At 42.3% G+C, this 144,179-nt stretch overlaps 3 protein-coding genes and 1 long non-coding RNA gene across 6 annotated transcripts in view; 2 read left to right on the plus strand and 2 right to left on the minus strand.

Annotated features, from left to right (window-relative positions):
* Positions 1-6,676: 6,676 nt before the first annotated feature.
* Positions 6,677-70,055, minus strand: BCAS4 (breast carcinoma amplified sequence 4). Of its 3 annotated transcripts, XM_032804032.2 has the most exons (7): positions 69,858-69,923; positions 66,792-66,965; positions 61,162-61,238; positions 54,477-54,548; positions 43,270-43,371; positions 40,112-40,246; positions 6,677-7,421 (listed from the first exon to the last, which is right to left on the minus strand). In XM_032804032.2, exons 3-7 carry the CDS (start codon positions 61,195-61,197, stop codon positions 7,317-7,319), a joined length of 450 nt encoding a protein of 149 aa, XP_032659923.1. In that variant the 5' UTR covers positions 61,198-61,238; positions 66,792-66,965; positions 69,858-69,923; the 3' UTR covers positions 6,677-7,316. The 3 variants fall into 3 exon arrangements, with proteins under 3 accessions (XP_032659923.1, XP_032659922.1, XP_032659920.1); XM_032804031.2 differs by lacking the exon at positions 66,792-66,965 and having other exon boundaries at positions 69,858-69,956; XM_032804029.2 differs by lacking the exons at positions 61,162-61,238; positions 66,792-66,965 and having other exon boundaries at positions 69,858-70,055.
* Positions 14,751-41,368, plus strand: LOC142047728 (uncharacterized). Its single transcript, XR_012656986.1, has 3 exons — positions 14,751-14,792; positions 27,401-27,493; positions 41,297-41,368. It is a non-coding gene; the product is annotated as an uncharacterized LOC142047728 (long non-coding RNA).
* Positions 70,056-81,930: 11,875 nt separating the features above from the next.
* Positions 81,931-116,809, minus strand: PARD6B (par-6 family cell polarity regulator beta). The gene is made up of 3 exons (XM_032804038.2): positions 116,566-116,809; positions 108,362-108,584; positions 81,931-85,067 (listed from the first exon to the last, which is right to left on the minus strand). The coding sequence occupies exons 1-3, from the start codon at positions 116,629-116,631 to the stop codon at positions 84,241-84,243; spliced, it is 1,116 nt and encodes a 371-aa protein (XP_032659929.1). The 5' UTR covers positions 116,632-116,809; the 3' UTR covers positions 81,931-84,240.
* Positions 116,810-132,546: 15,737 nt separating this feature from the next.
* Positions 132,547-144,179, plus strand: part of RIPOR3 (RIPOR family member 3) — a 67,778-nt gene continuing 56,145 nt past the window's right edge. Inside the window, exon 1 of the mRNA XM_032804042.2 lies at positions 132,547-132,726. The gene's annotated coding sequence lies outside the window, so the exon portion shown is untranslated. The remainder of the gene's footprint in view (positions 132,727-144,179) is intronic.

A 144,179-nucleotide genomic window follows, 5' to 3' on the forward strand; every position in this document is an offset into this window, starting at 1 on the left:
TGATCCCAGACTTGTCCCTTCATATAAATGTCAAGGAGCTCAGGGCAATACAGTTGGCGTGCATGGCCTTCCGCACGCACCTTCGCGGCAAGGTGGTCAGGGTCCTCATGGACAACTCCACAGCCATGTACTACATCAACAGGCAAGGCGGGACTCGCTCCCTAGCCCTCTGCTGGGAAGCCTTGAGCCTATGGGAGTTCGGTATAGCCCACGATATCTCCCTGAGGGCTGTACGCCTCGGCAGGCTTTTCTCCTCCCAGTACAAGTGGTCGCTCCACTCGGTCACTCACCGGCTCTTCTAAGTGGGGTGTTCCCCAGATTGACCTCTTTGCAACCCCCCAGAACCGATGTTGCCCCCAGTTCTGCTCCAGGGGAGGAGTGGGGAGAGGCGCACTATCCAATGCATTCCTCCTACAGTGGTTGGGCCAGCTCCTTTATGTTTTCCCGCCATTCCCTCTTATTGACAAAGTCCTGCAGAACGTAAAAGCAGACAAAGTGAAAATCATCCTCATAGCCCCAGCGTGGGGCCACCAACACTGGTACGGGACCCTCCTCTGCCTCTTGGCCCCCCCACCCGAGGATGCTGTCGCTCTGCCTGGACCTCCTCTGCCAGGATGGTGGCCATCTCCTCCATCTCAATCTAGCCGTGCTCCACCTGACAGCGTGGTTGCTCCATGGCTAGATGAGGAGGGCAGATGTTTGGAGTAGGTAAGGCGAGTCCTCCTGGCAAGTAGGAAACTGTCCACATGCCAGACGTACATGGCAAAGTGCCCCAGGTTCTCCAAGGGGGTGAGTGAGCGGGGAGTCTCCCCTTCCTCCGCACCTCTCCAGCTTATCCTGGACTACCTCCTGTCCCTTAAGACCCAGAGACTGGCACCCACCTCTGTCAGGGTACATCTGGTAGCCATATTCACCGATGAAAGGATACTTGATCTTCTCCCACCCTATGACCTCCCGTTTCCTGAGGGGCCTTGACTGTTCATTCCCATACACTAGATCCCCTGTTCCGCAGTGGACCTGAACCTAGTTTTGTCCCAACTCACGGGTCCTCCCTTTGAGCCCCTGGCCACGTGATCATGGTCTCACCTCTCATGGGAAGGTAGCCTTCCTTGTAGCGATCATGTCGGCCCGACGTGTCTCAGAGCTCAGGGCCTTGATCTCGTAAATCCACTATATGGTCTTCCACAGGGACAAAGTCCAGCTCCACCCACACCCAGTGTTCCTTCTGAAGGTGGTCTCCGCCTTCCATGTGGAACAGAGCATCTTTCTTTCCGTGCTCTGCTCTAAGCCCCATTCCTCCAATGAAGAACACTGCCTCCATACGCTCAATGTATGTAAAGCACTGGCCTTTTATCTCCATCGGACCAAGTTGTTCCAGAAATCTTTGCAAGTTTTTGTTGCCTTGGCTGAGTGGGTAAAAGGGCAACCTATCTCCACCCAGCGTCTTTCCCGCTGGATCACCTCATGCATACGCATGTGCTATGATCTGGCAGGGGTTCCCCCCGCCACTGATCATCAGGCAACACTCAGGCCTCATCAGCTGCTTACGTAGCCCCTGTCCCTATCCTAGACATTTGTAGAGCGGCCTCTTGGGCCTCTGTTCACATGTTTACTTCGCATTATGCAATCATCTCCCAGTCTAGGGATGACTCCGGGTTCGGCAGGGCAGTACTCCGTCCCGGCCTATCATTAACTCCTACCTACCTACCTCCAACAGGTATGGCTTGGAATCACCTACTGTGGAATACATAAGAGCAATCACTTGAAGAAAAAGGACAGTTACCCGTTCCATAACACGTTCTTCGAGATGCGTTGCTCATGTCTATTCCACACCCTGCCTTCCTTCGCCTCTGTCAGAATTGTCCAGCAAGAAGGAACCGGGGGGGGGCCCTTATGATATACAGGCACCACTCCAGGGGTTGCCGCGTTGCTCCCCCAGTACGGGTACTGCTAAGGGAAAAACTTCTGGCACCGGCGCACGTGGCAAGCACACACACCTACTGTGCAATACACATGAGCAACACATCTCAAAGAATGCCAGTTACGGAACAGATAACTGTCCTTTTCCCCTAAAACAATTCACTGTTTAGAAGCAATTTAAGAAATGTCTGCGCTAATGACTGCAAACGGATGTCTGACACAAGGCTGCATAACTTGGAATCTAGTAAGAGCAGGTACAACTCCTACGTTTACTTTTGACCAGTACTTGTCCTTTTTGTGGTTGAATAACTAGTAATGAAATAAAAGCCAGTGATTTTGGGGCCACTAGCAATTTGTATGGTTCTGTTTTAATATTCCACTTGTGTTCATGGATGTCTGTAATACCTTTCATTTTTTGAAGATCTCTATATGGGGCACTGATCTACATTGAGCCCACATTAAAAATGCATTGAAGAGGTGCTATAAAATGTTAGTTTTTAACTCCCTCTCCCTGGAATGGTGTTTGGATGAAAGCTTGTTGGCCGTAACTGAACCATTCCTTTCCAGCAAGAAGTGTGGGCTACTGGGCTACACGTAAGTGTCTGGCACATTTGCCAGTCTTAGTATATTTTTTTCCTTTGAGTGTTGTGCATTAAACTTAAGTATCTCTCTAGTTTCACAAGTGCAAACTGAACACTTTATATCCTGTTTCAGAAATATATGAACTGCAGTTTAACTTCTTTAACAGGCTATTAATATCACTGAAAGCTTGGACAAGATTTAATGCTCACATTCATTGTGATTCTTGGCTTTTCACTTAATCATAGACCAGTGAGGTTATAGATGCATATTTGGAGATTTAAGATGTCATTTGTGCTAGATTAATTTTCTCAAAGGAACTGCTATAGTATGCATCATAGCTTCCTAGCAATGTCATGTACTGTAACACCAACCCATTCATCCCAATATTTGTTTGTTCATGCTACAAACTGTACTGACTTGCTAGTGGTGTATATAGTGGGGTAGCATTCTACTCATGGCTAAATCGTCACTTGCAATTGCAGAAAGTTGAACTTTGGGAATGGAAGTATTCTAGAGCCGCACTCTTGTTCAAAGTGCAGCACATTACAAAGGTCATTGGAAAGTTATTATAAATTTTAAATAATATTTTACCTACTGTTGTTTATTTGTAACACCCAAATCTTTGAGAGAAATCTCTTGTTTATTTAGTATAAACTTGATAGCTTAAACAGACTAAAATGCTAACTGGACAGGATAAATGGTGACTGTTTTCCCAGTTCATACAGCTGCAGGGGCAGAGGTTTTTTGTTTTGTTTTGTTTTTAACAAAAAGCACTAGAAGAGATTATTTTCTTTTTAAATATAGTGGCAAACTTAAAGGCACATGCAGTACTTGAAACTACTAAAAGATGTTGGTAAATTGAATATCGGGGTAGCCTTGTTAGTCTGTATCCACAAAAATAACAAGGTGTCCGCTGGCGCCTTAAAGACTAACAGAGTTATTTGGGCATAAGCTTTGGTGGGTAAAAAGCCTCACTGCTTCAGATGCACCTGAAGAAGTGAGGTTTTTTACCCACCAAAACTTATGCCCAAATAACTCTGTTAGTCTTTAAGGTGCCAGTGGACACCTTGTTGTTTTGGTAAACTGAATGTTTTCCTTTAAAGTAGAAGGACCAAATCTTAGTCCCATTATATTAGTGGAAAGCTTGCCCTTGATTGGAGAGTAGGAGACAAGGATTTGGCCTGGTGAAAATAGGACTAGTACAGCCTTAATATTAAGCCATTACGTGACAGGGGCCACTACATAAAGATGCAGTCACTACAGGGTGGGGAGGTGAGAAATAATGGCTGGAGATTTTGGGCTTGTCTTTTAGTGCAGAATAAACTAGGGTGTGAATTTAAAGTACAACAACTATTCTCTACTAACTCCCTGTGGGGACAGGCACTTATTCCCCACTAAGAGGGTCTTTGTGCAATTTGGCTTAATCCAAAGCCCTTATGCTACGTGACAGGACTTTTCCTGAAAGAGGTCTTATGACCTACCAACATCATCTTATTAACAAGTGTGCGCTAAAATAGAAAGGGAAAACTCGGAACACTTGGACTTCTACTGTCTTCTCGCTACAAAAGGTATTACCTACCATGGCCTATAATAAAATAGGCCAAACTCTAGCGATCAGATATCTTATTTCAAGTCAGGCTTTTGCTGTTACAGCAGTAAATACAGCTATGATTGGCATTTGGAACACAACTTTGTATATAGTGGATGGTGAGATTTAGCTCTTACAATTAGTGTGCAACTATAATACTCTAATTGTGAATTAAATTGTTTGACCCTTTAACTCATCTTTGAAACAGAGTGTAGGTATCTGAACATCCTCTTTTAGCAGGCATCTAAAACACTACTCCTTGTCATCAGATTTAATAGGCAATAGGTTTAGGATAACATGAATTTTTTTGGCCCAGATGTTTTCATACCTTAACCAGACCAGTGTTTCAACATTTAGGTATATCAAAGGCTACAGTATCCATTTTATAATGTTAATATTTCAAAGAACTATTAGACCAAAGCTGATACTTCAATTTTAAAAAAATTACAGTAGAGAGATGGGCTTTTGGGTGTACTGAACATTGCTTTTGACAGTTTTTATCCAAACATCAGTCTTGTTAATTAGGGCTGTTGATTAATCGTGCTTAATCACACTGTTAATATCAATTCAAATTTATTAAATATTTTCTTCGTGTTCAAATATATTGATTTAAATTAACAAACTACAAAGTGTACAGTGCTCACTTATTATTTTGATTACAAATACTGGCACTGTAAAAAAAATGGTATTTTTTAGTTCACTTCATACAAGTACTGTAGTGCAATCTCTTGTGAATGTGCAACTTAAATGTAATTTTTTTGTGTTACATAACTGCACTCAAAAACAAAACAATGTAAAACATTAGTGCCTCCGAGTCCACTCAGTCCTACTTCTTGTTCTGCCAATCAAGTTTGTTTACATTTACAGGAGATAATGTTGCCTGCTTCTTATTTACAATGTCACCTGAAAGTGAGAACAGGCATTTGCATGGCACTTTTATAGCTAGCATTGCAAGGTATTTATGTACCGGATCTACTAAACATTCGTATGCCCCTTCATGCTTTGGCCACCATTCCAGAGGATATGCTTCTATGCTGTTGAAGCTCAGTAAAAAAAAAATAATGCGTTAATTAAATTTGTTAAACATTCCAATGCAGAAACTACAGAACCTGAACCACCAAAAAAGAAAATCAACCTTCTGCTGGTGGCATCTGACTCAGATGATGAAAATGAACATGCGTTGGTCCACATCACTTTGGATTGTTATCAAGCACAACCATCAGCATGTTCTCACTTTCAGGTGACACTGTAAATAAGAAGCGGGCAGCATTATCTCTTGCAAATGTAAACTTGTTTATCTGAGCAATTGGCTGAACAAGTAGCAGCACTGAGTGGACTTACAGGCTGTAAAGTTTTACATTGTTTTATTTCTTGTAGATAAGTCTACATTTGTAAGTTCAACTTTCATGATAGAGATTGCACTACAGTACTTGTATTAGGTGAATTAAAAATTTTTTTTACAGTGCAAACCTTGAGGTCTTCAAACGACAATTTGAGGACTTCAATAACTCAGACATAGGCTAGAGGTTTGTTATTGAAGTGGATGGGTGAGATTCTGTGGCCTGCATTGTGCAGGAGTTCAGACTAGATGATCATAATGGTTTCTTCTGACCTTAAAGTCTGAGTCTATTTGTAATAAAAAACAAAATGAGCACTGTACACTTTGTATTGTGTTATAATTGAAATCAATATATATCAACGTAGAAAACATTCAAATATTTAAATAAATGGTATTCTATTATTTAACAGCCTGATTAATTGTGATTAATTTTTTTAATTGCTTGACAGCCCTATTACAGATATGATACTCTGCTTCTTAGTAGTATCAGTATAGGAACTTGATACATCCTCTACAACAGGCTTACAGAGGCATCCACTTTGATTACATGACACTTAGTCCTTTTGGATATCTGCTGCAGGACTGTAACATCATCTGATGAAGTGGGCTGTAGCCCATGAAAGCTTATGCTCAAATATTAGTTGTTAGTCTCTAAGGTACCACAAGTACTCCTGTTCTTTTTGCGGCTACAGACTAACACGGCTGCTACTCTGAAACATCTCATCACTAGTTCCACTAACCAATACGGAGTAGTGAGGTGACAAATTCCTACTCCCACCCAAAAGCAGAGGTGTTGATGGTTGTTCAGGTGCATGTAGCTTCACTTATAGTGTAAGTTGTATGTAAATATGGACTTTTATTCTACCCTCCATCTTAAGTATTAGTTGTGTTCATATACTACATCTGATACAGGAATTGGGTATAGCAACTTGATTTAACTATAAGGTGCAGTACATGTGAAGAAACAAATAATTAACTTGCAAATAATCAGAAGTGACATCTGATTTGATACATTCCCTTTCCTCCCCCATCTCACTTCCCCATTTCTGCAATGGTGTAACTTTCCATATACCTGGCTAGCCTAAATTTCTGACCACCTCTTCTAGCATACACCAGTCACAAATACTCTTCCTAGCCAACTGCTTATATTTTGTTTCTGTAGACTTATGTTGGGGAAAAGGTGATAAACTTTTGGCCCTGGCTAAGTCAAAGCTTCATTATAAAACTTCACATCAAAGGGTCCATAGTAGCCTTGCAGAAATTTATTTACACCATTCAAGTTACATTATACAACAGCTTTTGAAGCTGATCCAATTTTCAATGAAAGTCTCAGCCATGTGTAACTTACTGAATTTCCAAAATTGGACCACATTGATTTTAGAGGTTTATCTTGTAAATTCAAAACAGTGGGAGGCTTTTGGTATGAAATATTACTAAAAGACTGGTAAATACCTATAAAGTAACATATCAAATGTGGGAGGAAAATCACATAAGATGAAATAGTTTTAATATGCTATACACATACAGCAATCTGCAACCTTCTGATCAAACATGTAAACAAATTGGTTTCTAAAATGTCACTGTAAACAACATGAGTTTATATTTTTTTTCCCAGCAATAGCATAAAACGTGAACAAATCTATTCTGAACTATATTTACATTTCTTCCCCATCCATACTATTTAGGCTTCCCTTAAAATAAGGGAGCTAAATGCATATATAATAAACCCGTAGGCCACTCTTTCCCCATCACTGCTATACATTTACCGCTAAGCAGAATTCTCAAGTTTTTATTTGAAAAAACATGAATCATAAAAACAAAAGTCAGACATGAAAACATTTCAAGCAACATTTCCCTAAAAAGCTGCTTATAAGATGAAGTCAGCTACTAGTGGCTTTGATACTTTGTACCTGCATAGTTCCTAGGAAAATAATCTTCAGTTCTGTAGAGTTTAGGCAGGTCATATGTATGCTGTGCTGATGGAGTATGCTTCTGAAATGAAAAAATGGGAGAAAAATTAATTTTACTCTTAAAAGAATTTAATTGGTAATATGTTTAGCTGGGCATATGTGGGATGTTGCAATTTGTCAACATTATCTTACATATAACCTCAGAGTATATTATGTACCAAATACCAGGAGAACATTCCCCCTCCCCCACACAATGCCTGGGGAAAGACTAAAACTTAAATGGTTTCCAGGAGGTCTGTCCCTCTGTCAGGAAAGAATGAGAAGGTGTGGCCTGAGCTTGTGCAGCTCCCAGTGAAGTTGTACATCTTGGGTATGTCTAGGTGGTGATGAATACTTAGCACTGAGTCTCAGAACACAGGTCAGCTGACTGGGGCTATAAAACTGCACTGTAGGCAAGAGGGGGGAGGAGCCCAGGCTCCAGACCAAGTCCGAACAGCTACACTGCAATTTTATAGCCCTGTTGAGCCCCAGTCGGCTGACCCAGGCCAGCCGTGACCATGCTGCGGTCTTGCAGTGCAGCTCTACCTCATTAAACCACATTTGAATTTGATCCCACATCTTCTCTTGTTTCTGTTGATACTGAAACAGAAAATGCATCAGGCTACTGGTAGGGTACAGGTCATTTTCTGTCACCACATTTCCCCACCAGAACCCTTTGAATCCCAATACTTTTGTTCTCAAACCTTTAAGACAATCCTTTTAGGCTTTGCCACTACAAATTTTCAGTTCACATTCCATTCCAGATCATTGTGGACACTGATGCCCAGCATTAGAAAGCTCTTAAAAGACTTGGAGACTTTATTCTTTTTCTTGTGTTTTGGGCAAATTATCGCCCATGCAGTTTTTGGTCAAATTTCCTAGCCTTCATATCTCATTGTTAGGAGTTAATGTGCTATTCATTCAATTTATTTCACGTAGAGTCTCCTGGTCTTAAAATGTGCACACAGGGTCCTTATCTTCCCCAAATTGCCATTTTTAGTGGATTTGCTTCTTTATTCAAAGCTATTCTCTTGCAGAGATTTGTATTTTCATTATTCCTCTTGTTCATTGTTCTACCAAACAGGCCATTCAAAAATAGACAAAAGCATCTGGAACTAATGTGCAGCAATAGTTAATTTCCACAGGTCTCTACTGCTGCTTATCTTGACTATTCAAATTCCTTCCCTTGCTATTTCTTGCAATCCAGACTGACTTCCAGGGCTCCAAAAAACTGTGATAGCTACACCACATCACCTCCATTGCATGTTCCTTATCTACTACCAAATTGAAGTATCAACCCAACCCATCCATCCACTTACTTCACTCACACCAACTTACCTTCTGTCCACTCATCCAGCAGGCTTCCTCATAGGTGTGGTCTTGTAACTATTCACTCCTGGCGGTTGTTCTTTCTCTAGTAATCCTATTTCAATCTAGACCAATTTCTCCTACCTCCAAAACTACTTTTTCTCTTTACACATTAAGGTCTTTTGCCTTCAACTAAAAGCCTGCTGTTAACATTTTTTCAATACTGCATATTTAGAATCATGGAAATGTAGGACTGGAAGGGACCTCAATAGATCATCTAGTCCAGTCGCCTGCACTGAGGCAGCACTAAATAGTATCTAGACCAGTGAAACTTAGACGGAGGTTCATGAGCTGCAGACGTCTCTTTAATGTCTCCTGCAGCTCTTTGCAGCACACATTAAAACAAGGTATGATTTAATTATTTACCAATCTAAGTTACTAACCAACCAGAATGCTTTTACTAAGTTATTAACCAATTGTAATTGATAAAATAATACACCTCTACCTTGATATAACGCTGTCCTTGGGTGCCAAAAAATCTTACTGCATTATAGGTGAAACCGTGTTCTATTGAACTTGCTTTGGATCCACCGGAGTGCGCAGTGCCCCCCTTCCGCCCCCAGAGCACTGCTTTACCACATTATATCCAAATTCGTGTTATATCGGGTGACATATCGAGGTAGTGGTGTACTTGGTCTGTCATTTTGCTGTGAGATTTATTTCCCCTGTCATACTGTTAAAATATGAATATATAGTAAATGAAACAATTCACACTACTTTGGCTTTTGTGGGTAACACTGATCAGTAATTTAGCTGCTGAATCACTAAGGTCTGAGTATCACTGATCTAGACCATCCCTGAAAGCCCTTTGTCTAACCTGTTCTTAAAAACCTTCAGTGACGGAGATTTCACAACCTCCCTAGGTAATTTGTTTCAGTGGTTAACTATCCTTAGACATTAGGAAAAACTTAATTGTAACATAAATCTCCCTTACTACAATTTAAGCCCATTACTTCTTGTCTGGTCCTCAGTGGATAAGGAGAACAATTTATCAGCCTCCTGTTTATAACGGTCTTTTACATAGTTGAAGATTTATGTCCCCCCGTCTTCTCTTCACCAGATTAATAAGCCCAGTTTTTTCCATCTTTCCTTGCAGTTCATGGTTTCTAGACCTTTATTCATTTTAGTTGATCTCCTACACTTTCTCCAGTTTGTCCACATCTTTCCTAAAGTGTGGTGTCCAGAATGGGACACGGTGCTGCAGCAAGTGGAAAAGTTACTTCATTCCTAAGTGTAGTATTTTGATTTTGTTTTTATTGAATTTCATTCTATTTATTTTTAGACCATTTCTCCAGTTGTCAAGATCATTTTGAATTGTAATCTTGTCCTCTAAAGTGCTTGCAACTCCTTTCAGCTTGGTATTGTCCCAAACTTTTTAAGTCTATGCCTTTATCAAAAACATTTGACAATATTGAATAGAACCAGACCCAGGACAGATCCCTGCAGGTCCCACTCAATCTGCCCTTCCAGCTTGACTGTGAACCATTGATAACTATTCTGAATGCTGTTTTTCAACCAGTTGTGCACCCCTCTTCTACTAGATGCTGATTGGCTCAGTGGTCTAAATTCAGATGTGCAAAATTTAGCATCCCAGCAGAGCAGGTTCAGCTCTTAGTGCTTAAGAAGTAGATAAAATTAGGAATTACTGCAGGTGGTTGTCGTTTGATTAAGCCCTTATAAAACAGTGCTTTGCATAAATGCTAAAGATTCCTTGACACTTTTCATAACGGTTCCCTTTTTTTGGCCAAGGATATCAGAGAAATGAGGTGTATGAGGAGGGAGGGGTCCTGACAGTGAGGATGAGAAGCTTGAACTTGATTCAGTAGAAAACAGAGATTCAAAGGAAAAAAGGCATATATAGGTGTGGTTAGAGGAATTGGGCAAGGAATATCACCTTAGTAACTAGAGTTTGGATAGACCAAAGGAAAGCAATGAGCGTGATGAAGGTCTTAATCAGTCTGTAACTGGGAAAAATCAGCTAGAGTCTACTTTACAATCATCAGTTAAGTGGTGAGTCACAGATAAACACATCATCTCTACTGCAGTTACACCTAAAGGCTACAACCAGGTGGGCCCATAGTGCTAGGGACAGTGCAGACCCCAATAACAGATAGCCCCTGCCCCAAAGAGCTCACAGTCTAAGACGATACCATAGCCATCTGACCTCATGAGTGTAAAAGCTTTTTAAAAATTTTGTTTGGCTTCTTCTTAAACAGATTCACATTCACATTCAGACCAGCTCAAGATGATAAAATTGACCAGGGATAAATTTTTCAAAAGCACCAAAACAATTTAGATGCTGAAGTTCCATTTTCCAGAGTATCTTAAGCACTTGTATCCATTTTTTCAAAGTATTTAACTCTGAGAAATCAATGGGAGTTGGGTGCCTAAATACCCTGAAAAATCTGGCCCTTGGGAGCCTAAATCTCTTTGAAAGCCAGTGGGTCTTAGGCTCTTAAATCTTACCCTAGAACTAATCAAGTGTACAAACTGCCACTTTTATACAGTGAGGAAAGTTAAACCTATCTGGAATCCCCTATTCTCAATCTTTTTGGAGAGCACCCTAATCATAGAATATCAGGGTTGGAAGGGACTTCAGGAGGTCATCTAGTCCAACCCCCTGCTCAAAGCAGGGCCAATTCCCAATTATCTCATCCCAGCCAGGGCTTTGTCAAGCCTGACCTTAAAAACCTCTAAGGAAGGAGATTACACCACCTCCCTAGATAACCCATTCCAGTGCTTCACCACCCTCCTAATGAAAAAGTTTTTCCTAATATCCAACCTAAACCTCCCCCACTGCAACTTGAGACCATTACTCCTTGTTCTGTCATCTGGTACCACTCAGAACAGTCTAGATCCATCCTCTTTGGAACCCCCTTTCAGGTAGTTGAAAGCAGCTATCAAATCCCCCCTCATTCTTCTCTTCTGCAGACTAAACAATCCCAGTTCCCTCAGCCTCTCCTCATAAGTCCTGTGCTCCAGCCCCCCTAATCATTTTTGTTGCCTTCCGTTGGACTCTTTCCAATTTCTGCACATCCTTCTTGTAGTGTGGGGCCCAAAACTGGACACAGTACTCCAGATGAGGCCTCACCAGCGTCGAATAGAGGAGAATGATCATGTCCCTCAATCTGCTGAAAATGCCCCTACTTATACAACCCAAAATGCCGTTAGCCTTCTTGGCAACAAGGATACACTGTTGACTCGTATCCAGCTTCTCGTCCACTGTAACTCCTAGGTCCTTTTCTGCAGAATTGCTGCCTAGCCATTCAGTCCCTAGTCTGTAACAGTGAATGGGATTCTTCCATCCTAAGTGCAGGACTCCGCACTTGTCCTTACTGAACCTCCATCAGGTTTCTTTTGGCCCAATCCTCTAATTTGTCTAGGTCCCTCTGTATCCTGTCCCTACCCTCCAGCATACCTACCACTCCTTCCAGTTTAGTGTCAGCTGCAAACTTGCTGCGAGTGCAGTCTATGCCATCTTCCAGATCATTAATGAAGATATTGAACAAAACCAGCCCCAGGACTGACACTTGGAGTGCTCCGCTTGAAACCGGCTGCCAACTATACACGGAGCCATTGATCACTACCTGTTGAGCCCAACAATTTAGCCAGCTTTCTATCCACCTTATAGTCCCATTCATCCAGCCCATACTTCTTTAACTTGCTGGCAAGAATACTGTGGGAGACCGTATCAAAAGCTTTGCTAAAGTCAAGGAATAACACATCCATTGCTTTCCCCTCATCCACAGAGCCAGTTATCTACTCACAGAAGGCAATTAGGTTAGTCAGGCATGACTTGCCCTTGGTGAATCCATGCTGACTATTCCTGATCACTTTCCTCTCCTCTAAGTGCTTCAGAACTTATGCTCAGCAGCAGAAAACAGAGGGAGGTGTGAGGGAAAGTTAACAGAAAGGAATTGCAAACAGAGGTAGTAACATTGCAGAAAATGCCAAAGTAGAGAAGAAATGGTCAGGTTGGAAAAGTAACAATTCAAACAACATAAGAATAAGCTGAGCTACCCATTCTGCAAGGTACCACCCAGGAGACCACACTTGCTTCTCTGCCACAGTGAAGACCTTAACCCCACCCCAAAAACCAAGGTCTCTCAGGGTATATCTATAATGTGTTGTAAACCCAGGTCTGTGGGACAAGGGCTCGTGGACTCTGTGTTTCCAAGCCCGTGCTTGAGCATCCATTGTAAACCTGGATTTACAATTGTTGAACCCATGTGTCTCAACCATGCTAACATGTCCATGCTGCGCTACAGAGGTCTTCTGAGTCACAAAATGACAGGGCTTGGACCTAAGTCACAGAGGGACTGGGGCTCTGACCCACCCCCTACCAGGGTCGCCGGACTGGGTCCTGAATACTTGCTGACCCGAATCAAACTGATATGTGTGGGTGTGGATGAAAGTGCAGCTTGGGCACTAATCGGATTCAGAGGTGGGTTTAGTGTGCAGTGTAGACACACCAAAACGGGACTGAGTGCCCTCAGCAGCTCACAAAGTCAGGCCCTCAATTCAAAGTATTTCAAGGCTATAGACTGTTGGTTAGATGAGATCATATCAGAACTAGCATGTTCTTGATTAATCTATTTACTTACAGTTAATTGCGGTAGCTCTCTGAAGGAAGCTGTGTGCTTGTTTAGCAGTATGGAGAACTTACTACGTAATTCCCCAGAGTACTCTTACTCTCTATCTGCTTCTTGGGGCAATTCAAGGTGTATTGATTTATAAAGCCCTCTATGGCCTAGGTACTGGTTTCCTAAGATGCCCATCCCGCCTCTTCGCCACAGCAGAGGAGATGAGTTGGGGCAGTTCTGCTGACACTCTCTTGGTTTGCCCATCTGGGATAAGTGGCAGCATATTCTCAGTGAACTGCCCTCTAAGCCGCTAATCTACAGAGGCTGGAGGGAGGGGGGTTATAGGAATAGGCCTGGAGCAGTAAGCTACTCACATCAATGATCATGTTGTTTTAGAGTGCATGTGTGTATAGACTTGTGAGGGAAGGAGAGACAGGCACCTTTAACAACAAAAAGTTGTAAAAAATTAAATGTTGTAGTAGTAGTAGAAAAAATAAATGGTGACAGCAAAAGCAGATGGTCCTCAGTCCCAGCTCTGAATAAGGCCAGGCAGAAACTAAACCAGCAAGCCAGGCAGCTCTTGGAACAGTTGCCAGTGACAAGATGCAATAACACTGCAGAGAGGCAAAAGCAGTAGATGAAGAATGCAGTCCAAGTGGAAAGTTGAGAGTTTTGGTGGTTTTACAGAGAATGTGGATAAAGTCAGAAATAAAAAGACAAAACACTCTGGCTTTTCAAAGTAAAATCATTTGCCCTTCACTCCAGAGAAATCACTGCCAGTGGCTGATAACACTGATTTAAAACATCTTAAAAGAAACAGTACTACCATACAGGACAGCAGTGAAACTTAAGTTATGAAACTGACAACGGGCCTGAACAGAGGATTTGCCATATCAGATCATTGGCCAACTTAGTTCAGGACCCAGCATCTGACAGTGGCCAATACTAGATACTTAAAATAGAAAGAATAAGAAGAAGAATTTATGATGCAGCAGGTTAGTTATGCAATGCTGTACTCTAGGGTGAGAGAAGACTTCCTTCCTAACCCCTGCAGTGATCAACTGATGCCTTGAAGTGTAAGATCTGTATACTTTCTTTCCCTTACCATGCTAAACTACAACTACAAAGTTATCCCATCCCCTCCCAGTCCCTATTAATGTATGTTTCTATGACCTCCTGATACAATTAATTCCTCTGGCTGACTAATGTTGTGTAATCATGCTGTGAATAATTGTAAAAAGGATTCTCTGTTTTAAATTGACCTGTAATTAACTTTAATCAAGGCTCCCCTCTAGTTCTCAGATGATGATAAAAGATTGTGCTAGTCTGTTCTGAATCTTCTGGTGCAGCTGCTGAGGCCATGCCAACTACTGAGACAAACACAACTATCCAGAGGACAGTGCTTCAGGAGGAGCAGTTCAGAGGAAAGGATTCTTGGACAACTGTACAAATAAGATATGGAGGTAACAGAGATGCCAGAGTATGAGGAATCTCTATTGTATGCATGTCACACACTCAAGGGATGAAATAGCTCTTCTGTGGTCAAGCTACAGTGAAACCCAAAGGAAAAGCAATAGCTTCATGCCAAGGGAGGGCGGGGGGGACTGCAAGAACCTGAATATCCAAAACTACAGGAGAAATCAAAAGGGAAAGGTTCAAGTAACAGGATATGGAGCCTTTTGCCCTAGATCACTTGGTTCACATCTGGTGCAGATTAGTAAAGCACAGAGGATGTTGCTGTACCATGGCTGTTTGAGGTATTTCAGACTAGGAGCCTTTAGTCCAATTCCCAGCGGGATGGCATCCATGCCACAAAAGATACCACAAGTGGCACTGGCTCTGTCAGTGAGTATCAGCAGCTAGCCAAAGACCAAGTCAGACTATAAGGTCCTCAAGCCAAGGTTTCTACAGTTCTGTGCATATGTATAGCACTTTATAAGTAACTCCTTGTCACGTCTATTAGTGCTTCCTTAGATAGGGCATAGGGTAGGACAGTAGCTTGCACTGTTTCTACCTGTACTGTATGAGAATTGTTGGCAGAGGATTTCAGCCTCTCAGGACATCAGTCTGTCAACCTTTCACCAGCACCGAGCACTTAAAACAAAACAAATCCCTCCACACTAAATCTCAAAACTGAAAATGTAAGGCTATGTAAAGTACTATAAGGCAAGGGAGGTGGCTCACCAGATCAGAGACAGCTGTCTACAAATGCTAGCAGCATTATTCAGATACATTAAAAGCCCTTCAGACAATACTTAGCATGACAGTAATAAAGGCACAAAGTATGGACATAGACTCAAGCTGTAGTCTAGTCATCACGTGTGATACACTTAAAGAACAGAGAGAGACAGAGGGTATGGCTACACTTGGAATTTCAAAGCGCTGCCGCACTGAGAAAGAGCTCTCCCAGCACTGCATGTAAACCACATCCTCTACAGGTGTAGCATCCAGGCCGCCCTGATTACACTGACATTTTACAGCGCTGCATCTTGCAGCACTTGGGGGTGTTTTTTCACACCCCTGAGCGCGAAAGTTGCAGCGCTGTAAAGTGTGAGTGTAGCCAAGCCCAGAGTTGCAGTGTTCTCCTTCAGGAACTCCAGAGCAAGTGCCATCTGTAGACAGATTTGAAGTGGGATCCACTTCCCAACTCTGCTCCCAATTTAGGGAACTATTTATTAACTTACACCTTTCAGTTGAAAGATCCCATAAACAGTGATTAGCTGAGGAAGTGAAGGATGAAAAAGTGAAGAGGAACTCAACATTCTGTAGCAGGAAACACAGGGCCATATAAACTAGATGGGATATTTACGGTTTGAAACAAAAACATTAGAATTTTAGATGACCTTTCGCAAAGTGAAGCACTTGCAGCGTTCTGTACTTAACAAGAAAATCCAAAGGAATGGCATGCAGAATCATGCCTGAAGGATTAAAACCTCTGGTGGCAGCTTTAGAGACTTCAGTAAATTAAACCTTATCAGGAGGCCAAGTTATCTAGGGAGAGCAGCTCTGTGGCTTTGTTTTTGAAGCACTGGGGCCCTCTACTTGAAGAATATACCCCAAATACTGTCTTAGATAGCTAAAGGAAACATGAAAGCAACATGAGTGTGACCCACAGATGTGAATACAGTAGTAGTATTGACAACTGCAACTCAGCACTAAAACAGCATAACTCAGTCACAAGGTGAGCACTTGTAGGTTGTGTGTTCTGCTCAGGAAACTATCCCCTCTGGGCAGCTTAATCCACAATCACTCAGATTTTACTTTTCATCAAATAGGGAGGGAGGAGAAGTGCGTACATGTTCCAAAGCCACACTGCACATAGTAAACTTAAGCCAGCCTAAACAACAGGAGTACTTGTGGCACCTTAGAGACTAACAAATTTATTTGGCATAAGCTTTCGAGGGCTGAAACCCACTTCATCATAATGACCCAATAACCCACTCAGTCCCCAGGCACAGACTAGGATTCTGCATTTACTGCTGTTACTATAAGGCCTTCCTATCCAATTCCAAACTACTGGTTTTCATAAGTAATTCAAACTTCCAAACGCTGAAAGAACAGGTAGGCCCCAAGAAATGAGGGAGGAAGAACATACTTCATACAGGGAATGGAAATTAACCATGTAAGCTCCTCCCCATTGGAAATGGAGTTTCCAAGTACACAAGTGAAACTTAAACCAAAGTCTTGCAGCCACCAGTTTTCTTTCTCTGAAACAATCAATCACCACCTCAGATCTGGATTCCGCCAAAGTAGGTTCCCTGTGAGCCTAGCCAATTTCAGGATTTTGTGCCTCATCTCAGTACGTCGACACTACCCACCGGATCAGCGGGTAGCAATCGATCTATCGGGGATCGATTTATCGCATATAGTGTAGACACAATAAATCGATCCCCAATTGCTCTCCCGTCGACTGCTGAACTCCAGCAGTGCGAGAGGCAGAAGCAAAGTCAACGGGCGAGCCGTGGCCATCGATCCAGGGCCGCGAGGACGTGAAGTAAGTAATTTTAATTCAATCTAAGATACGTCGACTTCAGCTATGCTAGTCTCGTAGCTGAAGTTGCATATCTTAGATTGATTCCTCCCCACACACACCCAGCTGTAGACCAGGCCCAGACATATTAACAGGAACTATATTGGGTCAATTATCCCTCCGATGTAAAGTTCCTGCCCCACACAACAATTTCAAAGCTAAAAAAGAAGTAATACAATATCTTGCCCCTAATGCAGATCTATACTAGTTCCTGCTGCTGCCATGGCCTGCAGCACCGCTCATGTTCCCAGAGCTCCTGAACCCATTTACTTTTCATCTATTGAGAGCCCACGCACCTGACTCAGCACTAATGCACCTTCCCCTTAGCCCCCACTGAAGGTTTTGCTCCTGCTTGCTACACTAAGAGAAGCCTTCAAAGCCTTCATGGGAGCATCAGCACCATTGCAAGCAGGCACAGAAAACAAAGAGGGTCAGGAACTCTGTTCCAGAGAGACAGGTGCGCCACAGAGGTCTGAACTCCAAGGACATGAGGGACTGGAGGTGACCCACCTAGGGAAAAAGAGTAATCTGATATTCAGGTAAGAGGACAGGGTCAGTGATATTTGGTGGGGCTTATTATTCCCAGCACTTGATCATTTTCACATGTATTTAATTAAGTACAGCTCTGAGTAGAGCTGGTCAAAAATGAGTTTCTGTTCCATGAGAAATGCTAAAAAAAAAAAAAAAAAAATTTTTAATTTTTATGAATTGGAACGAAATGCTGAAGTTTCAAAATTTCCCACACAATGAAAATTTTGAAAATTTTAAATTCAGAACCACTGAAATATTTCATCTAGATAACATTGAAATACACTCTCCTTATGGAGAGAGATTTTGTAATTATCCACCATAGGGCTGTTTGCACTTTCCCCTGATGCATCTGGTTCTGGTCATTGTCGTACTGAATATTAGACAAGTGGTTGGATGACAACAGGCTTTGCTATAGCACGGGGTAGCCAAACCGTGGCTCACAAGCGACATGTGGCTCTTTAAAGTGTGGCCTGCAGCGCCTCCAACGCCCTCTCCTTTCTCCTCCTACCAGACTAGGGAGAGGAGAGCTCAGGGCTTGTGCCCTGCGGTAGGTGCTGGGGCCAGGGGCTTCTGCCAGAGATGACTGGTGCCTCTTGAGAGTGGAAGCCAAGTAACCCTGGCAAAAACTGGGGGGAGAGGGCATGTGACACCCCCTGACACACACACACACACACACACATCACCGCTGCTTCTGCCTAGCAGGGAGGGAGGGCCCTGAGATCTCCTTCCCTGCAGGGCTGAAGCCCTGAGCCCCAGCAGGTGTGCCCTGGCTCTCAAACTTCTGAAGAATGTCATATGTGGCTGAGAGCGTCAGTAAGTATGGCCACCCCTGACTGCAGGCCAGAGTCTGAGGGAACCTCAAGACATTCAGGCCAATTGCCTTCATCAAGCAACAAGGACTCTATGGTCTGAATCTTCAACACATCTAAATTTGTCTTCAACACACTGGATTATTATTATTTATTTTAACTAGGGGAATATTTCAGTTGTCCATATTTCCATTGTCTCTCACACACACACTTCATCACTGACAAGTTCTGGATAAGAGGAATTCTCATGATCTTTCACCCTGCCTGAAATAATTTGATTTTTCTCTTATCTGTCCCCTTTACCCAGAACACATTATTCTCAATATCAAACACACAATACCAAGATTCTGCAAACTCCCTGGGACAGTCTCTGACTATTAAATAAATAAATAAAATAAAAATTGATACCACAAATGGAATCCTGAGAGAGTGAGTTGAGTTAATATGGCTCCTTTGAGAAGTGTACAAAGGGGTCCTAAATGCAGCAGCACCATGTCTAGAAACACTTATCCTTAAGTTTGCTTTGACAATAATGTTCATGTCACAGTTACGGAGCTGGCTCCTCAGCTATGCCCAGTACCTTTCTCCACACTAGAGGCTAGTGGCACCATAGGGGTTCTGGGTGGAAGGCTACAGCTCCCGCCTCTCCTGAAGACATGGCTAGGAATGTCTCCTAGCATATGGGGGAGAATCCTCAGCTGCCTGATTAAGGCAACTTTACTCCCCTTTGTGCTTCTGAAGCTGCACAAAAGGGATTTAACCAGGGACATGAGTTACTATCCGCAAAGCGGTTTGAAGATGGATACCTACTTGCAGAGGTGGTGTTGGGAAGTACTACAGCCCCCATTTCAGAGCTGAGGAAACTGAGGCAAAAGGGTTAAGTAGTTTGTCCAGACACAAGCAAGTCAGTGGCAGAGCCAAGATTAGAATCCGAACTCACGCCGCCTTCAAATTTTTTTTATTTTTTTTTCACAGTGCTACAGGCACACACAGCACTTCCTGCTGGTAAATTTAAAGAGGAGGTTCCCTACCACCAGACACTTACAATTAAGACTGAGGAAATAATGAAAGAAAAACACACAAAGCACAAAGGCAAATAAAAGGAAGGGGATACAGCTTTGCAGGGCGAAGAGAAAGAGGGAATATATCTGGTGACATCGTAGGTGGCTTCTTAAATTTCTGTAGTGAAATCAAGTTTCAGAGGAAAATTATAGGTTAACAGGCACAGCAGAAAAAGTAAGTTCAAAGCTCTGAATGAGGAAACAGACACTATCACAGCTATGGGGCAAACTGCAAAGACCACCATGAGGAATGAAGAGATGTTTCAGCAGGAGCATGGCTTAAGTTAATGCATGAAGGAAGGTCCGAGCGCTGAGGTATAGGCAGGAACAGAGATGTGCATGGTAAGGATGATAAGCTTGAATGTAATGGGTAGCCAGCCAAGAGGTTTGAAAAGAGGCGTGACAACAGGCGGCTTTGTCTAATATTTGCAGCCACAGAAATTCAGAGATGAGCACTTGTCAATTCAGACTGTCCCTGGATTATGTGATAAAATGGGGTTGTGCTTGCATTTTTGATTTTGGGAAAATGAACATTTCAAGGGTGGGTTTGCAGAACTGTGACCAGAGACAACGCACCTTTACCTCTTACCTCCACTGAAGTCTATAATTTGCACCAACCAAGCATACTTTTTTATACATATATTCAAGACGTGGGAGATTAAAAGCAAAGCAGCGTTTATTACGTCAGGGAAATTTTGCTGATAACCTTGTTCGAGTTATAGACCCACAGCTTTGCATTTGAAAGAAGGCCATATGCCTGAGGAGCTGTGCAGAAGACGACACCTGGCTTACATGCTCACTTAGCACCACATGCCCTCACAGATATATTGAGACAAGAAACAGCCAACCTCATTTCTCCTTTAGTGGGAGCAAGGAAGCCAAACAACTGAGCATTTGGACTTTGAGCCGAAGTAATAGATTATAGTATAGCTTCACTTTCAAGGCTGTACATAACTCTGCCCCTTGTAATCTCTCTAGAAGACCACCTCTCAGTATAATGTATAAGCTTCCTTTGCTTCCCACAGTCAGGCACTGGACTCAGTCAGGTGATCTGGGTTCTACTCACAGCTCTGCCACTGAATTACTGTGCGAATGCGGACAAGTCACTTTCCTGTGCCTCTGTTTCCCCATCTGTAACATATAGACAATGATGCTGACCCTCTTTTATTAAGTGCTTTGAAACTAAGCATAAAAGTAGCATAAAAGTGAGCTACATACCATCCCTCTATTTCACAAAAAATAAGACGATCCAAACTTCTGAAAGCATTCAAGCTGTAAGGTGCACTCTTCTTTGTGAACATAGGAACTGCCAGACTGGATCAGACCTAAGGTTGCTCTAGTCCTGTATCCTGGTCTCTAATTGTGGCCAGAACAAGATGCTTCACAGGAATATGTAAGCACCCCACACAACAGACAGACATGAAATAATCTGCCCCCCAATATAGGTCTTTCTGGAGCAGCGTCACAATCAAAAGCTAAACAAAATAATAAAACCTATTTGAAATACGAAGCAGCATTACTCAGGAAAGACTCACTTTGACTTAATAGGAGTTGGATCAGCTCCCTAAGTAAGTGGCCCAGTGGACAGGCACAGCACAAGACAGGACTCATGCATTCTAGTTCTGACTCTGCCAGTGATTCACTTTATGACCTTGAGCAAGACCCTTCACTTTTCTGTGCCTCAAGTTTGCCATCTGTAAAATGAGGACACTTTGGAAAAGGCTTTAGGACAAAATATGGATTGTATTAATTTACCATCTACATTTTCTAGTGGCCATCTGTGCAGAATGTGTGTATGTGTAAAGGTAAAAGTAAAATAGATGCCCCTTACAAACACCCCAAAACTAGTATTCTGGTATATGTAAGAAGATACACTGTATTCAGACAGATGAGTAAATTATAACCTAATTTTTCTCTTGATAAACTAAGAAAAGGGGAAGTGTACAGAGTTTATTTTTAGTAATGTTATATTAAGACATGCTACAGCACAAGACCACGTGTACATAGTACAACTTAAAAACAGGTTCAAAAACATGATTTAAAAAAAAAAAAAAGTGTTTACAGATTGTACCAGGATTTTATTCCGGTCCCAGGGACATACCAGAACTTTGTAAAAAATCAGGATTTCTTAGGAACATTTTTGGTTTTCAGATTAATTTCTGATGATTTTCAGGGTCCAAAAATATTAATAATTACACTAAACTGGGACAGGTTGCCAAAAAAAAACAACCCATTGGCTAAGAAATAATATAAAGGGCCATAGGGCACAGTGCAGGGCAATTCACTCAATTCCCACCAAAGGCAATGGGGGTCGGGGGCACTCATGTTCTTTGCAGGATTAAGGCCTCAGATCAGATCAGAAATGATAGGTCAAAATGAGAAAAATAAGATTCAGCTTGGGAAAAGTCCAATAATACTCTGAACACTGATGGTCAATGGGAGGGAGGTTCTGGATAGCAGTGAGAGAGAGAGAGTGACCCGAGGCAAGAGCAGACAGTAAACTGTGTACAAGCTTCTGGTACGACATGGCAGGAAGTAAAGTGAGTAAAGTGTAAACTTCAAGTCAGTGGCTGTAGCCTGTCCCATGGTAGCATGAGGGGAGATGTGGCAGGTTTTGAGCCCCTACATCTCTGGCCCTGCTGGAATCAGCTGCCATAAAGATGAAAACCCTTCTCCACACCCCTCCTCTGACAGAGAGCACTTTAGAGGTAGCTTGTCTCAATAGTAACAGGCTAATGAAGCCAGTTCTTACTACTCATCCTCCAGCCAGGCCCCCATATCCCATCTGTTTGGGAACATGGCCTGTTAACTGTGGAGCAGAGGCCTAGATGCAGTGCTGAGGTACTCATGCCTGCCCAGCTGCAATGAGATGGGTGGTCCCATCACACAGACATTGCTACAAAAAGAAATATAAGTCTTGCCTGGTAAAAATTGATACCAAAGGGTCATTAATGTGGCCTGAAAATTACTGTGGTCAAAAAACCCCAAACAAACTCATATGCTTACAGAATGGAAGGTGCACTCTGGCAATGAAAGAGTTACACAAAACCAGGTGATTGGGGAGGTGTTAACTAGACTTTTTGGGAACATTCAATATTAGTGAATAGGGCCTGAAAGTTCCTAGACAATATGGCAAAGTTCTGCCTGCTAATGAAGGATAAAAATAGTCTGTGTATGCCTATGTGAAAGAAAACACACACACACCATGGAACTGGCACTGCAGTATTGTTGGGGGATGGGCAGCTAGAAGAGAAGCTGCAGTAATCGCGGCGACTCCTGCAGGCTGAGCTCTACTGGGTAAACTACACTGAAACGCTGTGTAACAGCAACTGCCAGAGACATAGCAACTGCAATCAGCTAAGCCAGAGAGAAAGGACTAGAATTTTCCAGGCAGGCCAGGAAGAATCCTTTATTTCTATTGGCTAAAGGTGTATGCGCACACACAAATACACACACACACACTCTGTTTCTCTTTTTTTCTGGAGACTATCTTGATATTTTTGTTGTTGGCAAACCGGACTGTTTCAGAAGCAGCTTTAGAAAGATTTGCAGGTTAGGGTGCATCTGAACAGGAGCAATGTGGCGAAGAGGGATTAACCACCACCAAAGATGAGCTTGCAGCAATACTGCTATTGCAGAAATACAATCACTACACAATAACTTTTTTCCCCAAGTGTACCAGCTATGCTTCCTAGAGCATTTAGGTGTACAATTGAATTAAAAACCAAGGGCGAATAAATTATTTTCATGCATTTTCAAACCACATTGACACTTGGACTCTGCGGCAAAATGAACGTTACAAAAACAAGTGTATATGCACTGAATATAAATATATTATGAAATGGCTTTTAAAACGCTGCCCTAGAGAGACCTTTCTGATTGGCTCCCAATGATGTAAGACATCCATAATACCTGGTAAAATACGGGTTAACTAGTCTAATTTCTGCATATAAATTCCAGCTAATAAGAGTATCTGTGACACTCCAGGAAACATATTGCAGATTAATTATAGCGCTTCTCAGGTAGTTAAAATCATTTGACCTCAGACCCTAACGCCATGCAAGCTTACTACTGTCATGTAGAAATGCACTCACACTGGCCTGTCTTATTGCTTAATTATTCACTGTTTGTTTCTGCTGAGGGAAGCCTTATTTATGAATATGTTGAATCGTTGTCAAATTTAAGTTATGAAAGATATACACAGGCACATCTTAAGCAACTTAGCTTTGTCTGGTATGGCATCCTGTGTGAAGTCAATGATGAGCTATTAGTGATTCTCAAACTATTTTACTGATGACCGCTTTCACATACCAAGCTTCTGAGTGCAACCCCCCTTATAAATTTAAAAACACTTGTTTTTATATTTAACACCATTATAAATGCTGGAGGCAAAGCGGGGTTTGGGATGGAGGTTGACAGCTCGCGACCCCCCATGTAATAACCTCGTGACCCCGAGGGTACCTGACCCCCAGCATGAGAACTCCTGAGCTAGGTACTGTACCTCTTCAAATGTGAAACAGATCCTGTGCATTTTCACTTCTTACTGAATAAAGGTATTATTAAACCAAGCAATGCATTTTTTTTTTTAAAAACCCTATGAAAAGACAAACCTTTGAGAATCCTACCATAGGAAGGGCTTGTGCCAGAGCCATCAATTAAATCTTTTTAAAAACTACTTTTTTTGGGCCCCAAGTGGTCAAATAATAGTGAATGGCATTAACTCTTTAAATGCAGTGAGGCTTACAGGTTGCTAGTCAATGGACTGTTTAGGACTGTCTGCGATTGCAGCTTCAGAAGTGTGATAGACTGCATATTCCAAGTAGAGATAAGGTGGGTCAGGTAATATCTTTTACTGGACCAACTTCTGTGGGTGAGAGAGACAAGCTATCGAGAAACACAGAACTCTTCTTCAGGTCTCTCTAATATTTTGGGATTGATACGACTACACCTACATTGCATATTCCAAGTGCAAACACATTTATATGGTTGCTGCATGACTGGAGAATTCCATGTAAAATATTAATCACACAAGGTTTGCGCCATAGCTTGCAGCCAGTCGTCTTTCTACAATACACGAACCTCAGCTTCCAGATATAAACAGATTTGTTTGTTTCCCAACGTGAGTACAACTGCAGAAGAAGGCTTAGATTTTTGTGATAAGTACATAACAGGTATCATGTTAGCAAGAAACCTTACACAGGGTCTGGAATATATTGAGTTATATCATGCCCTTCCAAGCACCTTCGCTGCAAAATGCAAGCTAACTTATATGAGACTTCTTATTTAATATTTTGCATTCATAGTTCCAAAACACGAAAACAGGCTACTCAAAAACACAGTTTGTTGCCCAATTTGCTATCCAAAATTGCATTTGTTCTTCAAATCCTTGCCTCAGGCTTATCGACATCCAATACAAATGCAAGAACAAACTCTATAGCATAGGATGGGGTTGCAATGATGCATGGTATCACTTCCAGGTTCATAGCAGCATCACTGAGGTTATTACCTAATAATACTGCTCATTCTGATCCTCTTTTCAGCACCATAGTGAAAATACTAAAATTCAAAGAAAAAAAAATAGGTCACCCATAATCACAGTGCCGAGAAACACACAACATTCCTCAATTACTCCTAAAGGATCCCTTTACCTCAGTACATGCTATCAAATATTTCAAGTGGAACAAATTCATTAACTTGTAAACATGACTTAACTAACTGAAAGGCAAAGAAACCTAGAGCATTGTTAAATCACTTCTAGCAGGCACTGTATTGTGTGTTAATATTTGCCATCTGCTTATGTTGTATCTTTACCACAAGAAAAAATGATGAATGTTGAGGAAAGGCACTTAAAAAAACCCAAACTTGGCCTCTCATCTATTTATTTATTTTACGCACACAACGCAGACGCACACACACAACTAGAGAAAAGAACCAGGGTGAAACTGTCTTTTCAGCTATTGCAGCTTTATAGTAACTACACAGGAAAATTCAAAAAAGGAGAAAGAAAAAGGAAAGCACCGGTGCATGCTTGATACTCCAGACAGCAAGAAATTTGCCTCAGGGAGAAGCACTGTGAAAAAGGGTGGGGGAAGGGCAACTTTCTGGGAGAGACAGTGTGTGTGTATGTGCGCGCATTGGAGGCGGGGGAGAGAATTGCTAGGCATTACGACTCCTACAGGCTGAAGCAGAGCAAGCACCTTTCCTGCAACAACATTACATCATAGGCAGAACTGCTTGCAGACCACAGAAAATGGCCATAATCCCCAGCCAAGAGCAGATTCCAGCAGACACAACATTCCTCCTCTCTGGGTGCCTGGAGACTTTAAATAATTTTTCAACTCCTACAATGGGAAACTTTTTTGTTTTTTAAGGAAATAGATCAGTCAAACTTCTTATCCCTATGACACATCAAGGTGCTTGCTCTCTGTAGCATGGGCAAGGACATGGAAAGTATTAGGGTAAGAGTGAATTTTGTTTTAATCTCAACAAAAAATATCCTTTGACGCTTAATGTACTTACGTGGACTTCAAAACCTGAATGGAGTGTAGTATCGTCAATACTCTGCCAGGCTGATCTCCCTCTAAAACACTTAGGCAGTTAGGTGCCACAGCGATGGGTGCTATAGAAAAATGATAGATCGGATGCAGAGCTCATCAAGGAGTAAACATTCCTGAAGTTAACTGCCACAAGGAGAGATTCTCATAATGTCTTATGAGCAACAAAATCCTTCGAAACACTCTGATTCCTTCTAAAATCTGTGTATATTAAAGAGTGGCTCATAAAAGTTCTGGACTGACAGTTCCGGAGTCTGAAGTTTTCTATCAGTACGCCAGGTGCATTATGGGCACCAGCAGGGTAAACTTCCCCTTATCAATGGGCCATAACCCTGACCTGAAGAGACCACCTCTAAAACATGCCTCTCTGCTGTGGCTGGCTGCCAATGAGGAAGACAACTAGCACAATATATGGTGATGATTTCTGTGATGTGGATGCTCATCCACTGGAAATTGGATTATGACCCACCAAGCTCCTTTCATGCAGATCACCGAATGACCACTGGACACTAACCCTGGCTCCCACACCAGGGGGCTTCCTCTGGGGATGCTCAACCCCACCCTGGCTCTGCCCCAGCCCCGCTCCCACCCATGCCCCACCTCTTCTTGCCCCCACTCCACCTCGCCTCTTCCTGCCCAGTTCCACGCCCTTCCCCAAACACACCCCATGCCTGCTACTCCCCTTCCCTCCCAGCGCCTCCTGCATGCCAAGGAACAGCTGATATGTCAGCGCTTGCGTCCCATACACTCCCCTGGTTGATAACTCTGACAGACAGGGCAGCTACCTGCAAAATCTATGGGAGACCATATCGTATTAAGAGTATGAATGGTTTATGTATCATTGTGGACAGAGATTACATGCACTCTGAAAATAAAAGGGAATGATTAAGGCAAATCACTCAGGTTATAGCACTTCCAGAGAGGTAACACTTCCTGGGGAGGCTTGTATGTTCTGGTTCAGAACAGATTCTCCGGAGACCAACAGACAGAGAAGGGATTTTGGGATAAATAGCCCAAACTTAAACTGACTCGGGGCCTTCATTCTGGTTCCTGATCTAAAAGACTGATATGGGCTTGTAACCACAGGGAAAACCCAACTGTGGGGTTTGAAGGACCGGCATCTACCAGAGCCCTATGTTGGAGTTGAGGGAAACCGGTGGTAAGCTTTTTAGCATGCATGTAAGTTCTTTTGTTTTTATATAACTTCTCTGTGTTAACGCTTTTTACTGTCAGAAAAAATGTGATTGCTTAGAAAGAGCTGTGTGGTAAATTGTAACTGCTGGCAACACACTGGTCGTAGCCTTTGGTGAGAGAGCAAAGCACAGGCACTGACCTTTTAGGCAGACTGGCTTGCTGGGGATATCACAGTATAGATCAGGGAGCTGTAAAGCCTTAAAACCCCTAGTCACAAAGGAGTGAAATGGGGATCTCCACTCAGCAGAGGTGATGGCTGGGAGCCAGAAACCTTTAAGTGGGTGCCCTCAAGGGACCAAGGAAGAGGAAATACAGGTGCCATTATCTTGAAACTGTGACAGGAGTGACAAAGTCACTGCAGGGAATCTGAACCCGTGACCTATGGCTGAAAAACTCTATATCCCATTACCAGTCCTCAGGACCCTACACGTCTCCAAAAGACTGCAAAGTAACTTAATTTCTGTGGTGTTGCATAAACATGATCATTCAAATATTACCCACCACAAAATGAGATGTTGATAAAATGTCATTTATCTGTGATCTTACTCTGAACTACTGGAAAAGTTAATCAAAATAACATCTTGCAAACAAAACAAAATAGTACTCACCAAGATAAGGAAGCAAAAGGCAGCCTATGCTAATGACTAAAAAGAGAAGAGGACAATTTCTGAATGTTATTCATGCTACAATTGCTAGAATGCAAAGACATTTTTGGAAGTAGAAGAGGCTTCCTATTTCTACACCAGATCACTCAATAACCTTTCTTCTCCACAAATAAAATGTAGGTGTCTCTTGAACTCGTTTAGAGTTTCCACCATTTCAGTCACCCTCACTGTTGGTGGATTCCAGATGTTTATGAGCTTGAGAGAAGGCATCTTATTTTAGTCCCCTCTTTATTGCCCTCTTCCTCATTTTTAGACTGGCAGAGTTTTCTGAACCCCTTTGCCAGTATTGGGGAAAAAAAGTCTAACTGATTTTGTTACCCCTTTCATAATTTTGAAAATTTACTATGCAAATTAATTGTTCAGCAGGGGACAATTTTGAGTCTAGGAGAAATAAGAAAAGTCAATCAGGACATATTTCATATTACAAAGAGAAAAGTCCTATTTTCAGAAGTACAATGGGCCAAATTCATCCTAGGTATAACTCCTGATATTAAAGGAGTTACAACACGGATGATTTTGGCCCAGGTTATAAAGTAAACTAAACCATTCAGTTGCCTATAATCTTTCTTTGCTTTCAGAGTCATTTCATGTTTCATTCTTAACAAGGCTATAGCCTTTTCCAGGAAAACTGACTCAAAGAAACAATCACTATGGAACACAAGGTGAAAAGCCACTGTTAGGATCTAAACTGCAACAAACGTAACAATTACTAAAAAGAACAGCATTCAAATAGTGCCTGTGTGTGTATTGAGTGGGGAGAGAGCTGTTTTGTTTTTTAAAAAAAAAACAACTTCAGGAAAGTTTCACCACCACTGGTACTCTATTTCAGAAGGCAGACAGCACAATATTGTAAAATCACATTTTTAAATGGATTTCCTGTTTGTTTACTTATCTACCTATGCACATTGTACCTTTGTCCTTTTTTCTAATATATCTTACATTCACAAACAAGAACACAACAATTTTCCAAATCTGGGTCCTGAACAAAAATTAAAAGTGATGGAGGCATGAATAAATACAGAAAACCAGGAGCAATTATTCAAGTAATTCAGCAAGAGGAGATGACTGGACCTGAAACGGAGTCTCTCTGTCTGTACCAGAGCCTCCCACTGAGAGCCAGTGACATCAGAAATAAACTGACAAAATGCCTTTAGAAGGGGGTGTGTGCCCAAGAAAAGTCAGAATGTCTAAGTGGTAGCGCTAAGCCACTGGGAAATGGAGGAAATAGTGTGTGGGGAGTTAATTGGACGTATGTGAGGTAGGGGGAGGGGAGACAGGAAGGTTGTAAAACTCCATAAACCAGACCATGCCACAGGGGTAAAGTAAGAGCCCAGCTTTACTAGGAGCAAAGCTATAGAATCCATATTCTCCAGAATGTACCTGCGTTGAGATTATATTATTCTTCTATTGGCACAGCTGCCCTCCTTAGCTTAACGACAAGAAACTCTTGAGGTGGCTGAACTCTGTGTTGTCTGTGTTTTGTTATATCCTATCATTGTTTGTCTTTCTGGTCTTGTGGTATGTCCGTTTTTGAGAGCGTATGCTTTATAAATCCAATAGTCATTTTGGAGGGTAACATTATTAGCAAACCTAAGACGATAATCACCCTGCATTAATAATGGATCACTGTTACATTCTTTATGGGGACCAGGCTATACATGATTTGTACAGTACTTAATTACAGCAGTGCCCTCTGACTTATACGCTATGTCTTATGTTCATGATATTTACTTATAAAAATATCCATATCAATTACTACTGTGACAGCTCAAATTTAGAGCCTGATCCTGCAAATAATAGGACCTTATGAATAACTTCATTGTCCCAGCTATACACACATTTAAAGTTATTTTCATTTGAATGTGTTTATGCAGGATCAGAGTATTATTTTTTCAGGCTTCCCTCATATATGATTCTTCCTAATGAAACAAAAATCACGCTTCTAGCAGGTGGCCAGGGAACATAAACTGATTTACAAAGGAAGTCACTTCTGTTTGCACATCACTTTAGAATGATATAGGCATGTAATTTGGAGGGGGTGGGCAGGCACTGACCACCTAAACTGCAAGTCTGAGGCAAGGGCAGAATTTGCCCTCCACCCTCGACCCCACACGTGGGCCTCACTGGCCTGAGTGGAGCTGCCCCCCCAAATACAGAAGTCAAACTACGCCTTTAGGATAGTGTCACATAAAACCAGACTTCCATTTCAACATTATTTCAATGCATCATGCCAAGTCTGAATATAGAAATTATTGTAAATGGAATATTGAGAGTTAGGATCCCCAATTTCATTCTCAGCTTTGCCACTAACTCAGTGTTTTCCAGGGCCTAATCTCAGTTCATTTATAAAATGGGTAGAACATTCACCTGTTTCATTAAGCTCCTGTATTTAGCTTGTTCATTGTTTGTAAAATGTAAGAGATCCTCAGATGAAAAATGCAATATATTTGGCCAGGCAGACAACAAGCCTCATGAAAGGAGAATCTTGAAGCTAATGTACAAGATTTATGACATACATGTTTAATTCCAGACTTTGCCATAGATTTTTTTGTGACCTGGGGCAAATCGCTTAATCTTTCTGTGCCTCAATTCCTCATCTGTATGGTGGATAACAACATTTCCCTTTTCTCATCTTTTGTCTCTCTGGTCTATTTATATTGTATGCTCTTTGGGGCAGGGACTATCCCTTACTATGGGTTAATAAATACAGTGCCTAACAAAATAGGGCTGCTGTCTTGGTTGGGGCCTTTAGGCCCTAGAGTATTAATAAAATAAAATTAATAATAATAATAATCTAGAAATATCTAAAGACAAAATCAGTTCAAAAGGGAAAATTTTGTGCCAGTTCAGAGTTATGCAAACACCTCCATTGGGCACACTTAAAATTATGCCTTTGTAAGGCAGAGACCACAATTTCTATGCACAGTTCTCTGAGGAAACTCCATTATAAAATGTAACAGGAACTGGTGGAATATTCCGTGCTGGGAAGAAAATAACCCACAGAAATATGGTAAAACAAAGTTTCCGTGCAAGTTCACCACTAGCAAGAAAGTTCTCTCAGTGAACAATAACACAATATGTTGGGGTGAAAAAATCTCAGGTGCTATTTGCAGCATGTTTCTGCATGTCAACAAGACTTCACCAGGATGCAGCTGGCTCCAGGGAAAAGAGTGGAAATTAATGAAGGAAAATGAAATAACCCAAGAGACCTAGAAATAGTGGATATATACATCCCATTTCTAGTACAGCAAAAATACCCATAATTATTTCTGGGAATAACTAAAAAGGAATTCTGTTGATTCCTACTACAGGTAATAAATATATGTACACGCTCTAGCTGATGTCAATACAGTATAAATTATGCTCCTCAGGGGAGTGAATAAATCACTCCCTAAGCGAAATAAGTTGCACCGACCTAAGCACCACGGTGTGGACAGCTTCTCCCAACGATACAGCTATCATCGCTTCCCAGGGCATAACGAAGTCGACAGAAGAGCTCTCTAGCAGCGCTACTGTGGTGCAGCTGCGCCCCTGCAAGCTCTGTAGCGTAGTCATAGCCTAACTTAACAGTACCTCTTCTCAATATGCTGCTCTCTGCCCTCAGGGAACTCAAACTGAAGACACAGCACTTCAATTTAGTTAGGTTGAGTTTTTTAAAGTAAGTAGGGCAGCACAGGTTTCATGAGTCGGGGACTGAACCATTACAGAAGGAAGAGCTAAGTGAGTATTTTATACTTGCAGTTTTAGAATGCAGAGAGTATCTAGCCTATTTAACAATGGAAATAGAGGGTAGATCCCCAGATGAAGAGAGGAAACGTAACTGCTAAGAGAAGAGGAATCAGACACAGTTAAAGGCACCACCTTCTATTTCCCCAGAAGCTACGCATGTGCACAGCTGAAATGTATAACATGCAGATGCTTAGTCAACAGTGCAGCAGTAGCCACTGCTTGCTGCATTCCTCACAGCAGCAGCCAATAGGAACCCAAGGCAAGGGGGAATATCCACCTCTTACTTTCCCTGGAACGAGCTGTGTCTCTTCTCTGCAGCAGCTGATTTACTTTAATGCTGCACAGAGCAACGTTCTAAGTGGAATTTATAACCCCACAAAAAATTATCATCAAAGCCTAGTAAACCACTCACTGTGAAGCCTATTTGAAAAGCTCAACAATAAACACCAATAGATTAACTGATACAAAGCACCTCCAGAACTCAGTAAGTACAGAGGTGGGGTTTCCACCTTCTGTCACAGATCATACTTATTTGTTTGTTTGTTTTAATCAGTCTCATAAAAATTATATAGGTAGCCAGAAGTGGGAGACTTTATTGGGTAATACGCAAATACAAAGCAGAGCAGGGTGCTAACCAGGACAGCATTCACTTAGATAAGAATTTTCCTATCAGTTTTTATTTATTCATTATATTTCAGTGCCTGCATTTTGCTGCAGTAACTGTTCAGGCCTTTAGGTTAAGATTTTCAAAACTAGGAGCCTAAAGCTAAATTTCTAAATCCATATTTAGGCACCTGTCTGCTTTTCAAAAGTGCTGAGCACCCAGCACATCCAGTAGGTTCAGTAACAGCTGATGGGTGCTCAGCATTTTTGAAAGTCAGGCAGGTGCCTAAATATGGACATAGGAGCTTAATTTTAGGGTCCTAGTTTAGAAAATCTTGGCCTTACTTGCTCTCTCTGTGCCCCTTTCCCCTATGCTATGTAATACAAATGAAGGAAAAAGATTAATCAGTCCCCCCAAGGATCTCCCAAGAGATCAGGATCATTAGCTTCAGAAATTAAACTAGGGCACAAGAAGTGAAGTGTCTTGCCCCAGGATACCCAGAGAGTCAGTGGCAAAAGCAGAGGTAGAACACAAGTCTCTTGACTCCCAATCTTAACTTAGACCGTGCCTTCAGCGAGTCTAATATGAAAGGGAAAGGACATTGGAAAATGTGATCTTAACATATATTAAACATACACCATCCAGTTACATTTTAAAGGAGATCTACAAAGATTATGACATGACAAGTACCAAGGAGGTGAAATGTGAGCAACTGATAGGGGAAGGGCTTCTTATTCCGGCAGTTTATAACCTTGTTTTTGTTAATATTAATTCCCCAGGAAATCATTCAGAACCTGTAATGGGGAGAAAGCTCTCCTAGACAGACAGAAGAGCTCAATCTCCTGATCCTTTTGAGCAGTGGCCTTTCTGTTCAAAGAAGCATATTACTGCCACTGGTAACTACCTTTGTGGATACTTGCCAGCCAGAATCTGGACTGAGCCCACCAACCCATTTCACATAGGCAACCACAAAAATAACTGTACCCCTGGAATCTCTATCTTAGACACTTAAATCATTGCAGTGGCAATGACTCGTAGGCACTAGCAAGGTGGGCTGAGCTTGACCTGATGATGTAGCACAAAGTAAACTTCATCTCCCATTATCAACTCCTGAGCCACTTTTCCAACAATAGCATTTAGAAAACCATTCTCCTCCTCAGGCATCAGAAAAAAGTGGTTAGCCCATCAGTTGAAGCAGATGAATGAAGACTAAGTTAATCAGCTCCTGCTCTAGAGATAACATTACAATTCTAATGGAAAGGAAACTGCCTATTTTATTCTACCCACTCTAATGAGAAATTCTGATAATTCATAGAAGGAAAGCATTGTCAAGAATTATCATGCTCCTGACAACTGGTATAAATATATCTCTAATATTAACTTGAAGCTGTTATTACAAAGAAAATGAAAGAGCATTAATTCCTGCAAGGGACCTGCGCTCACTGCTTGAAAGTGCAATGCAAAGCCAAATACTAATGATGCTGTAGGCATGGAGTTATGAGTAAGTGAGAAGAAAGCAAGGAAAAATAGGAATGTTCCTCTCTGTATATTTTAAAGGGACACTATCAACTAAAATCAGATAAACATGTTTGCTTACAATATCATTAACATAACCGTATATTATGACTTGTAAAGGAATATTTTAAATGAGCTTGTGCCTGTTTTGCTTCTTTATGATGGATAATAAAATCCTGAAAGGAGTTTTTAATTTTTTTTTTAAACTTTAGAAATATCATGAATGTCAACTCCAATCTTCCGAGGTTTTAACGGAGGACCTCTGGGATGTTAATGCAGAACTCTTACAGCCTAAAGGGCTGGTGGCCTCAGATCTTTAACAAGTGCTTTATTTATCAAAAATATTAGACACTGGAGTTTAATAGGTCTTAACAAAATACAATTTTATTGAAAGAATTTTTAAAATCCAATTTTATTTCTAATATTTTATGCTTTTTTCCTTTTCTGCATTTGTCTCAGCTTTGACTATGTACATTGATCAAATTAACGTAACTTTTAAAAAAATATATAGTTGATTTCACTTTCAGATTCCCAATACTGCAATATTTGGACACAAGAGAGCATTTACTGTTTTTTTTAAAAGCAACTGTTTCCATGGAATTTAATAAAAAGTCATGGAAATATTTCTATTGGTTTTAAATCTTGTAGACAACAGGGGATGTTGTGAAGGCCAAAAGTATAACTGGGTTCAAAAAAGAATTAGATAAGTTCATGGAGGGTAGGTCCATCAATGGCCATCAGCCAAGCTGGTCAGGGATGCAACCCCATGCTCTGGGTATCCCTAACCCTCTGACTGCTAGAAGCTGGACATGGATGGAAGAGAATGGATGACTCAATAAATTGCTGTGTTTTGTTCATTCCCTCTGAAGCATCTGGCATTGGCCACTACCGGAAGACAGGACACTGGGCTAGATGGACCCTGGTCTGATCCAGAATGGCTATTCTTACGTTCTTAATTGTTTTACAATGAAGCTGAATCTGAATGGAAGTTTCCCTTTAAAACGGTGTGTTTTGGTTTTCTAAAGTGTGAGTGATAAGGAATTGCATCAAATGCAAATATTGTAGCCAATGGCTTTTACTTTCCTTCAATATATTTTCAAAATCACTTCTATCCGTGTTTCCACATGCTAAATGTGGTTTTGGCTGTGAGTGAAGGAATATATTTTGTATCAAAGCTCTAGCGGCTGTAGCGTGGTTTTGAATTCCCGCAGTATTGCTCTGGCAGGCCAGATACTAATGGAATCACACGCTGAAGAGGGTTTTCAGTATTGCCAGCCCCAAACATTCAAAAATAATGAGTCAGGCCATCCCGAATAATTTTGGCTTAAAAACCTGAAATTTTAAAAAATAGTAAGTGTTGGCTTCTTTATATTTGCCTACTGAGATATGGGGGCCTTTAGGGTAACAATTTCAAACTTTTCTCTACAACCGTAAAAAGTCTCAAAACTTTTTTTTTTTTAATTAAAGCTGTAAAAGTAATTCTCACATAATCAAATGAATTCAGGAGCAAGGGCTTTTAGAAAGACATCAAATACCACAAGATCCTTGATAAAAGTGTAAGAGTTGGCAATACAGGATTTTGATCCACTGAAAGAAAGAGATGGTATTGATTCTTTATAACCAGAACTCTGATATTTTCTAAAATACAATTCTCCTGTCTCCTCTGGATGGTGGAAGAGACCCATTCAGCCCAGGGCACAGGTGAAATCTTTAGATAAAAGGTATGAAATGTATCAAAAACCAGCGAGCTTCTCCCTTACAGAGCCCAACCTCTACTTTTCTTCTGCAGAGTGTATGGACTTCACAAGAGAAGGCATTTCTTTTGCTCTGTAATTTCCAAGTGAGCTCTTTCAGTGTGACATTATATTTTGTAATCTGTCAGTTTTGTACAGCAATGTATATTTATAATTGGTGTAAAATCGTTTACACGGTTGCCTGCAAGATATGTTCTATAAATTGCTAAATGGAGAACTGTTGAAAATTACATGTAATGGACAGTTTAAAGAAGCAGGAAAAAAGAAGGAACGGGAAACACAAAGAACTAAGAGTACTGCTCAGATAAGAGTGCTGCAAATTTTGGAAGTATTTTAACACGTTCTGAAATCACTAGTAAAACTACTTCCTACACTGTGTATGAGAGAGAGATTGCACATATACACCCAGAGAATGTGGTAGAAGAGGAAAAGAACATGGAGCAAGTTTAACTCCATTTTTGACACAGCCATTGGAGATACTATCCACTATCCACTCAGAAGAACCTGCACATATAGGACTCCAATATTCCATACAAATACTTAGGGTCACAAACAAATTGCTTCAGATTGTTTTTCTGAAGGTTCATAAAGCAAAAATAAAGAAGCATCTTCTATATTCATCCTGCTTAGAGGGAAGGATTATAATAAATCCTGTAAAACAGTAACAAAAACTAGTATGCAGTCAAACATCTACTGCTCCTAACTCTATGACCAGAGCTCTGTCCTTGTAGAACTTTTCAGCTTATGGCGACAGAGATGCTTAACAGTTCAGCGAAGCCAGAACAACACACCTGCAGAGTTCTTACAAGCCATACAGGCAAGAACCCAGATTGGTCATTCTTCCCACCTATAAAGAACTCGGGTACAAATTCTTATCTCCCAGCTGTTATTCTCATCCTCCAGCTCCAACCCGGACACAGGTCCCGTTGCTGGAGAAGAAGGGTAATCTCATGCTTAAGGCACTAGACTGGAACACCAAAGATCTGGGTTCAATTTCCAGCTGTGCCAGTGTATTCTTGGGAAAGTTACTTAAGCTCTCTATGCATCAGTTCCTAGCCTATGAAATAGGGAAAGTGAGACCTCTCTATTGAACAGTGATGCCGAGAGGATAAATTCATTAATATTTGTGAACGGCTCAAATAATATGGTGATGGGAACCGTAAAATCCCTATAAAAAGGGAGAGCAATCTCTATCTCCCACTCCCCCCACTAACTACACAGAAGCTCTGTTCTACCACAGCCAATAGCATCATCCCAGGCAAGTCCCTGCAGTGCAAGTTACATTGCAAAGTGCTGACAATAACATGCATGAAATTAAGATGCTCTCTCACATTTCTGGTGGGGGGGCAGAATACATCAGCAAGTCTCCACCCACTTCCTGCCTAGCCATGCTGCCCTTCCTCTCCAACAACCCCTTTACATGTTCCTAACGTGAGGAGAGAACCGTATCAGTGCCCATTTCTTCCACAGATATTACACTTTTCTCAACAAGGTCCTGAATAGACAGCTATGGAACTAACCATTCAATGCCCAAAATGCAGAACCACAGAGGCAGACGACCAAAAATTTAACAAGTTGCCATGCAGAGAATGGTACCAGTCCTGGAGGGGAGAGCCTAAACTAACAATATGAATGGAGGAACCAAAACCCTGTTACTGCTGCTGCACCTTGGGATATAGTAGCAAAGAGTGAGAAGGAGATTTTCCTTGCACTTTACAGTGTGTATATTTAATTTAAAAGCAGGGAAACAATAGGTGGAATGCACTGTCTATTCCAGACCAGAGAAAGAGGAAAAGCTTGATTTTATTTTAGAGAAATTTTGTCAGTGCAACCCCAGCTCTTTTTCTTCATGGGTCTGAGTAAATCTGGGCAGCCTGCCACTCAGAACCAGCCAAACACGTTAAACCTGCCTGTGACACCCACCCACGTTGCAGGATCCCACCTTCTCTATCCTTGAAGGTCTCATCACAGGATTCAGCTACTCAGGATGCTCCCCTGTTGCGCCTTGGCTGCTGTAAGATTCAAGTCTCACTCAGTGTGGGTGTGGGGGGCAAAGGGGAGGTGGTAATCCCAGATCATACACATTTGTCATTCAGTGGCAACAGGCTCCCCAGCACAGAGAACTGCCAAATTTGCTGGGTCACTGCAATGGGATCTTCCAGAATGGACAAGAGGGAGTGATGAACCATTGGAAGGTGGCAGTGATACAGGGAGCTGCTAAAGTGCAGGAAGAAGGAAATGGCAGTTTGGAGCCTTGGATTTCAGACAAGGGTTGAAGTGGAAAAAAAAAGTGGTACTCTCTGAAATTCCCACTTGAGACACCAAAACGAGACTCCACTGACAGCTCATCTTCATAGTAAGACAGTCCCTATCCTTTCCTGCATGCTTCAATCAAAGTGATTTATTTTATACAGACATGTAAATTACTGACATTAGGATTCAGACTTAACAACCCATTGAAACCTGTTGTTCCAAGCTGTCTACAAACTCAAGCAGGTATCACGAAGTCAGTTACACTCACCATATTTTGAAAGTCTTCTTTGCAACCACAAGACAGCTAGGGACTTTTCATTTAGAGTATGCTTTCATTTTTTTTTTTAAAAGTGCCCAGATAAAAGAACAAGTTCGCCATGACCCAGCCCCCTTTGACTTCTGGATCCAGAAAGAGAGAACCTCAATGTTTTCCCATCTACGTATATTTTGCTGAATGTTCATGTTTCCCTACCACTAATATCATTATTATAGGTTGAATTGATAGTGTCACCTATAGTTAAGGTTGCTCAACACTTCCCATTATAAGAACCTGTTGCCAGTTGCTTATAATTTACCAAATTTTAACCATTCTGACAGAAATTTTCCAAGCTGGTTATCTGCATCAGGCTGGTTTTTTTTTGTTTTGTTTTGTTTTGTTTTTTGGGGGGGGGTGGGGGGATAATAGCAAAAATGGTTCATCCATTTCATCAAATGAAATCAGAGCAAAAGATGTTCCTTTGCCCATGTTAAAAAAATGCTTAGAACCATTGAGAAGCTCTTGTGCCTGCATGCTTTGGAGGAGGGATTTGAAATTTGGCTAGGCGGGTTGTGCTGGTGACAGGGATGTTCCAGTGAGAATCTGATCAAGTTATAAGCTTCTGAACAATCACAGTTCATGCATGCTCAGCAGAGATTTGTTAAGAGTTTGGCATGGTCTGTCCCCTGAGAGCTCCCATGTGCTGACCAGACTCTCTACATGCCATTCCCACAGCATGATTGGGCACACTCCATCCCAGCGTGGCAGGGGCTAAGCAGGACTTTCCCTGTAACCGCAGGTCCCAGGGGCTACTGTGGCACTGATCCCAGAAACTGAAAGCAGGCAGACTGTCCCTCTTGTGCTCTCAGTGCTGCCCTGGCTGGCATATAGGCAGCATGGAGAGGGGCAGGCATAGCTCAGTGGTTTGAATCTTGGCCTGCTAAACCCAAGGTTGTGAGCTCAATCCTTGAGGGGACCATTTAGGGATTTGGTGATTGAATTGGGGATTGGTCCTGCTTTGAGCAGGGGGTTGGATTAGATGACCTGCTGAGGTCCCTTCCAACTCTGATATTCTATGTCCTTTCTGCTGGGGACACAAACTGGACCAGGAGGAGAGGTAGATGGACCAGATTAGGACAAGCAGCCTGATGGAGGAAGACTGGGAGGGCAGGGGATATTGGGACAGGCTGACAAGGAGACTGGGTGCTGGAGGAAAAGAGAGGAACAAGACAGCACTGGCGCACACAGACAGGTTTGGAAAGGAGGAGAGAAGAGGGTGCCTGGAAAGAAAATCCAGCTTCCTGAGTCTCAACATTCCTCTGTTGTCAGTAAATATTACTGAAACCCACTGGCAAAGAGCATGTGCCTCATCCCCCTCTAGTGCTGGTTCACAGAGGATGACAAGTCTATGGAGAGGATGTAATTTCAACACAAGATGCTTATAGAACACCTTTCATCCCAAGATGATGTACAAATTCTACAAACTGTGTGTGTGTGTGCACGCACACACATACACACAGGGGAATAGTTCCATTCACTCCCCCCACCAAATGTGGACATCTCTCAGATTTAACACAAAAGCTATTTAACCTACAGCAACACCACACAACAGCTTAGAAAAGGACTTCTTAGCTATTCAATTTCACTACAAGAAATAACAATAATTGTTCTGTTGTGTTGGTTAGTTACAATCAATTATCCAGTGTAATGTTTACAACACTCCCCGGAAATATCAAACCTACTGTCTAGGCCACGCTGGTGGTGGGAGGGTGGAGTATTTTTGACACCACTTTCCCCATGTGCTATAAACAGCTTTTAAACACTCACATTTTTAAAAGACGGTATAGCTGCAGACTGAAGTAGTTTGCGAACAGCATGAGACACAGTGCTGTGGTTCCCCTCCGCTTGAAGCACTTGTTCTTCTAGAAAAGAGACATGGCGTCCAACCATTTTAACAAATGCCTGTGAGAGGAGACACAAAAAAAATCTGATGAGAATTACTAGCATCTGCACACTGGTTTTCAATACTATCCAGGCTACTGATCCAGAGTCAAATCAATGGCTTCAGCAAGATGTCAGAATGCACTATTATTAAGAGTAGCAGCAAAAGGGATGCATTTTCAAACCTGGGCTCTAATTTTCAACCTATAGCCAGAAAGATGAGTAATTACTCACAGGAGCAAATGATTTAGCGTCAATTTTTCCAATACACTTCAAATGCACAATTTTGCTCCTTGTTTGCAAACAGATTAGATGAGCACTTGCATACTGGCTGAAAATCTGACCATAGACATCCAACTACACTATTTGCTGGCACTTGCAAACTAGTGGTTAGAAGACTAATTCATTTGCACTTATAATTGGTTGTGGGTAGAAAACAGCAGAAGCAAAATTATTATTAGTCTTAGTGACTAGACAGAGGTCTCTGAACTTCTGGCCTAAGACATCCTCTGATTTCTTGTTGAATCCAGTTGTAAGAGATGCTGGACACAGGAGTGTTCTAGCTGAATGATCACAACATCCAGATCCATAGTACAGTAAAAGGCCAAATCAATCACAAGCAGAGAAACAGAGTCTCCATCTAGCAAGGAAAGCATGAGTCCTACTAGACATCCTAGAATGCCAAATCAGGGCAGTCAGGATAAAAATAGCTCCCATCAACTATAACATTTTATTTATTTATTTTTTACCTGCAGCCGAGTGACACTCAAAAGTGTGAAATTCTTTTCTACCTTTGTAAACATCAAATAAAATAATACATCACTTCCCATATGATCCTTTCAGCTGAATGCCCCCCATTGGTCAGCACAAGCTTCAGACACACATTGGAACTGGCTTTTGGAAAAAAACTAATCCATGTATCTAAATGATCATAATAGAATGATCACTAAAACCCAAATTCCACTGTAATACTCTCCCATGTACACACAAATTGCTATAAGCCAGAGTTTATAGGACTGTCTTAATTGTGAGCTCTCTACAGCAGTACCCTCTTATTTTATCTTTCTACAGAACCCACTTCGTACTTTGCTGAATCAAGGCACTGAAGAGCAGCTCTTGTCTGAAAATAAATCTTGTACAAATGACACCTTCTTATTCAACAGATCTGTATCCTATGTGTATTCTGAGTTGGATCTTCTCACTTTGCTGGCAAAAGTGAATTTTTTTCTACTTTTTTACTCTAGTTAGCCTTGCAGAGCTATAGGAGAAAGAGGTGGAGTCTATTTCCTGCTTGTGTATAACCACAGAATTGTAAATTCAGTTCCATTTACCAGGGACAGAATGTGGTCCTGCTACACCTGTGCAAACCCCAGATGGCAAAGTTGTTGCAGAGGTGACACTGAGGACAGAATCTAGTCTGCAGAATCTTTTAGTACTGGTTATAATACGAGCCAGAAAGACCCTAAATTCATATGATGAAATGGAAATATTGTTTTATCCCTACTCAGTAGAATCAAATAAAATAAGGGGCAGCACAGGTGTAAAATTACTGTCCATCTTGAGAGTGACCGCATCAAATACTCCATTGGCTTGAAAAGTGTTTTCTAGAACCCAGCTAGCCAAGAAACAAATCTCAGATTGTGGCCGTTGGCAAAAAATAAGAAGTGGTAATCCAAGTTTGTGTTTTAAATAATTTTCAATTCAAATTAAACACTGAAGTAGTAACTATCAATAAAGAAATAGTAGGTGAAAGAGGGAGGAGGAGGAGAAAGGGAGGAGGAGTCAGGGGCTCTGCCATTTACTTGCTTATAATTTTAGGCATGTCACTAGAGCAAAGATTTGCTAAAACGGAAGACCAAATAAACATAAACTGGGATTTTCAAAAGTGCCTAAAGGAATTAGGCACGAGACTCTCACAGTCAGTTTGAGCACCTAAATCCATTAGGGTGTGATTTTAAAAAAGTGCCTGTCAATATTCAGGCACCTCCCTGATTTTCAAAAGTGTTGAGAACCCAATAGCTCTTATCGATGTTGGGATGCTCAGCACTTTTGAAAACTAGGGAGATGCCTAATTGTCTTAGGACCCTAGCGTTAGACTCCTACTTTTGAAAATTTTGCCCTGAAGCTCCAAGACTCAGTTACCCCATCTCTAAAATAGGACAATACCTACCAGCTTCACAGTGCTGTAGCTGGATATAAAATACTTCAAGCCCTTGGATGAAAGGTGGCATAAAAGGGCAAAGAAGTTTGCTCTAGAAAATACAATGCTTTAAATACATTAAATCAATTGCCATTCCCGATCTCAACACTAAACCACATGGGAGGGGAGGGGGCAGGGAGAGTTATTTTGCTACTTTGTACAGGGGTTGAGCTCAAAGCTTGAGAACTGCCCACCTGGAATTGATGCCACAAACATTTAGCTTCTTCCACTTCTCCAAGTCAGTTAGAAGTGATATTAAACATTATGTGATTTATCTTGTCATGTTTTAATTATATTCATCCCAGAGGCAACCTTGCCCAGTGCTGACACTGTAATTTTAATATACTGCTTACTAAATATGGTGAGGACATCATCTTAGTGAGTCGTTCTGGCTTCCCTCATTCAGGATACACCAAACACTAAAACGCTGCAGAGCACAGCAATACATTTTACACAATTACACAAGACTATTATCAACAAGCTGAAACTGATGGACATGAGACCCGACCTTTTTTTAAAAAACAAACAAACAAAAAAAAACAGTAAACACCATGGCATAAATCCCCTTACAAGTCACAAAGACCTGATCATTATGGATACCTCAAATCTAATACTAGGAGTTGGTGAATCAGAAAATAAATTATTCTTTAAGGCCCCAATCCCGCAAGCACTTAAACAAGTGTTGTATTTAGGCCACTGATTTAAAACAAACAAGCAAACAAAAAACATACCACCTAAGGGAACAAAATTGGTTGCAAATGTGTGAGCACTCCGCACAATTCCAGAGGAAGGGCAACCTCAGAAGCACATTTCCCCTCAAAATGCAAATCTCAATGTAACAAACCTCTAATTTATCAACTTTGGCATAGATGTTGTTCATTTCTACCACCTTGGCTTTAATGAGCGGAATGGTCTCGTCCAGGATCTGGGATGTATCGCTTCTAATCTGCACAGAAAACAAAAGTATCTCACAGCAGAAAGCATCATCATGATAAATACACAGCACCTCAACAGCAACTTTCACCTGACCATTTCAAAGCACAAGCTTTAGTAGGACAAGATGTAATGGGCTTAATCTGTAGCAAGGGAGATTTAGGTTAGATATTACGAAAAACTTTCTAACTCTAAGGGTAGTTAAATTCTGGAATAGGTTTCCAAGAGAGGTTTTGGAATCCCCATCATTAGAGGTTTTTAAGAATAGGCTGGACAAACACCTATCAGGGTTAGTCTAGGACTCTAAATTTACTTGGTCCTGGTTCTCCACAGAGGGCTAGGCTTGATGACCTATTGACGTTCCTTCCAGCCCTACATTTCTATGATTCTATGATTAATTAGGCAAATTACAAAGCACCCCACTGAAAGAGCTATTGTTCTACCTAGGATACAAATAAGGAAACTGAAGTTTTATGACTTTCCCAAGTCGTTCAGGGAGTCAGTGGAAGAACCAGGAGTAGAACCCATGATCCTGAGTGCAAGCCCTTGCCTACTCCCAATCTATCCACTAGACCCCAACTACTTCCCCACAAATCTTTTCTCAAGAGAGCTTTTCATTTTCTGTTTGGCAGTTCTACTGTCAATATAGCTAACCATGGTTAAAAATGTATTTATTTTCCTTCCATCCCCTGACTGATTTGATCTGAGAGGCGTTGATCCATATTGGGCGGAATTAACAATTTCAAATAGTTTTTTATAAGGATAACCTATAGTTTAGCCTACAGCTATCAGCCCTTGTAGCTGATGAAAAAAATAGGTTGATTCTTAGAGCTTGTCTACAATTAAAACGCTGCGCCACTGCATTACTTCAGTGCAGACACAACCTGCGCCGACGGGAGGGGTTCTCCAATTGGCACAGGTAATCCACCTCCCTGAGACAGAATTCTTCCATTGACCTAGCGCTGTGTACACAGGGAGTTAGGTCAGTTTACCTAAACCACTCAAGGGGGTAGATGTTTCACACCCTCAAATGTAAACTGACCTAATTTTCTAGTGTAGACCTCAGTGCCTTAGCCATCACCAAATCCAGTAAGAAAGGCAGAGACCATTTAAACTTAACTAACATTGTTTATTTGTGCTGCAGACAGGCACTAAGCACAGAAATGTGGGAACTGTCATCCTGGATCAGACCTGTGGTCCATCTAGTACAGTATTTTGTCTATAACAGTGCGCTGTATCAGATGTTTTAAAGAAGCAAGAATATCCATCATGCATAATTATGGCATAAACTGCACAGAGGAAGTAGTTCCTTCCTAACTCCTGTCAGTAACTGGTAACTTGTGCCCTGAAGCAGGAGGGTTTATACCCCTTGCATACATTTTTATTTTATCTAATGGAAACCGTGGCTGTTTGTATTAACATTATTTGTACTACTGTATGGCCAAGAAGACTCAGCCACAGATCAGGGGCCCATTGTGTTAGGTGCTGTACAAACACACAAAAAAAGATAGAGCCTGCTATAAAGACCTTGTTGTCTAAGTATGAAAGATAGGAGACAGCAACTGGATACAGAGAGATGGGAAGTACAAGAAAACGACACAGTATTGGCCATCATGATCAGCAGTGATATCAGTGCACCAGCAGCCTAATCATTTTCAAGTTTTTTGGAGGCATCATCTATATCAATGTCTGATCCTTATTTGGAGTTCTGTGAAGCATGAAGTTAGTGAAAACTGAGTATTACCCTGTTTGGTATATAAACAGCCTTCAGTGATTAACTTAGTGAGAACTAGTCAGATACCATAGCTGTCCTCCAATTTTTGGACCACAAGCAGAACAGAGAGAATACAAAATTAAGTGAGGGATAAGGCAGGAATTGAGAAACAGCTATTCCTCCTGCTCTTCACTTCTAAGATCTAATGTACCATGACTTCTAACTAGTATATTAGAAAATGAATCTACAAATTGTACACTGCGCCAAATCATTTATATTATTATGCAGATTGGGGAACTGACCCTGCAGTCCTTACTCAGGCAGAGCCCCCCACACTTTTAACTGTCAACAGTGGGAGTTTTACCTGAGTTAGGACTACTGAACTGAGCCATTAGAGTGTGGAGGTTTGTATGCTTGTTTCATTTTAAAGTATCAGAGCAAACCTGTCCCTCTCTATGTGCTAATGGGTTCTGCCATAAAAAAGACTGCAAGCACTTCCAGACAGGTTGTACAGTAGCAGTGAAGAGGCAGTAATTAGTGCTTCTCTGCTTCTGCTGACTTCTCCCTTCCTAAATTAACAATGGAAGCATCAGAAGTAGCAGCAAAGGAACCAAAAAATGAAGGGCCCAACGCAACAAGCGACACCCCAAACAACTGCTGGAAAGCCATTAATTCAAAAGGAAACGGTGCTGTGGAAGAGGACTCTTGATGGGACTCTCTCCAAGCGGCTTTAACTTCTGTCCAGCAAAGAAGTGGCTTCTTTTAAGTGAATAAAGAAATTCAGGCCTTAATTTAACAAAAACAGCAAATCCCATGCAAACAATGAGATTAGATAAACGGCGCACAGTAGGAACACATGAACTAAAGGAACAACAAGGGTGGCTGGGCCTACTTATACAAGGAATCTCATTGGGCCTAAGTGGGATGGAGCAGAGGAGGGTTTACATAACCTGTGGGCTGTCATGGCTCTGCCTAGAATTATAATTGCTTCACTCTAGGACCACAAGGAAGCCTTCCCCAGAGGCATTTTCTGGCAGATGTTTTGTCCCAGAGGCTGATTTTTTTTTTCCCCGCAGGCCCTTTTCAGACCACTGGCAAACAAGGTTTTATTGGAACTGACTAGAGTGGAATTGGGGTCTTTCAGCTGAGGTGATAATGGAATGAAGCTGGGCTGGCTGACCCTGCAGGATTTTGTTGTGCATTTTGAGATTTCCCCAATTTAAACGTGTCCGCAGTAAAGGAATTTACATAGTGCTTTCTGGGGTGATGGATACCGGAAAAACTTTTAAGTGTAACTATTTTGGAGAAGGGTGTGATTTAACAAAATAGTTATACTGGCACAATTCCTAACATGGACAAATTAAAATCAAGACTTTTCTTTGCATGGATAAACACTTATGCGTGCGATGGTCTTACCATTTGGTCTGGTATGATGGTATGCATCCACGCACGCACCCATAGTACGCTCTAGGATAAGAACAACATATTGTGCACATTATATCTGACAGAAAACCAGCTCAGACAGTGAGATCCCCTCAAAAGGGAACCAGATTCTCTCATTTCCTTTTTTAACAGAAAGGTATTTCTGTTAAACAAATTCACAGAATGGGACAGTTAATACAGAGGAGTCTGGGGATCGTTTGGTTAGCGCCCTTTAAGCCAGGGGCAGACAGAACACTCTGCTACACAATATTTACAAAACACTGATTGGTGACAAGTTTGGAGTAAGTCATTTAATTTGCGTAAGATTGAAAATTGACCCTCACATTATCCAAGATAAGGCAGCAAACCGTGTTGTCCAGTGTTGGTTAAAAAGGAGCTGGGGAGAAACCACTTAGAGAGCCTACCACTAGATAACTACAGTACATACAAACGCAGTTTGGGGATGTAGCCAAAACAACTAAGAAGTTATTCATACCATGTTCAGTGAGGGCAAAAATTATCACCACAGCAAGGTCAAAGCAGCCATGGAATAAAATCTAAATTGTCTTTGAGGGCAAAAAAAAACCACTAGCACAAGATGCAGGAGAGAAAATTTTCCAGCAAGCAGTCAGTGATGAAAGGAAATGATATGCAAATATGATTCAAGAAGAGTCATTCTGCAGCCGTCTGCAGAACCACAGCGACAGAAGAGTTCAAGAGGAGTCAGCCCATAACAAAGAAGGGAAGTACTTCTCTTGGTATAGTAACCTTTTTCCAGCCAGAGAAAGCATGACTGGTCTGGAAATTCCACACGATAAAACAAGATTAATTTCCCCTACATGCAATCTGTTATACTTTACTTTATTGAAGATTAAACTGGTGCTCAGCACAAGTACCAGAGCACAATGGTCCACAGGAAAAATCTGCATTCCCATTACTAAGCTTTGCTATGTTAACTTGGAAGATTAAAACATTTTGAGCTTTGTTTAACAACAATTTGAGTCAGCAAGACAAATCTCAGGGAGGGAATAGGCTGAGAGCAATAGCCTAATACAGAGAGTAAACTGAGTAATAATGGAGAACTAAGACACAAGCCAGGAACGGCATGCAAGCTCCAAGTAGGACAGATATCCAGACACAGTAAAACCTAATGCTGCACATAAAATGGCATACTTGAATGGGAGAGCTTTCTGCATCAAGGCCAAAGCCTTAGAACCAAAACATGCAGCGGACTTCTAGCGGCATCAGTTAAATAAGAACTGTGCCAACATCGGAACCTGAGAACCAAAGCACACACTGGAGTTTAAATGGTGCCAATTCAACATGGATAGATTTTTTATATAATATTTTTAAACAAATTTATAGTTAATAGCTGAAGTCATATTCAACACAACAGAATCCATGTGTGTGGCTGGAACAATAACTGAAAGTCAAAGATTATGTCCAAAATCTGGTAATCCCAGAGATATATTTATTTGAAATTAGAAGATATATCTGTAGGTTCCCATCCTTTGCTCTGGGCACCCAAACCATGGGTTAAAACACACGAAATAACACAAAAGGGACTATGCATAAATATAGCCACCCCAGCCCTCAGTTTACTTTCTCCTCAATTGCTGGAAAAAAGAGAGAGCAAAGGTGGGAGGTTGGCAAATGCAGGTTTGGAAAGATCAATGAGGGGAGCGAGTTCTGAAAGAAGTTGCCCCCACCCTAACAAACAAACACAGAAAGAATGGATTTCCTTTCTTTTAGATCAGGGTTCGTCAACCTTTCAGAAGTGGTGTGCCGAGTCTTCATTTATTCACCCTAATTTAAGGTTTCGCGTGCCAGTAATACATTTTAATGTTTTTAGAAGGTCTCTTTCTCTAACTCTATAATATAGAACTAAACTATTGTTGTATGTAAAGTAAATAAGGTTTTTTAAATGTTTAAGCAGCTTCATTTAAAATTAAACTAAAATGTAGAGCCCCCAGGACTGGTGGCCAGCACCCAGGCAGTGTGAGTGCCACTGAAAATCTGCTCGTGTGCCGCCTTCAGCACCCATGCCATAGGTTGCCTACCCCTGTTTTAGATCAAGGACATTCCAGCCTGACAGTCTCTGCCAAATTTTAATGTGGCTGTAAGTCTTAGGGGAGGAAAAGAGGATCTGTCACAAAACAAGGTCCCAAAACATCTAGGTTTTATAGGCTAAAAACCAACACCCGGGCAGCAAGATTCTAGTTGGAATTCAAGCCTACCTCAAATTCATGCCTAGAGTCTTTGAATCGCACCCATAATTTGTATGCAGAGTTACCACTGCTGTGCTGCGAAACCAGGTAATTGTGTGGAGCTATGCACAATTAGCCAGTTGCACATGATCTCACAAAATTTATGGGTAACATCATGGTATTGGCATGAACACACTAGACACAAATTTTGAGTGCACAGTTGTGTGCCTAATATGCTGATTAAAAAAACAAATTCATGACAATTCAACAATGAAAACACAAGTGAAATGGCCAGGTAAGATTTTGGTCTTAACCATCTTTAGTTATAAAATTTTAGCACGTCTTATTGGGGTGGGTAATTTATTGAAAAACAAAAGCCATGATCCTCAGAAATTACACACAATAAACAAAACATCTTACCTCAGCTGGAAACATATTATAGAACTCTGACAGGTGCTTCTTGATATTAGTTAGATGGATCTGGTATACAGTTAGACAAACACACCTAAAGAAAATGTTTGCTATGGACTGTAATGCAATACTGAACCAATGCACATAATGAGAAAGACAAAAGAATTGCCAATGGAAGTCTGCATCCTTAGAAATGGGTGGGGTGGAGAACAAAGTCAAATGAAATTTGAACAAAATGCAAAGCTGTCTGCAAGAAGAGCCCTGTGAAGAACTCAGGATTTGCACCCAATGAGGGACAAAACTACCCTCAGTAGCACAGAAGCTAAGACAACACTGAAATCTCCTCTAAGCCTGATCCAAAAATCTTCAAGTGCATCGTGCCATTGTGATTTATTCACTTTATTTTTTAATATAACACTTTACGTGGCCATTGTCATGTACAACAGCAGGGTTAAACACAGCACAGAGCTGTCCAAAGCAGTGATACTCAGATCTCAGTGGTTCAGCAGCCAAATTAGTGATCAACATTACCCAAAAGAGCCACAGTAGTGTGAATTCGTTTCATTTACCTTTAACATATTTACATATATTATTCTCACAGCAAAATGACTGACCAAGTATTCTACCATTGCTTAATAACATAGAAAAAGCACCCTGATTGGTTAATAGTTTAGACAGGTTAATAATTAAATCACACAGTGTTTTAATATCACGTGCCGCAGAGCCGCAGGAGATAGGTTGAAGAGCTACTTGCAGCTCCCGAGCCTCAATCTGAGTATCACTGGTCTAAAAAGACAAGTGGGTGCAATAAAATAGGGACCAGAGACAGCTATAACGTCTCACATCTCTTTTGGGGTATTCTGCTTTCAGAGCCTCCCATGTGGTGACATCTCAGTGTCTGTACTTTATTTCTAAGACTATCCAGCTCTGGAGGACACTAATAGATATTCTACTTGATGGGAAATATCCCACTGCAAGAGATTACACTAGCAGAGATTTCCAGGTGTCCATGCATTCCCTTCAAGGATTAAAAAATCAGAGCAAAGTTGTGAATTTTCACATATGACTAAGCTGGGGGGGGGGGATTGTTTGTTTTTAAGAGCAGAGAAGGGCAGCGGGAAAAAGACCCCAGCAATTCCAAGAGGAAATGAAAAGAGTAGAATTGGATGGTTTATAGGATATCAACATTTCACCCTTAGATCACTAATTCAAATCTGGACCAACTCAGAACTTGTTAATTATATTTGGCTAGCTGTGAAATTAGTGGCTGTTGTGAAATTAATTTGCTGGGTCCAAGTCCATGTGCTACAGGACAGTTGTACATTTAAAAAAAAAACAGTTCCACAACTGGCACCCATGCTGGCAGTCACAGAGGAAGACCAAAGACCTAACCCTCCACCCAGATGTGTTCAAGGCAGATCTGAAGAACAATGAAGTGTGTGTTTCTTAACTGTGGCCAGCAGCAGATTTTTTTTGCTGCCACGACAGCCTCCAAAGCATGAGTGGAGATTGTGGGGGCAAACCGGCAGCCTCTCCCTGCAGCACCAAGCTGTTGCTCATAAACAGCTGTTACCAAGGGCAGTGAGATGTGCTGCACTGGTGTTTATGCGGGTGCTGCCAGCAGGGATTGGTGCCCTGCACCACACAGCCTCCTTGGGGGCTCCAGATAGCACCTCTGGAGACACGTGGGGCTAGTGTGCACAATGCCAGAGCCAGCTATGGCGTTTGGTCGCTGGGACGCTTCCTGGGGAAGCTCACTCACTCCTGCCTGGCCAGGTCACAGGGAACCTGGGACTCAACAGGTGGCCGGTGAGTTCTTGACCCACTGTCCCTGAGGCAGGCTCTGAAGGGCCATGGGAGGCAAGGACTGCGAGACTGGCCACACTCTGAGGCCACCAAAAATGATGTTGTGAGAACCCTGCTCTGCCCATGTTACCTGCTCTACAGATAAATAGAACAGTTCGGTTTTCGTGGTTAAAGTACTATACCTCCCAAGGTACACCGCCTGTGGTCCTAAACTACATCTTCCTGTGGCTGGATCTACGCTTCTTACTACTTCACTATTACAACTTGTGAGTCAAGAACATTTATTGGTGAAGACAAGCAGCATGCTCAAAGCAGAAAAAAAAATCACCATTATGTAAATGCTTTACGGAACACTTGATTGAAACACACAAAAAATTCCCCTTGCCTCTTGTTGGCATGTCAAAAGGCCAAATTATTGTTAAATACAGAAGTTGGAGTAAATCCAAAAATTACATGATAGTTATCAGATTCTCAGACACTGTTTAATGTGCTGTTGCAAGGAACCTGTCACTGCAGGTACTGCACTGCAAGGCACAAAATCAGCACACGAAGTGCAGCTCTTTGATGTTCCCAGATAAGGTCAATCTGTATACAAGCTAATTATTCATAGCCTGCAGGTTGTGGAAAAATATTTTCATGAGTAAAGCGAAGATGAAACATGGAAACTACGTTAGTGTTGGCTGTAGAGGAGGTTGGAAAGACGGAAAGTCTCATGGGAGCTCTGAAAGCTCACAGACCCCTCACCTGAGCAAGATATGATTTCCTACAGGATTCAGCCAACAGTGTAAGGTGTGCTCCTGACCAACAGGCAGAAGGATTCAATGCTCACAGAAGCTTTAATGAAAATCTCCCACAGGACAAATCCAGATGAGAGATGGACTATTTCTTTGGTTGCCCTTTATTTCATCTGATATAAAACCACCAGCAGTGCAGAGTCACCAAGTCTAATCACTTGGCTTGAGCAACTCCTAGCATAAAATTGAAAAAGTCGTCATCTTACAAGAGACCTCAACCAGCTTTTTGGTCCTGAAACCTGAGTGACTTCTCTCGGCGGTCAGAAAACACTACATTTTGGACAGACTATAAATGCCATATTAGAGCATCTTAAACTTATACATAGGTGTCAAGATACTCAGACCTCTGAGTTTCATATGCTCCTTTACAGCTATTTTTGTCAAAAGCAGAATGGAAACAGGATTGTGTGAATGCCCATTAATGCTCAACTGTACTTTCAAGATGTTTCTCCTCTGAACTCCTCAGAAACCCGGGAAGACCTCTCTCTGTTTATCAACATGCAAAGTCTCTTCTTCTGAAAGTAATGATACTTTCTCTTCATGACAAATGGCTATGCCTCTGACACAGCTACATTCAGTGTTGAGTGGGAGCACGAAAAGGAGTGGCAACTGGATACAGTGCTCCAGTGTCCAGTTTGCAGGAAGCTTCGGAAAATTCTCAGTACTAAAGTTTTGAAGCGGCCATTCTCCTCAAGAAGCTTGCTGCCAGGACTGGTCATCCCACTGTGAAAGCAAAGGACCAAATGGTTTGGAGACAGAATTATCCTCTTGCCCTTAGAAATGACATTCCCTCCAGGACAACAGTGAGACTCATGGGCAGGGCAGCAGAAGGAAGTTTACACGCCTGCCTATTGGTATCTGTTTAGGGGGGGCATCGATCAGTGTTCACATCACACTCCGTGTGAGTACTCGGCCCGGGCCAGGGAAGCTAGTGATCCAATCAACGAACCAAATTCGGGGATGAATCCTGGTTACGTGACACCTGAGACATGTTGTGCATATGCTAAGAAGTGGACAGCAGAGGACTCAGTCTGTAGGGCTGTCAGTCCAACCTTCCACTTGCACTTTAAGAAAATATAAATTGGGGAATATCTGCTTTGCAACTGCCTAAGCAACCTTGACCTTCCAATTCCCCCCACTCTCCCGTAGTCTCTCCTCATTATCACAGGAGATCTTGGATGGTGAGGACTTTTTCCTGCCCCTTTCCATTTATGCTGCATAATTCCCAAGAATCACATAGAGAAGCAGTTCCCCAAGCTATGGTTCATGGAGAATTTGTTGGCTGATCAGATGCAAGTGGCTCTCCTCCTGCTTTCCAGCTGCTATATATCTTTATCAAGATGGTTAAAGGTACATTTAACACTTACTCAATATCACTTCCCCATGTAAACAACTGATGTAATTGCCACAGGGATGTATGCAGTAGTGCAAGTGGGTGAGGAGGAATGTGTGTGGCTGCTAACAAACAGGGAGATGGTCTGCACATTAGTGAATAGGAAGGGAGACAATCCCTCTATTCAGATATGGTCCACACTATAAAACTGTAAGAGAACCCCTGAAATAGTGTCCTATCCTCTAATGTGTAAGGAAGATGCACACTGCAGCTTTGGATTGCCCTAGCCAGTTTGAACTCTTCCACATCAGGGGGAGGAAGGAAGAGGTAAAGTTGTCTAAAAAATGGCATTGTTTTCTTTACCATGACCATCTCCAAATAGCCTGCATGCAGCTGGATCTCTCTACAGAGCAGCAAAGCAATATCTTTCCTTGGTCCAACTGTATCTCATCCACTCTCCTGCTGTTCTCAAGTTCATCACAAATGATTAGGGAATGACAATGGCTGGGGAGCTTGTATGGTACAACCGCTCCTCAACACACAATCATAATCATCCCTGTGTTACCTTGTGCTCCCCCGATTGTCTGTTGCATCCATCCCAGTTGTGTCTCATCTCACACATGGACAGTAAGCTCTTTGGAGCAGGGATTGGTTTTATGTCTCTACAGCACCTAGCACAAAAAGGGCCTAATTCTTGTCCAGGGCCTCTGGCTGCTACCATAGTGCAAACAGTAAATAATTAATATTAAATAAATGATGCCATTGCCCCCACATCAGCCAGCCTGGCACCACCACCTGGAACTGATCCAAATATTGAGACACTAGAGCATGGAGTCTTCAAAGAATGTTCCATGAAACTCCTCTTAAATAAAGGGAAGCTTCTCAAGAGAAATAAAGTCTTCTGAAAAAAAACCCATTCAATTCTATCTCTGGTATGCCATTAGGGTTTATTTTACTATATTTATCAAAGTCAGAGGGAAAAATAAAGCACGATACTAACCAAGCTGGGGAAAGGACAAAAAAAAAGAAGCAAAATGTAAAAGTTGTGCGTGTTGGACTTTCACATGTACAAACAACAGCAGATCAGGAGATCTCCTAGATGCCTGTACAGTGACCTGTACAGAGCTTGTGAAAGTTAAATACAGTGCTCCAGTCTAGGGTCTTAAATATTAGTGCACGGGACTGCCACCTTGTGGCTCAACCGCCACTGCTCTGTGTAATAAAACCATCTCAGGGGAGGGAAGAGTTATCAAGATGGCTGCCTCAGGAAATACTTGTGTGTTTTTTTTTCCCCTCCCCACTGCTAACTGCTGCCCTGTTTGAGCAGCATGGTTTCTAAATCACTACCAACATGGCCTCCTCAGAAACCTACTGGAGAGAGCTGATAATAGTGTCAGTAGGGTGAATCAGAGTTATAAGCTAAGCACATACCACATCAGTCACGCCACAGAACTCATCCAGCCTTATTAACATCTCTTCTATAGTTTCTTCTACTTCTTTTACCTGAAAAACAAATATATATATTTATTATATGTATGTATGTATGTATGTAGTTGCTTCTGTGAATTAAAGGCAGCGCAGCCTTGTCAGAATGAATATCAGCGAGAGCCGAATCCTGTTTTGATCAAAAGTATGTTTATTTGTCAAAAGCTAAATCTGGGAATGGAAGGAAATTGTTTTGATTTCAGGTTATCCATAAGATATGGTACATCATCCTTTCCCACTCAGAAATATAGAATCTAGGTCAACCTGAGGAATTTTCAAGCAACCACAGTCTAGCCAAATCCAAGAGTTAAAAAACCATGAGTTGGGTGCCCAAAATCATAGGATTGTTTTAAAAATCATGAGATTTTAAATAATTTTAAGTTATTTTTTTATTTGCTTTTGAGCTTTTGGGTTTCATGTTTTCAAACTTACTTCCTCAGTCAGGAGGGCCTGACACTTACCTTAACTTTCATTGATATATATATAAAAAAGTAAGATCTCTCGTACAACAAGATTCCAGGAACTAGGGCTTCATGAAAAGCTCCAAAAATCACAAAACTTTGAGATAATGACATAAGAGCTGGCAACAATGCAATCAGCCAGATTCTCTTCCAAGCCTGGTATCTTCTGGGTATACCACTATGTAAGATGACTCCATTACACATGTAATAGGTGTTTTAAGGTTCTGATCCTGCAATAAGTTCTCTGTATCACCCCCACTGATTTTAATGGCAGTCCACCCAGAGATGGCTCATTGCAGGAACAGCCCTTCCTGTTTAAAAGCTCAGCCTCTGTTTCAAAGACAGAAGAAATCACTCCATTCCAAAACCATCACTAACACTTGGATATAAATAATACCAAAGTGTGATTTAAAGCTCAAATACCTGTTATAGCCCATGTTATTTTTACTGACAGATTTTTTTTTAAAAATCCATTAGAAGACCTACATGACATATCTAGAAAAAAAACACTTTGAATATATTAATGCACAACTCCCTTGAAGAATAGCCAAAAACTCTTGGAATACATTTTTCGGGAGGGTCACTTTACTGTTTTCTCATAAATTTATCAAGGATGAAGCAAAAATTCAGAAATACTGCAGATCTCAACAGAAGAGTTACATCTGTGGCTGTCTGAAGCCAAGACACTCAACATACCCTCTGTTTGCAGACAGACAGGAAACCTGCCGAATTGTTGCTATTTATATGAAACCTGGCAGTAAAAAGCTGTGATCATAGAGGATCTCGGTAAAGTGGTGTGACCTATAAGGCAGACAGAACTATCCATAGCCTGAAAATTCATTCTGGTAATATTTTCAAAAATAAATTAAATCATCAGGATATTAAAATAGAGAGATTGTAAACAGAATAAGTGTTTTTACAGTATAATTTGTCCCTAAAATTTAATCAGTTTTTGAATCCTGGATCCAACCTTCTGCCTCTGTCTTGGGACATGCACTGAACAGGTGATTTCTAACTCAGCCTCAATTCTCCCCTCACAATCCACGGCACGAAAATACTGCAACTGAACAAAGGTTTACAGATCAAAGGGAAATTATCCCATTTGTAAGGTTAGTTTGCTTAAATGTTCATTAAGAAAGCCAACTAAGGAGAGAAACAAGAGTAAAGGTGTCTAAGTAGGGTCCTTTATCATTCTAACTCATACTAACAATGATTTGTTCAGCTTTTATCCTAAATTTACTATTATTTTGCCTGGAGAAAAGAAGATTGATTTAAGTTGCCACCATGAGCTTCAGACTGGGTAGATATCAATAGAGCACTCAACAGCGTACCGGTGCCTGACAATACAGATAAGAAAATCCCTGTCCCAGGGAGCTTACATGCTAATATCAGATATTGCATAATAAAGGAAAGGTACACGATGGAAGAGAGGGGGTTGGAGGAAGGATGGGGTAATAACAATGACATTTCTTAGTGAGGGCTAGTGCACAGCTTGGTGGAGTACAAACTTTGTTTTTATTAATAGAATAAATTACAGTAGCTTGAACTTGATACGGTGGAGGAGCAAGTGCCAATGGAAGGGGGTGATGTGGTCAGGGAAACAGGCAAGGAAGATGATCTTGGAGACTAGGTTTTGAATGAACTGAAGGTGGGTTCCATGCTGTGCAATTCATCAGCCAGTTTTACTCTGCAAAATGTCATTTATACAAACAGAACAACCGAAATACTTCACATAGTTTGACTCAATATCCGAGCAAAAGGTCAAAGGCCTTCAGAAGCATAAGAGCAATTTGCAGTTGAGATTGATAGTGAAACAGTCAGGGCAGCAGAGTGAGGCAGGGAGTCTGTTCCAGACGTCAGGAGTTGCAGAGGAGACAGCTCCTGCACCAACAGTAATAAGATTGCATGGAAAGAGGGGGGAAAGCCTAATGACACAAGTGTGAGGGAGAGGAGGAAAGGAAAGACAAGCGCTGCACAAACATCGACTCTGCATTCTTAGTACTCGGGGAGGGGCTGCCACTGGAAGCAGCCCAAGGAAAGATGACAGAACTACATCCATTCATAGAATCATAGAATATCAGGGCTGGAAGGGACCTCAGGAGGTCATCTAGTCCAACCCCCTGCTCAAAGCAGGACCAATCCCCAGACAGATCAGATTTTTGCCCCAGATCCCTAGATGGCCCCCTCAAGGATTGCACTCACAATACTGGGTTTAGCAGGCCAATGAACAAACCCTCCTTGTAAACTGTGGCCACTAATCCAGACTATGGCCTCCTTGCAGGTTGTAGAGACTGGATTCTATTGCCTCCTAAACCCCCAGGGTTGGAAAGGAAGGGGGTATCTGCATTTGACCCCTAGTGAACAAAGATTCAAATTGTTTAAAATACTTGTGAATTAATAGTTTGAGTGATATCTGCGGATAGGAAACTTACTTCCTACGGAGTGAGGATGATATTTAGGCAGCACCAGCTCGCTCACTGCACATGTGAATAGGCAAAAGTTAAAAGGTCAACATAACTGTATAATCTTTGCAGCAGAAAATTACAACACACTCTGGATTAAAGATTTTGACCCTATTCACGCTAAAAACTACAAGTGTGTAAGGCAGGGGTAGGCAACCTACAGCACGTGAGCTGATTTTCAGTGGCACTCACACTGCCCGGGTCCTGGCCACCAGTCCGGGGGGCTCTGCATTTTAATTTAATTTAATTTTAACTTCAAATGAAGCTTCTTAAACATTTTAAAAACCTCATTTACTTTACATACAACAATAGTTTAGTTAATATATTATAAACTTATAGAAAGAGACCTTCTAAAAACGTTAAAATGTATTACTGGCATGGGAAACCTTAAATTAGAGTGAATAAATGAAGACTTAGCACACAACTTCTGAAAGGCTGCCAACCCCTGGTGTGAGGTAAATTCACTTCCCATGGCTGGGGCTCCTAGGCACTATCGCAAAAGACATAATTAATAAAGCAAACAAATACTACTGCAGTACTTCTCAACCTATTCTATAGTAGGACCCTTCCCATTTAGCAACATGAGAAGGACAGGGTGTCGTGACTCCTCCTCCATCTGAGAGCCGATGAACTAATGAGAGTCTTCACGCAGCTAGAGCAAGATTACTACAGAAGGCAGGAGCAGATCAGTGGCTAAGGGAAGAGAACGCAGTCTGGATGGAATGCAAGGGTGATAGCAGCAGCTAAGGAGGAGTAGGAGGGGAAAAGTTCAGGAGAGCAACACTCAGAGGCCAGGAAGGGAAAACCATGAAATCACAAAATGGGTGGAGGGAAGGAGCAGAACAACGCACCAAGCACATGGAGGCAGGAAATGAAGCTGACATCTGTTTTCACAAGAGCAGCAACACCACAATAAGCTGCACAAATGGAACAAGATCAATTCAACCTGCAAACACACATTACTAATGCTAATATTTTGCACCTCAGTAACATCTCACTCTTTGCAAACATTAAGAAATTAAGCTTCAAACCCCATCTCCATTTTACAGATGGTTAAACTGAGCCACAGAGTAGCAGAATGACTTGCCTTAGAGCACACAGCGAGTCTGTGGCACTAAGGCAATAGCAGACATCTCAGGCACCTGCTCAAGGTTATGGAAGGAATCTAAGACTTATACACCTACCCAGCCAGTAAGACCAAACCTTTGGCAAAAGAACTCAGCCATGGCAGTATTACAAGAGGAGGGATGGGATGCGGTGTGTGTTTGCACAGGAAATGTATATGTCCCATTTTCTAAGTGGTGTGGGTTCTTGGTCAGATATCGTATATGAAGTTCTGCCAAAAACGTCTTAGTTTTATTTCACCGACCAATGAGGCAAGATTAAAAAAAAGGGTGCATGTATAGTCTTGAGAAAAGACAACTGAGAGAGGACCTGATAAAAATCTTCACATATGTTAAGGGCTGTTAAAACTTTCTAATTGTAAGGATAGTTAAGTTCCGGAATAGATTTCCAAGGGAGGTTGTGTAATCCCTATCATTGCAGGTTTTTAAGAACAGGTTGGACAAACATCTGTTAGGTATGGTCTAGATTTATTTGGTCCTGCCTCAGCACGGTCTGGACATAATGACTTGTTGAGGTCTCTTCCAGCCCTACATTTCCATAATTCTATGAAATAAGTGTATTGTTCATACAACACTATGAACGGGCCTGGTAAAGGAGAGACAGAATCCCTACCTTAGCTTACTTTCTAAGGGCCCTGATTCTCCTCCCATTGGCATCAGTGGAAGTTTTGCCATGGACTTGAACAGGAAGAAGACCAGACCCCATGACATTGCATGACAACAGAAGATAGCATTTGGTAGTAAGGCCGGGAAAACAAGCAGGATGCATGCTACTAATAAGATCACGTGTTTCTTTTGTTAGACGCATCTTGGAAGTTCCACAATTGCTTTATTCTTAAGATACTATTGCTTTGAAGGGAAGGCTAAAATATAAGGGCCACAACAAATGAGATACACTCTGGTCACAAATATCCCCATATTTTGTAGGTCTTTGATATGCTTAACCTGTAACGTGTCCCTAGAGCTTCCATCTCCTCCATAGACCAAGCACTGTAACAGGAAGGAAGAATGGAAGGAAATGTGGCTATCTTTAGAAAGCCTCAGCAACAGTCAGAAAAATGACTGTACAAAGGACACAAGTAGCCAGCTGGCTAATCACATCTAAAGGCAGTTGGAGAGACACAATATTTACGTATTTATATATAAAAACCAAATGTACACATAAGCCCGTATGTTTGATTGTATCCCTCCCCTCACCCTTTCTACGTTGCTTGCCTTCTTAGAGGGCAAACTCTTTGGGCCTGAAACGATGTCATCTTCTGTGCTTAGTATCAGAGGAGTAGCTGTGTTAGTCTGGATCTGTAAAAGCAGCAGAGAATCCTGTGGCACCTTATAGACTAGCAGACGTTTTGAAGCATGAGCTTTCGTGGGTGAATACCCACTTCGTTGTGAGTATTCACCCACGAAAGCTCATGCTCCAAAACATCTGTTAGTCTATAAGGTGCCACAGGATTCTCTGCTGCTTTTATCTTCTGTGCCTGTACAGCACCTAGGACAAAGGAGTCCTGATTCTGATCAAGGCCTCTAGGTATTACTGCAATATGAACATACAATCAATAAAATAATACAACAGCAGCAGCATCTTGAATGCTCTAAATCACCTCACCAATTTATTTAATGATCAGATTTGCTCAGTTTACAAGTCAGGACAGAAATTTTCTAAGTCTCAGCACTTACAGGCTCAACCTGGTATCTGGAAACCAAGCTGCTTTTTATCCACTTGAGAAAGTGCCACCAGTGATAAAGATCATGGAATCTAAATTCAGCAGGGAATTTTGAGGAAGATACACAAGATTACAGAATGGAGCTTTACTGTTCCACAGTCTTGCAGCACTGCCAGCAGCAAAAGCTTGCTCTCCTCATAAGCTAATAACTTGATTCATAAGAAAGGCACCCTGCATTTTCAAAGCACAGAAGGAAATATTTAAATGCACAACTCCCATTAACATCACATGGCCCTATCTACATGCACATATAAATATGGGCAGAAGGTCTCAGAATTGCACTTGCAGATTTGTACACTTTATTTCCTAATGTGATTTGCATGGTTGCAGATGACAATAATTGAACATGCAAATTGATAAATCATCTGTTTGAGCAATTACCGAATGTGCGTTGTTGTAGGAGCACGAGTGATCTGAATGCTATGTATAACCCATATGTGCAAAATACGTTACACTTCCCCACCCCCATTTAGTCTCCTCTCCCTCTCTGAATACCTGTGAAGTGGCTTTCCCCCTCCCCCTCCCTCCTGGAATGCTTGTGGGATGAATGGGCTTCTTGAACAGATGGAAAATCAGAAGAGCTCCCAGGTAGACAAGGTGTCTGCGACTCTAATTAGGCAACGCTCACACTCCCACTGCATGGACACTGCCTGCACACTGCCCGAGGTGGAATGTAACCAACCAGACGTGGCCAAGTCATCTCTAGTCACAGGCCATGAGGAACAGGTCCTTAAAATTGGAAGGGGGCCATGTGCTCAGGAGTGCACTCACAAGCTTGTACCTCCCGTGAAAACCCTTTGCCCGGACCGTCTGGCCAGTGGTTCACCGCATTGCTTTCCATCATGCCTTGGAAGACTTACCTTCATTGCACCATCCATCGCTCTGCTGTGGGACATTTACCTTGAAGAATCCTGACATCTCCAGTGCCGTGCCTGTCCTGGGAGCATGAGTATGCAAGTATGAGTGTGACCTCCCTCACCTTCTTTTGAGCTTAGCTACCAATATAATAAAAGTGCTGCTTTATGCCAAACTCTGGTGGGTCATTAGTCCTCCCTTAGCTTACTAGCTGGCCCAGTTTTGGGTAACATGCGCTTATCGTTACTACTTGTAAATCTGCAACACAGTCTCATAACATCCCAATAACCATTTAAGTACAGTCACGCATCAAGGCCTAGATTATTTTAACTGTGTGTGAAATCTCTATGATGGCATAGGCCATCACACTATTCACACATACAAGTTTTGCCCAAAGAATGCTAAAAACCTGGCCCTAAATGTCTAAATGGTAGTTGTCTCAATCAGAAGGATCTTCTGCCCAGCTGCAGACAGAGATTAAAAATATTTATATACTACAGCCTCTCTCTTTTTCCTTTTGGATAGAAGGAAGCTCTCCAAGAAGAGTCACAGCCCTGTTGACTCTGAGGAATCATGGTAAAGATTCCAACAGGACTTATCAGTATGCAGTGCAGCCCTGAAGAAGAGCTCTGTGTGGCTCGAAAACTTGTCTCTCACCCCAACAGAAGTTAGTCCAATAAAAAAAATACACCTCTACTCCAATATAACGCTGTCCTGGGGAGCCAAAATAAATCTTACCGCGTTATAGGAGAAACCGCATTATATCAAACTTGCTTTGATCTCCCAGAGTGCGCAGCCCCACCCCCCCAGAGCACTGCTTTACCACGTTATATCCAAATTCGTGTTATATTGGGATAGAGGTGTATTACCCCACCCACCTTGTATCTCTGAGACTTACCAGAACAGATTTTCAGCTGCTGTACACTGGCATAATGATGTCAATTTACACCTGCTGATGATCTGGCCCATCATGTCTATCAAAAGGTAAAGATTTTTGTAGTGCAATTCCCTAGCATAACTTTTACCACAATGAGGTGGAACTCTCTATTCCAGAAGAGAGGGGAGAAATGTTTCCCCTTGGCAGGTTCTGTGCATGATAGCACTGGAGAAGGTCACTGCTGGGGGGGAAAACCACAATGTATTCTCTTCAAATAAAGACTACAGCTTTCTCCTGTGAGCTCACACTACTAAAGGACACATTTAGCGTGTGGATGTGTGCGCATTTAATTCCTGACAATTTTATTTCTTGTACTGAAGTCCTGTAAGGGATCCAAAAAAGTCACGCTCATCTCTTTTTCCCAGCATGCATCCTGTTATAGCTTACCAGGAATGGCGGGGCCACACAATTTCTAGACTGTTGGTAAATAGTACATTTTAGAGTATAAGCAGTAAAGGTTAACACCCTAGCAACTGAGACACAGGAGAAACAAAGTAAGTGCCATTCTACCAACTTCAGTGGAAGCTACATCCATGTACTGAAACTGCATTTGGCCCACTGGCTTCTGTCCTGCTTGGACTAAGGGCAAGTCTACACTATTGTGCTATATGGGCGCCTCTGGTGAAGATGCGCTATGCCGATGGGAGAGCGCTCTCCCATCAGCATAATTACTCCACCTCTGCAAGAAGCAGAAACTGAGGCCACGTCTACACTATGGGATAATATCGAATTAGCTAAAATCGGTTTTATAAAACTGATATTATAAATTCGATTTCATGCGGCATTGTGCGTCCATGGTCCGAGGCTAACGTTGATTTCTGAAGAGTTGCATTGTGGGTAGCTCTTCCGTAGCTATCCCATGGTTCCCGCAGTCTCCCCCGCCCCTTGGAATTCTGGGTTGAATCATTATTGTCGCGGGTGGTTCTGGGTAAATGTCGTCAGTCATTCCTTCCCATTCCTTCCTCCTGGGAAAACATCAGCTGACAATCCTTTCGCGCCGTTTTCCCTGGATTGCCCTGGCAGACGCCATAGCACGGCAACCATGGAGCCCGTTCAGCTTTTTTTTTTTCCGGCACCGTATGTGTACTGGATGCCGCGGAGAGAGAGGCGATACTCCAGCGCTACACAGCAGCATTCACTTGCTTTTGCAATGATAGCAGAGATGGTTACCGGTCGTTCTGTACCGTCTACTGCCAGAGAAAACTGGCAATGAGATGACGGTTATCTCTCCCCTCTGTACTGTCCGCTGCTATCATGAGTGCCCCTGGCTGAAATCGGCCGGGGGCGCAACGCAAAAAGCAAAATTGGGGATTGACTCACTTGGGGACTGAGTCAATCCCTCCCTTATCCCTGGTTTCTAAAAATAGAGTCAGTCCTGCCTAGAATAAGGGGCAAGTGTATTAGAGGACCAGGTGTATCAGAGCACAGCTGCTCCGTGTCAGTATTCACAGGGGTGCCCCTGCAACAACCCACCCGTTGCTTCCCTCCTCCCCCAACCTTCCTGGGATATACCGTGGCAGTGTCCTGCCCATTTGTGTCATGAAGTAATAAAGAATGCAGGAATAAGAAACACTGAGTGTTTAGTGACATAAAAATGAGGGGGAGGCAGCCTCCCGGCGCGATGATAGTCCAGGCAGGACATTAACGGTGTGAGGGAGAGGAGCCCAGCATGCTGCTCGCTATGACAGTCCAGGCAGTACAGAATCTTTTCTTTACACAGGAAAGGGAGGGGGCTGAAAGCCCCCAGTTGCTATGATGAAGCTGGTTATTAGCCGTTCTGTCCTATCTACTGGAGTAACCAGCAATGTTGGCCTCGATGTCAACATGTTAGATATTCATGAGGACAGTTACTAGTCCTATTGCACCGTCTACCACCGGGGAGGGGAGAGGGAGAGGAGCGGATACTGCTCTTCACTGCTGCAGCATCGCGTCTACCAGCAGCATTCAGTACACATAGGGTGACATTGAAAGTAGTCAAGAAATGATTTCTTTCCCTTTCTTTCACGTGGTGCGGGAGGGGGAAGAAACTGAGGAGCTATTCCTGAACCACGCCAGACACTGTGTTTGAACCTACAGACATTGGGAGCTCAGCAAGAATGCAAATACTTTTCAGAGACTGCTGTGGACTGTGGATAGCTGGAGTCCTCAGTACCCCCCTCCATCCATGAGCGTCCATTTGAGGTCTCTGGCTTCCCGTTACGCTTGTCACGCAGCGCTGTGTATCCTGGAGATTTTTTTCAAACGCTTTGGCATTTCAGTGTTCTGTAACGGAGCTCTGATACAACAGATTTGTCTCCCCATACAGCGATCAGATCTAGTATCTCCCGTACGGTCCATGCTGGAGCTCTTTTTGGATTTGAGACTGCATCGCCACCCGTGCTGATCAGAGCTCCACGCTGGGCAAACAGGAAATGTAATTCAAAAGTTCGCGGGGCTTTTCCTGTTTACCTGCCCGCTGCATCCGAGTTCAGATTGCTGTCCAGAGCGGTCAGTGGTGCACTGTGGGATACCGCCCGGAGGCCAATAACGTCGATTTCCGTCCACACTAACCGTAATCCGATATGTTAATATCGAATTTAGCGCTACTCCTCTCGTCGGGGTGGAGTACAGAAATCCATTTAAAGAGCCCTTTATATCGATATAAAGAGCGTTGTAGTGTGGACGGGTACAGCATTAAATCGATTTAACGCTCTTTAAATCGATTTAAACGCATAGTGTAGACCAGGCCTATGTTGGTGTGGACAGCATTTAAGTCAATGTAATTTACGTTGCTCAGGGTGGTGTCTTTTTCAACCCCAAGCGACATAAGTTACATCAACTTAAGAGGTAGTGTAGACCAGCCCAAAGTCTACCAGGCACACCAGGAGAGGGCATTTGTCAACATCACTAACCCTCCCATGACTGGCAGTCTTTGGTCACAAGGACTGGAATAAGAAAGGATACAGGACAGGAGTGATGTTTATCAACAGTGATGTTTATGTTAGTTAAAAAATAGCTTAAGCCAATTCCAGCCAGAGTGACATTATTTAATGCTTTACTGTTGAAAGCATTACTTACCAATGTGCACTCCATATGAGGACCTAATAAAAAAAAGAGAAGAGATACAAACTCTAAGAGCTTACTTGACACTGCCTTTTCAAAATACTCCAATAGGATATCAAAGCAGGCTTAGACAAAGCCAACATCCTGTTTTTACATTGGACTAAGCTGCATGTGTTCAATTGTTTCATAGCAATTGTGAAAACAGGAAAAAGTAGACTGAGCCCCTAATTTACTGCACTTTCTGTAATGGCTCAGAGGGGCCTATAACAAGCTGCAGCATAAATCACACTCATTTTCAACCACCTGTAATTAAGCACTTACTGAGCAGACCATAACAAGCTCCTTTCAGGTGATTATGGAAATTATCACATTTATATGACAGACACCCAAAGCATCTCAGCATTAAGGGTCTGAGAGAAAACCCACTCAGAACATTTCAGAGCTATGAAAACAACATAGCGTGGCATTTGATTCTTAACTAAGGCACAAGAGCACCAGTTCAGGTTGGCATATTAGTCCGTCTCTGTCCCCTTTCGGGACTGCAGTCATATTTAACTTGAAGTGTTTAATAAATAAAGACCTCTGAAGTTCTCAATGCTTTTTTTGTAAAGAAATAAAAGTGAAATGAAAACAATCACTATTTCACTTCTCAGCCTAAGATTAAAAAAAAATACATGTGGGGTCTGGCCTTGAGAGGAGTTTTCCTTTCTGCTTATTCCTTCATTCAAAACCACTGACCAAAACACAAGGCCTGAAACATTTTCTGCAACTTGGTTCTCTCTTCTCTGCCCTTCTCCCACCTATTTAAATCCACTTTCCTCTCTTGCCACTCCCCTGTGAACCCCTTCACTGGCTTCCTGTTTCTCACCACATCAAGTTCAAACTCCTCCTCCACTCCTTCAAAGTCCTATATAATCTCAGCCCTGACTAAGCATCATTCATTTACTCCCAGGTTCAGCATTATGCCCCTATTCATCCCTGAACCATTTTCTAGTTTTGTGCTTCAAGAGCTCTCTCTATCTCTTCTTTAAAACACTTTTCTTCCAGGAAGCTGCCTTCCTTGTGCTCCACACCAGTAACCACTCCCTCCTTCACACAAACTGCTGTCCTGGGTCTGGTGTATCTTAGCCTGTAACCATTTCAGGGCAGGGAATGTTTGTAAAGTGCCATGTTCATTTACAGCAAGCAATATTAATATTCCCTATTGTAAATTAATATTAGTAAGAAACAATATCAAGTTTCTTCTACAAGGTTTTCCTCCAAGCTCTTATCTCCTAGTCAAAAGTTAAACTTCCTTTGTCAGTACCTGAAGCACTCCCTGGGAAGTTAATGGAGACCAAATGAAACAGATGACTCTTCAAAATAATTGAACTGAAGAACTACACATCTCCAAAAAATACTCTAAGTGCACACAGAAACATTCCAATGTTTCTGGAAATTAACTGGCTCTTCAGTAAGATGCCCTCCAAGTCAGGTTCAGGATATTGCAAGAAGAAAACCATAAAGAGGAGGGGAAAAACATTCAAAACAGAACAGGAAACAAGTGCACAGAATTGTGTAAATGAGACAAATAGATTTCTTTAGATCAAAACCAAAAATAAATCAGAGTCTCTTGCAACTCTAGAGGATACATTTGGACCAGATAAAGTTATTTACTCCCATGGAGCATGGGCCCAGCAGTCACACCTTAGAGTCTGATGTAACTTTGGGTTTGTAAAATGCTCTTCTGGACTCCACAATGCCTCTGTCATGCTTCTATAGGTTCATTCTTCATCAAGCATCATATGTTTCAATTACCATGACCAGTCAATGAACATAATTTAAAGTTATCTTCACCATGAAGAAGATTGCATATGTTGTACATTAACTTTTCCTTCTAATTTTTTAATAAGTAATAGCATGAGTTTTAGATGGTTGCTGGTGTTTACTGAGTGTTTTGAGTTTAAATTCAAAGCTTGCCGATGACAATGACAGAGCATAGACCTGAGCTAGCAAGGGCAGACCCCTCTGGAAATAAACATTTAAGAATATCCCACACATGCCATAGATAATTTGTAAATATAGACTGGATTCTTCTGGCATATCATCTATATTGAACAGGATACAAGAGTGTGCAAGACCACCCAGAGAACAGTGCTAAAATAAGTGGTTAATTTCACTTGGAGAAGCAGGATGGAAAGCTACTTACAAATAAAAAAGATCATATGTTGTTTTTATATTCCTTCAGGACCAAACAGCCTGGGTGCTCAGCTGCAACTTGGAAGATGTAGTCAATTTCAATGTGGGATAGTCAATATTCTAGTCCAACAGTTCTCAAACTGTGGGTTGGGACCCCTGAGTGGGTCACAACCTCGTTTTAATGGGGTTGCCAGGGCTGGCTTAGACATGCTGGGGCCAGGGGCCAAAGCCCAAGCCCCACTGTCTGGGGCCGAAGCCTGAGGGCTTCAGCCTTGGGCAGTGGGGCTCAGATTACAGGCCCCTGCCCCTGCCTGGGGCTGAAGCCCTTGGGCTTTGGCTACTCCTGCCCCCTCCACCCCCCATGGGGCAGTGGGGCTTTGGCTTTGACACCCCCTCCCCCAGAGTGGCAATGCTTGGGCAGGATCAGGCTTCAGTTCCCCCTCCTGGGGTCATGTAGCAATTTTTGTTATCAGAAGGGGGTTGTGCTGCAATGTATTTTGAGAACCCCTCTTCTAGTCTTACATATTATTAGGGTTTTAGTAAGTATTACTTATGATGCTTTCCAAAACAGATAAAGATGGAGTTCCTGCTCCAAACAGTTTACACTCTAAGTAACACTGCAATAAAATTATTTCTGCAATGAATGGCTCTAAGTCTGAAATGGATACCACAAAACACCAAAAGTGGATAGCTAGTCAAGTTTCAGAACTTCTTATTTTGCATTTTAGGCAGAATTCCATCCACTGTTGTTTATATATTTGTAGGTTGTATTATTAAAAATATGCTTGCCCCATGTCCACTTTGAGCTTGAAGAATTCAGCTAATCAGATTCTGGATCTGATAACTGGTCTCAATGGTACAATAAGAGCGGAAATTCTTTGGGGATCTCAGTGACGGGGAAACTGCATGGATTTATCTCCTTGAATAGGTACAGAGGGGAAGCCATGCAAAGATCTCAAAACTGTGGGCTCAGCTAAGTAGCCTGGTTAAATGCACAGTACAGAGGAAAACATGTGGGGAGATGAGCAAGAAGAGGGGAGGAGAAGGCAGGGGTGAAACAAATTCCCACAGGGGAAGTGAAAGGGGATATTACACTTTCTGGCTTGGGAACTGTTTGAACAATTAGAGCAGTGTAAAGAATCCCCTAACTCCCCACTACTACCTCCAACCTAGATAATAAATAACCAGGGAACTGTACTGCCAAAAGAGGAAAGAGGAAGAGCTGTCATAGGAGAAGAAATGATCCAGGGGCAGATTTTCCCCTGTCAGAGGACAACTTTAACCATCTTCCCTGGCTGGGGGACAACTTCCAGCACCTAGGCACAGAAGTGGTTTGAGCATTGGCCTGCTAAGCCCAGGGTTGTGAGTTCAATCCTTGAGGGGTCCATTTAGCAATTTGGTGCAAAAATCTGTCTGAGAATCAGTCCTGCTTTGAGCATGGGGTTAGCCTAGATCAGTGGTCCCCAACCTTTTCATCTGGCAGGCCATGGCGGTCGAGCATCCACCAAAATGCCGCCGAATTTCGGCAGCATTTCGGCGGCGACTCCTCTCAATGACATCGCTTGATGCTTGACCACCGGCCAGGATGCGGGGACATTTAGATGCGCCCGCAGGCACCGCATTGAGGACCCTTGGACTAGATGACCTCCTGAGGTCGCTTCCAACCCTGATTTTCTATTATTCTGTTCTAAGAGAGTCACCCCCCATCACATCCAGACCTGCTAGCGCAGAAGTGGGCAAACTATGGCCCGCAAGCCACATCTGGTTCGTGGGACCATCCTGCCCAGCCCGAGCTCCTGTCCGGGCAGTTAGCCCCTTCCCCTGTGTCCTCCACTGCCACACGGGCAGCGCTGTGGGAGGCTGGGCTGCGCAGCATCATGTCTGGCTCCAGCCAGGAGCCACAGCTCCAGACATGCTGCTCTGAGCAGTATGGTAAGGGGGCTGGAGGTGCTGGATATGGAGCAGGAGGTCCTGGGGGATGTGGCAGAGGTTTGGGGGCAGGGAATGGGGAACAGGGGGGATTGGATAGGGGGTGGCGTCCCGGGAGAGGGTGGTCAGGGGACAAAGAGTGGTGGGGGGTTTGAGGGGGCAGTCAGCAGGCAGAAAGTGGGAGGGCTCAGATGGGGGCAGGGGCCAATGGCCAGGCTGTTTGGGGGCACATCCTTCCCTACGCAGCCCTCCATACCATTTCGCACCCCGATGGGCCAAAAAGTTTGCCCGCCTCTGCGCTAGCGGGTGGGAGCGAGCTGCAGGGCAGAGGGGAGCTACCCTCAGTCACCTCCGCTCCTCCCACGCCTGCCGCAGAGCGAGCTAGTCCCCTCCCTCCGCTGAAAGCGGGGGGCAAAGAAAAGGCAGGGACGTGCCCCCAGCATCCTCCCCGAGCACCTGGTGACCCCTCCCCTCCATCATCCTCCTACCCCCCACGTTACCCAGCTCCCTAGTGCCCCCAGCGTGCCGGAGACGCCCCCAATCCCCGCCGGGGCGCCTGCAACCTAACACCCCACTGCCTCCCCGCCCCGCTGAGACCGCCCGGCCCGCGCCTACCTCCTCCCCAAAGGGCAGGCAGAGGGCGAAGTGCTGAGCCCCGCTCTCCTCCGCCTCGGGCTCTGGATGCTCCCGGAGCAGCTGCAGCATCGCGGCGGCTCCCTCCTCCCGGCCCCCGCCTGCGCTCATGGCAGCCCCGGCTCCTCCCAGCCCAGGCCCGGCGTCTGCACAGCGACCGCTTCCCCGAGCTGCCGCCTCCGAGCCGCCGCGGCAGCCTCCAGCTGCGCCAGCTCTGGCGCCCCGAAACCGAGCTCAGGGCGCCACCTAACGGGGCGAGGCGAGAACTGTGGCCGCCGGCTGCGCCTGAGCTAGCCCTGGGGGCAGGAGCCCGCTGCCTGCAGGCCTAGAGCTGGGCCCCGGCCCCAGCTAAGGCGAACGTGCCCTTCCGTGCCTCGGCTTGACACTAGGCTCGGTGGGGACCCCCCCAGGCTGGGCCGCGGCTCTGTTCCAAGGGCAGCCGCCGCCCGCCCCTTTCCAGTGACCGGGCAGCTCGTTCGGTGCAGCTGAGAGGGGGGTCGCCCGCGCAGCCCCCTCCGGCACACAGGCTGGTGCGTTGCCCTGCCGCCGCCCTCCTGCTGCAGCCCCGGGAGCGCCCCCACCCCAGCTTGGGGAGGGGGTTGGAAACCTTGGTTAATTGGCAAAGGGGAGGCCCTGGCGCTCGCCCCCTGCTATCACCCACCCACTCCCCCGCCCCGCCCATTGCTAAGGCAAGAATGAGCCTTGCCCTGCCCTGGAACCCCAGCCTTGCCCTGCCCTGGAACCAGAGTCTTCGTGTGGCGGGAGAGCCGGGACCAGGGCTCCCGTGCCGCTTTCGGACCTGGCTGCCCAGGTGGCAGATTAGTTGCCGTGTAAAAGCATGAAGCGGCTAAGGGAGGGACGTTCTCCTGGTTACACTAGACATTCAGGACTTGTCCCCCTGGGGAAGGCGCTGCGGGCGAGGGCTGGAGCAGCAGTGAAATTACAACATCAGGAAAACCTAACTAGGGGAAGGGCCCGGAGTCAGCCACTCTGAGTTGGGGGAGGATTAACCCTTCTTGAACTCCAAGGCGTAGCGAGCCCGCAGGAGCCAGAACAGCCTTCCGAAAGATTCACTCCCAACTTTCCAGTTAAAATGAGACCGAAGACGCACACACCTGGACAGACCAGACTGGACATACCTGGTAGATCTAAGGTATAAGGGTGGCTGGCTTTATGTTAAAGATGGTTCCTGTATGGGGAGGTATAAAATATAATACATCAATATAGATTCATTTCCTGACAAGGCTGTTTTGGCAACCCGCAACAATGGACATTTCATTAACGTTTCTGTTTTATAGAAAGAATAATTTTCTGTCAAAAACATTTCCATGGAAAACGTTCAACCAGCTCTAAAGGTGTTTGCCTGGGAGGAAGTGAAAACATTGGTGAAACATCCACTACTACCCAATCCATGACTTATAGCACAAGAAATTTAATTGGGCATCATATAGAAAACCCTGTAGAATTTCTTGCTTTATAGGAATGTGGATAGCTAACACAGCATTTCTTGCGTTAGCACAAGGCACAAACACACCATTTCCTTGATAGTATTTTTTTTAATGTAATCCTTTTTTTCTAATAGTATCTCTCCTTTTTAATAGTATAATTTGCCCTGGAGTACGAAGGAGTTAAAATATTACACATTCTAATCCCTGCCCCACCACCATCTCTGTATGCCCTTAAGTAAGTCATTTTCAAAGGCAGCCCTTGATTAAAGCTGCTCCTTAACCTCTGTTTCAGTTTCCTCACCTGATGAAAGGGGATGTTATCTACCACAGAGGAGTGCTTGCAGCATTCAGTTAATATTTGTAACAACACTTAGGTGTTAAATTGTAATTATTATTAAAGTGCCAGCATAAGGCTATGAATTCCATGACCCCCTACAAATATACTGTCTTTTTGATCAAATTTAACATGCACACACTATAAACTAGCTTAAAGCAATATAACATGAAACTAAATAGAACACTAACACACATTTATAGTATGATCCCTTCCATGATCTCAAAAGATTGTGCAGACAGCATATGCAGGTGGGTTGCCTCATAAAACCCTCCAAAATAGAGTAATATTAAGCTACATATACAGATAGGGAAACTGAGGCACTACACAGGTAAGTGAGTTGTCAAAGATCACAGAAAGTCAATGATAGAGACAAAACTAGAAACCATATCTCCTGAGTCTCAGACCTGTGTTTTAAGTCACAAAGTATCCTTTCATCCCTCTTACATCACAGTGAGGGCAAATATAAGAGAATTTCTTTGGAAGCCTGCACTTAACTTGGATTGTTGCAAAAAAATAAAATAAAAATCAAAACAAAACAGAAAAAAACAACACTCTCTCTCTCTCCCAGCCTGCTGGATGCTCCCATTTCTAAAGAGAACAGTTATTTGTTCACCTTTAAAGGTAAATGCAGTTTTGCTCACATTGGCATCAGACTCCTTTGAGGTGCAGTCTTGACCTGAAATTCTATCAACTTGAAGCTGAAGACTGAGACACAGTTACAAATGTGCCATAAAGAACCACTTACAGGGTGAGCCTGTCCTGCTGTTTTCTCCAACTGCTTTCTCTACATTACATGATGAAAGGAGCACTGTCCATTTGATAATTCAATATCAGCCGGAACAGTGGTCAGGGGTTAGGAGTACTTAGAATTGGCAATAGGTATGATCAGTTTCAGGTGGTAAGTGTTCTGGCAGAGGTCCAAGCACAGCCCTCAATGGGAAGGCATTGCTGAGGCACAAATTTGATACAGTGTGATGCCCTGTCAGTTAAAAAGGGCTTAACAGAGGAAAGCATGCAATGTTTCACCAAGTGCTGTGTGCTAGTACTGTGCACAGGGCTAGTCTACCTGAGCTAGCACAGGTAACAATAGCAGTAAAGGCAATCTTAGCTGGGGCGTCTAGGTGTTACTGTAGTTCTTTGTCCCATTTTACAGATGTTTCACTTCTAAGGTACGCTTGCTAACTCATGTTTACTTGAAGGCACAATTCAGCTGTTAGTGTGTTGAAAGAGACCAGACGGTTTCTGACTTCTGTTGTAGATTGTGCTGCTGTCTAGAATGCAGATGAAATTAGCTTGAAATTAATTTGCATCACCCTTGAGTTTGCCATCTTTTCAAAATGAGAAAAGATCCCCTTTATACAGGCAGCAGCTCTATGAAATGGGGAAACTATGGGCAGCAATTGTGTATGTACTTGTCCAAGACTGATTCTGTCAACTTTGGCTGAGATTTAGAACTGTTAATGGGAAGCTTTAAAAAACACCTAGGGAAATACCATTTTTTCCTCTGCTGCGAATCTCACAGATTCAGCTCCTAAGTAGCTTTGTGTCATAGCAGCATGTATAAGATAGGAGGAGGAGGTGTTTAGAGGGAAAATAGGAAGACAATTAAAAGAAAAAAAGTCTGAGTATAAGAAAAAGCTTATTAATAGTGACATCTGCTGGACTGTGGAATAGTCCCCAAGGGAAATTGAAGCCTCACTACTTGAATTATTTAAAGCTACACTGAACAAACACACTTGACAGTCAACTGTAGGGAACAGTCATGCATTGATAAGATCATCTAACCGGTTTACCTAACAGATCATCATTTACAACTTCCAGGAACTTTATTTTTAATGAAAGAAAACCACACCTATCTGGCCCAGCTTTAAGCTCAGTTTTGTGCATATAATAAGAAACATTGACTGGGTCAGCACACTAACCAACCATTCTGGCAACCAGGGATCACTCATTTAGATTAGAAGCATACAATAAGTGACCATCTACATTGCTTTGTATGCTTTTACAATATTTAAAAATCCAAAAGTCAAACTTAGTACCAAGGAGAGAACACCCCCACCCCCAGAATTCATCTCTGTATCACACTCTAAGTTCACCATAAGTAGGGTCCTACTAAATTCACAGTCCATTTTGGTCAATTTCATGGTCATGAGATTTTAAAAATAATAAATTTCATGATTTCAGCTATTTAAATCTGAAATTTCATGGTGTCATTGTAGGGGCCCTGACCCAAAAAGGAGTTGGAGGGGTGCAGTACTGCTACCCTTACTTCTGCGCTGTGCTGGCAGCAGCACTGCCTTCAGAGCTTGGCAGCAGGAGAGCAGTGGCTGCTGGCTGGCAGCCCAGCTCTGAAGGCAGCGCCGCCGCCAGCACAGCACAGAAGTAGGGATGGCATAGTATGGTATTGTCACACTTACTTCTGTGCTGCTGCCTGCAGAGCTGGGCCCTCAGCAGCCGCCACTCTCTGGCTGTCCAGTTCTGAAGGCCACAGCACAGAAGTAAGGATGGCCTGGTATGGTATTACCACCCTTACTTCTGTGCTGCTGCTGGTGGGACACTCTTCAGAGCTGGGCGACCAGCTAACAGCTGCCACTATCCAGCTGTCCAGCTTTGAAGGCAGCACAAAAGTAAGGGTAGCAATACCGCAACCCCCTTAAAATAACCATGTGACACCCACCCTGTAACTCTCTTTTGGGTCAAGACCCCCAATTTGAGAAATGCTGCTCTCCCCCATGAAATCTGATCTTTTGTGTGCTTTTACCATATACTATACAGATTTCACAGCAGACCAGATTTCATGGTCTCTGACGTGTTTTTCATAACTGTGAATTTGGTAGGTCCCTAACCAGAAGACTATCATCCTGGATCAGTTTCTGCTCCTTGCTGATAAAAAGGCTTATGAAGTTTAGGCAGCTGCACTGTGCAGTAAATGTGACCTCACACAACACCACATTCTGCTTGCCTACCCACCCTAGTCACTATCTAGCATAACCTCAGTGCTATTTTAACTGATCTACATGTCATTCACATCAAGCACATTTCTCTGGACTGATTACTTCCTGCAGCCCATCACATCTTTCTGTCAGCAGCAAAAGCTTGATCCCATGAATAACAGTAACTCAGTCCTGACTTTTTCTTCTTCTGTAGTGAGAGCGTGAGCTTGTTGTTGAAGCACAGGACTGAGAGTCAGAAAATCTAACTTCTGTTCCCATGTATGTAAGTTACAACCTCCCTGTGTCTCAATTTCCTCTTCTGTAAAGCTGGGATATACTTCTACCCTCACTATCACGAGTAATATTTTATTAGTATTTATAAAGCACGATCAAATCCTAGGCTGAAGAATCCTGTGCAGCAGAAGTGCAAAGTGTCATTTTAGTTCAGTGAGTGACTTAGCGTAATTTTATTTTGCATATGGGACCTAAACCATCTGTTGTTTTCTGTCATACATTGGTCTCATGCAATGACTACCTGAAAAGTTTAGTTTCTTTTGAAAAGATGTCAGAATTTTAAGAATACAATTGGATGAGATTTTCCCCCCTTACAGAATAAATCCAAATTAGTCTTTAATAGTTTTAGCTCTAGACTTTTAGAAACGAAATTACATTTAAACGTGCAAAAGGTTATTTGTTTGGATTCTTTGCATTTTTACTTTATGTCATGGAAGAGAAGGAAGAATGTGATCTAAAGGCTAGAACAGAGGACTAGGAGTTAGAACTACTTGTTTCTAGTACCAACTCTCTCATGCACTTATGGTGTGACCTTGGGCAAGTCAGATCAGTCTACCAGCCAGTGCAATGGTGAGTACCTAACTTGCAGAGATATATTAAAGTTGGCTAGTCAAGTGCTTTGTGATCCCCATCTGAAGGAGAGGATATAAGTGTGCAGGTTTTATTAGGACAGCAGGGACAGGAATGGTCAATAATAGATTTGGTAGTTTCTCAGTGTCAGCCCTAGTGGGTCTGTTGTGTTCCCCATTATCATCCTTTCCACTATTCTGTTTCCATCTCACTTTCTTTACTGTTCCACATTTATCTTCTGTTCACTTAGTTTCTCCCATGTCCCCACACTGGCTCAGCCTCCTGGAGGTCTGAAAGGACACGCCTGCAGTTTTAGTTTTGCTTGGCATTCCTGCCTGTTGGGTATACAAGATTTGTCTACTACCTAAAAACATTTGATTGATATGGCTGTGTTTTTACTGTGAAGCAATGGCCCTCTCTTTTCTCTCCATTCTCATCACTTCCCATCCCCAGCTCCTTCCCACACACCCTATTCCCAAAGTGACTGGAGAGGAGAGGAAGAGAGGAATTTCAGTTGTTTGCATATGAGTCATTAGAAGTTTGAGACTATGTAAATGAAGCAAAACAAAACAGTTTTCATAGCAGCAGCTGGGTGTTCAAAAGAAAATGTAATGAACACGTCATTACACAGTGCAAGGGAAAGGAGAGCAAGTGTTTTCATGTGGAAACCAAACATAGGTGCAATGTATACACTGTGTATACATTGCTTTGTACTTAAGGTTATGTAAAACATGCTCCAGGCCTTAGTCACTACCAAGTCCCTGAAGAAATGCATGCTATTTCCTTGTGCTTTCAGGCATTGAGGTAACTGCATAGGATCTGGAGGTTATATGGTACTAGTAAAGTTTCTAATGTAGCATGTTATAACTATATTGGGCTAATGAGATAATATACCACTTTTCTAAATCTCAGCACTTCACATTTCCAAAGCACTGTACAGTCACTGCTCAACCTCAACCCCCTGAGAGACAGATTTTATCTCCCATTTCACAGATGGGGAACCAAAATAAATTACTTGCCCAAGGCTGCATAATAAGGGATTTGAGTTCTGAGGTCTTGACAGGATGTCATACTCTAAGCACTCAACTATGCTACCTCATATACCTGGTTATTAATCTACTCCAACTACTAGCCAAGAACATAACATCTTTATTACATAATGTATTTCTTCATGCTAATATTATAGGCTGACACAAATATCTCTCACTGAAGTTACTAGCTCTCCCATTGACTTCAGATAGGAATAGAATTAGGCCAACACTGACAAGTTCTGAAAATCCTAATAAGTTTGCATATCTGCAGACTTACCATATAAAACTTTGAATCCTATATCTCATTGTGATCATGTTCTCTCACACTAAGCCTAGGTGAGTTCAATTGCTATTTGGAGGGAAGAATAAGCAGTAATGGATATTGATGATACAATTATGGAACTCTTCCCTTGAATGGAAGTTTGTCATATGAGATGTAAAATCCACTGTAGGTGCAGAATCTTCACATCCACATGGAGTCATGAAAAGGATGTAGATTTGGGCATCTAAACAGTTAAGGGCTCTTTGTAGAGGGATGGCCCTCTAACCTCATGCTGTAGGGTCTAGAAAAACAGGGGGCTGAGAGACTAATCTCAGCATATATATAAAAGAGAGAGATTGACCACTGTCATTGCAAGTATCGTTGTACTGTTTTATAAACAGAGAGGCTTAAATTCCCCCTGCAGTTTTGGTTTGATACTTCCCCCGCCCTTCTCTGAGGTGTTGCTATGTACTCAACAGCTGTGTTCCACCCCAGAGGTGGCTGTAGTGATGAGTGACATGCTTTTATCTTCCTTTGGGATTAGGTTTCTCAACCTACATGAAAGAGAGTCAACTATTGTGACCGCAGAAAAAGTACAATTTTTGTTTAATCAGTTCTGCTATATATATGTGTACAATTCAGCTGCTTCTGTCTATCACATTCTGGGGAGTGGATGTTTCTCCCTGTTGGCAAGTGCCTCGGACAAGAATCTAAGAGTGTCTTCACTAGTTAGCCCAGGGGACGAGCACCCAACAGCCACACTGAAAGCCATACCCAGATTACTGTGGCTTCAGTGGTGTTGCACTCAACTCAGTATGTTGCTAGGACTTCTGGGGATAAACGCTATGGTTTCTTGTGCTGCAGAAAGCTGAACCACTCTATGGTTCTCTCTTACCAGATTGTGAGAGAATTGCTCTGTCCTTCTGGGAAAACAGGCCAGGATGTAGCAGGACACTGGAAGTCTGTCAGCACCAGAATGATTTAGTCTGCATCCTTACTGTAAAGTAGGCAGGTTGCTAGCCCAAGTGAAAGTAGAACTGGGCTCTAACCCATATCCCCAGCCTGGCCAGCTCTCACCACTAAGCCCAGATGAGAGGGCCTGTGGATTGGAAGATTGGTTAGAGGCAATATCTGGTTAAGAGGCCAAGCTAACTCTGCAATGAAGATCTCTCCTAGGTGTGGTTCAGTGTTTTAAAGAGACATGTAACACAAGTCTTTGCTCATATTTAATGTTTTAATTTAGTGCATACAAGTTTTGGTATCATTGGTTATATTAAAATCTTACCTTTCTCTTCCTCATACGTGGACAATCGCTGCTTTGGACATGTGGATTTTTGTAGTGACAATTTCAAGAGAGAATATACTTTTAATAGGTTTGAAAATCTCACACAGTTAAGTAAAACTCCCCAGGTTATTGATCAGGTTTATAGCTAAGAGAGCAGTAAATGGACTTCCAAATTTTCAGCAGACTAAGTTTTTCTTCTGTCCCACTTTAATCATCTCTCCTCCCACTTGCTCCCTTCCTTCCACACAAACTGAGTATAAGGTTTTATTGAATCTTGCAGCTGTATCACAAACATCATATGCACTCAGAATCCAGGAATGGACCATTCCTGCTGCTCTTCCCCAGAATCCTACAAGCAGTGGACAGAGCAGGCAGCCAAACGACATAAGGGAGCATTGCACAACTTTAAACGAGCACGTTCCCTAATGGAGCAGCGACATAACTTCAAAACAATGTTAAGCAGGAGGACGTTAAGTGAGGACTTACTGTACAGTGCTACTCCAGACAGCCCACAGCCACAAACTACAAATGTGCAGCTGACATAAAAAAAGGAGGGGACCTATATCTGTCTGTCTCAAAAAAGAAAAATTCTGATGGGCAACATGCTGATGTTGTCTTAGGCACTAAAATGCACTTCAGTTCTAAGTTATATTGTGGCATTACAATTTGTGTCTCAATTTACAAATATTTATTTCAGTTTATAAATATAAAAAACCCATCTAGGTCCCCTGCTTTACATATTAAAAACACAAGACCATCAGAAAATAAAACACAAAAACAGCCAATAATGAGAAAAATCTCCTCCTCTAGAAGCCCTATCCCCCAAAAAATCTCCAAACGCATCACCTTCTGACAATTCAAACATCCTCCAAAATTTTCAGGTACATAGGAATTGAACATTCTGAAGTTTAAAAAATAAGGTTAATTTAGGTATGTAGTGAATTCTAAAGTTGATATCATAATTGTGGCAATTGTATCAGCATTGCTCTTGAAAAGAAAGGGGGTATGCATAGACAGGTTCCATGCTAAGTAAAGAAATGTATTTTCCAACTACCAGGTCTACAAACTTGATCTGGAATCAAAGAGTTAAACTAGGTTCTTTCCAGCCTGTACATCAATAATAATAGATACCATCAGCCAAATTTCACCATCAGTTATGCTTGTGAAACCTCATTTTCACATTAAAGGGCTGTGCAGGTGTGAGGGGAATATCTGATGATGCAATTGAAATTAAACATATGACTCAATACAGACATGGGGCAGATCTCTATTAATTGGCTGCAATTTTTGTATAGTAACTTTAAAGAAATGAAACATCTAGTCCCTCCTAAAGCTTTGGAATTGGGTGACACTAGAAGTGGGCCAGTGCCAACAGTTTAAAAGGAATTTTGTCATTTAGATACTCAATGTTGCCAACATATGGCTAGTACTCACATTCAGCAGAAGTCCTCATACAATCACCACGTCATCATGATGGTAAAGCCTGGCTAAGAGCCTGCTCCTCTCCACTGCCTAGACTCCTTGGGTCTGATGGCTCTAGCTTACCATGAGCAGCACCACCACATCTAGTGGCAGTATTCTAGGTGCTCCATGCATGTTTGTTGTAATTAGTATAATTATAGTGGGCCTGGGCATGTCATGCATGTTCACGTAGAAGTCATGGCTGAGTGAGGACTGTAGCCTTCACTCCTATCTATAAGGTGTATTAAGAGCACTTGTGTGTTCCCCTATAGGTACAGAATATAAATGCAGTCCAGGTGAGGGAAGGTGGACATCTTCTTGCACCTTGGTCAGTTTTCTCCATCCTAACAGGGTTATAAAATTAGCTGATACTCTGGTGGCAAAGAAAATGAACATAGTTAAGAGTCCTTTGAGAACTGTCCCTGAAATGTATCCATGTTTTCACGTTTAGAACAATACAAATTCTCTTGATTCTCTGACTTGCCAAAGTAATTAAAAAAGCAATTATATTTTTATAACTGTTTATTATTCATCTGCAAAAATATAAGATTAATATACAACTAAAGCTAGTTTGATTTTGTAAAATCAAAGTTCATTTAGTGAGATATCAATGTACATTATACATTAAAGTTGTAAGAAAAATACTGATATTTGACATTTTAAACAAATTTTCATTTGCATAAAAATCAAGTTGCAAATAAAATTTAATTAGAAAATACAGAATATTCACAAAAGTACATGTTGCAGACAGTTCATGAGGACACTGTTCTAAATGTACTGAAGCTGTGGAAGAACATATGATTCACAGTTAAGCTTGACTTTTACTGATACCATAACAGAGATCCAAAGTGAATGTATCTTAATTTCAGCAACATTTGCTCTCTTTTCTAATAAGGTGCACTTAAAAGGCTAATCTGTTTTCAGACTGCCAGCAGAGAGGAGGGACAGATTGCTTTTATTGTGCATGTACACATCCGTATAACACTATTCAAAGGAATTTTGGTATTCCAATGCATTTTGAAATAATTTTGATATAAATTAGTTTATAAAATCTGAATTAAAATATAATTTATATGCATTAGGAAACTGAATACATAAAGAATGTGCATTGACAGCAGCTTGATATTTTCAGTCATGCATAATTTTAGATTTTACAGTTAAAATCAGTACAAAATAGTAAAGCCTTGAATTTTTTTCTCCCCCCAGGGAAAAATTTTGAAAGATGTTAACTGTTAAAAAAAACTAACTTTAAGAGGTAGTATATAAAAGGCGGATATATGTATCATCTTTAAAAATATACTGAACCTAGTACCATTTTATATATAAAGTTAACTAACCATTTATTTCAACAGTTGATTATCCTGGAATAGTGATTTTAAAAATATTTAGTAATAATTTGTCGAGTGGTATGATGCAGATAGAAGATATTTAGAAAGTCTCTCTTGTGGTAACTGCAGTGTTATGCAATTACATATTGTGCAGTCTGTCATTTTAATTACAAAAACTTCTGTTAATCCTTCATGATGGAAATTTATGAGCACTTACACACTATATGCCATTTTTAAAATTTCCATAAGTTCTTAACACCAGTATATATACCCAAATTGCATATGCTATGAGTAAAACACATTCAAAATTAGGTATGGACAAAAGTTTAGCAGCATACTACCTTGACGTGTTTGTGTTTAAGCAATAAATTAATATCTTGTAACGTGTTTTCAGGTGCCAGGCTCACGTGTAAGTTAATAGCTTATCTTACATCCAAGCCACAACACTACTAATGTACCATGTTAGATCCATAAAACAGTTCCACTGAAAGTGTTATACCCCTACATAAAAAAAAAAAAAAAAAAAGGTGGGGTACTAGTTTATCTTCATTTGTATCTGTGGATCTCATTCTCTTCTCTTAATCCAAGTACATTTTACCACTTTGATTACTTGCAATACATTAAAGTAAATAAAAAGGCATGGGAATGCAAACTATCATGATACAGAAAAGAAGTCCCATTGCTGAAGGAATAAAAACCAAACCCAGTTTTAAAGTAAGACACATGCCCTAAATAAACAGCAGCAGCATGGATAAAAAATAAGAAGTTTAAAAAAATCCATTTTTAAATTTACATTTACTCCTGGAGGAATTCTGCACTTTTGTCCCCAGCAGATTCTAACAGGGAGGAAAAGGGAAGTTGCAATTACACCTTTCACTCACCAGGTGGCACCGGGAGAGGGCAGCAGGCTCACAGGCTAGAGCAGCAAGCCATGGAGAGGGAAACAGCTTCCTCACAGGCTCCTGCTGGCAGGGCCACATGAAGAGGCATGGGATATGGGAAGAAGGGAGGGGGAGTGGATGGTCAGAGCAGGGTACAGGAGCTAGTGTGGTGACCGCACTGTGCCAGGGGCTGAATGGAAGTGGGGATGCAGGGTCCCATGAAGATGGGGGATGGTGGCTGAGCAGGGGTGCAGGGACACATGGAATCGGGAGCAATGCCTGGCTGAACAGGGTATGGGGGTGCAGGGCCGGATGGGGGAGTGGCTATGTAGGGACACATGGAGACAGGTGAGCTATGCCTGGCTGAGGGAGGGTGCTGCGAAACACAAGGATGCGCAGAGATGCCTAACTGAATGGGGAATCGGGGTGCAGGGACACACAGGGCAGATATGCCTGATTAAATGGGAGAGGCAAGGGGTCAGCCAGCATCTGCATAGGGAAGACTCGTCATCTCCCTAACAATCACCCCCATCCCCACAAAAAAAAAAAATCTGTTCCATACTTCTCCCACCCACACCTAACAACCCTCCAGGTTCATTCCCAGGCTCCTTCCTAGCAATTACTTCCCTCTTCAGCTCTTCCATTACCCCTGACACCCCTCAGAAGCAGTGCAAAGGCCTGGGGGCACTGAAATACATTTCTGTATTGTAATTAAAATAAATTGTTACTCAAAGTTCTGTATTAAGACTCATGGTAAGGAATCTATTTGTCAAAAAAAATTTCCTGAGCCTTTTTTGTTGTCTATATTGTTAGACATGCTTGCTGACAAGTATTTTGAAATAAATTACCAAAACTGAAACTGCCATGATAGTGTATTATTTTGATTAGTAAAATATGCAGAATTTTAAAATATTGTGCGCAGAATTTTTTAAATTTTTTTTTTGGTGCAGAATTTCCCCAGAAGTTCCTGTTGTTAATTCTCTTTTTTCTTCCCATTTAAAGGCAAACTGTTAAGTGGATGTTTTGTTCTTGTTTCTTTAGAAATCATAGAAATTTGGGCTAGAAAGAACCTCAAGAGGTCAGTTTCCTGACTGTAGAATTTCACATCTTACATAGAAATTTATTCTGCTAAGAAGCTACATCCTTACTGAGATAAATACAAAACTGATAAGCAAATTGCAAATGTAGCTAACACCACTTTCCATTAGAGTGAAGTTTCACAAGTCAAGATGGCTGAAATACTTTAACCAGGCTGTATTCCATCAGGGCTTGCAATTTGAAGGAACTTAACACCTGAAAATTCCACCTCCAGAAGGCTATTTTTCAAGATCTTAGCTTGTATGCATAAAAAGTTAACTGTGTTACTGTATTAAAAGTAAATAGATTTTCATTATTAGCAGCTAACTAATTTTGTTTTGAAGACAATTTTATGTCTTAAATTTATTTCTTAAATACAAGTACAATTTTAGCCCTTGATGCTGCAAACAAACCACATGAGTAGTTCTACTGAAGTCAATGAACTATTCAGCTATTCATGAGAGTCAATTTACATTCCTGCTTAAGTGTCTGCAGCATCAGGATTTTAGTTTTCAGTATTTTTGTTTTTTTTTTCATAGCAGTTTTTTAATATTCAAAATAAGATACCCTACTAGGGGTGGCATGTTAAAAAATAGCATTTATAATTTAGTTCATTATAAATTTTGAAGTTGTAATAGCACAAGTTTTCAAGTTAGTTTTACAAAGCCTAAACCTTTAAAAAAAATCAAGTGATAAGTTGCTCTAACCTGTGCTGGATAATAATTTTTTAATATTAAGACAGAACTGTTCATTGATGATCAATTTCAAATAACTCTCCTCATTTGTAAGAATCTTGATCTCTTTTAACATGACCATTTTTGGAGCATGAAATAGGAATCAGGTAAAATGTTATTTTCATTCTATTAATTTTGTATTTGATTTCTTTAGACATTTACATAATGTAATTACTACAGTTAGTGACTAAACCCAGCATAAAAGACAACCTTATACAATACTGTAAACTAAGAGAAAAGAACTGGTCCTCAAGGTACAAGAGAAATACTAGTAAGACTTTCACATTAGAATTTTAAGATAATTGTGTCATTAAGGGGTAAACTCACATGACCATAAATTCGGATTAGACATGCAGCTTCACTGTCTGATCCACCTCACGTGGTAATGGAAATTTACTCTTTAAAACCAGTTGTATAAGTACCTCTGGAAGTAAACATGTGGTCAATACCTTTCAACCATCCTTCATTTTACCGCTGTCCAGTCACAGCCAGGGTCATCTACCTTGTATCTTTACAAAATATTTACATGGAATTACAGAATTATAAAACTGGCATTAATCAGCCCACATAATTTTAAGATTCCTGCATTTACTGTTTTTCCTTACGTTTGTTTGCAGGTCTTAAGGACTGGTAGGTTGAGAGGTATAAATTGCATTATACATCAAGCAAAATTAAAAGTTGTACGGCATCTTCAGTTAATGTAAAATACACCACTGAGGCAGTTTCATAGCGTTATAATTGCCCCATCTTCTAAGGACTTTTTGTCTGGATCATGTATTTCATACTCCATGCTAACGTTGCCTGCTGAATGACATAAGTTTACTTCACTAAAAGGAATGAAACCATTTTGTGTTGAGTCATGAAGGAGTTCAATTTGTGTTAATGATTCCAGACTCTCACTGGTAGGGACAGCTTTTGGAATCTGCTGTGGCTCACCATTATCTTCAATAATGATGTCATCTTCATCACTGTCGTCTTCTTCTGGATGGAAGTTCTGCACAGTGTGTGGTGTGTAACCTGGAAGACTAGTATCAGTAGACTGACCTGAGCTCCCAGAAGTCCTGCTGTTCCTAACAACATTATTTCGTTGATTTGCTGGTCTCACTGTAATGATCAGGTTACGGCTATTTGCAATCATCATGTCTGTAACTTGATCAAGACTCTTCCCTGAGACTTCTATTCCATTTACCTCCAGTACTTCATCATTAACAGCCAGTAAGCCTGTGCTTTGAGCCAGGCCTCCAGGAACAAGCCTGGATATGAAAATCCCTGGTACCTTCTCCAATCCATGTGGAGTTACTCTGACACTAGAGCCATCCCGTATATAGAATCCAAGTGGTTTGTCAGTTCCATATTTGTAAAGTCGCACCCTGCGATGGGTTTCTGGGAGAATATCCACATCAATAATAGACGACACCGGTCTGAAGTCTCGCGGCATGCTAATGACAATATGTGGTTTCTTTTTGTGGTTATCCGGACGCAACACATTTGATAAGACATTTTTCTTCCTTGTCATAGTATCCGTACCAAAGGCACTGTAGTCTGCATCTTCTGTAAAAAGACACATAGCATATGTTGGTAATTAGTACAGTGTGGACTACTCTGTTCTGCATAGCATGGCTATCAGTAAAGAAAGTTTTAGGTTGACAAGGTGCAAAATGTCTAGTAAAAAGTTGTCAGCATGCTGTACCAGCAACAATTTTCTCTGTCAACAAGATAATTATTCTAACATTAAATCAAGATTGTGAAGTGACTTTAACAAAATAAACTATCACCAAAGAAAAGCTATTGTAAGTATTTCAAAAAAATTAAGCAAAATTAATAGTGTATTGGAGGAGGCAAGAATGAGAATCCAGCTGTTTTAAAACAAGATGTTTATCAAAAATAGTAGTGTCTCTCTCTCTCTCTCTATATATATATACATACACACACACCCCTACTTAAAATTCTTATACAGAAAGCAATTCCATTTATTAAAATTTCTCCCTGCCTCTGTGTTTCAGTTCACTGGAACAGAAAGAATGAAAAAGGTTCACTAGCTCCTTTCCCTATTATTGTCAAGTATCTGGATGCTAGCCAAGTGACCTGGATTCAATCTCCAGAAAGTTTAGTTCATTCTACACAATCCCATCTCTGCTCCTACACTGTGTAGGTAAAATTGCTGGTAATAAACTAAAAACAACAGACCCCGCACAGCAGGAAATACTTAAGGCAAGTGATATAACCAATAGCCATATTACAGTTTCCATAATTTGGTTTCAGAAGGGTAGCTGTATTAGTCTGTATCAGTAAAAACCAACAACTTAGTCTAAGGTGCCACAAGGACTCCTAGTTGTTTTTCCATAATTTGGAGTGACAAGTGTCTGAATAGTTTATATTTGCTCAAGGGTTTTTTCCATGGGTTTTTTTTTGGGGGGGGGGGGGAGGGAGGAAGAGTGAGAAGCCTACAAAACATAAGATGCATTAACTGGTTTTTACGGAAAAGAAAATTACCTAGCTTTAGAACACTAAAATTACTTGTTAAATGCAGTGTTCTTGTAGCCATGTCGGTCCCAGGATATTAGACATACAAGGTGAATGAAGTAAAATATATTACTTCACACATTTTTTCCCTCTAACTTTAAACTTCACTAAATATGCATTTCATAGAAAACTTCTTTGGTTAAATCTTCGCATAGCATAATTCTCAAATGTTTTGATTATTCACAACAATCATATTTCACCAGGCTTACTTGGATTAACATTAGCACTTCTTCAACGTTATGCTATCATTTTGCCTCATTTTAAATACAAACATTTTATTCCTTTATAGAAAAACTGACACCACTACATTGCTTTTCTACTTAGCACATGACCTTCTGGGACTAACTAGCCCTTTGATCCAGGAAGCTGGAATTTCTTTGTGCACGTTGTGGGTGTCATATCAATTATGCCATATAGTGAGAAGGGTTTCAAAGGCCAAATATTAATCCAAATGGTACGTGAAAATAGTATTTCCATAATTTTGGTCAAGTGTAAAATCTGAGTAGACTTTATGAAGTTTCTGCATGGGACTTTGAAAGTAAATAAAGTAAAGAAAAAAATATGTAGTGCAATGCAATGCTCCATATACAGGATCCATAAGATACACATACCAGAAAAACATGTCAGAGTAAACTAGCAAACATCTTCCTCACCCCTTAAAAAGTGAACTGTACTGATTGTGTTTACTTAGAACATTAATAGCTCCACAGGAACCACAGTACGGCAAGATACTGCAATGTGCTTTGGAAAGCTAAAGACCGAGTTCAGTAACCAAGAACAAAGATGGCAATTCTAAATACTTAAACCTAACAACTAATTTCTTTCAAATTTAAATACTAAAAACGTAAACATTAAAGTGGTTGTTTGAAAGCAGGAAATATAAAGTGTAATAATGATAATCTGAAAAAGGGGTTCTGGAATGTAACAGTTGGAAAATACTAAGTGCCCCAGACAAAGAAATCTGAGATGGACTTTCAGCATTCCAAGCAAAGTGCTTTACAATTTCACAAGATTTGCACATTCAAGCATTATCGACAAAATACCTTTTAAGTTAACTGAGACACAAGACCTTAAGTATCCTCTTGGTGACCCATAAATACTGTACATCCCATTTAAAATCCTCTATTGCAGACCTATTGGAGACAAAGTAAATCTGAAGCCTATAGTTTTGTCAAATAATGCAATGAAATTTATCAGTGCATGTTTTAGAGAAGGGAAAATACATGTATAAATCTTACCAGTTGATTATCTGACATGGCTTCAAATAGCAAAGGCAAGTTAATATAAATAATAAATATTTAACAGTAACTGTTCTATGCAGTGTAGGGTTGAGAATTTAAGTGAACAAGAGACGTAGGAAATTTAAAGTTAGCTGCTATGATAACTAATACACTCCCTTATGTTTATGCACTATTTTATACTACACAAAGAAAACTAATTTGCATTAAGGCTGCTCAAGAGCATTTTCAATCGAGACACTAAAAATCTAAGGAAGTCACTAGTTAAATCAATACTTCCATACTATATCCAGTAGTGATCTTCTTGCCTTTATCTTGACTCCTATACAACTCCCACTTGGAAGGCCATGGTGTCTTACCAAAATATCCACTCACCCCTCCAATGCCATCTCTTCAACCCCCCGTAAGTACTGAGGGAGCTATGGTAGGGCCACCCTGGATAGTCCTGCATATGCCATTGCTTCAGTGCAAAGAAAATATTTTCATAGTGCTGCTGCTTGGGGTATGCCAAGTATTTAAATTAGCTATGTCCTGGGGAGTCTCCTCCCATGCTTTGGCCTCTTCTCTCCTCCCTCTCCCCAACAACTGCTTCCCCAACTTCCCAAGATCAGGAGCGCCAAGAGTTAAAGCAACAAAGTTAACAAATCAAGAAGAAACACTGGGAAGTGTACAAAATGAGAAGGAAGTAAAACGGGTGGGCAAACTACTGCCTGCAGGCCAGATTCGGCCCATCAAGGCTTTGGATCTGACCCGCAGGATTGCCACCCCCCATGGCACCGCAGGCCCCGTGCCACTTCTGGAAGTGACCAGGACCACATCCCTGCAGCCCCTGGGGGTGGGGTGCAGCAGAGGGCTCCGTGCACTGCCCTCGCCTCCAGGCACTACCCCCCACAGTTCTCATTGGCCGGGAACGGGGAACTGCGGCCAATGGGCGCTTCAGGAGAGGTACCCACAAGGGAGAGCAGCATGCAGAGCCCTTTGCCCCTCCTCTCCCACGGGCCGCAGGCATGTTGTGCTGGCCGGGAGCCTGTCTTAGCCCCACTGCACACCGCTGCCACCCTGGAGCCACTCCAGCTAAGCAGCGCCGGGCCAGAGCCTGCACCCCAAACCCCTCATGCACCCCAACCCCCTGCCACACCCCTCCTGCATCCCTGCCCTGAGCCCCCAACCCTCTGCTGCAACATTCATCCCTCCTGCATCCCAACCCCTTGCCTTGAGCCCCCTGCTGCACTCCTCCTACACTAACCCCCTGCCCTGAGCCCCCCCCACACTCTGCACCCCCTCTTGCACCCCAATCCCCTGCCCTGAGCACACTCGTATGCCCAGTACCACTCCTGCGCCCCAACCCCCTTCCCTGAGCCCCTTCTTGCACACCACACCCCCTCCCACACCCCAACCCTCGGCCCCAGCCTACATTCATGTCCCTGCATGCAATTTTTCCAGCCATATGTGGCCCTCGGGCCAAAAAGTTTGCCCACCTCTGAACTAGAAGAACGTGACAATCCCACTGGCTACATTTCGGGAGTTTAGTTAGTTTAACAGGGTTCATTTTGTTTTATTTAAAAAAATTAAAAGCAGTCTATTAGAGAAGTTTGGAGCTATTGTGGTTCTTTACCTAGAGAACTAAAAAAAACCCAAGAATTGGGGCCAAATTTTTAAAAAACTCAGGTCCAAATAGCAATAAGGGCTCATTTTTAACTGTTCCCTGTGCTAAATCTTTGTTGTAACCTTTGAAAATCTATTTGCTTCCTGAAGAGTTTCAATGAAATTTGATGGCTAAATTCAACTGCTCAAATGTGAAAGATGTATTTTAGTTCACTGTAAATACAAACCTCAAAGCAACACTAACTATGGAAAAAGCAGCAGAGAATCCTGTGGCACCTTATAGACTAACAGAAGTTTTGGAGCGTGAGCTTTCGTGGGTGAATACCCACTTCGTCAGATGCAGGTAGTGGAAATTTCCAGGGGTAGGTATATATATGCTAGCAAGCAAGCTAGAGATAACGAGGTTAGTTCAATCAGGGAGGATGAGGCCCTGTTCTAGCAGTAGAGGTGTGAAAACCAAGGGAGGAGAAACTGGTTCTGTAATTGGCAAGCCATTCACAGTCTTTGTTTAGTCCAGAGCTGATGGTGTCAAATTTGCAGATGAACTGAAGCTCAGCAGTTTCTCTTTGAAGTCTGGTCCTGAAGTTTTTTTGCTGCAGGATGGCCACCTTAAGGTCTGCTATAGAGTGGCCAGGGAGGTTGAAGTGCTCTCCTACAGGTTTTTGTATATTGCCATTCCTGTTATCTGATTTGTGTCCATTTATCCTAACTATGGAGTCACTTCCAGTACTTCTAATTACTGTGTTAAATCTGCACAGTGCTTAATTTGTAAGGAAAGAGGTGCTGGGGCTCAACCAATTTTTTTTTTTTCTTACATTCACAACTGACGCAACAAGCCCAGAGATGCCAGGGCTGTGAACTGCCAAGGGGCTCAGCCCTGGCACAAATTAAGCATTGTATATGCACCTTAAATAATAATTATGCAACATTCAGACTGCTGTGGATATTGTGTTTTTTCTGCTTGTATGCAAAAAATTATATGCAAAGTTAGGAAAATTAAATCTGAGATATATTTGAATATGTAATCTAGAGACAGTACATTCAAAATCCACAACTGCACTTTTAAGTTCAAGGTTCAGAGTGCAAAGCATGTAACTTTAAACTGAATGTGTGAGCCAAATGATTACACATTCAACAGGGACAGAGAGGGGATGGGAAGGGTCATAGAGATCCAAGCTAAGATGGGCTTGTCAGTTTCATTCCAATTTGTCCACCCATCATATATCAGATATCCATGAGAACTCAATTTGGTACTGTGCAGTCCTAGGAATCAAAAATTTTAAGTTTCATCAAATAAACTGTTATAAACTCATTTGCAGCATTGTTGTAGCCGTGTCGGTTCCAGGATATTACAGAGACAGGGTGGGTGAGGCAGTATCTTTTATTGGACCAACTTCTTCTGGGGAAAGAGACAACCTTGTGAGCTACACAGAGATCTTCAGCTCTTACGAAGTCAAACAGCTGTAGCATAAAATTCAACAATCTTCATTGGGAAGACCAGCATGTATTAGTTGAAAAAATCAGTAAATAATGGATAAGATGCTGAGTTTATTTTCAGCCTAAAAAGTGGGGATGCGGAGGAGAATCAGGGTTTGGATATTTAAGGTTTGGGCTCACAATACCATGAATTTACATACCTGAACAATTGACTAAAAGTGGCCATTTGCATGCAATCACAGCAATTGTGGTCCTAAGATTTTGAAAATTCTGCCCTTAAGTAATCATTCTGAATGTTACACACACAAAAAACCAATAAGCAATTTTACTTATCCTTTTGGACACTGGTCACTCAGGGAGCATGAACCTTGATCATCATCTAAAACACTGGCAAGCTCTGAGTCATCCGCCTATTACAAACTTAGGTGCTCCCAATCCTTATGGAGAGTCTACAGGTTAGGTTGCCAGTTTTCTTGAATAGAAAGGTCCCCATTAAATTAAGAGGCCAGCACACATCACACACAAAACCGACAGGTCCTTCAGAAGGAGATTGAGCATGTTCTAAATAGCACTGTATCTTGGTGAAAGTTAAATAGGGAGAAAGGACAGAGCAACAAGTTTGGCCTTTTTCCCGAACCTGGTAACGTCCACTAGAATGACTACCTTCCAGAACAGTAAAGGCAAAAACTTCCATAGGCCTTGAAGATGGGAAATGTGTGCTGCCATGTAAATTTATTTTTAGTAGGAAACCCAGAATAGCATATACACCACTACCTCAATATAACGCCACCCAGTATAACATACATTTGGATATAACGCAGTAAAGCAGTGCTCCAAGGGGGAGGGGCAGGGGGCTGTGCACTCCACTGGATCAAAGCAAGGTCAATATAACATGGTTTCACCTATACCGCGGTAAGATTTTTTGGCTCCCAAGGACAGCATTATATCGAGGTAGAGGTGTATCCTAGAGATCTATAATTACACGATTGGTGCCAAAGACTTAAATCTTAAGTCACCAAGAGGAAAGCCTTTAAATAATTTTAATCAACTTTTCCATTTCTACTTAAGTTATTTTCTAAAAAATAACCATTAAGACATGTTGGCTTACATTAAATTTGGTATATCATTTTCTAGTTAAGAGGGAGTGCTATAACTATGTACATTTATTTCAGCAATTATTTAACTTCTTTTCAGATTCTCAAGTGTACATTTTAGTAGGCTAGAAAATGGTTAATACATTACTTATTTACTAGATAATTAACTTTTGCTCATGATTGTCAAGGTGCATTAGGACAGTAACTGAAATTAAAAACAAAACAATATAGGTTTTTTGTTAAACAAAACAACCTTAAGTGTTTTGGATTCCTAAACTCCTCTTATCAAAAGATGTTTCACATTTAAAACCAAACGATTTATTAAAACTGAGGGATTAACTGTAGTCAAAGAATTAAACTGATTTCAGGTCTGCCTGGGAAAAATTTCAAATTACTCCTGGGGGAATTCAGCACCAAAAAAATAAAAATTCTGCACACAATATTTTAAAATTCTGCAAAATTCTGCATATTTTATTTGTTAAAACTATGCAACATAATCACGCTGGTTTCAATTATTTTGGTAATTTATGTAAACTACAATACAATGGATGAAAATGTGTTTAATAGTAATGTAGCTAGTATTGACCCTTTACTTCTGGTTTAGTCAACAAATATATGCAGCCATATGCTCAGTGTTACATCTTAGGCAACTGAAAAGCAAGTGAGGGCTGGGGACTCAAACTCACAATTTGTATTGGCTACTAACCATCTTCAGAAAGGTCAGTAGCACACAGTTCTTGGAGCAAATTTTGATAGGAAATTTTTTCAGTCCAAAAGTTTATACCAGTTCTAATCACTAAAGCATCATAAGCATTTATAAGGCCACACTGTCCTTCACACCACTCTGGTAATGTAAGAAGCCTTAAAATTTTTACACCTGTTTTATACTCCTGTGGGAATTCACTAAGAACAATAGGATCAATTTACTAAGCAGGCAGGCTGCTACATTCTGCTCTGCCTGAGGGGACACGCCTATCTCCCCAGAAACACCCCAAAGCCCCGCCCCTCCATGCCAAGCTTGCCACAATAGCGGGAAAAAAGGACAGACTGTTTCTCTCAAACGCATGACTGCCCAGTCCTCTCGTCCATTCAGTGATTTATGTCTCCACCAGCTGCCCCAGGCACCTGACCCGACCTGCCTGCATTGCACAGAGAGCCGAGTGACTGCGTTTGCAGCTTCCCTTTACTTCCCCACCAGAAGTCATTTTTCTGTGAGAAAGTAAAGAAATCTGCAGGGGGCATGAATTCTGCACATGCACAGTGATGTAGAATTCCCCCAGGAATATCAAATATGCCTAAGTGAAACTGACTAGAGTTTAAGTTCCTACTCTAGTAAGTCTCTTGAAAATGAGAGTCTCCTAAAGGGCTCATCTACACTACAAAGTTAAGTTGGCTTAACTACAATGCTCAGGGCTACCAAAAATTGCACACCCTGTGCATCGTAGTTAAGCCAACCTAAACCCCAATGTGCAGACATTGCTAGGTCAATGGAAGACTTCCGTTGACCCTAGCTACCACCTCTAAGAACTACTTTTGTAGCTGTATTAAGGGTATGTCTACACTACCCGCCGGATTGGTGGGTAGCGATCGATCTATTGGGTAATCGATGTATCGCGATACATCGATCCCTGAACACACTCTCCGTCAACTCTAGAACTTCACCAGGGCGAGAGGCAGAAGCGGGGTCGACGGGGGACTGGCGTCTGTCGATCCTGTGCTGCGAGAACGCAAAGTAAATCAATCTAAGATACATCAACTTCAGCTACGTATTCTCGTAGCTGAAGTTGCATATCTTAGATCAATCCCCCCCATAGCATAGACCAGGCCTATGTGTTTATACTACAGTGCTACAGAGGCTCAATTGTAGTACTGCAGCTGGGCCGCAGTAGTGTTTCTAGTTCAGATGTACCCTAAGACAAGTTACTTCGGCTGACCTATCATGCCATATTTACAAAGCTTGACCTCAAAAGTTAGAATAATCTTTCTTTGTAAAGAAAAAGATTTTTCTACAGAAACAGTGTCTTATTCACTCAAAGTTTTTGATAGAGACTCAAGGATTCAGCATTTTTTTATTTAAATATTTTAAGAGATTACAATAAGTTTAGGCCTTATATTTTATATTCAATTCAATTTCATTTTAAAACAGGTTCATTCTTCCAAAGAAAAAAATCATTTAAACAAAAATCATATTTTTTTAAAAACAGATTTTATCCACTCTGCATGCATGCTCATAAACCAGATATTTGTAAACTTTTAAATATCATCATGCATTTTTATCTGAAGCTTTGACATCAATTAAGACCATTAAAAATCACTCCCCTAGAAAAAGTACCTGGAGAAAGAAGTGTCTTTTTCCAGAGATGGCTAATCCAAACAAGAGCACCACATAGCACCGTAAGAATTCGCTACAGCACTAAAGGCACTGTAAGCTGAATGTGAAATTTAAACTACGGAAAGAAACATGAACTATGAAAAGCTCTCAAAACAGGTCAGAGATTTTTAACCCCTATAGTTAAAAATCTGTGATTATAAATGCAATTTTTCTGGAGTTTAATTTTAGGCTGAAAGTTCACATGCTGATTTTCAGCTGATACTGATTTAAGTGATAGCAACACAGTTACTGTAGGTAAAGGGAGAAACTGTTATTGTAGGTATAAACAATAGGTTACACAGCCTTGGACATTAGAACCTGTTTTATTAAGAATGTTAGCTGGGGCAAGGGTTATTTTGTATTAGTCATGGGATCTTTAACTCTGCCTCTCTCACTGAGGCCTGGTCTACACTACGCGTTTATACCGATTTTAGCAGCGTTAAACCGATTTAACGCTGCACCCATCCATACAATGAGGCCCTTTATATCGATATAAAGGGCTCTTTAAACCGGTTTCTGTACTCCTCCCCGACAAGAGGAGTAGCGCTGAAATTAGTATTACCATATCAGATTAGGGTTAGTGTGGCCGCAAATTGACGGTATTGACCTCCGGGCGGTATCCCACAGTGCACCACTCACTGTGACGCTCTGAAAGCAATCTGAACTCGGATGCACTGGCCAGGTAGACAGGAAAAGCCCGCGAACTTTTGAATGCATTTCCTGTTTGCCTAGCGTGGAGCTTGATCAGCACGGGGTGGCGAGCAGTCCCAAATCAAAAAGAGCTCCAGCATGGATCGTACGGGAGATACTGGATCTGACTGCTGTATGAGAGACAAATCTGTTCTATCAGGCTCCGTTACAGAAGACGAAATGACAAAGCATTTGAAAAAAATCTCCAGACTATGATACAGAGTCCACACCACAGTGTTGTGTGACAAGTGTAACGGAAAGCCAAAGAATCAAATGACTCTCATGGAGGAAGGGGGGGACTGAGGACTCCAGCTATCCCACAGTCCCGCAGCCGCTGAAAAGCATTTGCATTCTTGGCTGAGCTCCAATGCCTGAAGGGTCAAACACATTGTCCGGGTGTTGCAGGGTATATCTCGTCAATTTACTCCCCTCCCTCCCCGTGAAGAAAAGGGGAAAAAATCGTTTTCTTGATTTTTTTCAAATGTCACGTATTCTACTGCTGCTGCTGGTAAGACACGGTGCTGGGCAATGAACAGCAGCATCCTCTCCCCCTCCCTTCCCCGTGGCACACGGTACAGTGCAGTAGGACTGGTAGCCATCCTCATCATCAGCCCGTGAGTGCTCCTGGCTGGCCTCAGGTGAGGTCGGCGGGGGGCGCCTGGGTAAAAATAGGAATGACTCCCAGTTATTCCCGGCAGATGGTACAGAAACGGCTGGTAACCGTCCTCATCATAGCAACTGGGGGCTGAGCTCCATCAGCCCCCCCCCTTTCATGTCTAAAGAAAAGATTCTGTACTGCCTGGACTATCATAGCAGCGGGATGCTGGGCTCCTCTCCCCCACCGTTTAATGTCCTGCCTGGACTTATCATAGCAGCTGGAGGCTGCCTCCCCCTCATTTTATCTCACTAAAAAGTCAGTGTTTCTTATTCCTGCATTCTTTATTACTTCATCACACAAATGGGGGACCCTGCAATGGTAGCCCAGAAGGGTTGGGGGAGGAGGGAAGCAACGGGTGGGGTTGTTGCAGGGGCACCCCTAGAATGGCATGCAGCTCATCATTTCTGCGGGATCTGACACGGAGCGGCTGTGCTCTCTGGTCTCTCTGATACACTGGTTCTCTAGTACACTTGCCCCATATTCTAGGCAGGACTGACTCTATTTTTAGATACAACATAAAGGAGGGAATGACCCGGGGAGTCATTCCCATTTTTGTCTTTGCGCCCCGGCCGACCTCAGCGAAGGTCAGCCAGGAGCACCCATGACAGCAGCAGACGGTACAGAATGACTGATAACCGTCATCTCATCGCCAATTTACAATGGCACAGCAGAGGGTAACCGTCTCTGCTACCTTGCAAGGCAAATGGATGCTTGCTGTGTATGCGTGCGAGTACCGCCTTTGTCAGCCCACTGTCAGTGGCATCCAGTACACATACGGTGTCAGTGACAAAAGGCAAAAGGGGCTCCATGGTTGCCATGCTATGGCGTCTGCCAGGGCAATCCAGGGAAAAAGGGCGCGAAATGATTGTCTGCCGTTGCTTTCACGGAGGAAGGAATGAGTGACGACATTTACCCAGAATCACCGCGACACTGTTTTTGCAAAGTCATGCATTGGGATCTCAACCCAGAATTCCAATGGGCGGGGGCGACTGCTGGAACTATGGGATAACTACAGGATAGCTACCCACAGTGCAACGCTCCAGAAGTCGACGCTAGCCTCGGTACATGGGCGCACACCACCGAATTATTGTGCTTTGTGTGGCCGCATGCACTCGACTTTATATACTCTGTTTTGCAAAACCGGTTTATGTAAAATCGGAATAATCCTGTAGTGTAGACGTACTCTGATTGTTTACACAGAAGAGGCCTTGTAAATGCTGTAGAAATATTTACAGGGCTTATTGTTACATATAATTTTAAAATTATCTAAATACCTGAGATTTTAGAAGTCTAGTTTTAAGATTATACAACTAAGGCCAAATTCAGCTAAGCTGGTAAAAGGCAGTATGTGTCTTCCCATAAATTCCCTCTGCCCCTTGGAAAGTCCACCCTTGTAGAGGTGATGCAGTGTCATCACCCTTCAAGAGTTTACTACTAGGTATGCAAGCGCATGTAAGAAGGTTTAACTCACTGTCGCTCCAAAGATCGATCAGTGGTGGTTTTTTTTGTTTTGTTTTGTTTTAAAAAAAAGAGTCACTGAATGCACTCATGAAAGCTCATGCTCCAATACATCTGTTAGTCTATAACGTGCCACAGGACTCTTTGCTGAATGCACTATGTAAATCTGTCAGGATTCAGACTGTTTTAATGGCCCCTCCTCTGTCAAACCTAAACAGACTTCAGCTTTCATAATATTTATTCCATTTTCTGTGGAGTAGACTCATTTTAAAGCCATTTTTAAGCAAGTATCAGAAGTAAGTTGCACATGCACTCTGTATTTTTGCTTCATTTCTTATTAATGATAAAATTTGGATTGCTGATGACAACATAGCTAGAGTGCTCATTTTATGCAGGTTCCCACGCCAATGCTCATGTTTTCCTTTTAAAATAGTCTCGTAACTTTTACTGTCAAAGTAGTTGTAACTTGGTATTTTAATAAAAAAAGGTGTGGAAAAATGACCTATTTATTATAGCACTGGTAGTAAATATGGTTGGGAGTAAAATGCTGTCAGTTACAACTCTGTTTCCAGGTGCTCACCGCTTTCCAAAGGAAATTTTTTGAGCTGAAAGAGTTTTCCTTACTTTGTTGCATTCAAACGGTGAATTTTCTAGGAAAATCTGAGCCATTTATGATGAGCTGTTTTGTATTTAAAACTACAGAAATAATGTACTTTGTTCTTGAGACTGTGAAGAAAATTAGCTTTAAGAAGCCTCAGGGGAGAAATTGCACACCCAGCAATCAGACAATAGAGTCTCAGAGACTATTAACAGACATCAGCTAGTCTTTGGCTTACCAGTGCCCTTTAGGTCTGAAAATAGGACAAGTTGAGAATTTTATTGCTTAGCCTCAGCTTAACTGTTGACTGTATATTTTGGGGTTATGGTTTTTTTTTTCTTCATTAAAAACTGAGGGGTAGACAAGAACAGCCATACTGGGTCAGACCAAAGGTCCATCTAGCCCAATATCCTGTCTGCCAACAGCCCAATGCCAGATGCCCCAGAGAGAATGAACAAAACAGGTAATCATCAAGTGATCCATCCTGTCACTCATTCCCAGTTTCTGGCAAACAGAGACTAGGGACACCATCCCTGCCCATCCTGGATAATAGCCATTGATGACCTATCTTTCAAAAAAAGAAATAGATAGCTTCATGAACCCTGTTATAGTCTTGGCCTTCACAACATCCTCTGGCAAGGAGTTCCACAGGTTGACTGTGTGTTATGTGAAAAAATACTTTTGTTTGTTTTAAACCTGATGCCTATTATTTTCATTTGGTGGCCCCTAGTTCTTGCGTTATGAGGAGGAGTAAATAACATTTCCTGATTTACTTTCTCCACACCAGTCATGATTTTATAGAACTTTATCATATCCCCCGTCGTTTCTTTTCCAAGCTGAAAAGTCCCAGTCTTTTTAATCTCTCCTCATACAACATCTGTTCCATACCCTAATTATTTTTGTTGCCCTTTTATGAACCTTTTCTCAAGTCCAGTATATCTTTTTTTGAGATGGGGTGACCACATCTGCATGCACTATTCAAGAGGTGGGCATACCATGGATTTATATAGAGGCAATATTATATTTTCTTATCTTATCATTTGGTGAGGGACCATGCCAAAGGGTTTCTGAAAATCTAAGTACACTATATCCACTGGATCCCCTTTGTCCACATGCTTGTTGACCCCCTCAAAGAATTCTAACAGAGTGGTGAGGCATGATTTCCCTTTACAAAAACCATCTTGACTATTCCTCAATAAATTATGTTCATATATGTGTGACAATTTTATTCTTTACTATAGTTTCAACCAGTTTGCCCAGTACTGAAGTCAGGCTTACCAGCCTGTAATTGCCAGAGTCACCTCTGGAGCCCTTTTTAAAAATTGGTATCACATTAGCTATCCTGCAGTCATTTGGTACAGAAGCCGATTAGTAATCCTGCAATTTTACATGCAAGTTCCTTCAGAACTCTTGTGTGACTATCATCTGGTCCTGGTGTCTTATTACTACTTAGTTTATCAATTTGTTCCAAAACCTCCTCTAATGACACCTCAATCTGGGACAGTTCCTCAGATTTGTCACCTAAAAAGAATGGCTCAGGTTTGGGAATCTCCCTCACATCCCCAACTGTGAAGACTGATGCAAAGAATTTATTTAGTTTCTCCGTAATGGCCTTATCATCCTTGAGTGCTCCTTTAGCATCTCGATTGTCCGGTAGCCCCACTGGTTGTTTAGCAGGCTTCCTTCTTCTGATATACTTAAAAAAAATTTGCTATTACTTTGAGTCTTTGGCTAGCTGTTCTTCAAATTCTTTTTTGGATTTTCTAATTATATATTTTTACTTCATTTGCCAGAGTTTATGCTCCTTTCTATTTTCCTCATAAGGATTTAACTTCCACTTTTTAAAGGATGTCTTTTTGTCTCTCAGTGCTTCTTCTGCTTTGTTGTTTAACCACAGAGGCTCTTTTTTGGTTCTCTTACTATGTTTTTTAATTTGGGGTATACATTTAAGTTGAGCCTCTATTATGGTGTCTTTAAAAAGTTTCCATGCAGCTTGCAGGGATTTTACTTTTCGTGCTGTACCTCTTAATTTGTTTAACTAACTTCATTTTTGTGCAGTTGTATTTTCTGAAATTAAATGCTACAGTACATAAGAACCAAGTATTGCAACATTCAAGAACAGGGGTCGGCAACCTTTCAGCAGTGGTATGCCGAGTCTTCATTTATACACTCTAATTTAAGGCTTCGTTTTTTAGAAGGTCTCGCTATAATATATAACCAAACTACTGTTATATGTTAAGTAAACAAGGTTTTCAAAATGTTTCAAAAGCTTTATTTAAAATTAAATTAAAATGCAGATCTTATTAGTTTAGTGAGATCTTTGCCCTTGCTTTTCCTTGCTGAGTTTTCCAATGACTGGTGGCACGTATTTGGATACTTTAAGCTGCACACAGGCTTCTGAGTGATCAGTTGTTAACTGGCTGGAACCCCAAATCAGCAGCTGAGGTGAGTGGAGCTGGCAGGGCTGAGCAGGGCCAGAGGCCTGGACCCTCTCTGGCAGGGGGCCTGCACTGGAACTCCAACCGGAAGCAAGGTGAGTGGGGCTGTGGCGGGGACTCCGCTGTCAAGGGGCCAGCAGCCGGAACCCCAGAGCAGCGGCAGGCTGAGCATCTCCGCCCGCCCCCGCTCTAAGGTTTTGGCTGCTGGCTCCTGCCAGCCAGGGTCTCAGCCTGCTGCCAGCCTGGGGTTCCCTCCCCCTGGCCAGCAGTGGGTGCTGAGTGGGACCCCAGCTGGAAAGGGGCCAGCAGTGGGAACCCCAGAGCAGCAGCGGGCTGAGCAGCTCAGCCCACCACCACTGCTCTGGGGTTTTGGCAGCTGACTCCTGCCAGCTGGGGTCTCAACCTGCTGCCAGCCTGGGGTTTCTTCCCCCAGGTCAGCAGCAGGCACTGAGTGGGACCAGCAGTGGGTCCCTGGCTGTCAAGGGGCCCACCCCGCGTCCCAAGTGGCTCAGCCCGCCCCGTCTGCCATCAGAAATTGGCTCGCATGCTGTAAGTTGCCGACCCCTGTTCGAGCACATACATTATAAATTAAACAGAAAATGCAAGAGTTAGGACTTTTACCGTACAACTGTAGTATGCACTCCTTTGTTCATTCTTTCCTTGTTAAATGTATACCACAGAACCAAGTTAACATTAAACCTTTGCATTTTCTGATTTTACATTTAAGCTGCAACTTGTATGCAAATTGTGTATGTGCAACATTTTAAGATCTGTAATACCTTGATATAATGGGGTTTGCAAATAGTGTTTAGCAGAACTACTAAGATTCCTTCCGCGTTCTCCCCCCTACCCCCGCAATTTAAGTCAGACTTATTAAAGTCACCATAGGAACCTAAACTCCAATTACAAAGGCAGGGTTCTTAAAACTCATTTTTGCAACTAGAACTTAAACACCACCACAAAAAAGACCTCCATTTGAACACATGCCTGAAAATACAAGAAAGGGCCATTGGAAAAAAAAAAATAAGATTCTGGAAACTGCCTCTGTTAGAAAAGATCTGAACTTCAAGAGTTTCCTATCCTACAAAATAAAAAACAAACACCCTCTCCCCCACCCCCCAAAACACAGTAAATGTAACTCTCAGAAATCTCTATTACTGAGCTGGTGTTTTACCTTTTAAAATTCATTTCTTAAAGCTCAATGATGCACTGTGAAAAAACACAGTATTCCTAAACTTACCAGTCAGAATGCTACCACATTTCCAGATCAACAGACTATACAAACCATTGGGTTTTTTTTGGATACTAATTAGCTTTGGATGTTGTCTAAAGATTCTAAACTAGCACAAAATTTAAGGTAGAAAATTAGAGTTACGTTATTTGGGGGAGAAGTAGGGAAAGCCTGAAGAAAACTAATTTCCATAACTCTGCCAGGCAGCAAGATTCTGTTTAACCTCTCCTCGATTCCCAAACAAAAATTTTCTAAAGCAATGTCCTCGAGTACAAAGACACCTTTGTACTGATATCTAGCTAATCAGTTTATAGTTATAGTGAAAAATATTTTGGCAGAATGCCAAAGAACAAGGTGTTAACAACAAAGATGTAACGGTGAATGTCAACTTGGTATAAAAACTTCCTGTTTTAAGGGTCTCAGACTCACTGGTGATACTAATTTTATGTGTATGTGATGTATTATTTAAAAAGAGTCTACAACAGTTGAAACTGAGTTTCAACCCGATATTCTTCAACACCTGGAATTGCACAATTTGTTGACAAGCCCTCTGATATGCTTCCAAAATAATGCACTTATTGGTAAAGTTATCCTTCAAGTATCAAGCTTCCTAAGATAAACAGAACAATCTGAAGACATTTTATAAGAGTACTATAATTCTGGGGAATTTTTTTTTTTTTTCTTTTTTTTTTTAAGTCAGCCACACTGAACCTAACATTAGTATTTAACATTTATGAAATGACATGGAGAAAAGAATGGAGACCTGAATATTGATTAGAGGCATTTCAAAACTAAATTGGGAAAACTTTTACAGGTATTTCAAAACACTGGAAGCATGGGAAAACAGAGAGACATTCCTCAAAAAAAGAATAAAGTTTAAAACCCAACTCTTCTTTCATTCCACTAATCATCAAGCAGGACCAAAATTAATTGCATAGAGGATTAATGGGGTGCCAGAAACAATTTGATAGTTTTTCCCCAAACTCTAGTGACTCACTCTCATTTAAAAAAGCAATGGTGAGCATTAGGACTGTTACTGTTTTTGTCTATCCTCAGCATCTCTCTCTCAGCCACCCTGCATCTACTTCTGCAGGAAAGCATTAAGTTGAAGCAAAGAAGTATTACACTTGCAGCTGGTTACATAATGGAAGTGATTAAAATCATACAGTCCTGCTTTGTTGTGGGGTAATTTGTTCATGACATTAGCTGCCTATTAGTCTATGTCCTAAAGCATAAAGATTGATTACATCTGTAAAAACTTATGGCAGGCTATATTTATTATATTATGGAATAGTCATCCACGAGTTAAAAAAAGAAAGCCCTGTACTGCACGATACAAATGCCAGAAAGTGCTGTAGTGAACAAGCCTGCATTAGTGAGGAAGGATTAAGTGATTTCCTAAGTGTCTCTCCACCTTTATACGTCAAATTTATTATTTTCACTTTGCTTCTTTAATATTCTGTGACAGTGAGTTCTACATGTTAAGTAAAGTGGTATTAAAAACCCCAGTATTTCCCTAAATCTTTTGTTTCATTGAGTACCCTGTGTTCTTATATTGTGGAAGAGGGCAAAAAGATATGCCCAGCTGGCCTTCACATTTTTTCATCCCTAGGTGAGGTTTCTCTTGCAGACAGAGAGACTCCCATATATCTTGACTGAATTAAAGCCACATTAGTTCAGCCTTTGAATTCCCTTTTACCACTTCCAAGACATCAACAATACCTGTTAATCTGTTATAAAGGAACTTCAGGATGCAGATAGGAGTGAGTTACTGTCTCTTAACCTAGGTGATGTCATGTTTAACCTAGACAATATTCATCTCTGGGGAAATTTAACTTTTATTCTAGCACAGCCATAGTATAATGAACTCTTTATAAAGCTAACAGATTAGAAAGAAGTAAAAATAACCAACTCACCCTGCTAGGGTGTGTCCGCACTAGGAGAAAAAGTGTTCTCTTACCACATTAGCTAGCATAATAAAATCCCAGTGAAGACAAGGCAGTCTCTAGTTTTCACCTGTTCACAAGCTGAGGTAAACATTAGTAGGAACACAATGTTTACCTCAACGTGCTAATAGTGTTAGAACTACAAACTGCTTTGCCTTCATTTGAACTTAAACTCATATTGGTTAACATGTGACCAGGCCACCTGTTTTCCTGATGAAGTCAAGGCGTTTGACATTTTATTATGGGAGTCTAACTATATCACGGGTATTAATTATACAACATTCAGGATTCTAATATATTCTTATCTACTGACATGTACCTCAGGTTTTGCTATGGATGCGTCCCTCTCTTGCATTCTAGCTTCTTATTTAAAATACACATCAATTTCTAAATAAGCAAAATGCTGGGATTAGACATTTTCAGGTGTCTGAAAAACCATCAACTTTTCCTCTCATACTGTGGTTGTCTACTGCTAAGGGTGTTGTCATTCCCCACTATCTCTGCTTAAGTTATATTGGGTATAAACTTTCTCATTAGAAAAATCTACAGGTTATTTCTGTTATTCAAGCAATGTAGCAGAAGGTGGTACAAAGGTCTCAAAAAGGGGTGGCAGTACAGAAGTGCAATTTTTATTTTGTCCCCTCAACAAATTCTAGTTTCAAATGTGACAAATTGAAGCAGCCTTGTCAATGTTGAGTATTTCTGCAGCCATACCTTATCTCCACTTCCACTGAAGTGCAGACACAAAAGTTATGCAACTGAACAGGAAATAAGAGTACAATTACACCTAATTGAGCAATAAAACAAATTAGAAGCTATACTGCATGGATTTATAGGTAGTTTTCAGCATCATGAAACTAGGCGTGAGCTGCTAACAACCCTCTTTTTTTTTTTTTTTTTTAAATAATGGACTGACTTTGAAGAAATTAAAGAATTCAGATTTTTTCAATTTGAACAAATTTTAGATTTATATCACCCTTCAGTACAATCTTTTTCAAAGTAATCACACTGGTACAATATAAATATAGGTACTGGCTATCAGACTGATTTTGAAACCCAGTTTTGGGAACAACTTTGAGCGCTATTTCCTCATCTTCTACAGCTCAGGCATGGAGTCACCGAGCAATAAGACTGGTATCAAGAGTGGAAAAGGCAAGGAAAGACAATGGCTGGTTGCTACAGTGTTTCCCTCTGACCACTTACCGAAGTCACTTTAAAAATTAAAACTAGTCAGTGCCTAGAACTGAGAAACGTTGTCCCATACTATACCAAAATAATCTACATGTCAATCAATTATGCTTTAAGAATGAATTTTAACATGTGTACAAGGAGTTGCATCTACAACTGTAGTAACAAAACATATGGTGATAAATGCAACCTTAGTAATCTCAGTCTGACAAAGTGGTTTATCTGCTCTCATCATATGGCTGCTGAAGGAGCTTACATAGAATCTAGAGACGGAAAAGACCTATTAGGTCATGTAGTCCAGCTCCCTGCCAATTCAGGATTGAAATAGTCTTTACGTGCAGTGATTTCCCTACACCCCCTCTGAATTTCCCCAACACCCCCCCAAGTTTTGTGAGCTAGTTACATACCGATTTAGTGACTGTTTGGAAATCTGAATTTAAACTGAAACAATAATACAACACTTTAAAAGCTTATAGAGTGTAGAATAAAATGTGTATCTGAAAAATATAACGATTTTAAAAGTATGAACATAGACTAGCTTCCTTGCTTCCTTATACAGCGGTTGTTTTATGATGTCAGTGCATTCATTTCGGTGATGTTGACCAACCTAATAATTTCAAATTATGATTTGTAAGCGAAGTCTAAATGAGCTCTCCCTGACAGCTAGTGATGAGCTGGGGCTGCAGGGAAAGGCTTCAGGGCCAAATTATATTTACATTCACACCTAATCTACCTAGGTATCCAGCAACAGATCTGTGTGTCCAAGTGATAGATTTTGGCTGGGGTTGGGTTACAAACCACTTGAACGTGGGGGAAGGAGGGATGAAATGTTGTTCTTATGTAAGTAAGGGCAGTAGAACTATACTTAACCTGTGATGATTCAAGGCATCGAGAGAGAGTGGGGACCTGCCTCCCACAGTTTAAAGACAGAGCTGATTAGGCTCCAGAGAGAATCTTTTGTTCTGATAAGTGACCACTGCAGCTGAAATCACTGACAACCGGGTCTAAGTGCTTAGTTCTGTTTGGGGACAGTGTTCCTGTGGTACAGTGTTTTGTGTAAGCCTTGGCTACACTGCGCGCTTAACAGTGCGCAACTTTCTCACTCAGGGTGTGAAAAAAACACCCCGAGTGCTGCAAGATACAGCACTGTAAGCACCAGTGTAAACAGTGCCTGTGCGGCAAGATAAACCCAGCACAGATGGTAGTAAGTGCAGCACTGGAAGACTCCTCCAGTGCGGGCATCGCGACCACACTCGCACTTCAAGCGCTTTGAAGTTTCAAGTGTAGCCATACCCTAAGAGACAGCCCAGACTGCACCGCAGCGAGCAAGGTTCCCACACTGAGAGCTCAGCTTGAATCACTGAGAGCTGGTGGAACCTCAAGAGACCAACTCGCACAGTCACATGGCAGGTGGCAGCTGAAGGTGGCTGCGCAGGCCATTGCAACAGAGTAGTGGAATGATATGGTGGCACAATGACAGACGTGCCAGAGCGAACAGTGAGCAGCTGGGAACAAGCAAGGTGCCTTCTGTCCCCACCTGGCAGGTGTACTCACGGGAAAGCACCTCTGACTCTGATCTCCACTGACCAAGGACAACACGGTGAGTGGAGTACGGTGGAGGGAAAAGTGAGGGGCATGTTAAATAAACAGTGTTGTTGGATCTATATTTAGTCACTTTGCTCCAGTGCTAGATTTGTGACTGGGATGGAAACTTAAATAAATGTTTCCTAGTAGGCCAGATTTTTTAAATGCATTATTGCCAAGGTTGTATAATCACATTATCAACTGGGCTAGGTCATTATGTTGGGGAGTTTCTGCACTAAACATTATTATTAATTTTTACATAAGAATGGTCATACTGGGTCAGACCATAGGTCCATATAGCCCAGTACCCCTGTCTTAAAACAGTGGTCAAGGCCAGCTGCTCAAGAGGAATGAACAGAAAGTATCATCAAGTGACCATCCCCTGTTGCCATTCCAGCTTTCTTTGGCAAGCAGGCCTAGTACACTCAGAGCATGGTATTGCATCCCTCCCCATCCTGGCTAATAGCCACACAATGGACCTGTTCCTCCAGGAATTTATCTAGTTCTTTAGTAATCCTGTTATAGTTTTGGTCTTCACAGCATCCCCTGGCAAGAGTTCCCTGGGTTGACTTTAATTGTGTGGAAGAAGTACTCCTTTGTTTGTTTTTAAAACCTGCGCCTATTAATTTCATTGAGTGACTGCTAGTTCTTGTGTTATGTGAAGGATTAAATAAATTTCCTCATTCACTTTCTTTGCACAGTCAAGATTTTGTAGACCTCTATCATTCCCATTAGTCATCTCTTTCTAAGCTGAAAATTCCCAGCATTTTAAGCTCTCCTCCTGTTTCATACCCCTGATTATTTCAGTTGCCATCTCTGTACAGTTCCAATTCCAATATATATATTTTTAGGATGGTGACAGTCTGCACACAGTATTCAAGGTGTGCACGGTACCATGATATATAGAGGCAATATGATATTTCTGTCTTATCTATCCCTTTCTTAATGATTCCCAACATGTTTGCTTTTGTGACTTCTGCTGCGCACTGAAGCAGTGTTTTCAAGGAACTATCCACAATGACTCCAAGATCTTTCATGAGTGTTAACGACTAATTCAGATGCCATTTTGTATGTATAGTTGAGATGTTTCACATGTGCATTACTTTGCATTTATCAACATTAAATTTCATCTGCCATTTTTATTGCCCACTCACCCAGTTTGTGAGATCCCTTTGTATTCTTCGCAGTCTGCCTGGGACTTACATCTTGAATAGTTTTGTATCATCTACAAATTTGCCACCTCACTGTTACAGCCATTTCCAAGATCATTTATGAATATGTTGAACAGTAATAGTCCCAGTACCGACCCCTCAGGGATACCACTATTTCTCTCTCTCCATTCTGACAACTGATAATTTATTCCTACCCTTTGTTTCCCATCTTTTAACCAGTTACTGATCCATGAGAGGACTTTCCTCTTTCTCCATGATGGCTTACCTTTCAAAAGTCAATTTAAATTAAATACTTTTTTTTTAAATGTATATTTTTTTTTATAAATCTAGACCTGTTATGTGTTTAGTGTATCTTGCATTATTCTTACGTTAAATTTGCATAATCCTAACAAAACATTTACTTTATTCATCTCTCTTATTTATCTCATTGGTCCTGACACCCCCCCTGTAAATGCAAACACCCCCCCTAATTTCAATTCCTGGGGAAACCACTGTTTACGTGTTCCATGAACACTTAAAGCCAGTAAAATATATTTGCTATAAACATGGTGGTTCACAAATGACAAATTTTTATTAAGAGTTCTGTTAGGAAAGAGGAAATTCAGCTAAAACATTTTTCTAAAAAGTTCTCTCTTTTTTCTGAGAAGAATCAGAAATATTTATTTTTGCATTGGGAAAATATCTGTTTTATTGATCTTTTAAATAGCAATTACTACAGATAGCAAAAGCTTTATTCAACATGCAACAAATTATGAATACTTTGAAACAGCACTCAAATGATGGAGTTTAAGGATAAGACCAAAAAATTTCATCTAGAAATTACATCTATTGCTGAAAGAGATGTGGGAGAAGACAAATTTCCATTCTGAATAAGAAAATCATCATTCCATTGGAACTTCAATAGCTGAAATAAGCAACCCTTCAACATGACACTTATTAGCAAAATGTAAAATATATCAGGTTATAAGATTAATCTTTTTAAGCTATACTGATGCCTATTGCTTCAAAGAAGATATCTGTTCAAACCAAGCTTATTTTGTATTTCAAAACATCCTATTGTCCAGTTAGGATATGATGAATGCATGATACTGTTAAGCTTTCAGTGGAAACAAAACCAGACATGAGCAACTGCCTTTAAACAATATACAAAAACATTCACTGGAGAATGCTGATTCAACTTTAATGTTTCTGTCCAATTTGAATAAACTAAGAATTGAATATGTTCATAAATGAAGACTTCATATAAAAGCAGTATTTCTACTGAAGTGAGGATGGATTTTTCCTGGAGCGAATGGGATTTAAATCAACATATTACAGACATTCCCAAATGTAAAAAAAAAAAAAAAAAAAAAGAGAAAAGTAGCTTAGTAGCAGAGTTATAGGACAGAGGGGAATCTCGAGCCCTACAGCAATGGTGCAATATACATTTCCAAACAGCCTGCTGCAAAGGACAGTTGGGAGGTTCCCAGTGAAGATCAGTAAGAAGTCAGTACACATCAAGATGGAGAAACAGGATAATCTCTAATTGGAACTTGGGCAAAATATGTGACCGTGTGCATGGATACTGCTTTGTACACAGTGGACACTTCCAGTACACAAAATTAGTGAACTTACCTTTTCTTTGAATGAAAATCCTGAGCAGAGGATTGGCTGTGGAAACTGCTTTATGATAATTGTCATCATTGTTGATAGGCAGCAGATCTCCATGAATGTCTATATACCCAACTAAAACTTCAACATTGGGGATCTTGTGCACATGCTGCAATAATCCATAAAACTCCTCAAACTTTCCAGGTTTGGTTCTTTCCAGAGAAAACCGTCGAAATTCAGCTCCAAACTACAATAAAGACATCTGATTTTAGTAAGACAGAAATCAATGTACACCAAGACAACAGGATAACTTGAAAGATACAGTAAGCATTCACCAGGTCAAAAATTTAATTTACAAAAATATGATAAACTTAATGCATAGCCAAAAGGTTCTAAAGATTTGAGTGAAAAGGTGACCTTTCAGATGTACTAATGTCAGAGGCCATGCCACATGGTTCAAAATATGTATGCAATTATTTCTGTCTTGAAGTAATCTGCTCCAATGCGAAGTCTTGATCAGAATGTGTTTACTTTTGATTCTGTGCAAAGATCTTTGTTTTTACTGTTATATTTAACTCCAGGCCCAAATAACCACATGTAAGGTTAAAGCCTGGTCTACACTTAAAAATTAGATCAACCTAGCTACAATGCTCAGGGCTGTGAAAGATTCTGCACCCTGTGCGATGTAACTACATAAACATACGCCCCAACTGTAGATTGGGTTGGTAGTGATTGCACGTCTAACATAGTGAATGCCAGTGAAAATGAGGTAGGATCAGAGGCTAAAATAGGGAAAGAATAAGTTAAAAATTACTTAGACAAGTTAGATGTTTTTAAGTCACCAGGGCCTGACGAAATGCATCCTAGAATACTCAAGGAGCCAACTGAGGAGATGTCTGAGACATTAGCGATTATTTTTTGAAAAGTAATGGAAGACAAATATAGTGCCAATCTACAAAAAGGGAAATAAGGACAACCTGGGGAATTACAGACCAATAAGCTTAATTTCTGTACCAGGAAAGATAATGGAGCAAATAATTAAATAATCAAATGCAAACATGAAGGTGATAAGTAACAGTCAGCATTGATTTATCAAGAATAAATCTTGACAAACAAACCTGATAACTTTGACATGGTAAAATGCCTTGTGGACGGGGGAAAGCGGTAGATGTGGTAGATCTTGACTTACTAAAGCTTTTCCTACTGTCTCGCGTGACCTTCTTATAATCAAACTAGGGAAATACAACCTAGATGGAGTTACTATAAGGTGGGTGCATAACTGGTTGGAAAACCATTCCCTGAGAATAGTTATCAGTGGTCCACAGTCATGCTGGAAGGGCATAACAAATGGGGTCCCACAGGGATCAGTACTGGGTCCAGTTGTGTTCAATATCTTCATCAATAATTTAGATAACGGCATAGAGTGTGTAAGCGTACACTTACAAAGTTTGAGGCTACCACCAAGCTTGTAGGAGTTGCAAGTGCTTTGGAGCATACAATTGTAATTCGAAATGATCTAGACAAACTGGAGAAATGGTCTGAAGTAAATAGGATGAAATTCAATAGAGGACAAATGCAAAGTACTGCCACTTAGGAAGAAAACAGTTGCACGCATACAAATGGGAAATAACTGCTAGGAAGGAAGTAATGCGGAAAGGGATCTGGGTATCATAGCAGACTACAAGCTAAATGATCAGTGTAGATTCATAGATTCTAGGACTGGAAGGACTCGGAGAGGTCATCGAGTCCAGTTCCCTGCCTCATCGGCAGGACCAAATACTGTTTAGACCATCCTGATAACATTATCTAACCTACTCTTAAATATCTCCAGCGATGGAGATTCCACACCTCCCTATGCAATTATATTCAGTGTTTCATCTCCCTGAGAGTTAGGAACTTTTTCCTCATCTTCCAGCCTAACCTCCCTTGCTGCAGTTTAAGCCCATTGCTTCTTGTTCTATCTTTAGAGGCTAAGGTAAACAAGTTTTCTCCTCCTCCTGATGACACCTTTTAATACCGAAAACTGCTATCATGTCCCTCTCAGTCTCTCTTTTCCACACTGAACACAAACCCAATTCTTTCAGCTTCTTTCATAGGTCATGTTCTCAAGACTTTAATCATTCTTGTGGAGAATTAGAGTGCAGAGAAAGCAACATCTTTCTTGAAATGCGTGCCAGAACTGGACAACAATACTCAGCTGAGGCCTAACCAATGCACGTAGAGCGGAAGAATGACTTTTCGTGTTCTTGCTCACACACACCTGTTAGTGCATCCCCAGAATCACGTTGCTTTTTTTGCACAGCATCACACGTGTGACTCATATTTAGCTTGTGGTCCACTATCCCCTAGTCAGGGGTCGGCAACCTTTCAGAAGTGCTGTGCCGTGTCTTCATTTATTCACCCTAATTTAAGGTTCGCGTGCCGGTGATACATTTTAACCTTTTTAAAAGGACACTTTCTATAGTCTAATATATAACTAAACTATTGTTGTATGTAAAGTAAATAAGGTTTTTAAGAAACTTCATTTAAAGTTAAATTAAAATGCAGAGCCCCCCGGACCAGTGCAGGACCCAGCAGTGAGAGTGCACTGAAAATCAGCTCGAGTGCCGCTTCGGCACCGTGTAATACTGTTGCCAAAAAAAAAAAAAAAAAAAGAGCAAACATCACTCTGGCATGTATAAGCAAGAGCAAGACTCTACTCTGCGCTGATTAGGCCTCAGCTGGAGTAGTGTGTCCAGTTCTGGGCGCCACACTTCAGGAAAGATGTGGACAAACTGGAGGAAGTCCAGAGAAGAGCGACAAATATGATTAAAGGTCTAGAAAACATGACCTATGAAGGAAGATAGAAAAAATTGGGTTTGTTTAGTATGGAAAAGAGAAGATGGAGAGGGAATGTGATAACTGTTTTCAAGTACATAAAAGGTTGCTACAAGGAGGAAAAAAATTGTTCTTCTTAACCTCTGAGGATAGGACAAGAAGCGGGGTTTTAGCCCACAAAAGACTTATGCCCAAATAAATGTGTCAGGCCATGGCTACACTGGCGCTTTACAGCGCTGCAAGTTTTGCGCTCAGGGGTGTGAAAAACACACCTCCTTGAGCACTGCAAGATACAGCGCTGTAAAGCCTCAGTGTAAACAGTGCCGCAGCGCTCGGAGTGCAGCTCCCAGTGCTGCATGCTACACCCGTAGAGGATGTGGAGTACATGCAGCGCTGGCGCTGCAACCACACTTGCACTTCAAAGCGCTGCCGCGGCAGCGATTTGAAATTTCAAGTGTAGCCATACCCTTAGTCTCTAAGGTGCCACAAGGACTCCTTGTTGTTTTTGCTGATACAGACTGACATGGCTACCCCTCTGAAACATATTTCTTGAGTTCATGTTGCATAGTTTAGGTCTAATGTGCCACATAGGAAATGAGACCCTTGCTATTGTCATGATCAATTCTGTGTCTCTCACATTTATTTTCAAAAATATAATCAAAAGTTTTAGTTGCATTCAACTTGGGAGTCTGTGAAAACCCAGCAGAGACAAGGACCCTATTGTTTGCTCATTAGTACCATAATGAGTCAAACAGTTAGCACAACAAATTGAGAATTCTCAATACCTTCTGAACTCCAACACTCCTCCCCACTCTAAAGATGTTTAAATAAAGGAATTCACTGCAAATATCTCTGTTCTATAGATATGCTAACTACACTAATGTTAGTGAACAATAAGGTAGAATGAATCACATTCTGATTTCAGTCACGCCTCTGCATAACAAAGTAAATAAAACCTGCAGGAGGAACTCCCTTCAGTCAAAGCACAGTGTGGTTTATTATAACATCAATAAGAGAACTTCTTTGTTTCCATTAACTGTTTCCCCAAGAATCTGAAATATGCAACATCCAAGGAATTTCCCACATATTACGTATATTGCCACTGTTTGTATATTACTTAGAATTAATTTTCCAGTAGTGTAGTTTAATGTGACAGACATCAAATAAAATTTCACGAGCTAAAAAGGACAGCATGTTTGATGTTACAATATCACAGAATGTCCAGCTTTTCAAAAATAACTGCATATTTTCCTGCATACACTACAAGCACATTTATTGTGTCTGCATGCTTGTGCAGTTAATGCAATCATGCAAGTTACAGTTTCAAAATCTTTTTTCCAATATAGTGATTGCTGTTTCCATTTCAAAACAAATATTCTAATTGTTCTTTCCCAAAACAGCATAATTTTTGCAATGGTACATCACGTATTTACATGGTACTTTACTCTCTTAAAGAGAGGCTTCACTATGCAAAACACAAGACAAGAAAGTTATGGGGGATTATTCAGACAGGACAGAGTGCTTGAAGAGGTAGATTTCAGAGGGGAGGAGAGTATTTATCCGAGAACTGTGGGCCTGTCTACACTGGCACTTTACAATGCTGCAACTTTCTTGCTCAGGGGTCTGAGCTACTGGTAGCTACACCCTTGGTGGAGGTATTTTTTCAGAGCGACTACACAAGCCAAATTAACATTGCTAGTGAAGACATGCCCTGTAGCACTTCAAAAACATGGATTTTTGAGACCTAGAAGCCTGGGATGAAAAAGGGCTTGTTTTAAAATATACACTCATGTTTTGCTTTGGCTATTTACAATGGAAAAAAAAGTTAGAATAAAACTTCAGAGCAACTATAGTTTCACGCATGCAAAACTAGTACTTGGAGTCATGGTCAGCAAGTGCCATCACTCTTTAGCTTCTCTCCACACAAATCTTCTGAAATTCTCCCATGGTTCCTCACTTGCTCTAGCACATGGATGGGCAAACTATGGTTTGGGGGCCGAATCCAGCCTTCAGACATTTTAATCCAGCCGGGGAGCAGGGTCAGGGGCCTGCCCCGCTCCGCATGTGCTGTGGCTCCAAGCGGCTCCTGGAAGCAGTGGCATGTCTCCCCTCCAGCTCCTATGCACAGGGGAGCCAGGGGGCTCCGCATGCTGCCCCGGCCCCAAGCACAACCCCCCTGCTCCAACTGGCTGAGAACCAGGGCCAATGGGACCTGCAGAGGCGGCGCTTGTGGACGGGGCAGAGGCACCTGGCCACACTGTCGCATTTGGCCAGAGGAGGGACATGCTACTGCTTCCGGGAGCTGCGTGAGGTAAGTATTGCCTGGATCCTGCACCCCCTCTGCCCTCCAAACCCCTCAGTCCCAACCCAGAGCACCCTCCAGCACCCCAACCGCTTATCCCTAGCCCCTCCTCCCCAACCCCCTGCACCATCCCAGAGCCCTCTCCCACACCCTAAACTCCTCATTTCTGGCCCCATCCAAGAGCCTGCATCCCCAGCCGGAGCCCTCACATCCTCCCACATCCTAACCCCCAATTTTGTGAGCATTCATGGCCCACCATAAAATTTCCATACCCAGATGCGGCCCTCGGGCCAAAAAGTTTGCCCATCCCTGCTCTAGCACCAATACAACCTACAGCAGAAAACGCTGGTATATTTCTACCACCATGTCACGTAACCCTTAAAAATGCATATGCCCTGTCCACACTAAAGCTACCAGTTATTGTAAACAAAGATGGAAACTATAGAATGGACAGGACACAGGATTTACAAATTAGGCTTCACACTGGTAAAAATGTTTACAACCAGTCTGCATTACAGCTTCCATCAGTGGAGAAACACACAAGTTTCCCCAATGTATGTGCACTTTTAAACCTTGCCTAGAGAAGGGGAAAATGTGCTTTTTAGATCAACATGAATTAAACTAAACCAAATTAAGGCCACATTAATTCTGAACAACAGCATCCATGCTGGGATTTAATATCATTTAACTAACTTCAAATTCACACCTTTAGTTAATTTGGATTAATTTTCCCAGATGTGTCTGTGTAGACAATCCCCAAATTACCTAATTCTATTTACATATGCAGTGTTGTTGTAGTCATGTTAGTCACAGGACATGAGAAAAGCAAGGTGTGTGAGGCAATATCTTTTATTGGACCAACTTCTGTCACAGAAGAGCTCTGTGTAAACTTGACTCTCTCCCCAACCGATGCTGGTCCAATAAAAGATATTACCTCATCTACCTTGTCTAATTCAATGTAGGTAAAATGACGTGAAACACTCCTTAACACCCAGTTTAGACACAGTTCAACACCTTGACAATTGTGGGTTATATCAGCAGATACAAAGATTCCAGAACTGTTGTACTGCATCTAAATTAGGATCTTGTCTAGACTAGGACAAAGGTGGTGGTGTTTTTTCCCCAAAAACATGTTAGCAGGGCAACTTCTCTTTGTTCTGTTCACACTAGATCTTTAAATCATGTTAAAACACGTTAGCCATCATGTTTTTAAAAATACACTTTTATCCTAGTCTAGTAAAAAAGCATAGTATTAAGGGCATTTCAAATCATGTTAGCTAGACTGATTGTTTGAAGAGCACCTTTTCTCCCTAGTAATTTTCCCTATATAGTCTGCATTTGTTTTCCTATATATTCTGTTAGTCTATATTCAGTTTCACGGAGAACCTTCTCAGTCTTGATTTACACTTCAGTAGAGTAATTTTAGGGAAAGCAGCGTGCCTGGCCAATCAGTAAAGTTATGCTGTAACTTTTGTTAAGACTATCAAGTTTTGCAGTGGATAATCATCCATAACCCTGTCAGGGATAGAGGGGAAAAAAGTGATGAAGGGTGATCTGACAAGGGGGCTAGTGCTGAGAGGAGACATCAGGCAACAATAGGGTGACCAGACAGCAAGTGTGAAAAATTGGGAAGGGGGTGGAGGGAAATAGGAGCCTATATAAGAAAAAGACCCCAAAACCACAACTGTGTCTATAAAATTGGGACATCTGGTCACCCTAGGCTACAGGGACAATACCCAGTATTAATTATTACTACTGTCAACCCTATGGTGATGGCCTTGTTATATTAGTCAAACAGCTGTGACAATACACCAGTGGGTCTCAAACCATTTTTTTTAATGCTGACCCCTTTCACATAGCAAGCCTCTGAGTGCGACCCCCCCTTATACATTAAAAACACTTTTATATATATTTAACCTATTATAAATGCTGGAGGCAAAGCAGGGTTTGGGGGTGGAGGTTGACAGCTCACTACTCCCATGTAATAACCTTGGGACCCCTGAGGGGTCCCGACCCCCAGTTTGAGAACCCCTGCAATACACCAATCATCTTGCTCCTAGGCCCTGATACAGGTACCAAGCAAAAAGAACTGTCTTAGATCCTCTGGAAACCCCAAGAGAGACCCCTCTACCCTTAGGCAACCTGGATCTTCGTTGCAGACACAATCCCCCACCACCCAGGACTTCCTCCCCACCCTGGGAATCTCCCTCTTGGTGCCACCTTCTGCAGGTGGGTCAGCAGCTCTCCCTGCCCCCACACAGTACCCACCTAGTGCAGAACTAGCCCTGGTCCCGGGCCGACAATTCACAGGCAGACCTTGGCTGTACTCCCCTAAGGGATTCCCCGAGCTCAGATGCCCCCGTCCCTCAACGCTTCCCTCGAGATAGCCCCAACTTTCACTGAGGCTAGCCCTGCCCCCGGCGGCCCCTCACGGATCGATGCGTCCCCCCTCCGCCGCTCCTTTGCCCCCCGCACGGATCGACACGCATCCCCCGCCGCCGCTCCCCCTACCCTCCTCGTGGATCGACACGCACCCCCCGCCGCCGCTCTCCCGGCGGCCCCTCACGGATCGACCCCCCCCCAGCTCCTCCTACTCCCGGCGGCCCCTCACGGATCGACCCCCCCCAGCTCCTCCTACTCCCGGCGGCCCCTACGGATCGACCCCCCCAGCTCCTCCTACCCCGGCGGCCGCCTCATGGATCGACCCTCCGCCGCCGCCGCTCCCCCGCCCCGGCGGCCCTCATGGATCGACGCTCCTCGCCGCCGCCGCCGCCTCCCCCCCCGCGCCCTCATGGATCGACCCTCCCGCCGCCGCCGCTCCCCCGCCCCCGGCGGGCCTTCATGGATCGACCCTCCCGTCGCCACTCCGCCTCATGGACCGACACCCCCCCCGCCGCTGCTCCTGCCCCCGGCGGCCGCTCACAGATCGACGCCCCCTCCCCGCATCCACTTGAGCTCGCCTGCCCCCGCCGGCCCCTCACGGATCGACATCGCCGCCCTCCCCCTTCTACTGGGGTCTCGCCTGCCCCCCATCTCTCCTCCTCACTCCAAAGGGTCGCTCCGCCCCCTGCGGCCCCTGCCGGATCGTCGCCCTGGGCCCGCTACCCACCTTGCTCTTCACTTCCATGGTGCCGAGGCCCGGGCTGCCCCCAGCGACGCGCTGGGTCCGGTTCATACCGCCAGACGGTCTGTGTCCCCGGGCGCGCCGTGGGAGGAGGGGGAGAACCAGGGCAGTTCCGAGCCCAGCCTCCCAGCCACAACCTGCTGCTGCCGCCGAGCCGCCTCCTCACACACAGCCAGGAGGGGGGAGGAGCCGCCCCGCAGAACGCCTAGCTGCGCCTGGCACCTGCCGCTCCCGGCTGGGGGCAGGTAGCGCATGCGCGCCGAGCACTCACAGACGCGAGGGGCAGACCTCGGTGCACCTGCAGCGACCGCGCATGCGTACGTGTCGCCTCGCGAGCGAGAAGGAACGAAAGGGTAGGCGCACCTGCAGCCAGTGCGCGTGCGTGCAATGTGAGCACCTGCCCGGATACTTTCCGAAGTGGAAGGCGCACGCGCGACTGCGAACGCGACGCAGGGGGTTGGGAGGTGTCAGTACCGTACTACTGAGGTTATTGTAGGCAAAGACCCACTCTCAGAACGGATTGTGTGGGGGACACAGCACACCACCAAATTAATCCTGGCATTGCACAGTAACCCCTCGGTGCTGGGATTGTGGGGGTACAGTACACCACCCAGCACTGGGATCAAAGAAGGATGCACCCCACAATTCTGAGATTATGAGGGCCACAGTACATCACCTAGAGTGGGATTATGGGGGGGTCAGAGTGCCCCCATGAGGCTGGGAATATGTGGATGGGATCAGAATACACTTCCTCTTGGTGCTGTGAGACTGTGTTCGAGGAAATAAGGGTGCTGTAGTATCCCACCAAAGATCAGGACTGGCTTCAACTACAAATAAAGATAATCAACTTTGTGAAGCCCTTCATTTTTAGGGATTCCTGCACATAGTTTTCTGGAGTTTATGTCCAGAAAGGACCATTAAATCATCACCATTAAATCCTGCACAAGAGAAGCCATCACATTTCATTCAAATAGCCCTGATGGGCCCAATTACTTCAGTCAAACAAAAGCATTTCAGTCCTCAGAAAAATAGATTGTCTTGTGCCACAGGTAGAGAACAAGATGCTGCCAATGCCCTGAGAGGCTCATGCAATGCAGGCAATTGATTAGGTGAGACATGCCAGGATGATCCTAGGAAGTGATCCATGCCCCATGCTGCAGACGAAGGTGAAAAACTCCCAAGATCCCTGCCAATCTGACCTGGGGGTAAATTCCTACCCAGCCCCAAATCTGAGGATCACCTACACTCTGAGCATGAGAGCAAGACAAACCAGACAGGCATCTAAAACACAATTCCTGATACCACCTTAGATGATCACTGATCTACCCCAACCAATATCCTTCTTGTCCCAGATTATAATTGTACACTGGGAGGAACAAATCCTTCTCATTCCCTTCAGGCAGCCAGCTGAAGCCCTGAAGTATGAGATTAGTTTAAAGTCATTATTACAGAACAGAGCTACATATTTGGAATTTATGAGCCACACTGTCAGCTGCAGGACCAGAAAAGGAACCAACTCACAGACTGATCCATCTCTCAAACATCTCAGGGTCATGCAAATTGTGAAGCTTTGTATACCCAAAGAAGCTGCACAAGTTTGATTTAAATTAGTTTAAAAATATTTAAACTGATGCAACACACTGGGAAAGTTTAAAAAGTTCATTTTGTTTTAGAGATATTACCAGATCCAGTAATATTCCCTATATTTAAAAGGGGGAATTCCATTAAAACCAGTAATATCTCCATAAATGGAATGAATTTTGTAAGTGTGGTGACTGTATATTTGGTTTACTTCTGGTTTGCATTTATACTTAGATATAAATCGGTATTAAACCGATAAAAGGGCATCCACACCCAAAGTTGCACCAATTTAACTAAATCACTTCAAAATCACACCTTTAGTGAAACCAGTGCACTTTTGCATGTAGTAGATCAGGTAAATCTAAAAGTCCAGCCCTACCAAAGACAAAGAAACTGCAGCTCTCACTCTGGTTCAGCTCAGCCAGATAAGTTGATTAGTACAGACAGAGGTTATTGTCCAGTGAGTATTTGCCAGCAAATCAGTTGGCATCCTGTTCAAGTCTTATGTCTTCTCTGGTCTCTATTTTCTTTACATTGGCAAAAGAGAATGCTTACATGATGTGCTAGTTCTTATCTATGTCTAGAGCCTTTTTCTTCTCTCACATTGATTTAAATAGAAGTCAGTGAAATTACCATTGTGTGAGCAAGGGTGGAATCAATCTTCTAATTCTATCATTTTACTACGTATTAGCAAAACTAGAGAAGAGTAGCAGCTCAACCTGTTTTTCTTTGCCTGCCATCTTCTACAAGCAAGTTGCTCAGTTCTGCCAGACCACAGTGGGAAGGTGCAGAGGACAACACAGCCTTTCCAAGGATTTGCAGAGCAGTTGAATTGGCCTTCTTCTGATGTGAAAAAGCCTCCAGGAAGCTCCCAGCACTTGAAACCATCATGCAGGCAATGTTATTGCTACATATTTATTAGGTTTCTTTTAATGACTTTTTTTTCTTCTTTTGCATTCCTGGAGTTGTTGGAGTTCCTCAGAGTAGGGTGTGGCCTCATGCTTTCTGAGACAGCCATGGTGATATACTCTCAAGTCACTGGAACCAACCTCATAAAAAGGTATTAATCACTAGCTAGCTTACATCACAATGAACTGGTATTGTGTAAGAAAGGAATGTGAGGAACAGTTTGATTTCAGATAAAGGTAAGGAGAGAGGCAGGACGTCCATGCCAGGCAGAGCACAAGATTACAGAGCTATTTTAGTCACAAATTCCATAAAACCTGTGATTCAGACTTACTCAAACTATTCACTGCCCCCAAGGAAAGGAATGTTCAGTTTCTACCGACCTATTTACAGCCGGAAGAAATGGTTGTTAATTTTTTGTTGTTTTTTAGCTCCCTCTCACCTACATTTACCACCAAGGTCAGAACTCCAATACCATCAAGTATTCCCCCATAATGTAGCTTTCTCATCCCAAGAGTTACTATTTTTTAAATAGTGTGCTATTCCGCACACCCAACAGCTGAAAGATTGCATTGAGGGATAAAATTCAGATTGAAGGGGCAGGAGGAAGGTTTGGCTCATACACTCAATGCTTAGTTACTATGGTGATTGGCACTGTATAAATACCATATGTAGTTCTTGATTCTGATCACACTTATAGGCCAGGTTTACATTAGAAAAAATTTGCTGACATAGCTAAATTGGTATAGCTATACTGGCAAACTTTCCTTGTGTAACTACGGTACACAGTTTATACCAGCAAAAATTCTTTTACTGGTATAGTTTTTATTGATTCCCCAAGTGAAATAAGCCATACCACAAAAACACTTTTATGCTGGTAAAACTGCAGGTACACTAGACCTTTAGCTGGAATAGAAATCTCATAAATAATCACACTCTTAACTGACATTACAATAACATCAAATGTTTGTAGTGTAGAAGTAGGACTGTATTTAGCACCATGTTGGTGATTGCATCTGAAGAAGTGGGTTTTTTATCCATGAAAGTTTATCCCAAATAAATCTGTTAGTCTTTAAGATGCCACCGGACTCCTCGTTGTTTTTGTTGACAACAGTGTGGTTCAGACGTGGTAAAATGTTCTATTATAGACCAAGGCTGGGACTGTTTTTACATTTCAACTAAGTTACTCTTCATTTTTATTGTCAGATCAGAATAGGGCCCAGTAGATTAAACAGATTTGGTTCAATCATGAACCCATTGAAACCAATGGTCGTTTTGTTCAATATTAGCAAGTAAGTGGAAAAAAATATCAGTGGGAGTTGTATAGAAAAGAGAAAGATAAACATAGGAAGGTCATAAATTAGATTCTTACACTTCCTTTTCATAAAAGGATCTGAAGTTTGCAAACCATCATGTTTCTCATCAATAACAGCTTTTATTTGACACATCACCCATTCACCCATTCACTGAAGCTTCTCCCTTCCAAAATTGCAATGTCATTATTTATTACTCTTAAAGAGAAAAAAATAAAAGGAATTTAACACCTTCTTTCTCTCTCTCTGATAAATACAGCTTTGTCAGAACATTACTAAGCTTGTGTGACCCGATTGCTTCCCTCATGCACACATAGTACAGTGATCATACAGATAACCAATACATTTTCTGTGACATTTAATGTTCATGAATGTGAAGAATGTATAGCACTAGCTAAAGGGTCCACACATAGTTCTGTAAATGCACTTCATTCCTTTCTTAACATTCCTGTTGCTGTCCATGATATGTAAATCTATATACCGCATATTAGATAGAAAATCCTTTAGGGCAAGGACTTTGTTTTATTTTATACCTGTAAAGTATCAGGCAAACTTGTGGTAATATATAAATAATAATATGCCAGCACTGGATTTGTCCCGAGCAGAACCTGCCAATTAACCCCAATCACCCAATGATTTGGTTTCTGTGCTAATAATAATAATAATAATAATAATATTAAAGCAAATAGCAAGGGCAAATATTTGCTGTGGAATGGGCTGAGATGATAAATCACATTTCTTAATGCCCTAAATCAGATCCAAACAGTTTTCCATCAAAGCTAAAAGTTAAAGTTCCTATCATGCAGTCCGAACTGCCATGGAAGGCTTTTCCTGCATCAGAACTGCAAAATCTGCAAGCCCAGGCTGCTTTACATGGTTTTTGTACTGATTTTTTTCAGTTAGGAGTGTGTGATTTTTTTTACCAAAATAGTTATAGCAATACAACTCCTGGTGGGGATGAGGTATAAAGGTATCTTATACTAGAATACTCTATTGCCTTTCTGTACAGAAATAAGTATAATTGTGTCCACACTTGAAGAGTTGTGCAGATATAACTGTACCTCTATATTGAAAGCAGTACAACTTCTGTCCATAGCCAATCCCTAGATGAGCCTACTCCCTCAACTCATGAGCACTACTCCTCTGCCAATTAGCTTTTTACAGTGTTTTTCTGTAGGTAACTGGGAAGGTTTAACGAATGTATTTCCATATCCATAAAACTCTTGAGAAGGGAATTTACCAGCTTGTTTGTAAAATCTAGAAGAAGAAATGTAGGGCTCCAAAGATGATGTATTTAAAATTATAGTTTGGTTCAGTAAGCCAGTATTGTACATTATCTGTCTAGTCTACTTTTCTTAAGAATGCCTATGATCTCACATCTGGAAAGATGGCATAGTTTGGAGGAGTGACCAGAGGGATGGGACACAAGAATTCTAACCCTGGTTCTGCCACTGATTCACTGTATGGTCTCCACTCTAGCAAATCATTTATCCTCTGCTTTGGCAGCCCTCACTATAATATGAGGATAACAATATTTATCTACCTACTTGGGATGTTGTGAGGATTAATTAATTAGTAAACGTTTATTCAGTGATTTATAATTTTTATATGTGTTATTTTCTGTAATAAAATATCATGCTAATTTGCCAGTGAGGTGATTTTTTGGTAACTTATTGATTTTGTCCAGCTTTTTAAAAGTGTAAAGTTGTCTTGACATCATGCCAGCTAGTGAATAAATATCTGCTTATGATGTTCTATTAATTATTACCCTAATTTTGCAAATCTTTGCACACATGCTTAAATTTAACCACATGAGCAGTCATGCTGATTTAAAATTAAGCACATGCAGAACTGTTTGCAGGATTGGGGCCCAAGTCAAATTCTTGCACATATGTATTTGTCAGAAGATCCAGCAGGAAGAATTGGGAACAGCCGTTTTGTGGTAGTGCCTAGGGAACAGATGTGATGCACATGTTTATGTGAGTGTGTGTCTGGCCTGGCAGTGGTGGGTCTGAAACATGCTTCTGTGATTATTCCTGGGCACAGGCTGCTGTTGGCTAGAATACAGGCTTTTGCATCTAAGAAAGCTTGTTTTGGATGCATCTTCATTATGAGCCTAAAACTGAGCCATGGCCCTAATTTATTGATTTGTTCTATTGGAGGATGTTGCAACTAAATAATACAATCTGGCTTTTTAAAAAATGGTTTTTATCCTGTTAACCTTGGACTCTCCCTTGCTTTAAACAACTCTGGATTTGCTTAAAAGGAAAGTAATTAACTGAACAAAGTAGTGCTAATCACAGTGCTCTCCTCTCAGCTTTGTTTACAACTTAACGATCTATTACCTCTTTTTATTTCTAAATTGGCTTGAAGAAAACAGTTGATAATATTTAACCCTTTCCATCTTCAGAGTACTTTACAAACATTAATTACTTAATCCTCACAGGTGGGTGTGTACTATTATCCCAATTTTACAGGTGGAAAAATTGAGACACAGGGATTAAGGCTGTATCTGTACAAGACTTTTTCTCTTAACATTTCCCATTGCTGCAGCTCTACCCGTAGTAGTGCTAGTATGGTCTGGTCATTGGTCAGAACTTCAGTTTTGTCTCATTCCTAAAGACAGAATTGAACCTGAAAACTCCATAGGAAGTTCTTTGATGACTTTGTCTTTGTACCTGCCGGTAAAGCACCTTGCACATTGTTAGCAGTATATAAATAATAATATTCACTCCAGGAGTGCCTTGTTTGGCTGTTCTATAGAACAGCATTAATCCAGAGGAAAGACTGTTAGCTACTTACTCATCAACACTTCTTGCAACTCTCAGCACTTGCTTTCTGGTGAGCAAGAAGCAGGAGATGAAACTCCTGGTAAATGGTTGTGGCTTGTGCAGTGCGGAGGTGGGTTCGGTGTATAGAAATGTGGGAGGTTGGCTGTGTTTCTGTGAGCTGGACTTTTCCCTGTGTAGCAAACTGGTACGGCAGAACAGGATGTTGATGCACGCCGAGATCTCACGGGAATCCTCCAGCAAGATCTCCAGGAAAGTTTCCTGGAGGTATTTGGTAATCCTCTGTGGAAGGTTCCATGGCAGAGCAGGTCTGTTCCTTCTCCCATTGTAGGAGACTTTCCCTCCCCATTTGGCAATCACTTGTGCAGGGACCAAAGCGTCACATAGGCAAGCAGCATAGGGAGCAGGGCAGAAGCCACAAGCATGGAGTAAATGTACCCTCATTTCCCTGCTTACCCTTAGCAATGAGATGTCTGCTAGAATTACCCCCACCTGTGGAAAAGTGTGGGAGAATTTTAGAATTTGTTCCCTGGAGTGCTGCACCACGACCCTTGCAAAGAGTGTATGCTCTTTTCCCCACATAGAGCACCCCACCCCTACTCTACCAACACTCACCATGCTTTGGGTGTTCGCAGAGATGTGTTCCTTGCTAAGGTCAGTGAGAAAGTGATGGCAATGTTGCAAAATGTTTCAGTGCAGTGCATGAATTTAAAAATCCCACTTCTGTGCATTGTCCCCTGTGTTGGACTAGATATAGCCTTCAGGAACACCCCACGCACCCCGGCTGAGCATCTCCACCAGATAAGAAAGCACCCAAGATTCAGCAAATAAGATGTGTTCTGGGAGGTCCTGCAGTGCTCCAATGCAGAAAAAGGGATAGAAAGGAGAGCTGGGAAGTGGAACTGCAGGACAGACAAGACAATCATGCATTTGTTAAGGATGCTACTCAGCGGATGCTTAAAGTAATGGAGGAGCAAACACAGATGCTGAAGTCCTTAATAATGCTGCAGACTGAGGAGATCAGTGCCCCACCTGCACTGCAGCACAACTCTTTTCAAGGCCCGCCCCCGAACTCCGCCCACACATTCCTTTCCACCTTCCAGGACTTCTTGGTTTCCCCTTCACTTTACCCCCTTGGACAACTTTCACAATGATAGCTGGACCTACACACAGTTGTGAAAGTCTGCTATTTCTTGTGCAATAAAAGCAAACTTTTATAATGGTAGATCATCTTTAATTTTTTTCTACAAGGTGAAATTACAGGCAACCCCAATACATGCACAGGCATTTTAATCACTTTATTACAGGAATACAAGGCCACAAATGTTACCATTGCCCCCTGGGAAAACTACATGTAACGGTAACATTGAAGCAACTCAGACAGAATATATGTTACGGGTGGATACTGTCAAAGTGCTGCCTCAAAGCCTCCCTGATTCGAATAGCTCCCCTCTGGACTCCTTTGACAATGGCCAGGCCACCTGGAGCACCGGGTCAGGCCAAGCTCACAGCCCCTCCGCTTTCTGCAAATCAGCTCTTTGCTCAGGAGGGTGGAGAAGCAAGAGGCGGCTTTGCACTCAGGCCCAGGGAGGCGGAGGCGGAGTGGAAGTGAGTTGGGGCAGGGAGCAGTTCCCCTGCACGCCCCCCAGGGTTACCTGCTGCGGCGTGGGCAGCCCCCCCGCCCCAGCTCACCTCCGCTCTGTCTCCGCCTCCCTGGGCCTGAGCATGAAGCTGCCGCACTGTTTCTCCACTCTCCCAGGCTTCCCGTGCGAACAGCTGATTTGCGGGAAGTGCGGGGGAGGAGAAGAAGGAGAGCGGAGCATTCAGGGGAGGAGGCAGAGGTGAGCTGGGGCTGGGGGGCAGGGCGGGGAGCTGGAGCACCCATGGGGGTCGGTGCCTAAGGCACCACTTTTGGAAAATGTGCTCAGGGGGTGCAGCTGCTCCCCCTGCACCGGTTGTTAAATTTAGAAGCAACACCATGGAGAAGTACCCCTTCCTATTGATGTACTCTGTTGCAAGGTGGTCTGGTACCAAAATTGAAATATGTGTGCCATCTATCGCTCCATCACAGTTAGGGAAATCCATTTCTGCAAAGCCATCCACTATTTCACACACATTTTGCTGAATCATGGCCCTTCGTAGCAGGATGCGATTTATTGCTCTGCACACTTGCATTAACACAGCTCCAATGGTCCACTTCCCCACTCCAAATTGGTTTGCAACTGACCAGTAGCAGTTTGGAGTTGCCAGCTTCCACACAGCAATTGCCACATGCTTCTCTACCGAGAGGGCAGCTCTCATTCTGGTGTCCTTGTGCTGCAGGTCTGAGGCAAGCTCCACACACAGTTCCAGGACGGTGGCTTTTTGCATCTGAAAGTTCTGTAGCCATTACTCATCATTCCACGCCTGCATGGTGATATGATCTCACCATTCAGTGCTTGTTTCACGAGCCCAAAAACGACAGTCTACTCTATGCACCTGCTCTGTGAATGCCAAAAGCAATATAAAGTTGCTCCTATCCATATCATGCAGAATGTTGGGCGCCTGCGAGTCTTCTTCAGTTATGAACATCATGATTAACTGCACTGCCATCCATGATGTCTTCATGACAGTCAACAGAGCACATGAGAGCAGTGTGAGATGCATCCCTTCTCACAAAGATGTCAGGGTACACAGCAAAGAAGGGCCATTGAAACAATGCCACAAAAGAAAGCTGGAAGCCCACAGAGTGCTGAGACAGAAAGCAATGCGTCACGGGACATTTAGCACTGTCCCAAGATGTGCCGTGATCCGCTCTGTCGTCCCACAACACCTAGCAACAGAAGCACTCTGGGATAGGTACCCACAGTGCATTGCTCACGCTGTTGATGATGGTGCACCTATTGTGGAGACAATCTGCCGACAGAGGGAGCACGTGTGAACATGAAATTGTGATTTTTAACATGTCGACTTTTGAGTGTCAACATAATTTTTGTCTACACAAATTGGTAGTGTAGACATGGCCCTCATTATCTTGCTGCAAATAGCAATAGGGATGTGTTACCATGGGTTGTAGAAACCCGCCTGGCACCCTGGTTACATGCACACATTGCTAACCTGCACTTAAGCCAATGCTGCTGCTTCCTCACTCCTATTTTTTAGTGAGCTAGATATTAAAGCTAGCCTGTGTCATAAGTAGATAGGTAAGGGTTAATTTTCTTTTACTTGTAAAGGGTAAACAAAGGGGGAACCAAACACCTGACCAGAGGACCAATCAGGAAACCGGATTTTCAAAAGTAAGGGTGGGAACCTCTGGAGGTTTTTGGCTTTGTTCTGGGTCTTTTTGTTTTCCTCGGCTGTGAGTAAACAAGCTTTTCTTCTAACTCCATCTTCTTTCAAATATGCTACTATCAAGTGTGAGTACAAAGGAACCAAAGTAATCGGCTGTGATGTGCTTTGATTTGTATTTACATGGGTGTTGATTTGCTGGACTGGTTTAATTGGGCTATCTTTTAAATCAGACTGTTTATTCCTATTTTCTTATAAGCCATATTCCTGTATTGAGTTTCTTAATGCAGTATTATTGTTCTGTATTTTCTTTCTTTTTATATAAAGTTTCTTTTTAAAACTTGTGGGAGTTTCTTTTCCTAGTGAGGCAGAGGGGAGAGGAATTTCTGTGCCAGGCTAGGGGGGGAGGGAAAAGCCCAAGCTCTGTGTCTTACTTTCCTATTGTCCCAGGGCGGGAAAAGGCTACGGGACAAAGGGAGGGGTGAATCTCTTGTGTGAGCTAACTAGGTTTGAATGCATAGCCTCGGGGAAGCTAGATTGCCTCTCTGGTTGTATTCAAGGAGTTAAGTATAGCATCGCCCAGACTCACCCAGGGAAAAGGGGGGGGAGCTGGGGATGAGATAGGGAGACCCAGGGGTTCTGGGTCTTGGAGGGGTCCCCCAAGGAAAGGTTTGGGGAACCCGAGGGGGCCGAAACCCTGGAAAACTTCGGCTGGTGGCAGCGAGATAAGATCCAAGCTGGGGATAAGCTTGGGGAGGTTCACAATAAGCACCCAGATTTTGTATGCTAAAGGTTCAGATTTGGGAAAGACGCATACCACAGCCTGCCTATGTCTACAGAAGCTGCAAATTACACCCCCACTGGCAATGTAGATATAGCCTTAGTTATTCATTGGAGGTCTATCCAAGTACTGACCCAACACAGCATGTGTAGTCTAACAGTTTCACAACACAAAGTGTCATGGCTGCTGCCAAGATATATACAAGATATATGCTAGCTCCAGTAGACTCTGTCCTCAGTACTGGTTCCAAGGGATCCAGAGTATGTTGTCAATGAAATATGGATCAAGGCTCCACTATAGCTCGGAAGGGAATATTGTGGGTTATTGTGTCAATCTGCAAATGCTTCATACACTTCCACTGACATTTTATGGCCCGTAGGATCCATTAATAGTATATATATTAAGAAAAAGAATGGTTCCATTACATTTTCAGCACACTGAAGAAGCTGCAAAACTCAAATGTCATTGGTGAAAGATTATATTTTTGGAGATTTTCAAGTAGGCATTAAAGGGGCAAGCAAGGTTGAGGTCCAAAGTTTAACCTTCCCTAAAAATAACATATCAAGGCAGACAAATCCAACTGCCCTTCAAACAAAAGTTACTGCATTGTTAAAATGTCAGCTCCTTTGCTAAGCGACCCACCAACAAACCCAGGGTGTTTGCTGATAACTGCAGGTGTATGCAAGCCAAAGCAAAGCTGGGGAATCTAACTTAAGTTTTGATGGAATCTCTGTAAGGAAAGACTGAAAGAAGAAAAATCACAAGGAAAAACATTCATAAACATTCATTGTGAAAGGGGATGATCCTGAAATCTTTTGGCAGGCAAAACTCCCTATTAAATCACAAACGTCCAGATCCACAGAAGTATTTAGCCTCATAATTTTCTAATTTCCATTGAAATGAATCGAAATTAGGAGCCTAAATACCCCTGTGAATCTGGACCCTAGTGACCAAGTGAAATTTTCCTAAGTAACTTAGGAGCCTAAATTCCATTTAAAAAATAATTTAGACACTGAGTTTTAGGTGTTGTGCTGCTCAGCTTTGCAAAGTCTGAATCCCATTTACAAAAGGGATTTAGGAGCCTAAAACACATCAAAAGGCTCCTAAGTCACATGGGTACATTTGAAAAAATTACCTTAGAGCACTGTGGGTGCTTTAGAAGTAATTATAAAAATTATAACATACCACTTGGACTTCTGCCTCCATTCCTTTTGACTGTTGCATCAAGCCAAAAAGGACTAAATGTGATGGTCCAGATTCTGATCTCAGATACACTGAGAGTAAGTCTGCTGAAGTCAAAAGTGAGTTATTAAGATAATAAGGCCAGGATATGCACTCATTGGAGTTACTCTGGATTTGCACCACTGTAACTGAGTTCAGAATATGACCCCGTATCCTTAAAACAATCTTATGTGTCTAAGGTATTACAGTGCATATGTGATATATGAGCTTTCACACAAGATTAAGCATGGAATGTAATAAATCTCATACAAGCCATAGGTCTGAGATTTGTAATGTCTCACTGTAAACACAAAGAAAAATCTTTCTGAATAAGAGGGATATGCTTTTAAACTCCCTTTAAATTAATGCAAAACAAAGGAGTCTCCCTTCAGATTAAATTTAGCAGGTCTGTTTAACATTACTTAAACAATGTCCCCCTCAGCCGCCAATAATATATTATATTGAATTGTACAGGGAATTCAAAAAGTATCCAGTAGAGGGCAATATGCACATTACTTGTGCATCTGATATTTTCAAGTAGATTTACTAGGATGAAATCATACATGTAATATATTCAGAAGTAATGTTAAACATATTTGGATTATGTGGGTAGTTGTTATGACCAATGTTAAATATAATTTTACTTTGTAATGATAGCATTAACCTACGTCTATAAAAACAATTGTTTCACAATACAATAACTAATCTTATAATTAAGATTGTTAGTAATGTATCCTCTTGTTGTTTAAATCATAAGGCAAGAAAGCTAATAGCTTTTTAAAAGACTACATAAAACCATGGATTATAAATTTGCTGTTCAGATCTGTGAAGATTTTATTTCTCAATATAATTTATAAATATACATCAAAGGTCATATCCCTTTTGAAACAAATGAATTTAAATGTGGGAATACACATTTTTACACTGAAATAACAGAACTTTTGCTATTTACTAACCACTTTGTAACCACAATAAATGTTCTCTTTCTCTCCATATGTATCTATATCTATCTCATACAAGACCAAAAGGACACAATCCCATTTTTCCCTGCAGGTCACTTTTAAGACACATTTAGTTTATGGGAGTTCAGCCATTGTTCCAGCTCCCTTGGGCTTTCAAAAGATATCCTGACCTTCCCTCTGCTCCAACTCATCCCTTTCCATATAGTCCAACTCCCAATAGATGACATGAGCATATAAAGCCTCCAATTCAAGTAGATACTTAAGCAAATTAAACTTTTCATGTGTTTAAGGTTCTGAATGTGCTTAACTACCTTCTTGGATCTGAAAGTCAAGGGCTGGTCTACACACAGTTTATGTACTTATTTAAATAATAAATCAACATAGGATACTCTCAGTCTGAAATAAGAGAGTCCATAGAACAGTTTGTACTGATGTAGCTAAATTGGTTTAGCAACTGAACTAATTAGAAAAGTTCAGTTAAGGTAATTGTCCAGCTGATAATGACAGATCACTGGTGAGGCTGGGAAGGTGCTCATGGACTGTTACTGCAGACATCCTGCATCTTTTTTCTTCTGAGAGATCTCTATACACGCCTTCCATACTCCTTGATGGGTGTTATGTGGCTTAGTTAATTAATATTTGTAAAGTGCTTTATGATCTTTGAAGGAAAAGTACTAACATTTATCACAACAGCAATCCTGAGATGTGTCAGGATTTAAATACTTCCCTTTGCTCACTATAAATATAATAAAAGTGCCAAAGATTAAATATTTGCTTTTTTTTATATGCATGAGAAAAATAAACATATGTTGCTTTTTAAAGTGAATTCCAAAAGAATGCACAATCAGCCAGCAACAATAGATTGTAACCTTGCATCCACTGTTTTCAAGAGCTACATTTTAGAACTCACTTTGAACCCAGTTACCTAATTAGCTGCTCAGAACATCAGTGTTCAATTTGGATAATCTGTAGCTGAGCATTTTATTAGGAGTTTGTGGAAAAGCAAAACGTGAACAAAACCATACAACAAATAGTCCAGAATGCAGTGAAAAATAATGAAAACCAATAACCAACACAAACACACCAGAGGAAGACACAACAAATGAAGATGAGTAAGTAGGCACTTGGAGATTGAAATCAATAGAGCTATTGCCACGTACACTAGCTGAGGGTCTGGTCCATGAAGTTAATATGAACAAGTTCCATGTTTAGGAGGAAATGACAGGCTCTCAGCAGAGATTGTTATCTCAACAAACAGTTATTGTATAGGGCTGACGTGCAGAGATTTATGTATGGAATCTTCTGTGAGGGCCAGATTTTGCCCTTGTTGGCAGAGGGCAGCAAGGGACTATGGTGTGCACATTGCAAGGCAGCATGTGGGCTGATTGCATGCATGTATTTGAAAGAAGAATTGGCATTAAGGGTGGTTATTTTGTTGTATTATTTTGAAGTGAGTGTGACTGATCATAAAAACTAACACACTGAGGGTAATCAAGAGGACAACTGTTAACAGAATTTCCAGTTTTCAGCAATCCGTCTTCCCCTATGTACTGGTGCCTCTATTTCTCTTGCTAGAAATTCTAAAGGAATACTAGTTATTATCACTATTTTGTTCCATGCCATCAGTTGCCTTTTGAATCATATCCAGGATTCCTGTCTTTATGTTCAAGATTTGGTACCATCTCCCCTTCTGCCTACATCTCAGCCCAAATATCTTTCTCCTACTTTCCATACCCCCTCAGCCCTTGAGCTCTTTTCTCAATCAGAACCTCCTACCTTTTTGCTTTCTCCTCCCACTCTTATTTCTATGGCTTCCCTCATGCATCTCCTTGTGCCTGAAGTGCCCTCCATATCCAACTTCACAAGAAGAACCACCCCTCTCCTCTTTCAGTTCCTTCCTCAAAACACACATCTCTCTGCCATAAAGACTGACATGAAGAAAGTATTAATCTTCTACCCCAGGGAAGCTGGTAAGAAAACAAATAACCCTGTCCCACTAGTTCTTTTTACTGGGCTTGTCCTCACTAGGTGCTTTGAGAGTCTTCCTTGGTGGATTTAAAAAAAAAAAAAAGATTTTAAAACTCTGGGGGACAGGATGAAACATCTCCTGTTTGTTCTGGATGGTGCTGAGCCCCACTAGCAGGGCTGAACAAATTAAGAAGGCCCAAACTTGGTAGGTACTGAGCACTCCCAGCTCCCATTGAAGGCAACTCAGTCACCTCACAGGACCAGGACTAGACTCCTGCAGTGACAGTGAGAGGCCTGGTACTTGGCTTCATTGTAAAAATTGTGCAGAAAACCAAGGTGAAAGCAAAACTGGGGCTCCAAAGCCTGGGTTGAGACTGGGAGGTGACCTACAAAGAGGGAAATATTGGTCTGTGTGTTTGGATCTGATGTTGATTGAAGGCCTGAAAAGGTTTTGTTAAAAAGAAAAGGCATGTGTTTGTGTGGGGGTGGTCTGGGGGGAAAGGGATTGGAAGGACACTGTTGGTATCCTATAAACCAGGCTTCTCACCGGGAAAAACTATGAAAGTGTGACATGGCAAAAGACAAGAGTGAAAACTGAGCAACAGCGGCCTGTCTGCAGAAGGAAAGGTGCCTGTTACTGACATTGGGTATCGGCAGTGGGGGCACCTGAACCTGCGCCAAACATGGGCTAGCTGCGAGGGTAGCCGAGGGCAGACCAGGTCCAGCACCTTTTCAGCCAGGGGAATTCACACGGAGGGAAAGGGGTGGAGTGGGCCCAGGAGCGGGGAAGAGCTTGAGACTAGGGGAAGAGGAGAAGGAGGTGGGAGAGGTAGTGGCTACGGATCAGGGCCGGAGCAAGGGGAAGAAAAGTTGGGAGAAGGCGGCCCCGGGGTGCGAAAGGCAGGGGCCAGAGGCGAAGGGCAGGTGGGAAGGAAAGGGGTGCGGACGGGCAGGGAGCGGGGAGTCCGCCAGGGGACAGCCTGTTTGCCATTAGCCTCCAGCACCGTGGGGATTGGTGGAGAGAGCGCTTGGGATGCTTCCTGATGAATAGCAGAGGGTTCGGGCCGTGACCGCAGGCTCAGCATGTGCTGGAGCCTCGCCGCACTTTCCCAGCCCCCCTGCCAGGATGGGGGGAGGGAGGGAAGGGGAGAGAGGCAGCGAACGGGACAGGGCGATCCGCATCCAGCAGCGCAACCAGCAGCCCGAAGCCGCGGCTTCCAGGAAGCGGAGAGGGGAGGTGGGGACAGGCAGCCGCGATAAGGCGGCGGCTATCGGGGCGCCAGCTGCGGAGCTGGGCAGCAGACGGCACACGCCCGGCGGAAGGTGCAGGGCCCGGCTCCCTCCCGCGCTGAAGGCAGGTAGGAGACACTGCGCCCAGGAGAAGGGACAGACCCTGCCGGACCCGAGCTCAGGTAGCCAGGGGGCCGCTCGGGGGGCAGAGGGGATGCGCTGCCCGCCGCCGATGCACCCGCCCCTGTGGGAAGGGGCTAGAGACACCGGGTGGGGGGGGGGGGGAGATGCTTCTGTGGGGAGGTTTCCAGCAGGGGTCGGTGCACCTGCAGGGGGTGTCCATGCTCCCAGGTAGGTAGCCACTCCGAGATGTGCAGGCACCGGGGGGGACAGTCACCAGCCACGCGCATGCATCTATCTGTAGGAGGGACACAGGCTCCGGGACTGCATATGCACCCCCGGGGGAAGCCCGAGAGGAGCCGGAGGAGGTGGATGACTGTCTGAAGCAGGTGGAAAAAGAGGGCAAAGGCACAGGACACTGGTTCTTCCACCGTGAATTTTGGATGTGTCATTGTCTGGGCTGGTTACATTGCAGCGACTCTTTTTTGACTGCATGGAGACTGTTTTGTTTGCTCATGTAGACTCAGGTTTTGGGTCTCAGGCCAGTTACATTTTGCCTTTGACAACGTTGCGATTCTCTGTAAAGAAAAGTTTCAATGAAGTTGGGCCATGTGGAAATTGCGCTGGTCATCAACTTAGGAAGCGCAGTGTTAACGAAAAAATAAAATTTTGTATTTGTGTTGGAGAGCGGATGGGATGGTGGTCGGAGAACAGGGCTGGCATTCAGCACTCCTGGGGTCCATTCTTGGCAACAGAACCAAGTCTTAATCCCTCTGTGCCTCAGTTTCCCCCGCTGTAACATGGGGATAATTATCAAACCGATTAATGAGACAATTATTCTATGTAATGCATTTACGAAAGGCTTTATGGGAATGAAAAGAGGATTATATAGAAGGATAACAAACAATGTAAAATTCACCTTGAGAGATATTTGATATTGAACATAGTGACGCATGTCCTAAAAACAGCTAGTTGACTATGGTGGCTAATGGAACGTGAATCTGAGAACACCTTACACACAAACCTAGCCTGGGTGTCACTATTGATTCTCCTCGTGCTATGCTGCCTCTGCTATTCATTTCACTTTGCTGAGTAAGTGACACATGCGCTGCATGCAGAGTAGAGAAGAGGCTGCACAAAACACACCAGGACTGGATAGACCTGATGTTAATGAATGGCAGGTCAAATCCCACTTGTTTGCCTAAGGGATGGGGAAGTGAGTCACTACAGATACACACACCCTGCATATGATGTGACATTGCACAACTGGCCTTGTATACGGTGGAGTCTTATGAAGCATGAAGCATCCAGCCAGCATACCGGATTGGGAGGATTAGTGGACTACCGTGGGATGACATCTCCAGTATCCCTAGTTTGTGCTCTGCCTTGGAATCAGTTTGTAGCAGAAGCAAAATACTAATATTTCTATGTGGATGACATAGAGCCAAGACGTGGGAATCACAGGCCAAACAATGGGACATGTCCTGGACTTCTCTATGAGTGAATGTAGAGAGGAGAGGATTCCTTTCCATCAAATTAGAGCCCTCTGTGTTCCCTAAAACTTCCCTCCACGGGGCAATGGTTAGTGGATCCTTGTAGCTGCTGTTCTAACAACTCTACCCCATTTCCCCCCTGAAATTTGTCCCTTTGCAAATGCAGGATCTAGTTTCCCAAAAAAGAACCTGGTAGATGTCGTCTTCTTTTTTGATTGTAAAGCAACTGCAAGATCCAGTCTACTTGGAGGGAAGGATGATGGATTACAGGAAATGTGTCCTGTAGACATGCTTGAAGGGTGAGAGGCTGAAGGTATGGAGAAGAAGGGCAGGATGGGGGTTCCCATCGTAGACGGTTGTGTGAAATAAGGCAAGGAGTTAAGTGTGAAAGAAGGACCCCAAAGACAGTTGTTAATTAGGAAGTTTGGGTTAAGCAAAGGAGAGGAGGATTGGAAGGAGAGAAGATATTTTATATATAAAAATGTCAAGAAATAGATATGTAATATTAACTTTAATAAACATTTTAAACTAATGTTTAAATTATCTGATACACAGGTTAAAAAAAGAGTTTCCATACATCTGGGCATAATGCTTAAATTATCCACAAGTACAAAGTTTGGTTTAAAAAGTCAGAAGGCCAAGAGGAAGTGAATAGGCAGAATGTAATCATCCAAACTGTAGTTTGCCCAGTACTAGATTTTGAATGATGACTGGCTGATGACAACCCAGTGTTACCCACAGAACAGCTCTTGCAAAAAGCATCACCAGACCTTTACTCATTACACATGCTCAGGATCCTGAGTTTAATTTTGATCTGAAGATGCACCTCCAACAGCACAACAGGGACATACAGAACCATTTTTGAAATCCCAATTTTATCCTCTTTTTCTAACTTTTCCATTTCTGCTGCCAGTTTGTTTTCTCCAAGCACTAATATTTAAACCAATATGTCTACAAAGACAGAATGCTTGTAGCCATGATTTCTGTCTAGTACGGCTGCAGGGGAAAATTGATATTCAGCCAGTCAATGAATTTGATCATTAGTGATGGAGAGAACTCTGTGATGATTTTGTTTACTTCCTCATTGATGCTGGAAATGCTATAATCATAGTGTACAGATTCAGTTTATCTTTTAATTGAGCAAGAAGTAAGTTCAGCTGTTTCAGGTTAGATGATAAAATCTGTTTCACGGGGCTTGGTGGGAGGGTCTGGGTATGAGGGGTCTGGATGGATGGGGGAGCAGCTCCCTGCACAGGGATTCCTTCCCCTGCAGCTGAGGAGCGATGGGTGCAGGAAGCAGGGAGGGGGGAGTTTGCAGAGCTTCCTGCAGCTGGGGGAGAAATCTGGGGGTGGGTCTGACCTGGCCCTGGATGCCATACAGGGGAAGGGGAAGTTCCGTCCTCCCCTGACCAGCGCTGACTAGCAGCTGAGCCCAGCACTGTGTAGGAGCACCAGCCAGGTCTTCCCCAGTCCTGCCCCCTGCCCCACAGTGATTTACCTCTCTGCCAGCTGCCCAGGTCACCCAAAACATACTGCTGGGGAATGTTGTATGATTGCTCTTATGGTTTCCCCTTGTTTCCCCATCAAAAAGTCATTTTTCTGCGAGGAAGCAAAGAAATCTGTGGGGACATAAATTCTGCACATGCGTAGTGGCGCAGAGTTCCCCCGGGAGTAGAGCTTATATCTGTGATCAGGAAGAGATCTTTGTTTCTCTCAACTGTGAAATAACATGAGAATTTCTCACACACTAAGCAGAAATGGTGATAACTAAACACTGTTCATTTTGTTTAAAAATACAGTCCCAAAGGTTTCTTTCTCCCTCCCTCTCACCCTCCAAACGATGCCAGGGACACTTTCAGGCTTGTTGTTTACAGTGAAGCATGAGAATCAATTAGCAAATATTCTGTGTTGTTGTGGAGGCAAAAGAGGGTATGTGATCACATGTGTCTGCAGAGCTATCTGTGCTTCACATTCTTGCAGACAACAAACAACAACATAGCTCACTTCTTCCAAGATAGTTAACATTCTGGCCCAGAGTTACAGTACCAGATGTGTTGCCACAGAAACAATTTAAAGGGAGAAGGACCTTCAAGTGAATAGTCTTTCTATATATAGCGGTAAATATAAAAGTTATATACATATTTCAGAGCCGGTAGGGTTTTGTTTGTTTGTTTGTTTGTTTTTTTGTATATGTTTATATGTGAGACAGAAAGAGTAGGAGGGGATTGTACTTTTGCTTTCCTACATCTGTTAGCATTTTAAGATTCTCCATATAGGACTGGAAATTGAAGAATACTCTATTAGGGACATGATTTATGCACCTCAGAGACATTTTTATTAAATCCTGACTGGATTTTATAATTTTTTTTTCCTTGAAAAGCTGTGCATTTTGCTAGCTGATTTATTTAGCCCCATTTGCAACGTGCTTTGGAAGTAATTTCAAATAACAATTGTTTCTTTGAAAGTAAGGAAGAGTATCTGACTACATAGAACTAGACCAGATTTTGATGCTGACAATTACTAGGATATTCCAAACTACAACAGTTGACATGTTAATGAAAAGAGGAAATCGAACTGGGAAATAACTTTGTTTTATCTCACATAGGAAGGCTTGGTATATATGTAACTGAGGCCAGGTAACAGTTGCAGCATGAGAAGGATCAGGAGTATGAAAATAGTGTTGGAGGCAGATGTGTTCGAGCATCTCTGTGGCACTGGATAGCTGCCACAGGCAACATGCCCTCCTCTCTATTTCCTCAAACTCATATTGCAGAATGTGACACAGAATACTTAACTCCCACTGCATGGCTTTTGCGTGCCACAAAACGGGTATACGCTTCCAGGAATGGCACACACTGCTTGGGGTAGCACAGCAAGGAAAATAGCCAGGAAGGCCAAATTTACATTAGAAAAGATTTGCTGATATAGCTGTGTCAGCAAGCCATGATAAATGTAGACATAGCTTATATTGGCAAAAAAAAGTGCTTTTGCAGGTATAGTTTATATATGGTATAGCTCATACTGGTTTCCTGAATGAAATAAACTATATCAGCAAAAACACTTATATGGCAGTCTGCAGTAGGGCTTTTGCTGATATAGAAATGTCATAAAAAAAAAAATCACATCCCTAACTGATGTTACTATACTGGCAAAAGTTTCTAGTCCTGTAGGCCTGGCCAAAGAGTCTGGAAAGAATGTAAACAGGCCAAGCTCCACAAAACATGGCTTTTGTTTTCACATTTCTTTGTCATTCTTGCCATTGAAAGGCCTTGCTCCTTGCCAGCTTTGCAACCCTATTATCCCCACACTGAAGAAGGCAACATCAGTGCTTTCCCCACTGAAAGCATGAGTGAAATCCTTGCCCCATTGATGTTAATGGCAAAACTCCCATTGACCTCAGTAGGGCAAGAATTTCACACTGTGCACTTTTGGTGATAGGACCTCACCTTCTTTGTGTCTGGAAGATATTAGCCTAGAAGCCTTAAACTGAGAATGGTTTATCTCATTTAACAATTACTCTTCCCCCACTCCTAAAATTTAAAATCTGAATTTACTTTGCTATTATAAACATATCCCTCAGACAGCTCTATACCTCTTAAATATCAGACATTTTAGTCCCCAGGTTACCTGATTAGACACAATTCTGGTTTTCCCTCACTTTTGTTGTTGAAAATTATTTATGTCAGAAATAAGGAATCAGGAAACAAAAATTGTACTCAGACTTATTTATGCTTATGGATAGAATCCTGCATCATTTTAAGTTTCCTGCATGGATAATTTTTTTTGGATCTGTCATTTTTGGGACTGTTACATACAGTATCACACATTTAGGCCTAGCCAAATTGAAAGACTGGTATATTACCATGCGTGATCAGCTATAAAGATAAGAAACTGGTCACTACCCTTCATTCCTTATTCAGATAAAAATTCCATTGACTTCTGGGGGAGTTTTAGGTGTGCAGAGAATTTGGATTTGGGCTCACAGTTGGTATCTGCAAGGTAGAAATGAGTTTGGGGTACAAAATTTGGGTCTAAATCCAGATCTATAGTTCTCCATAAATCCAGAGATGTTGGGATTTAGAGCTAGTCATGACATTAGCAAACAGATCCAAACTTCCCACTAATTTGTTCATATCTCTTTCATTTGGGCCCTTCAGTAGATGGGATATGTCTTTGTGTATGTGTAGCGCATCCTCACTCAGACACTATAATTAAATCTTTCTACTGAAAAATTTCTATTTCAGGTGGTCATAATTTTCTCAGAAATTGTCCTTTGGGTCTGAAATTTCCTGTGGTTGTTTTCAACCCAAAATATAATATGTTTGGAAAATTAGAACAATGTCAGCTCAGTTACTTTTTGAGTTATTCAAATACATTTTAAAAAATGCATGTTATCCATTTGCATGTTTTCTATATTTTTCTTTGAATTCACATAACTTTTTGTTTTTAGGATTTAAGTTGTAATGCACTTGAAATACACTCCCCCGCCCCATATGCTTACCCATCCATTCCCCAACACCAGGGCTGGACAGATAAACCAAAGAAGGGAGCAGCTGAAAGAGCTCAGCGTGCTAAAGGATTTTCATTTAGTGCTCTAGTGATAACATGAATAGGTTTACATTTCCATCACTGCAGGCAAAATACAATTTAAATAACCTTTAGTTATGTGTGCTCAAGATTTCTGCAATATTTATATTCTATAATTGAAATAGCACGAAAAAGGGCAAAAAAGTTCAGAGTCACTCCAAATTGTAAGAAAGGATTTGTTTTATGAAATTTGCAGAGTTAAAATGAGAGACCAATATTTCTGAAAGATTTAGCACACAATGGTGTGGAAAATGCACATAATGCTGTATGAGCAATTACCACTATTGTGTGAACAAATTGGGTAATTATGTGTGCAAATGTGGTTAAGACCTGGCCTACAGACAAAGTTTCACTGGTTTAAGTAAAGGTGTAAAGTTAATGCAACTTTGTGTCTGGACACTGTTACATTGCTTTAAACTTCATTGGTTTAGCTTGTTCCTTTGCTTTATTACAAGTGAAAGGTAAACCAATATATAAGTTTAAACCCAGTTTAAACCGATGTAAGAACATCCACACACACAGTTGCACCAGATTAACTGCATTGCTTTAATATCAGACCGGAGGCCTGATCTACACCTAAAAATGAGATTGACTTAACTACATCTGTCAAGACTGTGAAAATTTTTTCACCCTGTATGATGCAGTGAGATTGACCTAACCTCCACTATAGACCCAGCTAGCTCAATGGAAGAATTTTTCAGTTGACATAGCTACTGCCTCTCATGGAGAGGTGGACGTACTACCATAGGTGCCAACTTTCCCCGGCTTCGGTGAGTGCTTGCTCCTCCCCCACCCCAACTCCACCTCTTCCTTGCGCCTGCCCTGCCCCCATTCCAACTCCTTCCACAAAGTCTCCGCCCCCTCCCTGACCCTATTGGACCCCTTCCCCAAATCTCTGCCCCAGCCCCACCACTTTCCCAAGCGCGCTGCATTCTCCCTCCTCCCTCCCAGCACTTGCTGTGTGAAACAGCTGTTTCATGGCAGCAAGCACCAGGGAGCTAGGGGGAAAATGCGTGCATGTGGCGCACTCAGGAGGTGGAGCAGAGGCAAGCTGGGGCAGGGCAGGAAGCTGCCGGTGGGTGCAGAGCACCCATCAATTTTTCTCCATGGGTACTCCAGCCCCGGATCACCCACGGAGTTGATGCCTATGCATACTACAACAATGGAAGAACTCCTCACGTGGCTGTAGTAAGTATCTATGCTACAGTGCTACAGCATTTCAGCTGTGCTTCTATAGTGTTTCTAGTGTAGACGTGCCCTAAGCTATATGGATATAGGTACTTTTATACCTGTATAACACTGGGAGCAGGAGCTGTAATGTGCAGGGCTCTGACACCTTTCAAAACTACACTTGTATTGTTAAAGAAACAAAACTTTCTACTGTAGACAAGGTCTAAGAATGGATTCTTAGAAAGCCAAACAATGACCATACTGTGAATAACTGTTGGTTGCAGTGAGAGTTTTGAGTGCTGAAAGGAGTTAAGAATTGGGTTTATAGATTGTGAAGGGCTTGGGACAAAGATGCTATCAACTGTGTGCACAAAATTCAAGGCCATTTTGAAGTACGTTCCCTTAATAGTGTATGCTGATGATACCCATAGTAGTTCAAAGTACATTAAAAATAGTTTCAGTTTTTTAAATAAAATGTTTTAAGTGGTTTGATCCTAGTTGGTTCCACTGCTGAAAACACTGTATCCATTTGCTGGCAACTTCTGTCCAGCACTACCAGTTATGTTCCTTCCGTCTCTGTAACTTGTGCTTCTCTCTTGTCCTTAGACTCTTCTTAAATTGGGTCTTGGGTGATTTATACAGATAAAATCATTAGAAGAGTCTGACACCACTATGAACTTTCTATCTCTGACAGTCACCTTGCCACTGGTAGTCACTGATAAGCAGAAGAGTATGTGCTGGCTGATGAGGCACTATACAGCCAATTCCTTGCTTCCAGTCCAGTTTCCTGTCACAGTGGTTAATGACCCCAAGAAAACTAATTCTTTCTCCAGTTTACTAGGAATTTTTTTAAATGATAGTTTATGAGGCAGTTACCATTTCTTTGCTTCTTAATTGGAAATTGTGCCCTATATTGCTTCTCTTTGATATATAAAGAAGTCCCAAAAAGTTTTTTTAATTAAGTGTTATTTTCCTTTTGTTTTATAACTTTGGAAATATCAGGCACATCAAATCTTGTGTTTCTTGTTTTTATTAGAGGATTCCTTTGAGCACCAGAGAAATAGCATGTGGAACTTTTCTCAGCGCTTACCTGAATATGCAAAGGGTATTGAATCTTTCACAAGGAGATCTTTTCTCCCAACTGTGTGTCAGATGTTTGAGTGAAATAGATATTAACAAAAACAAAAACCCTGCAAAGAATTATAAAAAGACTGACCCCTCACAACTGCTCAGATTTTACTCTTTTGAAGTCTGTAATGTCCTTCCAGAACTAACAGACTAGACCAGACTTGAATTTCTAGTTAAAAATAAAGAACAGAATAAAAACATATTAAAAACAAATCTTTCAGGTCCCTTTACTTCAAAAAGAAAGACACACAATTTTTAAAATAACTTTTTACCTGACTACTGGCCAAACCCAATTCCATTCCTTGCCTCCTGATAGATAATCCTTTAGCAGCTGCTTCCCAAGTCACCATGATTTAAGATCTTGTTAAGTGTACAGCAACTCCCCACTTAACATGCTCACTTAATGTTTTTTTGATCTTACGTCCCTGCTCAATTACAGAACATGCTCCATTTAAAGTTGTGCAATGCTTTGCTATAACATCATTTGGCTGTCTGCTTTGTCCACAGATGGCAGCCCCCATCAGCTCCCCTATGCCCCCCGCCGTACCTCCCGCCCGCCAGCAGACCCCGCAGATCAGCGCCTTTCCCCTCCTCCTCCCACCAACTGCCTGCGGCAATCAGCTGGCTTGCTGTGTTCAGGAGGGAGAAGGGAGGAGAGAGGACTCAGCACGCAGGCTCCCCCTCCCTCCCCTGCCACCCAAACACCGCAAGCCAGCTGATTGCCGTGGGAGGAGGCAGGGGATGGAGGGGGGTGCCTGCGCGCTGAGTCCTTGTTCCTCCCCCCTCCCTCCTGCCCCCTGTATGTAGCAAACCAGCTGATTCCTGCGGGCAGGAGGGATGGGGGAGAAGTGAGGATGTGGCGCATCTTCCCCCTCCCTCCCCTGCCTCCTGCCCATGGCAATCAGCAGGCTTGCCGTGTTCAGGATGCAGGGAGGGAGGGAGAGCCTGCGTGCCGTGTCCTGCGTACCGTGGCATGTGGAGTAAAGAGGGAGAAGGGGGGGAAGAAGAGGCAGGTTAAGGGTGGGGGCTTGGGGGAAGAGGTGGCGTGGGCGGGCTGAGGGTTGAGCCCCCTGCCCCTGGTGCTTGCAGAGTAGGAGAAGCTGCTGCTTCTGCTGCACAACGTGCTTCTCCTAGCCTACAGCACCTTCAGCCTCCTTGCCTGCTTCATTGTCTCCAGTGCCAGTGGGCTGTGCCTGTGTGGGGTAAGGAGGGGGCACCGCCCAACTATTGTACTGTACTGTATGGCAAAAAAAAAATTCCCTGGAACTTAAACCCCCCCATTTAAACTCATTCTTATGGGGAAATTGGATTCGCTTAACATCGTTTCACTTAAAGTCGCATTTTTTAGGAATATAGCTACAACGTTAAGTAAGGAGTTATTGTATAACCTTTAATATATAATTAATTGTATTTCATTTTGTGTGGATTGTTTGCAATTAAGCATTCTTTCAAGTTGGCCTTGTTTAGCGACATCCATCACAAAAATACGCTCTTGGGTAAGGAGTAGAAAAAGGATCTGAGCCAACCCATGTTTATTTTTATTATTAATCATTTATATTATGGTAGCTCCTAGATGCCCCAGTCCAAAACCAGGGCCCCATTGTGCCAGACTCTGTTCCTTTCCCATCCTCCTCCTCCTTCACCCTCACAAAGCTGTATGTTTCTTTTGCTGTTGTTACATTCTAATGGAGCAGGCAATATTTCTTGTCAAAGTCAGTCTCAGTCTGTAGTATTAGTGAACAGGTCAATAAGAAATTTATAAAGGCAGATCCTGGATGGATTTTAGGCAGGCTTTAAACTATGAATCTGAGGGAAAATGGTGATGCATCTTTTCTATAGAAGCCCATAACTAATGCATTTTTCCAATGTGCAAGCCAAATTATGATTACAGAGATCTTCATTGAAGTTATGGCAGAGCTCCCAGTGACTTCGATGAGAGCAAAACTGGGCAGACTGGTAGTGATCCTGGAAACCTTACCTGTTGCTATATTAGAAGCAGAAAATACTTTATATTTTAAGACCCAACTGATGCACATGTAAGGGGACTGTTATCCCTTTACTAACATTCAGTGGGGGTATTTTGGTTGGCTAGCTCCCAGTACTAAAAGGGGAAGAGTCAATGGGAAATCAGGCCCCTGAGACTGACAGTCCCCAGGGGCAATGGGGAGAGACCCACACTCCAGGTCAGCCTGATTGACAGGCCGGGCAGGCTAATCAAGGAGTCGGGGACAGGTCCAGTCCTCAGTGTGAGCTGGAATTGCCTGGGTGAGACAGAGTGCGGCCAAGCTAATCAGTGAGCAGGGGCCCAAGCTAAGCTGCTGGGAGCAGAGCTGCAGCCCCAAAACCAGAGCACAGCCCAGAGAGAGCAGACCTGCCCTGGGAGGAGAGCTGCAGCAACCAGAGCTAGAGGGTCCAGAAAAGCAGCCCAGGGAGAAGGTCAGAGCTGGGAGCAGAGTCACAGAAGTAGCCTGCAGAGTAGATCTGTCCTGGGAGCAGAGCTGCAGGAACCAGAGCCAGAGGGCCCAGAGATGCAGCCCAGGGAGCTGGAGGCAGAGCAGCAGCAGCAGCTGTGCTGAGGCAAGTGAAGCTGGGGCTGAAGCAGTCCGGAGCTGCGTATGGTGAGCAGCTGGAGAGAGTGATGGGGACCCTGGGCAGTGGACCCAGCACAGGGAGATGACTCAGCCAAGAGGCTGTGCAGGCCAGACTTGGAGGGGGATCGTAACCCTGACAGGGTGGGAGCAACGCTGGGAAGAATGGTCCTGCCACCTAGAGCCTGAGAGCGTGTGGCCACCGTCAGAGCAAGTGTCCAACCCGCAGCATCCCTGCAACACAGCCAGAGCCTGAGAAGGAGGCCTGGGACCTACAAGAAACAGACTGAGCTGCCCTGACATTCAGAGACACTGTTTGTGATGTTCCCTGCCACAGAGCGGGATGATTTGTTTCCTTTAACCTTTCCCTTTTTCCTTATTCCTTTTTAAACTAATTGTTAATTAAATAAACTGTATTGCTTTAAATCATATGCAATGATCAGTGGGTCAGGAAAGCATCCAGTGCAGAAGAGTACCCCAGAGACGGGACACCCT

This window comes from Chelonoidis abingdonii, chromosome 14 (assembly GCF_003597395.2).
Source record: "Chelonoidis abingdonii isolate Lonesome George chromosome 14, CheloAbing_2.0, whole genome shotgun sequence".
Taxonomy (NCBI): domain Eukaryota; kingdom Metazoa; phylum Chordata; order Testudines; family Testudinidae; genus Chelonoidis; species Chelonoidis abingdonii.

Coding starts and splice junctions, on each gene's coding strand:
- BCAS4 (XM_032804029.2), bottom strand. CDS start 69,986: ATGAGCGCAGGCGGGGGCCGGGAGGAGGGAGCCGCCGCGATGCTGCAG. Junction 43,372..54,476: donor TCTGTGGCGTGACTGATGTG/GTATGTGCTTAG, acceptor TTTTCTGTGCAG/ATTAGAAGCGATACATCCCA. Junction 7,422..40,111: donor CTATACCGTCTTTTAAAAAT/GTGAGTGTTTAA, acceptor TTTTCATTTCAG/AAGCATACTCCATCAGCACA.
- PARD6B (XM_032804038.2), bottom strand. CDS start 116,631: ATGAACCGGACCCAGCGCGTCGCTGGGGGCAGCCCGGGCCTCGGCACC. Junction 108,585..116,565: donor CCATGGAAGTGAAGAGCAAG/GTGGGTAGCGGG, acceptor TCTTTATTGTAG/TTTGGAGCTGAATTTCGACG. Junction 85,068..108,361: donor GATTTTCATTCAAAGAAAAG/GTAAGTTCACTA, acceptor GTCTTTTTACAG/AAGATGCAGACTACAGTGCC.